The sequence below is a fragment of the Antechinus flavipes genome, chromosome 3 (genome assembly GCF_016432865.1).
Source record: "Antechinus flavipes isolate AdamAnt ecotype Samford, QLD, Australia chromosome 3, AdamAnt_v2, whole genome shotgun sequence".
In the NCBI taxonomy this organism is placed as follows: domain Eukaryota; kingdom Metazoa; phylum Chordata; class Mammalia; order Dasyuromorphia; family Dasyuridae; genus Antechinus; species Antechinus flavipes.
The window spans coordinates 43,887,658-43,998,642 of NC_067400.1; the positions used below are offsets into that span (position 1 = coordinate 43,887,658).

General features: G+C 36.2%; 2 protein-coding genes across 3 annotated transcripts; one reads left to right on the forward strand and one right to left on the reverse strand.

The window, feature by feature from the left end:
* Positions 1-3,130: 3,130 nt before the first annotated feature.
* Positions 3,131-69,718, forward strand: LOC127552960 (ceruloplasmin-like). 2 transcript variants are annotated; one of them, XM_051983300.1, is made up of 20 exons: positions 3,131-3,338; positions 15,774-16,024; positions 16,928-17,140; positions 19,718-19,885; positions 20,554-20,808; positions 21,772-21,922; positions 24,628-24,767; positions 28,160-28,300; positions 28,700-28,917; positions 32,978-33,128; positions 34,566-34,778; positions 35,878-36,088; positions 38,930-39,069; positions 40,780-40,908; positions 43,682-43,788; positions 45,945-46,161; positions 46,701-46,840; positions 54,641-54,803; positions 68,308-68,412; positions 68,965-69,718. In XM_051983300.1, the coding sequence occupies exons 1-19, from the start codon at positions 3,193-3,195 to the stop codon at positions 68,403-68,405; spliced, it is 3,252 nt and encodes a 1,083-aa protein (XP_051839260.1). In that variant the 5' UTR covers positions 3,131-3,192; the 3' UTR covers positions 68,406-68,412; positions 68,965-69,718. The 2 variants fall into 2 exon arrangements, with proteins under 2 accessions (XP_051839260.1, XP_051839261.1); XM_051983301.1 differs by lacking the exons at positions 68,308-68,412; positions 68,965-69,718 and adding an exon at positions 58,987-59,113 and having other exon boundaries at positions 3,156-3,338.
* Positions 60,148-100,780, reverse strand: HPS3 (HPS3 biogenesis of lysosomal organelles complex 2 subunit 1). The gene is given in 18 exon segments (XM_051983302.1): positions 60,148-60,932; positions 64,795-64,885; positions 66,591-66,800; positions 70,113-70,220; positions 71,319-71,507; positions 72,010-72,195; positions 74,901-75,134; positions 77,436-77,536; positions 77,539-77,615; positions 80,525-80,706; positions 82,475-82,583; positions 86,431-86,585; positions 88,487-88,568; positions 90,875-91,067; positions 93,119-93,204; positions 93,288-93,474; positions 94,744-95,244; positions 100,527-100,780. Coding segments are annotated over 18 exon segments (3,042 nt in total). The 5' UTR covers positions 100,750-100,780; the 3' UTR covers positions 60,148-60,804.
* Positions 100,781-110,985: the final 10,205 nt, after the last annotated feature.

Below are 110,985 nucleotides of genomic sequence, written 5' to 3' on the forward strand. Positions count from 1 at the left end.
CTGTCTCAATCCCCTAAGTAAATTCCCCGCTCTGGTCCATTAAGACTGAGGACTCTTTGCTCTAAGGTTATAAATTGTTAGCAAGATAAACAAAAGAGTAGACCTCCTGACTCTTTTCTGTCCTGAAGAATTTACAATATCCCTCTAAAATATTCCAAGATACCTCACTGATATCTTTACTTCTTTGTATTCATACATCCTGTCTCTGGGTTTTTAGGATTTATGGCCTCCCCCATCCTGATAGAAGTTTTCCTGCGCTTCTTACCCCTTCCTTTGTTTAGAGAAAAGGTATTTAAAAAGTTGGGATTCCTCCATTCATTGCTGGAGGCTGGAGGCTGGCGGCTGGATGCTGGATTCTGGACGCTGGATTCTTTGGGATGACAGTCTCCCCCAGCCCTGGGACCAGTCCTTGGTCCCAGTAAATCTTTAGCTCTGTCTGACTGGATAATTTGAGACGAGAGTCCTGTCCAGTCAATTTTACTCTCCCATTAATAAAATATTAAAAACTCTCTAATCTCTCTCCTGTCTCAGTTTCTCGGGCATTACAATATATATATATATTTCCCTCTTTAACCAATTTCTGATGAGAACAAGATTACAGCACTGTCCTGCCCTTCCCACTGTGAGCTTCTTCTGTATTAATTTTCTCTTTTATACCTCATTTGTATGAGATTATTACTCCTTTTTATCTTTCCCTAATTAGTTTTTTTTTTTTTAGAATTTCCCCATCACACTCAGCTTACCCATGCCTTTTTTCATACTACCCAAATACTTTCACATATGTGAATTAAATAATTTGATTGTACTGAGTCTTATAATTGACCTTTAATGGTTACCCTATATTTCTCCTAGATTATATGTGCCACATTTTCCTTAAGTTCTAAAGTTTTTGTCACAAAAACCTGAACGTCTCACAAGTTTGTTAAATGTCCATTTTTCCCTTTCATTTAGTATTTTACTTAACTTTGCTGAGTAAGCTACCCTTGGTCCTTTGCTCTATGGAATATAGTATTCCAAGACCTTTGGTTCTTTAATATTGTAGCTGCTAGGTCTTGTGCAATCTTTATGTTGCTCCATGATATTTAAGTTGATTTTTTTCTTGCTGCTTGCAATATTTTCTCCTTAACTAAGGAGCTTTGAAACTTGCTATGATATTCCTCTAAGTTTTTCTTCTGTAATCTGTTTTAGGTAACAATTGGCAAATTTTTTCTATTTCTTCTTTGCCTTCTTGTTCTAGAACTTCAAGGAAATTTTCTTTGATAATTTTTTGTAATATTGTATCAAGATTCTGTGGGGCTTTTCATAATTTTCAGGTAGTCTGACTATCTTATATAATTTTTCCTCAATCTGTTCTCCAGATCAGTTTTCTTTCTGATGAGATGTTTCGACAAAGGAAATATGGAGCAAAAATACAGCCCAAAACCCAGGAACAAACTTTTCTGTTTGAGACCATGCTTCATGCAAGAGTATCATCAGGATGGATGAGAGGTCATAGCTTCATCCCTGAGACCCCCACCATGGGGAATGTAGAAAGAGAATGTACTACTTGGACATGAGAGTGCCATGACCAAGAATCCAAGAGAAAACTGCCTGGTTTTATATCTGGCATAGCACCCCAATCTCCTGCCACTGTCACGAGTGGGGAGAGAATCAAGGCACTACTGCAGATTTGTCACCTCATAGCAAAACTCCTCAAAAAAGTCCTCTCAGTTTTGGGATACCATCACACATTAAGGAGTAGGTCTTAAAGCATTTACATGGTCAGTCAGAAACAGGAAGGGTAACTGAGCATGGTCCATGGAAAGGCCCTATAGTCTAATTCAACCTTCCCCTACAACTAAAAAATCATAAAACTATACATTTCTGTTATTACTAAATTGATTTCTTACTGAGTTATGGTTGTAACGGAGACCAAGACCAAAAAAAGTATAGATTTATAGATCTACAAAGCTTTTAAAAAAATTTACTGGTAATTCAATTCAAAAAGATTTTGAACTCAGACTAGATGACCACAAAGACTCAAATAAAAAAGATCCTGCCCTCAAGGAGCTTACATTCCACTTGAGTATGATTGGGAGGGAGTGGGAGAGAGGATCATTGCCTTTGGGTGGAAAGGGTCAATATATAAGAGTTTATTAGTGAATTTGAATACTTATTAAGTATTGCTAAAGTATCCAGCAAGGCAATTAGGTGAGTCATGGGTAGAATGTTGGATCTGGAGTCAGGTACAGCTGAGTTCAAATTTGGCTTTAGACACTAGTTGTGAAACCCTGGGCAAGTCACTTAACCCTGTCTGCCTCAGTTTCCCCATATGTCAAATGAGCTGCAGAAGGAAATGGCAAACTACTCCAGTATTTTTGCCAAGAAATCCACAAATGGGGCCTTGAAGAGTCAGACATGACTAATTGGCTAAGAAATAACTAAAAAAAAAATAAAAATAAAAATAACTAAAAAAAAATAAAAATAAAAATAACTAAAAAAAAAATAATAAAATAATAAAAGAAATACCAAAAGGGAACTCCAAAATAGAACAAAATAAGTCTAGATAGTTGCATAGGGCACTAACCCGGGAACTTTACTAACCCTGTGCTTTTTGATGGCTTTTTATTCTGGAGATCACAAAAGGGGGTCTGCTTTATATGTTTAAACTTTCATTTTCAGTTAATTCAATTAGTCTGGATATTCTAAATAGTATGTTTTATATTGTCAAGTAAACAAGATGTTTTTTCCATCAGTTTCCTGGTGATGACTAACAGTTACATGTTTGGGTTCATTTTCCATCATCTCTGTTTATTTAGTGTGTGCACAGCACTGTGGGAGTTACAGTTAAAACCTAAAAGATCCCTGCCAATATAAATGAAAGAAAGGATAGAGTTAAGCACCCTCTAATTCCTAAAACAATAATGGTTGATTTTGTTAGTAATAAGAATGGATTGACAAAGAATGACCTAGTTTTTTTTTTGGTTTGTTTGTTTTTGTTAAGGTTATTTTGGGTTTGGTTTTTTCCCCAATTTGTTTCTGAGAATTGGACCAAAAGGAAAAAGGGAAATTGGTATTTGTTTTTATTGAAGCTGCAGTTGATTGTTGTGCAATACTAAACTGTGTCAATCAGGCAAATAAAGGAGGAAACTCACATAAAAATGTCCTGATTCAGTTAGTATTTCATTATTTCTTAGGTTCCAAGCTTGAAAAATGCAGTTTTTGTTGCTTGTCAGCTTTCTGCTTTTCTACAGTACCCAAGTCTGGGCAAAAGAGAGGCACTACTATATTGGAATTATTGAAACAGCTTGGAATTATGCTCCCATCAGTGATGAGAAGAAACTGAAGTTTGAAGAATTGTAAGTTAATGTTTTCTACTGGCTTGTTAATGCATGCATACACACACACACACTCACACACACACATATATACATTTATGTGTGAATCATTAGCAATTTGTATTTTAAAATGTTCTTCTCTTATTAACTACTATCTAAGATTATATGGCTTTTTTCTTCTTGGAATTGTTGTTTTCCCTCTTTTTTTCTCTCTCTTAAGTCTTATCTCATTTAGTATGTTCCTTTTTTATAGCAGGGCTATAAACTCCTATTAGGAATGATATCAGATCCTTTAGGATTTGATTTTAATTTTTGTTCCATCTTAGAATTTATTGTACTTAATTTGAAACAATCTAAACTATCCTTTTTCACACTTCAACAATATCTCTTTTATAGTATAATTTAAGGTCTGATTCTATTTCATTTACATTTTTTCCCCTGATTTCTTTGAAGTTCCTTGCCTTTTGTTCTTCCAAATGAATTTTTTAAAAACTGAATAAAATACTTTTAGTGCTTTAATTGGAATGACATTAAATAAATGGATGAGTTAGATAAAATTGTTATTTTAAAAATTATATTGACTTTACCTACCCAAACACAATAATAATTCTTCAATTATTTACATATGAGTTTATTTGTATAAAAAGAATTTTATGTTTATATTCATATAGTTCTTGTGTCTGTTTTGGCAGGTATATGCTCAGATATTTTATATTATCTTGGTATTTTAAATGGTGTAAAACAATATTGAATAATAATGCTGACACAATTTAGTTTCTCTGTTTTTCATTTTTTATTAATACTCTTTTAACTTTAGCTTTTTCTGAGATCATGATTACTATCCCTGCTTTTTTACATAATAAACTCTTGCCTTTTATTTTATCTGTGTGTGTATCTCTCATTTTTATAATGTTTCCTGAAAGCAACATATTGTTGAATTCAGATTTTTAATTTCCTTATCCATTTCCATTTTATGGGTAAATTCATCCCATTCACATTCTAAGCTACAATTACTTATTATGTATTTTCTTCCTTCCTAGTTTTCCTCATTATCATTCTCAACTTATTTACCCTATGTACCCTCACTCCTCTGCTTTTACTTCTAGTCACTCCCTTGTCCTTCTATTCCTCAAACTACTCACCTATGTAAAAATCCTTTATCCTCTCCCCTCACCCTCTCTTCTTGTCCTTTTATTTCTTTATATTGTTATGCCACAGTTCTCTTTAACTGTCCTGACTCAGTTTCCCTGCACTAGTTTTCCTTGTCTCAGTTTCCTTAACTGTTCTGTCTCAATCTCCTAAGTAAACTTCCCACTCTGGTCCATTAAGACTGAGCTCTATTTGCTCTAAGATTATAAATTGTTAGCAAGATAAACAAGAGAGTAGACCTCCTGACTCTTTTCTATCCTCAAGAATTTACAATATCCCTCTAAAATATTCCAAGATACCTCACTGATATCTTTACTTCTTTGTATTCATACATCCTGTCTCTGGGTTTTTAGGATTTATGGCCTCCCCCATCCTGATAGAAGTTTTCCTGCGCTTCTTACTCCTTCCTTTGTTTAGAGAAAAGGTATTTAAGAAGTTGGGGTTCCTCCATTCATTGCTGGAGGCTGGAGGCTGGCGGCTGGATGCTGGATTCTGGACGCTGGATTCTTTGGGATGACAGTCTCCTCCAGCCCTGGGACCAAGATGGATTCCTTGGTCCCAGTAAATCTTTATCTCTGTCTGACTGGATAATTTGAGATGAGAGTCCTGTCCAGCCAATTTTACTCTCCCATTAATAAAATATTAAAAACTCTCTAATCTCTCTCCTGCCTCAGTTTCTTTTTTAAAATTATTTTTATTTTATAATAACTTTTAATTGACAGAATCCATGCCAGGGTAATTTTTTTTTACAACATTATCCCTTGCACTCGCTTCTGCACCAATTTTTCCTCTCCCTCCCTCCACCCCCTCCCCTAGATGACAAATATGTTTCCTGCTTCAGTTTCTCCAGCATTAATATATATATATATGTATATATATATATATATATATATATATATATATATATATATATATATAATATATATATATCTTTCCCTCTTTAACCAATTCCTGATGCGAGCAAGATTCCAGCACTGTCCTGCCCTTCCCACTGTGAGCTTCTTCTGTTTTAATTTTCTCTTTTATACCTCATTTGTATGAGGTTATTACTCCTTTTTATCTTTCCCTAATTAGTTTTATTATTTTTTTTTTAGAATTTCCCCATTACACTCTGCTTACTCAATGCCTTTTTTCATACTACCCAAATACTTTCACATGTGAATCAAATAATTTGACTGTACTGAGTCTTATAATTGACCTTTAATGGTTACCCTATATTTCTCCTAGATTATATGTGCCATTTTTTCCTTAAGTTCTAAAGTTTTTGTCACAAAAACCTGAAAGTCTCACAAGTTTGTTAAATGTCCATTTTTCCCTTTCATTTAGTATTTTACTTAACTTTGCTGAGTAAGCTACCCTTGGTCCTTTGCTCTATGGAATATACTATTCCAAGACCTATGGTTCTTTAATATTGTAGCTGTAGTAATATTGTAAAATATTGTAATCTTTATTGTTGCTCCATGATATTTAAGTTGATTTTTTTCTTGCTGCTTGCAATATTTTCTCCTTAACCAAGGAACTTTGAAACTTGTCTATGATATTCCTCTAAGTTTTTCTTCTGTAATCTCTTTTAGGTAATAATTGGCAAATTTTTTCTATTTCTTCTTTGCCTTCTTGTTCTAGAACTTCAAGGAAATTTTCTTTGGTAATTTTTTGTAATATTGTATCAAGATTCTGTGGGGCTTTTCATAATTTTCAGGTAGTCTCACTATCTTATATTATTTTTTCTCAATCTATTCTCCAGATCAATTTTCTTTCTGATGTGATGTTTCACTGTCTCTTTTTTTTTTTGTTTGATTTTGTTTTATGATTTCTCAGTGTCTTGGAACATCATTAGCTTCTCCTTGCTAATTCTAATTTTGAAGGAAATTTTTTCTTCCTTAAATTCTTGATTCTCTATCTCAGGTTGGTTGATTTTCTTTTCATAATAATTTCCCTTATTTTCTTGAATTACTCTTATTTTCTATTTTTTCCTCAACCTCTCATTTGATTTTAAAAGTCTTTTATGTTCTTCCAAGAACTCTTTTTGTGCTTGAGATTATTTGTTATTTTTCATTGAAAAAGAAATGGTTTTTAAAATTCCATTATCTTCCTCTGAATATGAACCTAAATCTTCTTCTAGCCCCTAGTAATTATCTGTTTTGAGTTCTTTTCCCTTTCCTTATTAATTTTATTTGTTTTTTGCTTTATTTTGGTTGCTCCACATCTCGAGTCTTTCTTACTGTATCTGAGCTTTTTTCTGAGGTTTTTGCAGGATTCAACCGTGGTTTCACCTCTCCACTCCTAAGTCACAGTTAGGGTTCCTAGTTACACTGTCCCACAAATGATCCTTCTCCCTATCGTCACTCCAGTGGCTGCAAATTACAGCTGCCCCCTCTGCCCTGGAACTGAAACCAAGAACTCTGCCCACAGCCAGTAGGGCCCCTGCCAGGATCCTTCTTGATGCCGCAGCTTGCAATGTTCTGGTCAGCACTGCTATGCTCAGTGTCCCTCCCCAGTGGAAAGTACTTTGATCTTTGATCCTGCCCAGCCAGCAGACCTCCACGATGTCTCTGAAATCAAAGTCTTGAAGGCTGAGGCTGCTTCTCAGCCCAGCTGCTCCCAGATCTAGTTTATTGATTCTGTGAGTTGGCTTTTTGGTATTTGTACTTCACTCAGGCCTCAGGAGATGGTCTTTTCTGAGCTCTTCTCAAATTGTCTTAGGAGGACAATTGCTTTTATTTTTGCTTTTCTGAGATGATGTTTTGTCCTTTTTTTGTGGAGGAAATTTGGAGAGCTGAAAGTTTGCTATGATAAGTGGCTTTGTTTTTAAATTTTTAAATTTACATTTTAAATTTTAATATTTTTTAAATTTAATTTTTAAAAAAAATTAATAATAGTTATAATATCATGATAGGCACTATGGGAGAGGTTGACAATGATCTATGATTTCATCATTATAGGTATCATCCCATAAGGAAATTACATCCACCTATGAATGATCTATTTTATACACTAGTTACTGAGGATACAAAAAAAAATTTCCCTAAACAACTTATATCTTACAAAGGAAAAAAGCATGGATACCTACAAACATAAACAAAATAAATTTAAGATCATTTGTCAGGTTCTGGGAACTAGTACTGTGGGAATCAGGGAAGATTTCATGTAAGAAGTAAAGAATTAGGCATACTGAGAATCACAGTCAGTATGTCAAAAAATAATGAGGATGGTCCTCAAGATATTATGCTACCCCCTCTCTCTTAGGATAGAAATATTTCTAAATGGCTCAAACAAAAGAACTTTTATAGACATTTTATGCATTTTTTCACTTAAATATAATGTAGATTATATAATGGTTTTGAACCTTGTGTATATAACAAATACACAAAAAGATTAATAAAATATAATACTAAATAGAATCTTAGAAATTAACAAGTGAGGAAACTGAAATTTAAAGACATTAAGTGATTTGCCCAGAGTTGCACAATTGGTAAGGAATAAAGCCCAGGCTAAAACCAATCTATACCTCCAAATTTAAAGCCTGGGATTCTTTCTCTTAACTAAGGGGGGGGGGGGAGAAATGCTATTTATATGATTTTAAATTAGAAATATAACAGCTACTATGTGAAAGACATTGTGCTAGATTTTCTAAATAAAAAAAAGATTCTAGGTGGATCACAACTTAGCATTTTCACTCTTTTTGTTGTTGTTTGCTTGCATTTTATTTTCTTTCTCATTTTTTTCATTTTTGATTTGATTTTTCTTGTGCAACAAGAATTATTTAGATGTGTATGCATAGATTGGATTTAACATATATATTTTACCAAGTTTAACATATATTGGATTACTTGCCATCTAGAGAAGGGGATGGGGGGAAGGGAGGGGGAAAATGGAACACAAAGTTTTGCAAAGGTTAATGTTGAAAAATTATCCATGCATATTTTTTTTGAAAATAAAAAGCTTTAAAAATATTCTAATTTCAGATATTAGAGACTAAAAATCAGAAGGAATTTTGTTTTGTTTGGATGTTCATGTGTATGTGTGTATGTGTTTTTTTTTTAAAGTGTAATTTATGTACTGACTGAAGATAGACTAACCAAATTTGACTATGGAAAAATTCTCTAATAGCAATTGATGTGACATCTTTGTACCTGTCCAAAATTCTGTGATAATATCTAAATTTGGTTTTTTTCTAGATCTCTTTTGAAAGATTCAATCAAGGTCCCTCCCTCCCTCTGCCCACAAGCAATAAGTTCCTAATAAACATTTCCCACCAAAAATACAATGAAAATGGCATATGAAACCCAACATCAATTAGCAAGGGAAAAGATCATTTCCTCCTTTTCAGAAAAGGATGGATTCCTATCCCCACTGAAGCAAAATTCTTAACATTAATAAAGAGTAACCTAATTCTATGAGTGAAGTTGGAAATCTTAGAAAAAGTACCAACTGCTTTTGCTATTCCTTGTATTTCCTCCCTCCAACTGAGTATGAATTATAGAGTCAAGTATTAAGGGAAAACAAGTACTTTCCTATTGTCACAAACTCATATATAAACTTTTTCTTAAAGTTTGTCTATTTGCATAGAGGGAATAAAGTACTATGGAAGTTCTTGGGTTTGGTTTTTTACTAGGACTGCATAACTTTTAATGTAATGTATAACCTCTATATTTATAGAGTAGGTTCTGGCTCAAGTATTTCCCTCATGACCCTAACAATTTCTTGTAACTCTGCATTCAGTGTTCTAATTATATAATTGATGGGGTAAAGATCATTCAGAATATTTGTGTTTTTTCTTCCATGTATGATGACTAGATATTAAATATAGGTCCAATAATATGGTATTTAGATGTATTCAGACATTTTCTTGCTAACTCCTAAGTTATCCATATCAACTTTTCTCATTTGCAACCAATATTTAACTTAGATTAGACTATTCAAAGTGTTTAGTTATGACTAATTGGATTGGAAATGATTGGAAATCCACATTGAGTGGGTTGTGGGAAGGAAGTGAACCTGAAGATAATCTAACAGTTGCATATAATTTAATTGGATAAATGATGACATTCAGCAATAATAATCACTAAATGATCTAACCTCATTAGCATGTATCTTGATATCAGAAAATTACACAACAGTAAAATCAATAGATTGTTTAGTCCAACTTTGTTAGGACTATTATTTCATGTGTGCTAGCTTAATTAAGTTTTTGAAAATTTATATAATCGATATTTATTAATCATGTGCCAGGCTCTGTACAAATATCAGGCAGATGTCAATCCACAATCAGATCCCAGATCATAGCAACACCCAATCATAGATTTAAAAAGAATCTTTCAGCACACTTGTGTCAGTCATCAGTCATACAAAATGTCATCAGGTATTAAAACCAAATGAAATGATATATTCAAAGCATTTTGTGAATCTTATAGCATTATATAAAGGTTAATGATTCTAAGAATTATTTTCATGATGATGATGATGATATTACCATTAGTGGTGGAAGGAGACCTGGCTTTGAGTTAAGGAGAATTTTATTCAAGTTCCACTTTTAGGCCACAATAAGTCTCCTAATTAGCACCCCAGGCAACTTTAGATAAATTGTAAGCTATTTGCTGATCGACTTTGGTAGGAGTTTTCTTGTGCTAAATCAAATCACAGGTCAACTTCCCCTTCCCGCCATCAAAAAATAAAATAAAATAAAGCAATATATCCTTGTTTGTATCCTTGTTTGTAGGAGGTAACAAAGAAGAAGAAAAAACTCTTTCCTGCTCTTGAGGAGCCTCTAATACAGTTGAGAATGCAGTGGTATTAATGCACACAAAACAGTAGATCTTTCATGACAATAATGATATGTAAACATATATTATACATAAAATAACATTATATACAATAGAATGATATCATTGTAAAAATGTACACGTTATATTTTTGGCTATTACAAAAAACTTTGAGTGTCATCACTGCCCCAGAGTTTCTGAACTCAGGTCAGAGTTAGGACTCATGCTTTTAATGTGCTTTTACTCATTCATTTGGACTCTTTTTCATGTCCCCATCACTTAACACAGTACCTGACACATAACAGGCACTTAATAAATGCCTGTTGACTGCCCGACTTGGTTGCCTCATTTCATGGCATTAAAAGCTGGAAAGGACCTCAGAGAGACATAATTCAACCTCTTCATTTTGTGGATAATAAAACAGAGGTCCAGAGAGCTGGGGTGATTTGCCCAAAGTACCATAGTTTATAGGAGGGAGAAATAGGATGCTGAGTGTGATTCTACCCAGTGCTCTTCCAACATTTATGAAAATGAAAACTTCCCTTTATCCATACAGTTGTAGTTACAACCATCCCAACGTTGAAAATATCTCTCTAATGCAAAACCCATTCTGCTTCCAGAACAATGAAGTCTTAGTAATTTTAGTCCATCACAGGTTAGAAGTATCAACTTAGATGGATAGATGAAAAACAAAAGAAGTAGGATTGAGGCAAATATAACAGAGAAACAAAGATAAAAATAGAAGTACAGCAATGGACGCAGATGTAACCATATGCATAGGAAATATATTTATAGTATATGAAATCACTGATCCAGGAAATAAATAATATGACATGATATGATGTGATATATGGACATAGCATGATATAACATAACATGATATAATATAAAATGATACATAACATACCTCTAAATACACATAAAATTACATATTTAAATATAGCCTTGTTATATATGTATATATGTGCAAAATCCCATTTTACTAGGAAATACTAAACCTAAGACACCAGAGGTATAATTAAAAGTGGATTCTTCCTGAAAGACCCACCACTGACTGACATTATTCCTTAGTCTAAGTAACTCCCTAACACACTGTAACAATAGTATAAGTTGTTACATACTGTTGTTGTTAGTTGTATAATAGTTATAGTTTGTAACAATAGTATGTATTTTTTATTTCTCTCCCCATAAGAATTCACTTCTAGGAACCCTAAGTGAAGCTTTGGATTTGTGGTGACATTAAACAATGTGTTCAGCTGCCAACTGGAAGAATTATAGTGGTGGAATGTTGTTTATTTGGTTGACTGAATAACTATAATTGATTCTTCTGGTTTGATAGCTGGCTGGGAAGACTTCATTCACTCTTCCTGTAACTGGTCCGTTGTCCCAGAGCTGTAACCCTTTGATCTTTCTATAGAGTGTGAGCAAATATACCTCCTGTAAAGCATTTCATGATACAAATTTTTGTACAGATCAAATTTGGTTTCACAATATTATGTGAAGAGAGAAGAGTCTGATTATAGGCCATAGTAAAACTGAGAAAAGTTCTGAATATTGGAAAGTCCAACAGATAACAGGTCTTAAAAATATACTGAGAATTTCAGTTTCACACATAATTCTCTTTTCTGTTGTTTGTATATTGAAATATTCACATCAGTTGAATTCCTTAAAGTTATAATTAAAATAACTTTATATTAAAATGAAAAAAAAACTATAATCTTACTACTGCATAATAATGTATGTCTCATTTTGGAATGGAGTTCTATGTCTCCAAAACCACAAAGTACAAGCTCTGGCAAGATCTTAATGACTCAGTGAAAAATCTTGATAAACCAAACAATTAATTTAGCCTTCATGTTAATCACTAGTTAGTTATTATTATTTTTTTTTGTCTATAGTGACTCATGAACAGAAAAGACTATAGGGCAAATTCCAGGACTTCAATTATAATAATTTCTCTAACAATCCAAATATAAATTTTTTTTTGTATTTTCTCTCATCCTCTTGCTGCTCTTGACCATGTTATCCTGAAAATCCTCCAAAAAGGCTCTATATAATATATCTCTACAGATAATTATCATTCTATTATGTGGATAACAATAAAGCACATGAGCTGCCCAGCATTTACCTTTGTTTTCATCACATGGCCAAGCCACTTTCCCCCCAACTTGTCATCTCTTTAATAATATCCTTTACATTACACTTCCTATATAGATTTGGTGATATATTATAGCCTACTCACACCCTCCATGCACTTGTCCAGTGCCCTTTAGAGACGCATGACTTTAATTCTTCAGGAACTCACTGTGGACTAAGTCTAAAATTTAAGTCTAAAATTGTCTTAATTTCAAATAAGCCGGATAGGAAATAAAATGATTGATCAATGGACTAGATTACGAACCTAATAAACAGAAGCAAATGAGCATTGTTTGATAAACCCAAAGATCCTAGAGCAAGAACTCATTATTTGACAAAAACTACTGAGAAAACCAGAGAGTTGTCTGGCATAAGCAAGGCATAGATCAACATTTCACAGCGCATACCAAGATAAGCTCAAAGAAGGTGTGTGAGCCTTGTTGATTCAAGGTTTTGTGAGGGTTTTAATGCAACCGACACTATAAAATCGAATTAAATGATTAATAAATAAACATTAAAAGCACACAATCCCAAAATAAAAAAGCTGTTAAGACACTCCCTTCACAACCCTCAGATCAAGATCTCAAAGAAGGTACTTTCTGGCTTCTGGAGCTGAGGAAGTGCCTTCAGATGACTTTCATCACTCCAGTGATCCTTTTTTATTTTAAGCTCCCTGATCTATAAATTATGATGGCAGCTAGCTAAAATAGTAATCGGGGAAGAGTATTGCCTTGCTCCTCAAATTGCAACAGCCCAGGCTTCTAGCACATACGAAAAAAATCCATGAGTTGTAGCAAAATCATCCAAAAAAGTATTGTCCCAAAATGACAGGTCTGTGTTTCAGGGAGAAATTTTTTTGTTGTTGGGGTGGGAGCATTATTGCTGAAGGCAATATAGTCTATTGGCCTTCTCTTACTCATTTCTGGATCCACTTCATCTTCCATGCAGCACATACCATTTTATAATTGGGGAGTAGCTCCTACTTGGTCCATTTTCCCATATACTTAAGAAATAAACTTTATCATAGGAACTTGCTGCAAGTATTTTTTCCCAGAACTTTAATGTTTTTCTTCTAATTTTTGGCTACATTGGTTTTGGTTGTGCAAAAAAAAAAAATTAAATTTCATGTAATTAAAATTATCCGTGTTATTTATCATGTATCTCTCTTTCTCTCTTGTTTGCTCATGAACTCTTCCCCTGTACATAGATCTGATAGATAATTTCTTCCACACGTCCCTAATTTGTTTACAATATCATCCATTGTATCTAAATCACACACCTTCTTTGAGCTTATCTTGGTATGCGCTGTGAAATGTTGATCTATGCCTTGCTTATGCCAGACAACTCTCTGGTTTTCTCAGTAGTTTTTGTCAAATAATGAGTTCTTGCTCTAGGATCTTTGGGTTTATCAAACAATGCTCATTTGCTTCTGTTTATTAGGTTCGTAATCTAGTCCATTGATCAATCATTTTATTTCCTATCCGGTACAAATTGTTTTAATGATTAAAATTTCATAATTATTGTTTGAGATCTGGTTACTGTTAGGCTCCCTTCCTTCACATTTTTTTTCCATTGATTCCCTTGATAGACTTGACCTTTTTGTTTCTCTCTTGTGTTTTAATTCACAAAAAAAATATTTTTTCTAGCATTGTAAAGTATTTTTTTGGTGGCTTGATTGGCATGTTACTGAAGGCTATAAACTCTTTAATGATAAAGGACCTTACCCTAGTAGGTTCATCAGTTTTTATGGTCATAATTGGTCATAATCAGTTTCAAGTAATTAATATATTTCCTAATTATAATAATTTTTAAATATTTAAATAATTATTTTATTAGTTTCAAATTGATTTCAAGGCACTCATTAAGTGCATAACATTTGCAAAACACTGGTAGATGTAGCCCAAAGTTTAGATGTCATGATTTTGATGCAATGGAACTTATAACCTAATAGAGGTAAAGCATAAATATGCAGAAAACTGTAATATGTGATATTATGCATTGTATGTATATTAGAGGATTTCAGACAATGTGCTTTGTGGTCGAAGTGGAGAAAGGTCATTACTGATTGAATGTGTTAGGAGAAGCTTTATGTAGTAGGTAGCATTTGATTTGGCCCTCAAGGAAGAAGTATTACATACATGTTTGAATAATAATTTCAGCAAAACCTAAAAGATGAGAAAGCAGAGGATGTATTTAAGGGACAGGGAGTAATATAGGTTAGCCAGAGTATAGACTACCTGGAGTAAGATGTCAAGGAAGGCGATGGAAAGATAGAGTTCCATAATATTATGGCAAGTCTGGAAAGCCAAACCTTATCTGGTACAGATGAGTAAGGTAAGGAGCTACTGAAGATTCTTGAGTAGAGAATTTGACTTAGAGAAGACAAATCTGACAACTATTTGAAGGTGGGATATTATATGTAGTATTATGTAATTTCAAATATTTATCACTCTTGTGGCCACTTTTCTGATAATCCTCTATGCTTGTCCTCAAGAAACATAAACAGCTTGTCAGGATCCCTTATGACAGGAGGACATTTTTTTGATAAGGGTAATAAAACCCTTATAAGAGGAAGCAAAATGGAGTTATGAATGGAGAGCAGATCTCAGAATCAGGAAGAACTGGGTTCTTTTGACACTAACTGGTTATGTGACTACAGGCAAATCATTTAATTTCTCAGTGTCCCCAGACAATTCTCTAAGACTCTAAAGTTACCCACCTTTATTAGCAAAAAAGATTTTCTTCTCTGGGAATTCCCTACACCAATGAAATCACAGGTCTAGACTAAAAATAAAAGATTTTCTGTGAATCCATTGAAACAGGGAGGCTTTGCAGGGAATTTCCTACTTATTCATCTTGTTCAAATTCCTTAATTTTTCTGGGTCTTAGCTTCTTCATATGTAAAATGAGGGAGTTGATTCAATGATCCCAAAAGTTTCTTTGAATGTTTGTCATTTTATGTTATCAGCAGACAAGCTTGTCCTACTCATATGATCATTGAGTCCTTTAAAATCCAAATGGTATTCTGAGAAATAGCAACTTCCCTTGATCTCTGAGAGTACCTTCCAATTATATGTTATGTATGTGTATAACTATTGACATTATCTCTCCCTCTAAAGTGAGAGCTCCTTGAAAGTAGAAACCATATTTTCCCTTTCTCCCTCCTTCCTTCCCTTTCCTCCCTCCTTTTCTTTCTCTTTCTCCCTTCCCTCCCTCTGCCCTTCCATTCCTCCCTCCCTTTCCTCCCTTCTTCCCTTCCTCTCTCTCTGTCTCTCTGTCTGCCTCTCTGTCTCTCTCTCTCTTCTCTCTCCCTCTTCCCTCCCTCTTTCCCTCCACTTTTTGTATCCCCAGGATTTAACACAATGTCAGACATATAGTAAACACTTGATGACTAATTTATCTTTTTCAGAGAACCTGAATCCAAACTCTATCTTCAAAGAGGGCCAGACAGAATAGGAAGTACTTACAAGAAAGCCATATATGTCCAATACACTGACAACCTCTTTACAACAATAATTGAAAAGCCATCCTGGTTGGGATTTGTAGGCCCTATTATTCGGGCAGAGACTGGAGACAAAGTTTTTGTGCATGTAAGAAATTTTGCTTCCAGAGCCTACACTTTTCATGCACATGGAATAACCTACTATAAGGACCATGAAGGTAAGATTGACCACTCTATCTTTCCTTAATATTTTCCTGGTTCTTAAGTAGGATTCTAAATGTGAAAATTTTTTAAGGTTTTCAGAATGTAACTCCACTCTGTAAAAATTTCATTTTTATCTTAGAGCTAAATCTTCGGGGGGGAGGGAGAGAGGGAGGGTAATGATATTTAAATATTGTATTAATGGTTTGATGGTCATTCTTGCAGTAAGGACAACCTAGAACCACATCAGTCTCTGACACAGTCTTTCCAGGCAATTCACTAAGGCTGTAAGATGACATATAGAGGCTGATCTGAACTGATACAGGGGCTTTCTTCAGAAGAACTCCTTCCTCTAATGAAATTATCCATCTTCCTTCTCTATGTCCTCTCCCTCCCTTTATGGTTAATATGTTATTATCCCAGTTGGTCTATCTCTCTTACAAGCATGAAAATGAAAACCAGCTTGATTCAGATTATTCAACTTGCAGTATCAGGTTGATAAGAGAACTATGGGTGAGGATGCAGCCAAGTAAGACAGGAAGAGATGAGAGGAAAAGAATACTTTCTAACTTAAAATACTCATTAAATAAAAGAGAATCTAGCTATCAAGTCCTGACTTTTCCAGATCCCTCCCTCACTTCCATTGCCAGTGGAATCCTAAAAGAAAAAAAGTTTGCCCACACAGATGAAATAGACACAGCTTGAGAGCTATGACCCAAGTATCTTTGTTTTTAATTATCATAATATGGAAAATCCTATCATAGAGGTACGGGATGGTATTATACTCTGGTGTTAGCTCATCCCACTTCAAGTTTGGAAGTCAAGAAAAAAATTAGAGCTATTATGATATTGATAACTGTTCTACTGTTTTGTTGCAAGCACTGCCTTTGTGGGACTTCAATGCCTGTTATGTTTCCTAGGTGCTCTCTATCCTGATAATACCACAGGCCCACTCATTAATGATGATAAAATACAACCAGGAGCACAATACACATATGAATTATTTGTCCATGAAAAGCAAGGCCCTGGTTTCGAGGATAGTAACTGTGTGTCCAGAATCTACCACTCACACATAGATGCCCCAAGAGACATCGCATCTGGACTCATTGGCCCTTTGATAATTTGCAAAAAAGGTACAGTAAATATTATTCTGCTGTTGCTATCCATGTCACTTCTCTGTCTTAACACAAAATAATCAAAGATTTTGTCTGTTAGTCATGGAAGTAATAGAACTTCAACTAGAAGTAATCAAGCCCATGGGTAACTTATGGGGGTTTATTTTGTTTGTTCTCTCTTTTTTTTTTTCAGTTATAAAGCCTTTATTCAGAGATTGAACAGGTAAGAGAAAGAGAGAGCAAGGTGGGGGGAAGAGGGAAGGGAAAAGAAAATTAGGGAGTCCTAGGATGAGTCCAAGCTCAATGTATTTTGTGTTCTTAATGCTTCTACTTGCAGCACATTAGTATAGTCTCTGATATATAGTCAGTACCTAATAAATGCTTATTGATCATTGATTGGTTGAATAACTTTGCTAGGGAAACTCAGAGAAGTTATGTCTTATCCTGATCAGTTTTCCTAATATCAGAGTCCTAACAATCAAGTAGTTCAATGCCCAAGAGTTTGGACTTATTACAGGATAGCTTCAAAAGCCATCTAAGGACATGTGGTTGAATAGCATGCTTCCAAGATAGAGCATACTCTCAGAGATGCTTTGGAGAACTTCCTCAGAAGCTTCCTTTGGAGGTCCCTACATTAACCACTATCTACACCCTTTTCCAACCCTCTCCTGGCACAACTGCACCTATAGCTAGACTATCCTCATTGAATACCCAAACTGATTTTGTCCCAGGTTAAAAAAAATCCAGAGACAGCTATATGGCTCAATGGATAGAGAACCAACCTTTGAGTCAGGAGGCCATGGGGTTCAAACCCAGCCTCGGGCACTTACTAACTGTGTGACTTGGGCAAGTCATTTAATCGTAGTTAAACTTTCCTCAATTTCCTCATCTGTAAAATGAATTGGAGAAGGAAATGGCAAACTACCAAGAAAGGTCTGCCAAGAAAACCCCAAAATGGAGTCATGAAGAGTCAGGCTTTATTGAAAAAATTGAATGATAACAACATTTCAAATTACAGTATGGGTGTGGAAAGTGATCAGTTTTTGCCTTAGAGAACTGAATCCCAGAAAGAGGATACAGAACTTGATAACACTTTTCATTATTAGTTTTTTGATAAAGAACTCAGATACTAGAGATGCTATTTGATGCATTAGTGCCTGTTTCAAAATGTAGCTGCAAATTAAATCTATTCTTAAGGGACAGAAAAAATTCAGTAAGCAAAATTCCCTGTTTTGTTCTTCCTTTCTGAACCCTCCCACCTCCCAATGCAGTAACTGTAACTTTTGGAAAGAAAAAGTGGGGTCCTGTTGTGGGGGAAAAAACAAAACTAGCAAAAGCTCTCTCAGGACTCTGCTCTTCTTGCTTTTGAAGGTAGGCTTGGCAGTGGCAGTGAGTGGCAGTGACCAATACCCCATTTATGAATATGAGTTTTAAAATGATGATAGAATGATTTGCACTGATTTAATACCAGAAAAACTGGGTTCAAATCAGAACTGACTATGTGACTTGGGGAAGTTCTTTCAATTCTTTGGACTTCCATTTCCTTTGCTCAAAAGTTAAAAAAAAATGGAGCAAAAGATCTTCATGATTTCTCTCAGCTATGATACTCTGTTAGCCTTTATTGTCAACCTTCTGGTGAAAGTAGTAGGGATTAAATGTATCTAGCTTGAGTAAACAGTACCTGGCCTGAGTAAACAAAGCCTGAAACAAAACCTGAAAAAAGTTGCCAAATTCTATGTAAGGAAGGCTCATAAGATTATATGAAGTTAGAAATAAGCAAAAGAACGGAAACTCAGTGATGTATCAATCAAACTATGTTGGATTTTTTCTCTATTTTTTTTTTTTGTCTCTAAAAATACCACTTATGATATAGGATAATTCTCTAGAGGCAGAAGAAGATGTGGGGAGAAGTTGTGTTAATAGCTGGGGATACAAACAGAAGCAAATAACCACCCTTGTGCTTTATGCATAGCAGATACAACAAATACTTATTATTTTAAGCTAAATTAAATCAAATTGCCTTATTTGAGGCAATTTGTATAAATGAGGAAAATAAAGCTCGAAGGAGGGGGAAATGATTTATCCAAACTATCTTAGCAAGTTAATGACACAGCAGGTTTAAAATACAGATGTTCTGTTTCTCAGCATAAAGCCGTTGGTAATATGATCCTTGGTAAAATTAGCAAGTCATAGGCTGTGATTATTTTTTGTACATGTAAAAAATGAACACAGCTCCAAGATTAACCTTCCAATTTGTAATCAACCTGTTACATGTTTAAATGAGGAGCTGAAGCCCAGAAATACTGGTCCACAAGTTGTAGCATGCTGGGATTTTCTGGGAGTTCTGGGAGATTCATTGACTAAATTTTGAATACATGAGATTTCATGAAATATTGCAAGGCACAATATCAGTTTTCATATCTGCAAAATGGGTAAAAAATTTAGACCAAATTTATGGGTTCATTATTAGGAAGAACTAATAAAAACAAATAAAACTATGAATTATTCCATAGGTATGAGATTAAATATATATACTAAATACCAATATGTTTCATTATCAGCTAGAATGTAATAAAATTACTTTCTTTGTTTCAGATACATTAGATAATGAGAAGGAAAAAGATATTGATAAAGAATTTGTTGTGATGTTTTCTGTGGTGGATGAAAACATGAGTTGGTATTTAGAGGAAAACATTAACACCTACTGTTCTGGAAAAGTTGAAGAGGATAAGGAAGACTTCCAAGAGAGCAATCGGATGTACTGTAAGATTATGACATGGTTTTCTGGATTTTTCCTTTGTCTAAAGATTTTGTTGAGTTGCTTTTCTCAGATTAATTCTGCATCATGACTAAACCTGAATCATGAATAGGATGTGTTGAAGTGGAAATTAATATCTAGCTAAACTAGAAAATCCTGATCTTTAAAATAAATAAAACCAGATATTCCTAGCTTTTCCCTGTGACTAGGAAGAACAAACCTTTTAAATAATGTTACTAGAAAGAAAACACTTTAATAATGATATTAGAAATTATTAGAAAGGAAAGAAAGGAATGAGGGAGAAAGAAAAGAAAAATGGAAGGAAGGAAAAAGAATAGAAAGAAGGAAAGGAGGGAGGAAGAAAGGTAGGAAGAAAGAAAGGAAAGAAGGAAGAAGGAAGGGAAGGGAAGGAGGAAAAGAAAGCAGGAGGGAAGAAAGGAGGGAGTAAAAAAGGAAGAAATGCTCTTTAACACTGGACTGGACTTCCCCTAAATTTCAAAAAAGATTATGGATGGCCTATAGCATTCCTACACTGAGAATCTATATGTGGAACAAAGCATCATATCTCAAAATGGGATCAATATATGTTTTTTTTTTTCTGTCACTAGTTCAGTATTTAGTCTACCACCAATCAATACCTGTGAACTTGAAGTTCTATTCTCTTACCCCACAGCTATAAATGGATATACTTTTGGAAGCCTCCCTGGTTTCACTATGTGTGCAGAAGACAAGGTGAAATGGTACCTTTTTGGCATGGGCAATGAAATTGATGTGCATGCTGCTTTTTTCCATGGGCAAACTTTGACTAATCAGCATCATCGAGTTGATACCATAAATCTATTCCCTGCCACACTGATTGATGCCTTAATGATAGCAAAGAACCCTGGAGAATGGCTGCTTAGCTGCCAGAATTTCAACCATATGAAAGGTAGGAATTCCTAATCTTTCTATGAAAATTTTCTTGTCAGTTACATAAAGTTATAATTTAGTTAAAGTGCTGTCCCAAAGAATGAAGAGTCAGCATACTCAAGATATCCATTGATACTTTATTGATGGTAACTTTAAAAACTAAGATTGTATTAGCTGATTGTTTACTTTTATTTTGAAATTAATAGTACTAATAACAACGTAGTAAAAACTACAGGAGCTTCTTCAATGGACTCTTGGCTTCCAATCTTTTCCCACCCTGCCTCTTTCCAATTCATTTTTATGCAGTTGACAAACTAATCTTCCTGAAGCACAGGTCTGATCATGTCGCTTCCCCCTTTCACGTGACTCCCAAATGGCTTTAAAATAAAATACAAACCTTTTAGCTTGGCACTTGCAGATCTTCAAAATTAATCACTCAACAAAGCATTCACTATGTATCTAGAAGGAAAACTAGGTGACACCATAGACTACCAGAGAAGGAAATGGCAGACCACTGCAGTACCTTTGCCAAGAAAAACCCAAATGGGGTCACAAAGAGTTGGACACAACTAAAAGACAACTGAATTGTAAAGTGCTAAAAGCTTAGAATACAAAAAAAAAAAAAAAAAAAAAAAAGAAGAAGAAGAAATATTTCTTACTCTCAAGGAGTTTATATCTGGTTCCAGCTTATTTTTCCAACTTATTTAATATTATATTCCTTCATATGCTCTATCCTCATCCTGAGATTTTCTGGCCACACCTTCCCTTCAGTACCATCTCTCCCCACCCCCTTCCAGTGATATCCTTCTCAACATTAATTGTCTTCGTCTATGGGGTATCTTTCTCCCCATTATCCTAAATTCAGAATTAAAAGTTTCTACAAATGTTCACTCCTCTCTGATACCAAGATGAGAATAAGGGGAATCATAAAACAAGATGATATTTTTTTGTCTCCTGAAAGGTATTCTTTTTTGATTTTCAGCTGGCTTGAAGGCCTTTTTCCAGGTTCAGGATTGCAAAAAACCTTCATATGATAATGTTGATGGGAAAACTATTAGATATTACTACATTGCAGCTGAAGAAATCATCTGGAATTATGCTCCTTCTGGCGTAGACTTAGACGCCCCTGGAAGGTAATATAGAATAAATGCCAAAAAACATGGAATTTATCCCAACCTGCTCCCAATGTCAATATCATTTTTATTGAAAGGTCATTCAGTATAAGTATACCAATTGCATGTTTTTAGTGGGGATGAAAAATTTAAAGAATCAATTCAGAGTGAAAAAGTTTAATGTGTCATACTTGCCTTTACTTATGCCTAATTGATTTTTCACAATGTTAAGTATTTGAATCCATAAATATCAATAGAAATAGAAAGAGTGCCTTCTGCTTTTCCTTTGTGTAGAATTCTTGAGGTAAACTTATGGGACAAAGGTATGCTAATAAATGTTTAACAATTAGCCTTCCCTTCCAAAAAAAAAAAAATACCATGACACACTTTTCAGTTAAATCTGCATTATTAACATTTTCCATCACTTTCTTTTTAAATAATCAACATACAAAACTCAAGTCTTGATGTATAGCTTTGCTGATTTCTGAGGTATAAATGCTCATATTAAAATTTTAAATTGGTTCTCATGAGTTAGTTTGAGCCGCCACACTTCTAGACAGGGATATACTAGTCAGGCAGATAGATCTGCATCACTGGAGGAAACATCTGTGTTGATGGCACCATGGGTTTTTTGAAATTTTGAAGTTTAAGAAACAGCATAAGAATTTGATCATATGTTAAGAAGTCCTTAAAAAACTATCTAGTAAACAAATAATATGACCAAGTAACATTTAAATCAAATAATTTATTTTCCTGAGAAAAACTTTAATGTTTATAAATTTCCCACAGCTAATCATCCCATAGCAATTTTACTGAAACTTTATATTGATTCATTTAATAAAAAAAAAATTTCTTAAGCATTTAGTCTTAACTCCTCCTTTCCTATTTCCCAAACAGTTTGGCTTTTGTCAAACTGGTCAGGTTAAAATAGTAGTTAGAACACCAACCAGAACTCCAGAAGACCTGGATCTGAATCCCATCTCACCCACCTGTGTGATATTACACAAATTATCTAACCTCTTGGCACCTCTGCCCACTCCCCTCAGTATTTGCAAGTTACACATTACATTACACATTACATTACTCAACAAGGAAACAAGGAAATAGTAGCTGATTGCCCAGCATGGAAGCAGTAAGACGTGGCATAAGACATGGGATGCTTGAGATGTAGAATGGGGAAAAAGGTCTTTACATTCCTTGCATTAGTCTTCAGATCTGACTGGATTTCTGATCAGCATAATCCAGGTATTAAATGAAACTGGTTTCTAAGAAACAGGTCTGATTTCTCAACCACCTCAGGGTTGGATTCAAACAAAGCTATACAGTTTTCCCACAGCTCCACTTCACCTAAAATGCCCTCTCCCTTTGTCAAAATCCTACCTTTTCAAGACATGGCTTTCATGTAATCCCTTCCTGATCCTTTCCCATCTTGCAACCATCTGGAAATAATCCTTGCTCTGAGAAGTACCGTATTGTACCTTGTGATCTCTACTGGTAGTTTCTTTGGGCTGTATCTTAGTGATGTTTATATTTCCCATCTTACCTGCCACAGAGATATAGAAAGGGAGTAATACAACGAGTGTTTATGGTACTACACCGCTGAATTTAAGAATTTGTATTGGACCCTTAAGGGTAGAGAGGGCTGCAAAATTTTATCTCATCTAGTCTTTTGCTTGCATTAGAACCATACCTGAAGCAGATAAAAGATAGTGTGCTTTTAGAATCACAGGTTTAGAACTGAAATGATCGTTAGAGATTCTGTAGCCCAACTTTCCTTGTTAGAGGAAATTATGTCACAAAAGTAGAAAAGCTGTGATGTTCAACCCAGGTCCTTGACATCAATTTTAGGGTTTATTCCATCACACCAAGAGCTTTTAATCCTTTTCCTGTGTTGGTCAGATGGAGTTTATGCACTTCTTCTCAGAGTAATATTTTTAAATACATAAAACAAAGTGCATAGAATTACAAAGAGAATCAATAAAATAAAATTATAAATATTTTTAAAAGCAAGATTACAGATGTCAAGTTAAACTCTTCCAGAAAAGTCTTTACTCCCCCAATCCTTTAGTGATATCACTACAATGAAGACAAATTTCTTTTTAATAGCCCTGCTCTTACAAGCAACCAAATGGTTCAGTAGATAAAATACTGGGCTCTCAGTTTCCTCGATTGTAAAGTCAGGATAATGCTATCATCTACCTCACAAAGTTGTCATGAGGACCAAATGAGATTATGTTTATAAAGCACAGCACAGTGTCTACTACACAGTAGGGAGTATACAAATTCTAGTTGTTGACTATGACAATCATGATGATCTTTGAATGCTTGGTTCTTTCCTTTTATTTGATGTTGACTTATAAATCATAGACACTGATTATCTCTTTTCACTAAGATTCAGAGAAATTAGATAAAAGACTTCTGATCAGAAGGTAAATGCCAGAAATGGAATTAAAACCCAGTCAAGAAACCAGGTCCAGCATCCAGCTTCTAGGCCCTGGGCCAGTCTACCTTTCAATATGTAAACATTAGTTAGAAATGCTTTTGATGTATGTCCACAGATTTTATATTTGAAATTGCAAAGAGTTAAAATTTTAGTAAAACGATAATTGACCCACAAGTCTTTACCTACAAAACAGTCATGTTTCCCATTTGAATTCTTGGTTCTTCTTTATACTTAACTTTGATATTTAAGTGGTTGTTCATTGTTGACTTTTTTTTTTGCACAGCTCCTCAGAAGTATTTTTCAAACAAGGAGCTGATAGAATTGGAGGAATTTATAAAAAACTGGTTTTCCGCGAGTATACAAGTGACACTTTCATCCACCGCAAAGACAGACTCCCTGAAGAGGAACATCTGGGCATCCTAGGTAGGACTGATGGAGAACATGGAAAGAGCACTGGATTTGGAATAAGAGATCTGAATTCTAGTTCTGCCACTTATTATCCATGTGGCTTTGGTCCAATAATTGTTAACCTTTTTGGGATGAGTTTTCTAATTTGTAAAATGAAAAGATTGGACCAAAAGTGTCAAACACATAGCTGTAACACTCCCAAGGGCTGCCTGAATCAGGTTTAAATGTAATTAGAACTTATTTAATAACATAAATAAAAATATAATAGAACATAGATGATGATTAATATGTGGTTTTCTAAATCAACATATGGCCCACAGGTATCCCTAAAAGTCTCTATTATTATGTGAATTTGACATCACTGGTAGGGTTTTTGTTTCATTGTGTTTTTTGGTGTGTGCTTTCTTTAACAACATAACTAATATAGAAATGAGTTTTGCATGATGTGCTTTAGCATGTGTATAATTATATCAGATTGCTTCCCATCCCAAGGAGGGATGAAAAGAATTTGGAACTCAAAATTTTAAAAACCAATGTTAAATATGGTACAGCTCTATGGTACAGTGGACAGAGCACCAGCCCTAAATTCAGGAGGACCTGAGTTTAAATCCAGCTACAGACATTTATCACTTCTTAGCTGTGTGACCCTGGACAGCTCACTTAACCCCAATTGCCTCAAAAAATTGTTTTTCATGTAATTGGGGAAAAAAATAAAATATTCATAAAAGAGTTTGACAACACTGGACTCCATGATCTAATCTCTATGGTACCTTCCAATTCTTTATCAATGATCCTGAGTTATTGCTATTTCTTTCTTTTAATAGCTTTTATTTTTTTATTCTAAACTTAACAATCACAAAAATAAGCATTTCAAGCTACAAAGAATAGATATAGATATATTTAGATGTAGGTATAGATCAGATATAGATAGATATAGGTAGGGGTATGCACTGGGCCTGGAGTCAGAAAGATGAGTTCAAATCTGGCTTCAGATACTTAGTAGTTGTATGACTCACTTCATCCTGCCTGCCTCAGTTTCCTCATCTATAAAATGAGTTGGAAAAGGAAATGAAAAACCATTTGAGTATCTTTGACAAGAAAATCCCAAATGGGATCACGAAGCATTGGATATGATTGAACAATAACAACATAGAAATAAGCATAGATATAGATATGGGTAAGTTATAGATATAGATAGATATTGATATAGATGTAACCATAGATATAAATATGTTGATATAGAAAGTAAATAAGCAAGCAAGTTTTTGTCAAGCACTTAATATGTACTAGGCTTTGGGAATACATACATAAGCAAAAAATACAGGTCATAGCCCTCAAGAACTTTACATTCTAATGAGAGAAGACAGCCCACTAAAAGGGGGAAATGTTTCTGAAGAATAGGTGGAAATGTCTAGAAAATAAGGAGCTGGAAAAAAAGAAACATGGCCTCAGCCCCTCAAGAAATGGTGGTTTGGGCCAGGAATTTAACAATAAAAAGAAAGGGTCACAGGGTGGAGGCATCTCCAGGATGCAAAGGAGGAGGAAAGTCTGGGAAGTGAGAAATAGAAAAACAAGATTACAGGCAAAATAGAATTTACATATAGTTTTTTTCCTTCTAAAATTTCTATTTAAGTTAACACTGTAGTAGCAAAACTACCCTGCTTATTCATGCCCACTTCTGAATTTCCTTCCGCTTTCTTGTATGTGTATTTTATGTTTTACTGTTTCTCTTTTTCTCTTTTTTCTTTTTTTTATCACTATCATCAAATAAAAGAAAAATATAGAATATTTCATAAAAGTGCATCTTTGCCCACAGGCCATGCCAGTCTTCTGTGGATTGGTCTAATTTTAGTATGCTACAGAAGTGAGCTCTCATTGCTCTTTTCAATCACTGGTCTTTCTTATGTGTACTCTTTGGAGATTAAAACATTATTCCTGGAATAATAATAATTTATTGGTTCCATGCTTATTAGGTCGCCTAGGTGCAAGGAAAGGAAAGAACTCCAAATCAACAAAAGTTGAGGTTCATTTCAAGAAAGCATATATAGTCACTGAATATTTGGTAATGATATAAACACAATGACATCACCAAAGAATCATACAGTATGGACAAAATGCCTTCATGAATGAATTGTTATCTTTATCATTAGAATTAATACTCAGTGCTTAGCACAGTGCCTGGAATATAGTTAGTTCTTAATTAATGCTTATTTATTGATTGAGTGATACAAAGGAATGAGGAATTCTCAAAAATATTGATTGTTCCCTCTCTCTCTCTTCCCACCCCCAGCAAAGTTTTGTCTAATTTAACAATTAATTGAATGTTTATTGGACAAGACATTGTCAAATTGAATTAATAATAATAATCATGGTGTTACCTCCATCACCATCACCAAGCTTATTAAGGTCTCAGTTTTTCTTTCTTTTTTAGGTTATAATTTTTATTTCCCAAGGAATGAACATTTTTATTAATGTGTCCATTCCCCTTTAATTTTTTAATACATATCTATATAGTTTAAGCCATGTTCAAACAAAAATGTATATTTCTTTCTGCCCTTTAAGATCATCATTTCTGTTAGGTGCTAAGTAGTATGTTTGCTTTTCATTCTTTTGGACTACTTTTCACTTTTTACTTTGATAATGAAAGATTAGAGGGCTCTCTCTAAAGAGTTGTATTTATAACAAGGTTATAAAGTTAGTTTGTTGAGCAATTTGTATTATTATTATTTTTGCTGAGGCAATTGGGGTTAAGTGACTTGCCCTGGATCACACAGCTAGGAAGTGTTAAGTGCCTAATGTCAAATTTGAACTTAGGTCCTCCTGACTTCAGGGCTGGTCCTCTATCCACTGCATCACCTAGCTGCAATTTCTGGATATGTATATTTGAATACTAACTGATTAAAGCAGATATTGAATTTATTGCTTTAGTTTAATAGCATCAAAATAAAGGTTGGGTCAAAGTCAACACCTACCCAAACCATGTGTCACTCTCATGTGAGATGGATGGACTTATATATAGGCAAATTTCTCTCAAAAAGAACTAAGAAAAAAATTAATGTATTTTTCAGTGCTTGTCAATAATGCTTATTAATGTTACCAACCATGTGCCAAGTACTATAAAAGACACTAAAGTCACAAAGACAAAATGAAACTATCCCTTTTCTTCCAGGAAGTTCCATTCTATCAATAGAAAAAAAAATATATATATATATATATATATATATATATATATATATATACACACACACATATATGTATGTATGTAAGTAAATGTATATATGCATAGACACACAAACTAAATGCTAGGTAAATGGAGAAAGAGAACAAGAGCTACTGAGGGAATGATCATTACTTCTTCATATCATTAAATAGCAAAGGAAGAAAAATCATTCTTTCTTTAATTCTAGGTCCTGTCATTAAGACAGAAGTTGGAGATACTATCAAAGTTACTTTCTTTAATAAGAGTCCCTTTCCCCTCAGCATTCAGCCAACTGGTGTAAGATTCAACAAGCATAATGAAGGATCCCAATACAATTCACTCCATGGAGGTGAGTATAGCCCTCATTAGTATTTATAAGATCGGCCATGTGCTAAGAAATAAATTTAGCCCATTTCCTAGTTTCAAATTACTAGGTCAGGGTTCTAGTAAGAAAATATTACTAATGAGAGAATAGAGTCTTTCCTCCAATATTCTATATTGGTTTTAATATTTTTTGATAGTAATCTCCTAACAGAGGAGGAATGGACTCAAGGTGAAGAATGAGAAATACATTTTCAGACATGGCAAAAATCACTTAACCACCTACAGATGATATTTTAAGATTCTCATCCATTCTTATCCAAAAGACAGAGCCCAGAAGGGAGTTACCATTGATATGGACATAGCCTATAATCCACCTGCAATACTGAATAACATTTCAATCTTCTTAATGTTCATTTTGTCTTAGGTATTTCTTTTACTTCTTCTTCTTCAAATGTGTCACCCCAAAAAAAGTTTACCTATGAATGGACTGTCCCAGATGGAGTGGGACCTACATACCGGGATCCTAATTGTTTAACCAAGATGTACTACTCTGGTGTAAATCCCATTAAAGACATGTTTACTGGACTTATTGGTCCTCTCATCATCTGTAGAAAAGGAAGTTTGAATTCTGATGGTAGACAGGTAAGTTATGATACTAATGGGGTCCAATGAAAAGAATGCCTCTATCAGAGTCAAGAGGTCCAGGTTCAAATCTGGACTCTGTCCTTATTTACCTCCTTTGTGATTCTGAGCAAGTCATTTAACCTCTATTTTTGTTGTCTATAAAATGAAGGAGTTGGACTAGATGTTTGCAAAGTTTCTTCCAGCACTAATTAATGTTTCTATGAGTTTATTAATGTCTCAGCTTTTTTCTTTTTTAGGTTAAATTTTTGTTTCTTAAGTAATAACAGCATTTAAAAAAAATGGCATTAAAAAATTCTCAATGCATATTTATATAGTTTAACATTAGCCATGTTCAAACAAAAATGTATTTTTCTTTCTGCATTTTAAGGTCATCATTTCAATCAAATGATAAGTAGTATATTTGCTCTTCATTCTTTTGAACTAGTCTTTTTATTATCACACTAAAAAGAATTCTAAAGTCTTTCTCCTTGTGAATGTGGTTTTTAAAATTCAAAAAAATTGATTAATAATAGAATTTGCTATTATGATTTTTTGTGGTTGACAATAATAGCTTCCACCAAACTTCCAAAATAAATTATTTTTGCTGGCTCTCTTCAAGTTTAGGAGCATTAATTGAGAAGCATCTTTTCATGTTAAATCTTTCAAAGTTATTTTTTCTCTACAATGTTGTTGTATAAATAATACACAAATAATTACATAAATTCCCCTGTTCATTTTCCTCTGCATCAATTTATAGAGATTTTCCTAGTGTCTTCTGAAATTGTACATTTTGTCATTTCTTACATTATAATAATTTTCATTACATTAATATACGATTTGGTTTTTTTTCAATAGAATTACCACCTGTTTTCTGTTTTTTTGGCTAGTAATGAAAAAATGGCCTTAAATACTTTTACATTATATATATATACACTATATATATATGTACATATACATATATATATCTTGTTTGATTTCTTTGTCGTTGTTTTTGTATCCTCAAGCCAAGTTCTATAGTCATCATCATCCAAAAGAGAAAATTCTAGGGTTTTAGACTTCCCTTTCAAATAACCCAATAATTTTGTTCTATAATTATTGACATAAGAATTATGTGATTCCTCCACAATTCTATCATTTAGTGTCATTGTGAATTTTCAAAAGCTATTCCAGCAGAGCACAAACTTTGGCATGTTATTAGAAGCTGGAGAGATTTTAAGTAGGATGTTGGTGACAGACTACACATTTCTCATCCTAGGATCAATGTAGCTGTGTACAAGGAGATTCACCACCAGATAGTTGGCAACAAGTGATAATTTTGGGGTTATAGAAACCCACAAAGACTGTCTATCAAAGTGGGGCAGTGACAGAAGTTGCCATCAACATTGATGAGGAATGTATAAGAACTGAAAAAAAATCAAGTTGAAGTTTTGAAAGTCTATTTAACTTTCCTCATCTTATCTCTCTGAATCTCAGTTTCCCCTTCTGTAAAATGAAGGCATCTAGACTACATAATCTCTGAAATCCCTTTTGGCTATAGACCTTTGATTCTATAATTTTCTTCATTTAAATACTCTTATTCCAAGATAGGTTGGCAATAAAGTTGTCCATGAAACCTGAATTATTTATGTCATAAAATTAAATTAGATTAAATTATGACTCAGTACAAGTCATATTTCCTATTATATTGCAGAAACAAAAATATTATCCAAATATGAAAATGATATTCATTTTGGGCTTGACAACCTAAGTTTCAGAATCAGTCATTTTATTTAGAAAAATTAACCATGGAAATATTGATTGACTTTCTTTTCTTCATTAGTGGCCAAATAGCTACATTTTGCTAGCAAGAAAAGAAAGACTATGAGTCTACCAGTGAGAAGTTAGAAATAAAGTGCAACCCTCCCCAATATTAGAAAAATAGCCTTTCTAAATTAGGGAAAGACAGTCCCTAAAGGTATGAGGGCTGTATTCCCTAATCCCTTTGAATCCTAACTCCATCATTATTTTTGCCTCTTAATTTGAGAAATACACAATTTCAAGATCTATATTTCCCTTCTGTACTCTCACATTTTATCATACATTTACTATAGTCTCTTCCCATGCTCCATACATATTATCACAGTGCCTTGTCTTCTCCCTCAACTCAACATTACCTTTATTTTGTTTTCTAAATATTTGCATTGCTATTCTAAATATGGTCATTTGCAGTTGTGTCTTTTATTAGAATATGAACTCCTTGAGGGCAGGGACACCTTTTTTTGTATTTGTCACATCAACGCCAGCTATAATACTGAATAAATAATAAGCATTTAATAATGCTTACTGAAGGACAGGTGCATTAATATGAGCATATTTATCTATAAGCTTCCTTTTGTCTAGAGAAATCAGAGATAGTCTTGTTGATATGTCAAACTTTATTCAGTAAATAGCAAGACCTCAGTTCAGTCAAAACAAAATTATTTTAAAATTTCTCATATCTATATAGCATTTTAAGGTTCTGCAAAGCCCTTTGACAAGTGCACAAAGAAATGTGTCATAGGCCTTAGGGACAAGGACTGACTCCCTCTCTCCATGACTTTGAGCAAGTCATATAATCTCTTTATCCTTACTTTGCTTGTCTATAGAATGATGGTGCTGACTTCTGAGGTCTCTTCCAGTTTCAGATTTAGATCCTCTGATTTTACACATTAGGGGTTAAGAAATGTTTGCTCTTGTATCCTTTACATAAGTTCATAGATTCATAAATTCATAGATTTAGAGCTAGAAGATTTTAGAGACCATTAAGTCCAATCCCCTTATTTTTACCAAATGTGAAATGGAAATCTAGGGAAATTAAGGGATTTCTCCAAAGTCCTAAGATTGTAGATGTTACCCAAGTGGTAAGCAACAAAGGAGTAATTTTGATTTTTAATTATATTTTAATAGCATTTTTTCATTTTAATAGTATTTAATAATATTTTCCAACTACATGTAAATACAATTTTTAGTATTCATTTTTTATAAAATTTCGAGTTCCAAACTTTCTCCTTCTCTCCCTTCCCTCCCCTCTCCCTAAGATGGTAAGCAATTTGATATTGAGTATAAATGTATAATCATGCAAAATCTATTTCAATATTAACCATGTTGATAAAGAAGAAATAGTTTGCAAAGAAAAAAATCTACAAAAAACAGGGGAAATAGTACGCCTCATTCTGTATTCAGATTCCATCAGTTCTTGTTCTGGAGGTGGATAGCATTTTGTATCATAAGTCCTTTGGAACTATCATTGTATTGCTGAGCAGAGCTGAACCAATCATGGTGGATCATTGTACAATGTCACTGTTACTGTGTACAATGATTCCAAAGGAGTAATTTGAAGGCAACTCTTTGGACTCTACTCTGCATTTTTTCCAGTCTCCCTTCTCACTTCTCAAAGACAGCCTGCAAAAGAGTAGAATAGGAAACATGTTGGTTTAAATAATTATTATGCAAATTATAAAACAACTATAAAATCATTATGAAAAATTCAAGAAAAGAGATAGCATGGACTAATATGGACTAGGTCTCCATACCTACAATTGGCTTTAAATGAGAAATTCCAGTACATGGAGTTCTTAATGTTTTGACAACCTGATAAAGCCTATAGATCCCATCTCAAAATGATGTCTGTTGGCTATATTCATAATTGAATGATATACAAATTGAAATCAAAAGTTAGTGAAATTACAGACATACTGATTAAATTTGGTCTAAAAGAGTGGCCAAAAGACCATCTTTTTTATTTAATAATCTTTTGGCCTTTTTAATAAAATGACTAAATTACTCCCCCAAAAGAAATTAAAGACATAATTTTTTTTTCTCATCTAAGTTCATAGAACACTGAAATCTATCCTCGAACCCCTCTGGAATCTGTGGATCCCAGGTTAAGAACCTTTGCTTTAGTAGCTAATAAGGCTTCTCCATTGTTCTTGAGCATCAGTTTGCAAAAAGCTCTAAGACACTCTGAAAAAAGACACACTCATACTCTACAAGAATGTAATTATCTGAGAGCATTTACTTGGACTTAATTTGTTGTTTTCTCTTGATCTTTTTTTCACAGATAGGTGTGGACAAAGAGTTCTATTTGTTCCCCCTAGTATTTGATGAAAATGAAAGTCTGTTCTTGGATGAAAATATCCAAATGTTTACAAAAGAACCTCACCAGGTGGATAAAGAAGATGCTGATTTTCAAGAATCCAATAAAATGCACTGTAAGTGACAAATTAATAAGAGGTCCATTGTACACCAACACAGAATACATATATATATTTATTGGACAGTTTTCTATTATTAGTTTTTCCTATTAGTTTAATTTAAAATAAAATTTTATTGATTTAAAATAACAGCCTGAGGGATATTCAATTTAGTATTTAATAATAATGATAATAATAATAGCTGACATTTAAAACAGCAAAGTGTCATGTATTAATATGCATTATTTCATTTGATCCTCATAATAACTATTTGAAATTAAGTATGAGTTATCATTTTCTGAGTCTAGAAAATTGAAATACAAAGTACTAAAACTTGGAACATGGAAAAAGGAGTAAATCATATTCTCAATGAGAAAACAGTTTGCCCCTTGTTGGGCATTATGAAGACAAGTGTTATATGGAGAAAGAGAAGGAAATGATTATATTTTAATAATGCTCCTAAGTGGGAGATTAAAAGGGTTATACTCTATTGGCTCTTTATACCTTAATTATTGTCAATTATTAAATACATGGTCACCAAAATGCTCAGCTTGACCTTATGGGTGGAAAGGTATGACCGTTTACTACAATGCTGCAATTTGGAATTGAAGGCTTTACATTCAAATCTTACTTCTGCTACCTAACTACCTTTAGGACTTATGAGGAGTAACTAGGAGACACAGTGGATAGAGCACTGGCCCTGCAGTCAGGAGGATCTGAGTTTAAATGTCCTCACACATTTTCTAGCTGTGTGTTCCTGGGCAAGTCACTTAAACCTGATTGTTTAAAAAAAAATGACTCCCTTGCTTTGGGTCCCCCATGCTTCCTAAAATAAAAAAAAAAAATCCTACCTCATATTTTAACCTGTCCCTGGACACGGATAGTGGATGCATCTGGGGGGATGGATCAATGATAACGATGTATGGTACCTACTACAGTGGTAGTATTTGTGCCATTTTTTTGAAATAACAAATTTATCTAACTTTTGTTTCCTCTTGTATCAATGACAGCAGTTGGACTAAATTATCTATTAGCTCTTTTCCAACCCTAAATTCTATGGAGATATTTCTGGGCAGTCTAAGAAAGTAATGAAATTTTCTGATAGCCTATATTCAACAGTGATAAACATTAGGAGAACTAGGAAAAAGTGAGAATTGAGTAGCTAGAGAACACTCTAGCAGAATGTCACTGAAGTGTTCCTCAGCTCTATGTATATACAAGTCCTTCAGGATGCTCTGCCCTTACATCCAGCTCCTGGGACTATCTGAGAAGCATACAAATGGGACCATCATCTGTGATCCTTTCCTTAAAAATATTCCTCCCATTGCAGAAATGAGGAAGAGAGAGTTTCCTTTAATTAGCACACATTCTGGAATGCTAAAGTAACATACATAACAAGTAAACTTCCATTGAACAGTTTGGGACAAACTTTTCATTCTTATAATATTTTTGCAGCCATAAATGGATTCATGTACTGGAAGCAGCCTGGACTTGAAATGTGCCTAGGAGATACCGTTTCATGGCACTTATTCAGTGCTGGAAATGAGGCTGATATACATGGGATATACTTTGCAGGAAACACATTCCTCTCTAAGGGAGAACAGAAGGACACAGCAAACCTTTTCCCTCAAACATCTCTTACACTCCTTATGACACCTGACTCTGCAGGTGAGTAGTCAGACTGATTGTTTCCCTTCATTTTACACATATACATATACATATATATGAATATATAATTTGAATTCCCCCAAGTTTGGTTTGCCTAGCTTTACCCACAAACGTTGAGTGGTGAATACCTTCTTCTCCCCAAAAGCCTCTCAGTGGTTATAGAAAAAGTGGAACTATCTCAGTATGACTCCCTTGCTTTGGGTCTCCCATGCTTCCTAAAATAAAATTTAAAAAATCCTACTCTATATTTTAACCTGTTCCTGGAAAGTGGATGCATGTGGGGGATGGATCAATGATAACTATGTGTGGTACCTACTACAATGGTAGTGTTTGTGACACTTTTTTTGAAATAACAACCTCATCCTTCCATCCCATTTCAGACTCTTCCAGGATATTAGAAGGTGGATATAAGACAAATATTACTTCTAGGACCAAGTATTAGTCTTTTCTGATAGTTAAGGCTCTGAACACCTTTTCTACTTTTCACTACCTGGTGTTTGTATGCACAGTGCTCCATCTCCGACCTTCTTGTCTTTGCATTGACTGCTTCACATCCCTGGAATGTTTTTCCTTCTTACCTCTGCTAGTTTCCTTTAGATTTGGATCAAGTAACATCTGCTATAAAAAATCTTTCCTGCTTCCCCCCAGCTATTCATGTCATTTCTCTCCAACTATCTTGTATATATTTGAAATATTTTTATCTTTATTAGAAAGTAAACTCCTTGAGGGCTCATTTTTGACTTTGTATTCCTAGAGTTTAGGACAAATCCTGACACATCAATAGGTTATTTGTTTCATAAATATTTGTCTATTAATTGATTGATTGAGACTCCCATTAGAACTCCAAAGTCAAAAGTTTCCAAAATATAGGTCATTCCTTAGAGCACAGGATCCAGAGTATTCATTTGATGAGTGCCTTTACCTTCCCTCAAAAGAAACCCCTCTACCATCCAAACTATTAATGGACAAAAGAAAGTTTAAGCAAAAATTAAAAGCATGACATTAAAAGCCATACATTTCTTATTACATGATGCTTGTTACAAGTGTGGGTTTCACCATGTGACATTATTATTGTTGTTGTTGTTGTTTTCCTCCCCAGGACTTTTTGATGTTGAATGCCTAACAACAGATCACTACACAGGAGGCATGAAACAGAAATATCTAGTGAGAGAGTGTGAGAAGTCTACATCTGACACAACACTATATCTACACCAGAAAGTCTACTACATTGCTGCTAAGGAAGTGGAATGGGATTATTCCCCAACCAGGGACTGGGAAGAAAAACTCCATAATTTACAAGAACAGCAAAAGTAATTTGGCATCTCCTAACTAATTTGATTTCTCATGAAGTAGAATCATTATTCTTTTAGCTGCTTGGGAGAGAATATTTTAAGGAAGTACAGCATTGTTTTTCTAATTGGTTTAAATTTCGATTAACTTGCTTGCTCTTGTACTTTAGGTCTTTGTCTTTTCTTAGTTTCTATCAGGAAGATTTCCATTTTATATACTCAGAAATCTTGTGCCTCAACTAAATTCCCATTTGTTTTGGCCCAGTAATCTTGCTTTCAGCCAAATCTGTTATCAAAAGCATGGGTTTCCCCACATTCATTTCCCCCACATTCCACCTTCCAGACTTCTCATTTAATTCTAATTTTAGTCAAAAACACTTTAGTATCTACCCTCTTGAGAACTAAAAATTATTCCTTTCTCCATACCAATACCACTCCATTCTCTTTCCTTCAGAAAACCAAATGACCTCACATTGTTTATTTTTTTAATGAACAAAATACTTTTCCTATTTTTTTCCTCAAGTTTTTTTTTTTCAATAGCTAAACATTTCACACTTGAACAAAGCATTGTACTAGACACAGAATGTGAGTTGTAAAAGTACTTCAGTGTTCCTTAGTTCAACCGTACTCCAAAGCAAACTCAACTTTAACATAATTAACAAGTGGCTGTTCCCTCTGATGGAAACCATCCAAGATGGGGATAAAATTTCCCACCATCTATTGACATAACCCATTCTACTTTTTTGTAAAATTCTAATACTTAAGATGTTTCTTGGGGCAGCTAGGTGGCGCAGTGAATTGAGTACCAGCCCTGAATTCAGGAAGATCTGAGTTCAAATCTAGTCTAAAGTTCAAATCTAAAGTTCAAATCTAGTCTATTTCTAAGTCAAATCTAGTCACTTCCTAGCTGCGTGACCCTGGGCACGTCACTTAATCCCAATTGCCTCGGGGGAAAAAAAAAGAAAGAAAAGAAAAAGAAGTTTTTTTTTTTTTTTTTCACTCTTATAGCAAGTTTATGTTTGCCTTTTTTTCATCTTCTACCTACTGTCACTAGTTCAGCCCTCTGGAGTCAAATACAAAACATTTGATCTTCCATGTGACAGCCCATCAAATACTTTACAAAAGCTATTATGTTTAGCCCTGAGTATTCTCTTTTCTAGACAAAATATCCCTACTTCTTTCAATCAATTGTCATGTGACATGGGCTTAAGTCTATGTTATCCTAGTTGCCCTTTTCTGGACACTGTCCAACTTATAAATGTTCTTCTTAAACCCAATCTTCCATATAAAATCTGACAGTGACATCTAGGGCAAAATTATCACTTCTTAACTCCTGGAATCTGTTAATATACCTCTGTTCATCTTACAAATCTTAAGATCTAAGAATCTCTCTTAATACAGCCCAGGATTACATTAGTTGTTGCTAATGTTGTTACTGCTATTTGCTTGCTAATATACATTGAACTCTAGGTCCATTAAACTCCCTAGGTCTTTATCAGACAAATTCCTGTCTAACCATAACACCTTGCCCTCATCTTATACTTGTGGATTTGATTTTTTTTTTTTGGGTATCTAATTACAAGACTTTACATTTATCCCTATTGAATTTCATCTTATTAGATCAGTCTTGTGCTCTAGCCTGTCAGGGTCTATTTTGGATCTTGAGTTGTCATTTGATATATTAATTAAGTGTTTGCTTCATTTGGCCCATCCCATCCGTATATGTATTCATCATTTCATTCATCATTTTAAAAGTTTTCGGAATAATAAGAAACATTCATAACTAAGATATAGGAAAAAGTCCCAAAGTATGAAGTAGAAATAACTAAGTCATTTAAAGTTTCAAGTTGACAAAAATTTTTTGTAGCAGTTGACTCACTTGAGCCTTATTGTATCTTAATTGTCTCTCCTTGTCTGGGCTATAGAGAAGTATCCAAGACAAAGCTATTCCTTAAGGAATTTTCAATGTAACAGAAGTAGCCATATAAATATAGACAACTAACTACATATAAATGAAATAAGTGCTAACAAATACTTAGGGTGTACAGTCATCAGCAATTGAAATGCTCTATTCTAATAGTGATAGATTATCTTTTGTGTAATATATTAATGATTCCTTATATCCCATAAAGCAAATTCTCAAAAATCATATCATTTGAGCCTTAAAATAAGCTTTTTTAAAAATTATAATTTGACAGAAAAAGGATGGAAAGCTATTTTAGGCAAGAGGAACAGCATGTACAAGTATTCCCTTCCAATGGAAGGAATTTCTCCCTCATGTGTTCTCATTCATACTCTCCTTATTTGCTTTTCACATTCTACTTCACACTTTATTTATTTGTATATAATATGCTTCTCTTCTCCTTGATCCTAAGTTCCTTGATGGTGGAAGTACTGTATTATTATTAACTTTAAAAGAATGAATGAATCAAGGAATGCTTGGGAAACATAAGCTAAACAATAGACAAAGGCTAAGGCAAAAATCTTTCATTGGGAAGAAAATTCAGAGTTGTCATAGACTTTCATAAAATCCTTGAATGGTATCCTCAGGGTTATGCAGAAAATGTAAAAAGTTGTAGATTCTTTCATGTGTGAAATATCTCAATGACTGGTAAGCCATCCTCTCAACTACCATATTACTTTTATAGGGGTTACTCTTGCCTTTCTAGGATAGGATTATGCTGCTAGTTAGTACTTGGTTGACAAACACTAATCAAGTACCTGATCTGTGCTTTTGGAGGAAATACAAAATTTAAATAAGATATAATCCCTTTATTCTTTGCCCAATCTTGTACAATTCAAAGTTTCCTTTATGTTGTGGTAGCAAATCCTAAATTTTTCTTTCTTTTTTTTTTTTTTAAGTGTTTCCAATGTGTTTTTAGATAAAGAAGAATTCTTCATAGGTTCCAAATACAAGAAGGCTGTATACCGTCAATACACTGATAATACATTTAGTACTCCAACAGAGAGAAAAGAAGATGAGGAACATTTGGGAATTCTAGGTACTGTACCATGATAACTGATTCTGAGAATCTAAATCATGAATTTTAATTTTAAAAATGGGCCCATAACTAATTCTAAGAATTAGAATGTCCTTCATTATTTATTGTCTCATAGAAATAGTTGATATGTGCATTTTGAGTTATTTCTGGACCTACATATCAAAAATTAATCATTAAAGTTTTCTTTAAAAATCTACAATTGAGTTCATATACTTTGCTTTAAAAAAATAAACTAATCCAAAAACAGCAAAAAAAAAAAAGTTCTTAGGTATAATAAAATGCTGCCTCAGATCAGCCTTCAGAAATACTGCATTTATCATTGGTGGTGTTGTTCACCCAGGTCTGACTCTTGGTGACCCTTTATAGCACACCAGTATTTTCCCTGGAGTTTTCTTGGCAAAGATACTGAAGTGGTTTGCCATTTTCTTCTCCACTGGATTAAGACAAATAGGGTTAAAAGACTTGCGCAGAGTTACACAGCTACTAAGTAGCTGAGGCTGGATTTGAATGAAGATTTTTCTAACTCCAAGTTCAGTGTTCTAACTCCTGAGCAATCCAGCTACCTCATTTATCATTTATCATTACACTATTACAATTCTCTCACACCCAGACTTAAAGAGCTGAGAACAAGTCACTTGAACTTAGTTTCCTCCTCTTTAAGGTAGAGATAATAACAGAACCTCTATCTTACAGTGTTGTTATGAGAATCAAACAAGAAAACAAAGATAAAGTATTTTTCAAATGTAAAAGTACTACCAAAATGCTTTTATTCTCACCCTCCAGACTCAATGACTCTACCCCCCCAAAAAAAAATCTCTTGAAACACTTGAAGAATCTAATTATTTACTAACTATTTTTCAAGGACCCAAAGTTGACTCTCAAAAGAAATATACAGGTGGTAAGAAGAAAATGTGTGTACGGATGATTAGGACATTAATTTAATATAGAAAGATGAGACAAAATGTATATCACTATAGCAAGCAGTGAAAAGTTATCTCTAGATTTTTGGTGATTGCTGGAGAGACTCTGCAAACACAGGAAGAATCCAATTCTATGGGGTATCTTGAAATGATCAGTGGAGGGGAGGGGTTAACCATGAAGGACAGCAATATCCATTACTGTAATATCCATTACCTCTTTCCTGTTTGTTGGATTTTCCTGTGGACTTAACTATCCTTGACTTTCTTTTTAAAAACAAACTAAAGCTTTAAGCAAAAAAGGGATAAAGGTACCATCTAGATTTCTCCCAGGAGAGAAGAGACCAAGACAGGAAAGAGATTTCTGGCATCTTGCACTTAATTCTGTTGTCTCCTCATTGAAGTTCTGGGAAAGTAGACTCAGAGTAAAGAGGAGAGAATGGGGATTGGAAAGTGATTCTTGGGAGGCTTCTAATCTGAGGTGGAGGTTTCTGATATGAATCAACAGGGAAATGATCCATGATCAGATTATATACCTGCAGATGCCCATAAGGTCTTGAAAATGTCTTCCAGAACTTTGCATTAGAAGAAGTCAATTAGAATCTCCATCTTTGGAGAAAGCCATTTTTTGGCAAGTTTTATTTGGGTTTATGTTCTAAATTTTCCAGTCTGAGAAGAATTCATATTCTGCACATCAAAAAATATATATGGTATTTTGCCATCATGCCTATTTCAATGTAGTCTGTGTCTTAATTTCCTCAATGATTTTTTTTTTCTGTTTTACTCCTATTAGGTCCACAACTTATGGGATATGTTGGTGGCAAAGTTATAATTGTCTTTAAAAACATGGCATCAAGACCTTATTCAATACATGCCCACGGGGTGAAAACTCCTAATTCTGTGGTAGTTCCAACACAACCAGGTATCATTTGGGGAAAATTCAATTTATAATATAAATATGAAATTATAATGTAATGAAATGAATAATGAAAGTATTATATACAAAATATAATATATAAGTAGTATATTTAAAATTCATGATATAATAATATAAGAAGTTTCTTTGAGCTTCCTTTATAAAAGAAACTTGAGGGAAATTGTTGTTTGCATAATGGTAGGTCTTTCAGGAAAGAGGAACCAGGATCATATCTTTAATGATACAGATTACAGTATTAGTGAAATGGTGATTATCATTACAATTAGCATCTATTGTGCCAGGTACTGTACAAGACAGTAGGGAAAAGATAAAAATACTCCCTATTTCTCTACTCCTAAGGAGTGTGTATGTGTATGTGTGTGTGTGTATATATATATATATATATAAACATGTATGTGTGTATATATATATATATTTTGCTGAGGCAATTGGGGTTAAGTGACTTGCTCAGGGTCACACAGCTAGGAAGTATTAACTGTCTGAGGCCAATTTGAACTCAGGTGTTCATGACTTCAGGGCTGGTGCTCTACTCACTTCACCACCTAGAAGCGTTTATATTTTATAATGAAATTCTAGTAGACAGTTATCCCTGAATTCCTTATTCAGGAAGGTTCCACAATAGTCTTGGATGATGACAGTGAGTCTTAATAAGAGAAAACAATGGCTTCAATGACTTGAAAGTTTGGTATAGGCTATAAATGATGAGAAAAAGAGGGGTTGTAGAATGGAAAATTAAGTTCTATCTCTCATCTTCTATCTCAATGATGAAAATATATTAGGAATGGAATTTTCATAAAAGAGGACAGTAGAATAGGTCATATAATTTAGATCTCTCTCACTGAGGAGCTGAAAGGATGAAATGAGAATCTGATTCCTAAAGGATTAAAGACTCTATGGAACATGGGTTGGACTGCAGGGTAGAATGAATAGGCACGAATAAATTAGTAAGGAGATCTAACATTTATATATAGTCATGTGTATAATATATAGTATATATAGAAAGCATGAAAGATGGGCATCCAAAGAGTTAACTATAGAGATCAGTCAGTCAACAACCATTTAGTGTCTATGAGAGGCACTGTGCTAAGCATTGAGGATACAAAGAAAGGCAAAAAATCAGCTTCTGCCTCTAGGAGTTAATATGTAAATAATGAGTACAGGTACTTGTTACTCATTACATGTATTCATACTGTGCATAGAGAAAGGGTAATCTCCAAAAGAAGGCCACTAGCAGCTCAGCCACAAGGAAAGTCTTTCTGTGACACGTGGATTTTGAGCTGAGATGTGATGAAAGCCAGGGAAACTAAGAAATGAGGCAGAGCTCACAAATGAAGAAAGCATGGTAGTGGAAAGCAGAATTGAAGTTTGTTGGGAAGGAAAAAGGATAGTTGATTATTTCTGGTGGATCAGGAAGCTTTTGGAGAGCTGATAAAAATTAGGAAGTGAGAGAAGAAGAAAAGAATACTAGTCAGGAAAAGGAAAAAGACACTTGAAGGAAGGAAGGGAAGGGGAAACGTCTGCTAAACTACTTTGGGTCTGAACAATCTTTTCAGCTCTAATGGAACTAGTAGGACCAAAGGATGGTAGATTTAGGTCTGCAATAGTACACTGAAAAGGTCATCTAAGTCCAACCCTTCTCATTTTATAGCTGAGGAAATGGAAGATCAGAAAAGGGAAGTTCACAAGTTCAGAGCTCTAGAACAAGGAGGGACTTCAACAGCTGTCTGGTCCAAAGCCTTCATTTTATAGCTGAGCAAACTAAAGCCCATCACAGAGTATTGACCTAACCAAAGTCACATGACGGAGATTAAATCAAAGAGGGAAGGGTAATTGCGTTCTTTAACTCGTAATGTTGCTGTGAGGAAAATAGCACATAAAATACTCCAATGTCAGTATGAGAGGCCACAGAAAAGTAGGTTAGTGTCCAAGTCAAGAAGTAGGACTGGGGATGGGAGGGAGGAGAATCCAAGATTCTGACACTTGTGTGATCTGAAGCAAATCATCTGCTGTCTTAATTTCCCCATCTCTCAAATGGGAATTATAATTGCCTTATTCATCTCACAAGACTTATTGTGAGAAAAGGGCTATGTCATCTGTAAAGAGCTATATAAGTACATAGTGTTATTATCCAAGTTAAGAGAAGATCTATTCTAATATTTCTTTGCAAATCAGAGAAAAATGGGGCTGCCATCTTCTTGACTTCATAGGACAATGTAGGCATAATAATTAGTTCATTCTGAATATTAAGGGTATAGTTATGTTGCTCATTCATTTCGGTCACATTTGACTTTGTGACCTCATTCGGGATTTTCTTGGCAGAGATACTGGAGTGGTTGGCCATTTCCTTCTCCAGATCATTTTACAGATGAGGAAACTGAGGTAAACAAAGTTAAACTACTTGTCCAGAGTCATACAACTAGTCAATGTCTGAAGTCATATTTAAATTCAGTTTTTCCTGACTCTTAAGTCAAGTATTCTATCTGCTTGTAAGTTAGCTGCCCCAAAGAGAATAGTGGGTAAAATTAAATACAATGTGATTTATATTCCATTTGGGATGTACTAGGAAATTTTTAAAGTTGTTATCTTGAGCAGGGAGAGTTAAACAATCATACATTAACAAATATTTTTTAATTTTTTTTTAACAGAAGTCACTGATTTATGAAAGCATTGTTAAAAAAAAAAAAAAAGACTTCTAGGCTCATAAAACTGACTAAACGAAACCAGTCTAACTTTATACTTATTCATTCAATTAACTCAGGTCAAACGCAGACTTATACTTGGGAAATCCCCCAAAGATCTGGTGCTGGAATAGAAGATTCTCCTTGTATTCCCTGGGCTTACTATTCAACCGTAGATCAAGTTAAGGTATGTTTCATCTGTATCTTATTTCTGCTTTCCTGACATCTTCTTAAAATAGATACACAATTGAAGGAAAGAGAGATCAGCTTTTTTCCATGCCCCAGGTCTAGGCTAACTTCCCAGAAACACAGCCTGCTTGTCAATTCTTTTTGCTTTGATATTTTCTTAAAAGAACAGTTAAGCACATAGTGATCCCTCATATTGGCAACACGAATAAGAAAAGCAAAACGAATCAAATATTTCCATTGTCTTTTTAAGCTGGTATAAAATACATAAAACTACATTTTAAGGTAAGTTTCAAAATAAGCATCAAGTCAAAAGAGGAGGCAACAAAAGGAAACTATGTATTAGCAACTTCTACTTTGGATAAACAATCTCAAGGATACACCACAGGACCAGTATTGTAGCAAATGCAAACAATCACTGCCTTTCAGTGAAATATTTCAAGGTCAAAGATTATTTTGTTGTATTATATTGTATTATATAAATAACATCGCAGTCCTTTGACCCAGTCATCCCACTACTGGGAACATTCCCCAAAGAAGCCAAGGACAGAAAAATCCCATTTATAACTAAATAACCCAAATAATACTTTCTTTTGGGGAAGGGGACACCAACAAACTGGAAAAAATAGTTGGGTTCCCATCAATCTGTGATGTATGAATATATGGAATAATATTTTGTTGTAAGAAAGGACAAAGAGGAAAAATTCAGAGAAACATGAGAGGACTTGGAAGAAATAAGAGTGTGAAGTAAGAAAAACAAACAAACAAAACAACAGAGAAGTTGAGTCAGCAGCCATTTATTAAGTACTTACTATGTAGTGTGCTAAGCACTAGAGATACAAAATGACTTTAGCAATGAAATAATTGCTAAAAATGGAGTGAAAAACTAAATAATTATAATAATTAAGAGGCAATAGAAGAGAAATGAAGATGCTCTCCTCCTGCCTTTTTGAGAGAGAAGTCAGAGACTTTGAGCATAGTGTTATATACATATGAGAAGGAGAAGATTGAGAAACAGTATGAATAATATACCCAGAAAATAATTCTAGTTTTTTTTTTAACAAAAAAAGGCATCCATAAAATTTTTAACAATACCAATTATAAGCTTGTTCAAGATACATTATATGGTTAAAAATAGCTTTAAAGGGAATATCCTGAGTGATGATTAATCACTTATCTCAGTTTTTCTTTCCATTAATAAAGCTTTGAACAATGATAAGGGACCACAGCTAGCTGACTTACTAATAAATAGTATTTGATGATATGACCATCACAAAAAATCAGATGAGTTGGTATCCAAAACTAGATACCTTAGGGGGATGGGAGGAGGGAAATGGTAGGGTCTTGAAACTTAATTATGGTTTTTATTAGACTTTCGGTAACAAGTTTCTATGTCATAAATTAGTGGTGGAAGCAAATATAATTCCTATAGTTATAAAAATACTTTAGAACAAAAAAAAAAGAGTACATCCTTAGTTTGTACACATAACCCTCCAAAAAGCATCTTAGTAACAAAAGCTCTCTTAATAATGAGTATCCTTGTGAGTAAATGTGAATTATCAGGCACAACAATGGTACAGGAATACAGGAAAGTTAGGATCTTTTTCAAACAGCTGCTTATGAGCTTAGAAACTTTGCAAATTCAGATTTTTTTGGTCACCTAAATAAAATTTATATTTAGTGATCTCCTGACCATTTATAACTATTTGAAGATCTAGCAATATATAAATGCTGGCTATTATTATTGTCCAAGGTCACATAGTATCTTCCCAAGTAAAGAACTGGTACCTTGTCTAATATACTATGCTGCCTTTCATTCATCTATCAATTTCCCCATTACAAATTAAGATTCAACTATTAGTTACCCATCACTATCAAAGGTTAATTACTAAGGTAATTGTTACTGATAAGGAAAAGTATTTTGAAATTTGTAGTTATGCTAAATAATAAAACCTCTGGATTTACTTTATATATATCTTGTATGCACACAATTATTTACATATTATTTCCCAGTAAGGATGTCAGTTTCTTGAGAGAAGAGACTCTTTTTACTATCATATTTACATCTTCAGTGCTTGTCATATAATAAATGTTTAACAAAATGTTTACTGGTGAATGATTAAAAATGACTAAAGTTATCCCTTGGTCTGTTTTCAGGATCTTTACAGTGGATTAATTGGTCCTCTGATTATTTGCCGCAGACATATTAGACCTGTATATGGAGCCATGAAGAAACTCCAGTTTTCTCTTCTATTTTTAGTTTTTGATGAAAATGAATCTTGGTATTTAGATGAAAATATCCAAACTTACTCTGCTGCACCAGAAAAAGTAAACAAGGAAGATGAAGATTTTATAGAAAGCAACAAAATGCATGGTAGTATCTAATATATCATTTTTAAAATGTATATATTTTTCTCTTTTGATTTTTTTCTTACATTATCAGCTTGAGGCCTCTGAATTGTAATTTGTATTTAATTCTCTACATGACCTCATCCACCTTTATCTTTTGCATTAATTGGAATTGCATTAGAGTACTGGCTTTGGAATCAGAAATACCTGCATCAAATTCTGCCTCAGACACTTACTAACTGTGTAATTCTTGGCATATCATTTAACTACTTTTTATATCAGTTTCCTCATCTGTAAAATGAGAAGAATTGACTCATTTGCTTATAAAACCTTTTCTGTTTTCATATCTCTTGTTAAGTAATATGCCATGTTTAGAATAATTTCCTTGAACCCATCCAAAACAAAGAAAAATGAAAAAAAAAAGATTCTAATGCACTTTTCACAAAATTTAGAATAGAATTGTGTTTACCTCCTAACTGCTGACTTTGCCTGTTTTATTACTTCTTAAAAATATCAATTGCCTTCTTGAGAGATTTTTTTTAACGAATTATTATTTTTTTATAGCAATTAATGGACTAATGTTTGGAAATTTACATGGTCTGACAATGCATGTTGGAGATAAAGTCAACTGGTATCTGATGGCCATGGGAAATGAAATTGACCTGCATAGTGTACATTTCCATGGACACAGCTTTGAATATAAGGTATTTTTCTGTTTTAAAATTTTCTATAACTGAAAAACCCAGTTCTTTTGAGAGATTCAGAAAAAGAAGTGTGACAATTCGAGTCCCCCAAACCATCAGGGTTATTTTATAAGAATATTGAGTACTAAAAAAGAAAGAAGAAAGGAGGGAAGGAAGGAGGGAAGGAAGGAGGGAAGGAGGGAAGGAAAGAGGGAAGGAAAGAGGGAAGGAAGGAAGGAAATATTGAGCACTTGTACCAGTCACTGTACTTTACAACTATTTGTCCCTATGAAAAACACTTATGAAACCTTTCCAAAAATTCAGTTTTTTATTATTCCTAAAGCATTTATTAAGTATCTACTGTGGGCAAAGTAGATTATTACATTCTGGGAATACAAAGAGAAGAATAAAATAGTCCCTATTCTAAAGTTTATTCAATGATAAAATAGAGTTTTTTGAAGGAAGAGTTTTTCCTGTATTTTTGTATTTGTATTTTCAATATCTGTTATCCAGGAATATAGTAGGTACTTAATAAGTATTGATTGATTGATGCTACTGGGGGCTAAAACATATATACATAAATTAAAATTATCACAATAAAAAATCTGTGAAAAAGAGAAAGTGAGACACAAAATCCCAAGATTACCAATTTATTATGCTTGTAATTGTTAATAAAGTGAAATCCCAAGTTCCCCAGTAACAGGGGATACTTCTGACAGTCAGAATAGCCTTTTGTACAGTGGAAAAAACAACAGAAAGTTTGATAATGTGAACTAAACTAAGATTATAATTGATTTATATCAGAGATAAGAGTGGGCTTACAGGAGTAAATGGAGAGTGACTCAGAAGAGAGGATCACCAGAATCTATGGTAATCGGGAAAACACATTAGTGCCTCTTAAAAGTCCATTACAAAGCAACCCTGTATACCATAAGCCAGGTGTTAGACTTATGATCAGGTGGAATATCTTATTAACATCCACCTTCCCCCTCTTCCCCCCGCTCCAGGATAAGACAAACTGAGTCCAGGCTATAGCCTAGAGAAATGGGGAAAACTCTTATAAAGAAGTCAAGCTATCTTATAGACTCTAATATTCAAGAGTCTATCTTATATTAAGGCCTATGCAGTTAAATCTTATCCTAATACATCATTACTTGATTCCAGTGAGTTACTACAATTCTTATTTAATAAATGATACAAAATAAAAACGGGGTAGTAATTTCCAATTTCACATTTCCTCCTCTGATTCTATGAAGCCATGTATCCATTGTATAACTATCTACAAACCAAAATGTTATAATCAGGCTTGCTCATCATCCATTAGAATTAAACTAGTAAGTCTGACCTCAGACACATAACACTTCCTAGCTGTGTGACCCTGGGCAAGTTACTTAACCCCAATTGCCTCAGCGGAAAAAAAAAAAAAAAGAATTAAATTAGTAATGGAGCAATGGAAATTGGGTCTTTCATATGTTTCAGTCTTTATTTCAGAATTAAAACTCATAAAAGGAAAAATTAGCCTTAAAACCAGAAAACAGACCAATAAGCCAATGAATATTGCATGAGAGTGTTTTGTACTTGAGAACCAATGGTGTAAACACACATAAAATTATGTGCTTCATTTATTTTTTAAATTTAAATTTAATTTAATTTGTTTTTCATTACATTTGAAGTTCTTAAGTATCTCCTTCCTTCTCTCTCCTCCTCCTACTAGAGAAGGGCAGTATCTTTCCTCATATGTCCTTCATAGTTGATTTGAGTATTTATAACATCCAGAATAGCTTGGTCATTCACAGTTTCTTTTTTTAAACAAGATTGCTGCAACTGGATGAAACATTCTCCTGGTTCTACTCATTTTATTCTTCATTACTTGATACAAGTCATCATATTTTTTCTAAAATCAACCTGCTTATCATTTCTTACAGCATAGTAATATTTCACCATAATTATACACCACAATTTGTTTAGCCATTTTCCAAATGGGAGGCATTTCCTTAATTTCCAGTTTTTCATCATCATTTATCATCGCAAAAAAAAAAAAAACCCTTCTATAAATGTTATATAACACATAGATTCATTTCCTTTTTCCTGATTACCTTGGGAAATAGACTTAATAGTGGTATTACTAATTCAACAGTTATACATACTCTTTGGGCCTAATTCTAGATTGATCTCCAAAATGGTTGAATCAGTTCTCAGTTTCACCAACCGTGTATTATTGTCACAATTTTTCTACATTTCTTTTATCATTTTCCTATTCTATCATTTTAGCCAGTTTGGTAGATTTGCTTTTCTCTAATCAATAATGATTTAGAGCATTTTTTCATATGACTATATTATATATGTAATTTTGATTCTTTTCACCCCCAAACTGCCTGTTCATGTCCCTCTGACCATTTATAAATTGAGGGATGACTCATATTCTTGTAAATTACATTAATCTTTATTCATTTTTATCTAAATCTGATTCCAATTCATCCCTCACCGCTCAGGTAGAGATTTTGGTTACATTAATATAATGAAAGGATGTTTTAGTATCAACCTACTATAAACTAAATATCCTGCCAATTGTCAGGCCTCCTTTTCTCTATCACTTGTAATTCAAATGGAAATTTAAAATTATTCCTCACTATCATCATACTATACTATATTCATATATTATATTATTAATTTGTTATATGTTGTTATATGCATCAATATTCACATATTAATCAGGTAAAAGACACTAATAGGATTTTTCTCATATTTATATTTCAATGAAAAAAAACAGGCATTATTAAATACTTGTCCTTATCAATGGAATTTGCTATGTGAGGGATCACAAAAAGGCAGAGATCACCATTAATATTGCTCCATAATCTTGTTTGATTTCAGGTATGAGTCACAGTCAATACCCAGTCACACAGAAAGGTTCTTCGTGATACATGTAGGTTAGAAAATGTACTTAGTCAAGAGAATCCTACTTTCACCTTCACAAAGTCACTCCCTCAATTTGCCCCAAAATTTGTAACAGTTCTCAGACTGTAGGAGCATCTCCCTTATATGCAGGTCAGATACTTATATCTTAAATGAAAACTTAGAATAGCAGCAAATCAAAATCCCAAGAAACTTTTTTGTCAAAAAGCAAAATTTCACTAATTGCAGCTTAGGGCTAGTTTATTATTACTTTTCTCATGTCATAAAAAATATCAGGACATTCTATTGATCTTTCATGTAAGAATAATTACATTTTGGATCTTTACTCATATACTCTTTGTAACTTCACTATTTACTAATTATTACTGATACAATTTCATGATTTTCTAAAATGATTTTAAATAAAACTGTCTTTATTTGAAGTTAGCTTGAATTTTTTTTCCATTGGGAAAGGTTCTAGCTCCTCAAATTTACAACATTTTGGAATTTTACCACATGCTATCAGAAGGGATAGTAAAATCTTATGACCCAGAGTAGGAAGTTCCAAAGAACCTCACAGACAAGGATTTCTTAAAATGATTTTGTTATTCTTTTCTTCCAATAGCAAGTCATTATTATTATCATTTTCAAATTTGAAACAAAATGTAACAACCCCTTAAATATTTAACAGCTGTCAAACATTTTTGCCACATTCTTTTAACAATCCAATTCCTAACAGAATCCAGATAAAAAGAGGAAGTTAAGTTTTAAATACATGACATTTTTATGCTGGCCACATCCTTATCCAGTATGGAATAATCATACTCAATAATAGTTTATATAGTACTTATCTCATGCCAGGCTTTTTTCTAGGTTTGTGAAGCTTAATCTAAGGAGTTTCAGAGCTATGCCATCTGCAATACTTTAATATGTTTAGTTTTGTATTTTTTCAGTTGTAATTTGAATTTCTGAAATGCATCAGCAAATTTATTAGTTTTCAATATCATTTTTAAAAATTACCCTTTAATTGTCTGAGCATTTTTTCAGTTAAATTCCTAAAAAGTCTGAATATTACAATGTTCATCCTCTGCATGAGGATTTCATAATTTTGTGCTTCTTGCAACAACCCTGAGAGGTAGATGCAAATATTTCATCTCATTGTAAATAGACCATATTGTATTTTAGTTTTAGAACAAAAAAATTCAACAAAATTAATTCTTGATTTATAATGGCAATGTTTTAAATCGTATTTTTCCTGTTTTATTTTAATCATTAAAAAAAAATTTGTAGTGGCACTCCCAGTTCCCCATAACTGTTTCTTTATTTATCACCCAAAGGGTCAAATCAATTCCTTTTATTTTCCTAACTTAACTGTATCTTAACAATACATATTACAACAGGGAGGAATAAAGGTCACATATCTTCTTACCAAAAGGTTTATTGATTGTAACTCAGGTAGAAAAAACTACTTAACTAAATTTCCTTTTCAAAGTTAAGAATAACTATTTAAACCAGAAGAACCAATTTTTTTTTTCTATTTACTAATAAGCATTTGTTAAGCTTTCACTTAACTCTTCAAAGTTTCCAGAAATTTCTTTTGTAATTTTTTATTGATTGAAGGAAGATTTAAATTCCTCAAATCTTTTTTTTTTAATGTCAGTAGAATAAACCTCCCCTTTTAAAATCTCCTTTTCTCAGAACTTCAAAATTCTTTCCTTTTAAATCCTCCATTTACATTTTATCAGTACAGATTTCAGCTTTCCTTAATTCTCCAACTTTTATTCTCTCATCCAAATTTGCACAAACTTTCTTACTTCTTTGTATCCAAAGTTGTCTACAGACTTAATCTTTATCCTAGTGAATTTCTCATCACAATTTAATACACGTTTGTTTTTTATTACACACAATCAATTAATCCTACTACTATCACATTTATTATACACATACATTGGTGTGTATGTTTTTGTGTATTGTTAAAGACTTACAAATGCATAGTGTATTCAAATTTCCTGGAGGCTCCTTGGTCAATTAGATTGGTTACAATCTCATAGTTTTCATGATCAAATAAACCCAAATACAACTCACTCAGAAAGTTTGAGGTCCCTTATTATAGAATGTCACAGATTTCAGTAAGAAGATGATTTTCATCAACCTCCTTCTCAGAGGTTGAGATAGAGAAACATTCATTCGCCTGCTTCACAAAGGGGTTTATCTGGCAGTGACCAGAGGGATTGGCCAGAGCTCAGTAATGTCACAAGAATATCCTAAATCCCTAAAGATTTACTCTCATGATATTACTATCTACAGTTTTCTTCATTTTTAAGCTGTTTCCTTATAGTTTAACAGCTTTATATAAAAGCAACTTTCGTTTTGGTGCTGGAACTTAAATGTGTAAAAAAAAAAACCTTGTAAGCATTTTTCCCTTGAATGTGAATAGCCTTAGTTCCTAACTGTCTTCCTTTTACAAAGTTTATGATATTTTCCAATACTGTAGGTTATTAAATTATTGCATCTAATCAAGCAGTTAAAAGTTTTAAATTTGTCTCTCATTGAAGAGGAGTTAATTTTCTAATGATTTTAAATGAATGAAAATCCTTATCACACTGATTTAATTTTGGATTCAGTGAAATCAAGTATAGCAGCATAATTACTAATGTTAACAATTTAAAATCCCAATCTTCACAAGGGCAATTAACTGCTAAAATCTCAAATTTCATGGCCCAGTATTATCAATTAGCTTTTGCTTTAATTTAGAAAATAAATTAGCAACTCATGTTGAAAAGTGATGATGAGACTGCAATTGGTGGGATGTAATTGTGAAAATCCTATTGCTTCAATTAAATGTCAATTAAACAACAGTACTTTTTACAAATTCTTTAACATTTGAAGAAAGTGATATAGACTTTCTTAATGACTATGCCATTTTTACTAACTCTTTTATAGTAAAGTAGATTATCCTTTTAGATCTATAATAAAATTTGCCTCATTGTCAAATTAACAATGATTTACCTCAGAAAGATCCTTTGATTTGTAGTATAATAGTTTCTTGCTTTAAGGTATCTGCTGTTGTTAAAACTATATTAATTAGAGTTAACAGGAATTGTACCACTGGAAAAAAACAGAGTATGATAGAGACTAATCTTGAGGACTTGAGTTGTAACTTTTTCTCTATTTCCTTTCAAATCACCTAAATAAATCTGTTGCTACTGCTTCTTCCCCCCCCTTCCTCCTCTTCTTCTTCCTTTTCCCTTTCCTCTTCTTCTTCCTTCTTCCTCCTTCTTCAACCTTCAGAAAACATCACATTTCATATACTTCCCATTTACTTCTTAATTTAATAAAGAGCTTTTCTCTCTCTTGGAGCATCTTGGGATTCACCTTTAATATGGGAATGCCAATGTAGGGGCTTCCTTGGTGTCTTTAGGCTTTTTGTTTAAAAGTAGTGAGCAACACAAGGGTAAATACAGTCCAATTCTACTTACTTTTATTCTTTTTGAAACAAAAGGTGGTCTAAAATTCTCCTGTTCTGCTTTTTAATAAGAAAAAAAATCACATTTCCACCCTGTAAAATTATTCATTTCCTTTAAATACAGTTTTTAAATGTACCTTTTTCCTAAAAACAAAAAAAGTTTTAGGCTCAAATACTGTCAAACTGAAACTTTTTTGGAATAATTCTTTTATATGAAACTATATATGTGTGTATACACAAAAATATGTATATTTTAAACCAGATATATGCTATACATTCATATAATTATATATATACTCTGTACACTATACATATGATATATATATATATATATATATATATATATATATATATACACACACACACATACTGTACATTAGTGTGTATATCTATATACATTAAATATCTATCTACTGAATTTTTTTGTATAGTTCTACCTATTGGTATCTCTTGTATATTCCACATTTTGAGTATAATTGCCACTATGGCATGAACAAAATGGGCAACAGATCATGCTGCAATAAATAAATAAATGAAGTATTTGCATTTATTTCAGCAATCATTTCCCAAATCTGCTCTGTAATGGGCTTAGGTGTCCATTCCAAGAGATGCTTCGAAAATGAAAACTCCCAGATTGTGTCTCAGTCATTATTATTCTTGACCCCGCTCTCACTTCCAAGGCCTGACCTAATTTAAAAAAAATATATTCATTTCACATTCTCTGAACACCTATAACTACTCTGCTTCCACTTCTGACTCCATCTATACCAGTGCCATTTGGGACTCTTCTTCTTCTTCTTCTTCTTCTTTTTAATCTCCTTGCCCCAATTCAGGCACTTTTTCTTCCAGTATAAGTTTTAGAAGAGCATGTATTGCTTGGGTCAGGGGAGGAGCATGGGCAAACAAAATCGTGGGCTGAGATGGGACTATTACCATCCCTATCCTTTAGGGTATGGATTAAAGAAACAGGAGGAGACAGTAGGTAACACTGAATTCCACCATCCATCATTACATTCTATTCCTCTATACATTAAGATGTTGAAAAGAAAGCTTATCTTTATACTTGGGTTAGAAGTTATTTCCATACATGCCCAAAGGCTTTGACAGTGAACTCCCTTGAAATGTCAATGTCTCAGGTTGTCAATATGCAAGTTATTTAACCACAAGAATATAAGTTCCATGAGGACAACTGATTCTATGTCATTGTTCACCCAATACAGTCCCTGGCACATAGTAAGTGCTTAATAAATGCTTCTTGATTGAGATTAATCAATGCAAACACTCCCTCCTACAAATGCGGATCACCACCAATTCAAATCTGTCCATTATTATTATTTTGTTTTACTGTATCTGCTTATTAACATCACACAGAAATCACTAACATGGTTTCAGGGACTTTGGACATGAAATCTCTCATAGGTAAAGTTATATTGGGCTTTGTTCTTCTCTTTCTAATTAAGTTTGGAGGAGTTTATCGTTCAGATGTCTTTGACCTCTTCCCTGGGACATCCCAAACGATCGAGATGTATCCAAATGTGCCCGGAACGTGGCTACTTCACTGTCATGTGACTGACCACATCCATGCTGGAATGGAAACTACCTATACTGTCCTTAAAAATGAAGGTAATAATGTAAAAATAATTAGTGAGCCTAATTGAAGGTAGTAATATAAAAATAACAGTCTAAATGAACATAATAATAACAGTTTATTGTTAATAAAGGTAACATAATAACTAATGGGTCTAAATGAAGGTAATAACAATAATTAATAGGTCTAGCTATTAGGTGCCATTTTGACAACAGAAATGTAGCTACATGTACATGTAAATGTAGCTACAAACTACAAATGTAACTACAAATGTAGCTACAAACAAACATGGTAGAGTGGTAAGAGTATTGTTGCAGCACCTGGTTTCAAATCTTACCATTTCTGATGCCTTAGCACTTATGAGACCCTGTCAGGGCTCACTTAGCCAATCTAAGTCATGATTTTGTCATTATATAAAATGAATAGGCTGCACTAGGTGACCACTGAGATTCTCTGCAACTTTGATCCAATGGGAAGAAGTAGTTCCATTTATTAAGCAAACTGACCTTTTCTCTAATGGTAGATAGTAACTGCTAAGTAGTGATACTGGGAAGGAAAGATGAGAATGGGAAAGGGATGTGTGTATACATTATGTGGCTTACTACTCTCACCAATGCAATGAATTAGCTGGAAGGCTAATCTCAGAGTTGGGTTCAATGATTACCCTTGGTACATGCTGGTATGTGTGTGAATCTGGGCAAGGTATTTAAACTCTCAACACTAAAAGACAAATTTATTTGCATAATTGGATGGTATTTCCATTCTGGGAGTGCCTCACTCCAAAGATCTGGACTAAATATAGATATACAATTTTCAAAGAAATGCTATCCTGTAATACAGATTTTGTATGAAAATATTACATAATAGGCACAATAAAATTACACAATACAAAAATACACAATAATATATAATGATAAATATATAACTGAATATATATTTTATATATATTATATATTTTATACATATATTATATATTATATATATAAATGATATAATTTATCATTATAAATATATAATTGATTTGATGAAAAATTTAAATTTATCATTATATATTATATAAATCATTGATATTTTCATATATTTATCCTTTTATCACATTCACATATAAATATCCATAAACATGTATTGTACATACACATCCATGTTTGCATAAAGACATACATGTGTATATGTGTTCACAAACCCACACATATACATCTTACAGGATTACATGATCAGATGCATTCAGGAGCACTTTTACTATAATCGTGTCATTTTAGTTTCTAGTTAATAACTTTCAAAGGTTCCTGTTCTGCCTTAAACTGCTATGAGGATTATTCATGCAGTTTTACCTCTAGCCACTGGCCAAGGCTCAGACTCCAATCAGAAATTTTTTTCATTCCTATCCATAAAGGGCAATTTGTATTTCTGCCAGATGGCAGCACAGGTTGAGAACATTGCACCGAGACTCCTACTTCTTTCAATCTTCTCTCTAAAAAAAAGCAAAAGAATAATAGCAACCACACACACAAATGCTCCTTCCAAGAGAGCCCTGCCAGGACTCAAACTGTAAGCAGTGAATCTGGCAGGTCCAGCAAGGGGCCTGAATTCTAGTAGTTTTTTTAAAGTGTGGTCCAGAGAATTCTGGGGATCTTTGAAATCGTGGTTCTTTAAAGTGCAGTCCAGAGAATTCTGGGGATTTTTGAAATCCTTCCAGAGCATCTACAAATTGAAAACTACTTTTTATTTGTAATGTAGTAAATATAATTCAAAATTAGTTTTATTTCTTATATGGTATTTTTAGATACTTATATTTTATTATTTACTAATATGTTTATTATTTTATTATAATATATAAGATACCATATTATTGTAATTTATTAATAGTATTTATTAAACATTATTATATTATGTAGATATTTATAAATTATTGAGGATCTGCCCAAAGAGTTTTTCTTTGTTTATATCTATAAATATAACCAACAAACAAAAACTCTTTGGACAGATCAATAATTTTTATTAGTGTAAAGATACTGAGAACAAAAGTTTATTAAGAACCATTGCTTTATTCTGCTTAGCAGCAGCAGCAGCACATAGCACTAGTGTTTGTGGAACCCTCTTGAGACAAAGAACAAACTTTCCCCTTTCTCTCACTCCCATCCTACCCTGGTCTCTTCCCATATACCTGCATTCAAAAGTCAATAAGTATTAACCTGCTAAAAAAAAGAAAAAATGCAAATGGATAAACATCCCAATATAAACTTCCTATCTTGAGATTGCCATTGCTAGTTTTCCTGGACTCATCAGTTAGGAATTATACAAAGGGAAAAAAATCTTTGCCTTTCCTACTTAAAATTAGGATATGGCAGGAAAGGAGGACGATATATAGAGGAGAAAATATAAACATAAACCCTTTGGTATGCTTTGAGTTAAATAAGGAACACTGAAAAATTAACCTCTAGGTGACAATAATCTGACTTTCTAAACCTATATAACTTCCACTGACAATTTTGACTAGCATCAAAACTTATATAATTTCCCCCTTGGGCATTTTATTTGGAAAGATTTGCTACTGGAAACATAGATGACAAGGACAAAACTTAAGTTTTATTGTCCGGGAGTATTTCAAACTGACTTCTGGGCCAGGAAGGCCACCGGACAGAGCTTCAGTTGAGAAAGGCACAGCATGGTCCCCTACCAAGAGGGCTATGAGGAAGTCTGGCTTGACTGAGGAAAAGTGGCCGGAAAGGATATATTCTGAGTTCCAGAAGAGTCACATCCTTGCAGGCTATGTTAAGAAAGCATTTCTTTGTATACAGATCTTGAAGGTCAGAAGAAGGGAAATGAGCTGTTGGTTGACAAGAGGAAGGTTACTGCAGGGCTAGAGAGAATTATGGAGGAATAGGGATAAAGGAGGAGATCAAGGGGGCTGGGGAAGGGGAGTGTGCCATAAGCAGAGAATAGAATTCTCCAAATCTTCAAAGTAAAAAGGAGCTTAAATACGAAAGTTTTTTGACTGATTCCAAAAAAAAAAAAAAAAAAAGGGGGGGGGAGGGGTAAATTGAATAGTCTGACTTTTATTATAATTATAGCAAAGTTCTATATAATTCTGTTAATTCCCATTATTACTAATGATTTAGAAGGTCTAGCAGGTCAGGAAAAAATACTACAAAATACCTAAAGTAATAAAAAATATGCAGAGGTGATAAAGTGTAATCAAAGAATGTTGACCTAAAAATCACTGAAAGCTTGAGAATCACATACTCTCTCTGGGCCTTGTTTCCCCACTTGTAAAAGACACTAGACTAGATAATCTCTGAGAAGGTCCTTTTCAAATTTAGAGCTCATTTTATGATTGAATCAGAAATTTTTTTTTTTCCATCAAGGAACACGAATCCTTAGAAAAGTGTCCTGCCTTACATTGAAACATTTTAATTTTCTAGTCATTAAAAGTATTTTTAAAGGCTATTGTTAAAAATATTGTTATACATTGCCAAAATATAAAAATGTTTATAAAAATTTTTTTGAGAACTTTACTTATTTTCAGAATATTGTGTAAACTTTCTAGAAATACACAAGAGGTTCATCAGGAAGAATGAAAACTAGCACCTTACATTAGGAAAAATTAAAACTAGCGGGGCAGGAGGAAGTAACATATAGAAGAGAAGGGGAAGCAACAGGATAAGGAAAAAGGACCTTTGGATTTTGAGAAATTTATGTATTTTCCGTCTCCCATCATATACAGAAGGCTACACCTTCTGTACTTCTGTGTAAATTCTTACTACTTAATATAGCACATTTTTATATATAACATAAATATATATATGATATATACAATAATTATAGAGGAGCTGTGCTGGGAGAACTTGGCAAAGATGTTAGATTTGCCCCATTACCTTGAATTTAGCCCCTCTACAATGCAGCATTTTGAAAAATGTAGCACTGAATTATTAAGAGATTGCTTAATAAAAACAATGAATAAACACACCTTTTCTTTATAACTCTAGAAAAGAAGTAGTTTGGGGATTATAAAAAGATATGATAAGCAAGGAAACAGACAGAATATGGGAATGTATTCAAACATTATAATAATTTTAAAGGACTGAACTAAAAAACCTTTAATCTTTTAAAATTATCGTGTTTGAATATATTCATTTGGAAACCTCATGATCAAACTTTACATTTCAAATGTAAATTCAGAATATTTTAATAATGTTCTTTGAACTTTCTTTCCTATAGAGACAAGTCTGGCTGAAGGAAATCAAATGATGATAGAACTGCAATAGCACAGCAGAAATTAAAATGCAGGAAAGAAATGTGGACTTGGAATATTTATGTATGATTAAAAAAATTTCAAAAATCTAAACACCAATATTTTGTGCATCTTTTGAGAAATAATATGATTTTGTGGACAGGTCAAAAGATGATTATAAATATTAAGTGTATGGCAAATGATGTTATATATTGCAAATTTGTAGATAAAGGCAACAAAATACATCATTTTAGAGGGTTCAGCAAATCAGTAGTCAAAATGTTTCTTGGATTTTCATCAAAAAAACATTATTTGGTTTACATTCTCAGCCCCAAGATCCACTCTGTTAGATCTCTAACATCTTTTTATTGATTTTACGAATTCCACTGGGCACCTTAGTGGGCAGTAAACAAAGACCAGGTGGTCTTCTGCATGTCTAAGAAGGGGTCACAGAAGCAGTCATGAATGGAGAAGAGCAAAAATGAGAAACAATTCATCAGGGTAGTCTAGCCATATTCTATAAGGAAGATCTAGTCTCTGGGGATACCCAAGTAGCAATATCCCTTCCTTCTCTGGGGTGCCAAGGAAGAAAGGAAGATGGGAAGGGATTTATTAAGCATTCAGTATTGTCAGACACTTTGCTAAGTGTTTTACAAATCTCTCATTTGATCCTCACAACCCTTGGGAAGGAAGGGCTGCTATCATCTATATTTTATATCTGAGGAAACTGAGAATTGCCTGGTCAGTAAGAGATGGAGCCAGGAAAACGATCCAGGTTTCCTAATTCTGTACCTGACTGATACCACCTTCGGATCTTACAAGAGCAGCCAGTATCTATAAACTTATTAGACTGGTAGGTGACCAGAGCAGGGCCAGGACTGCATTATAAAAAAGTGGGCCTTCCCTATAGCAATTATGAAGGAGGTGAAACATACACAAATGGGAAATTTTCAAACTGTTGTTATCTCAAAAGCAAGTCAGGATATATAAATCTCAGTGAACATCACCTTTTCACTTTGTAAAGAGATGCTGAGAAAGAAAACAGACTTGTTTATACAGTATTTATTTTACAATTGTCAGGCAAGACAATAGAACATTTCAGTGAAACTAAAAGTCTTAACTGAAAATATAAATTCAACAAACCACACTTATTCAGCAACCCATTCAACAAATGTTTTTATTATTGACACTCGGCTAGAAAGTGATGATATTATCTCCTCATTTCTCAAAGAAAAGAGGTTGGCAACCTTAGATGGCCCCAAAAGTTTTATATTCTTCACATCTTGTAAGAGAAATGGAAAAATAGGAGTCCGGAAATCTGAGACCTGGATGGAGTTTCCTTTCCTACAATCTGTCTCGGAAAATGATGGAAAACAATGAAGCTCTGGAAAACTTGCAATTTTCAATATTGTTGTAAAAAAAAAAAAAAGTTTCCTTTATGCATTCCTTAGGCTAAAAAGATTGTCTTGCGTCCAGCTTTGTGAGTTAGAAATGGTAACAGTTCTGTATATAAAAGTGCAGCCCCTGGCTTTACTTAAATACAGCTTCTTTACAGTATTCTCATTTCATAAAGTTTTATGCTATAAGCTTAGCTGGTCCAAGTCACTAAAAACTTAGAGACTAGTATCCCCACTCTAATACTGCAAGTCTCTAGTACACTTATATTTAGGAGGAATATTGTGTCCATACAGTCCTTGATTTGCAATTCTCTACTTGAGACCCACTTATTTGGTACTTGATTTCCTGTTTGGTTCTCCTTATTACGGAGGCATTTTCCCCACACACATAATAACTTCTTGTTGCATTCAAGTCACAGATTTTTTTCTACTGCTATAAAGGAGATATGGTAGGAAAAATGCTGCTGTTCCATCTTCCGGTAGGACATTCAAGAAATCCCTTAGTTCTAACTCCGTGGCAGCAACAGCTAAAGTTTCTATTAAAAAGAAAGAATCCATGTGTTAATAATTAAAGACTTGTGATGGAAATATCAACAAGAATAGAGAATATTTTGGGGAACTCTATATCTAAGTCCCAAAGGATGGCTTGCTGTCTAGCAATCTGTCTTCCTCTTTCATTTAAGTCCTAATTACTTTAATATCAATATTGTTCGAGTTTGATAACCTTAAGTCAGATCTATAATAGTAGCTAATTTTATCAGTTATTTGCCTGAATAAGAAACCTTTATTTAACAGATCTCCAAGTTTCTTCTTTATACACATAAATATACATACACACATATATATCTCAAGATTTCTTAAGTTAAACATATACATATACATTACTATTTTTTAAAAGATGAACACAACATTTTCTTTATAAAATAAATATATAAAAACAGCATAACATTTTTTTAGAAAAACTCTTGAAACAACATACATTTCTCAAAATTGCAAGAGTATATATGTGTCATTTGGAATTAACAATACCTATAATTATTATGATATATGTAGTAATATAAAAATATTAATAAGCATTTACTAACAAACAGCATACTTTTTCTCTCAAAGGTCATTCTAAAAAGCTTCAATTCTATGATTACAAAAGGCTTAGACTGCCCTCTTCTGGGGAGGGAAGAGATTATTAAACTTAAGGATAAGAAATAACTGGAATTTTAGGCAGTTGATTCTACTCAAGAACCCTAACTATGCTTTGCTAAAACCACGCCAAGTATTTTATGATTGGTCTTAATTCACAGAACACATTTGACAAATATGTTATCTAAGCTACAGCTGCACTGGAGACAGTTCCAAAGAAAATTCCACCAAACCAATGATCCAAATCTCTATTCCCCATCAAAGTGAATGCTCCTAGTACTGTGATCTAAAGGGAAAACTGTTTTTCTTTGTCAAAGGCTGGTTAACAATTGCACAGGAAGCCATCTCCTTTATTTCCACCTAAAAAGTAGTTTCTTCAAACAGGTTTATCGACTTTTTCTTTCCACCCTGAAAGTGACAGCTAGGATATGATACTGAGTAGTAAAAAAGCTCAATTGTTTCTTCTATCTCCATATCCTCTGCATATATTTAATATTTTTTATTAAAAAATTGACAATTGTGAATATTTCCATATACAAAAGGCAGAAATATAGTATAATTTATGAAACCATCAATCTTTATTACACAGCTTATTTTTTTAAGGATATATTTTAAATTTAACAAGATAGGAGCATCATTCTCCTACTTTTTTAGGTCCCTTTCTGAAATTCCTTCTGTTTTTTTTATTCTTGGCACATAAAAACAACTATAAATAAAAATGATTACAGTGAAGTTTTACTTTAAGAATCTCCCTAAGGAACTTATCTGGTCACTAATAATAGGACATTTTAATCCAGGAAGGAGCTTGGGCACTGGTCAGGTTTTTTTTTTTAATGAACTATGAATATAGAAGCAGCTTACTTAACAGAATCAACTAATTCATCCGATATAAGCGGGGACCCTCAAGATTAGTCCTCTAGGTCAGAAGTAGAGGCTCAAAGCAAGAGGGAAGAAGACCAACTAATCCCTCTCATTCCCCAAACCACCTCCTGGATCTTGTGATGGAGTAATCATTGGTTCCAAGCCAATCTGTTTGCTGACCTGACCAAAAACAGATATTCCTGCTGACATAGTGAATTATGCCTGCAGAGTCAAGCATTTGGGACATCGAGAAATGAATTGCTAGGGTGGACTATGAGGAGGAGGCAAGGATGGTTGTGGATCATTTTACAGCGAAGGAGAGAGTACAGATACCCAAAAACTCCCTTAATGGGAACACTCTGCATAATTAAATACTTCACTGAAATATATTCATTTACTCATTCAATACTGGTAAAACATTCATTAGCAAAAGTTTTATTAAATGCCTTCCATGTAGAATACTACACTCTGCTAAAGAGATGCAAAGACAAATAGGAAGTGAACTCTTAGTATGCATTCTATTTGTCAAAGAAATAATATTTGACTATAATTAAATGAAGCAGGTGATTTAAATGTCCATTTCCCCCCACTTTTGGAGAATACTATACTAAGGGATCCAACTAGACATGTCCCTTGACCTAGCAGAGCCCCAGGCAACTTCCCAGGACTTTGAGCTGAAGAAGCTGTAGGCCGCCTGTCTCTCATGTAGGAGACTCCGTGATATGCAAATGAAGTGGATTTAAGTGAGGGAGCGCTGTGCAAAATCAGGAGTCCCCTTTCTTTCCCTAGGGGTCCAGTGACCAAAAAAAAAGGCTTATAAAAATTCAGTTCACATAGTAGAGAAAATGGCCAATCCCCATTTATCTTTCTCAATATGATAGGTGGATTTATGATAACCATCACCATCTGAAAAATCCTAGCTGTCCTGAACACTTCAGTAAATCACCAGCTCTCCGTGATAAGGAAACACGTTTGTTTTTGTAACTCGGGACACGGTGGGCTCTCAAAACAATGCTGTTGGTTTTCTAAGTGATAGACCCAACGTCACACAAAAATAAGGAACAAAATGGACTGTGGATGCTTCAAGGGAATGTGGATAATAACATCAGCTCATGGCCCTGAGTCAAAAGGAGTCTTGGAAGGCCATTGAGGCCAGCCTTCTGATTACAGATGAGGAAACTTTTTTTAAGTGATTTGTCCAAGATCCCACAGCTATAAGTGCCTTCAGAGCTAAAGCCAGTGCTCCTGACTCCAAGTTCAGTGCCCTGTTTCCTGTACTGGGGTATTAAACCTAGAGTCCAGGAACTTTTAAAAAAATATTTTGCTAACTCTATTTCAATAGAGTTGGCTTCTTCTGTAATTGATACATTTTGTTTTATGCATGTAAAAATGGTATTCTAAGAAGGGGTCCAATGGTTTCGCCAGATTGCCGAGGCACAAAAGGGAAGACCTCCAGAATCTCCTCCACCAGTGCAGTTCTCAACCTCTATCGGATTAATAAGTAGTCTTCTGGAACTGATAAAAATCCATCAGTCGGTGGTATCAGGGTGTGAGGACCCCCTCCCTACTGGGCCCATGTTCAGGCTGTTGCCCCCCCATGCGGAAAGCCCTGCCAGTCGGGGAGAGCTGGCCAGGTGCCCTCAAAGTGGGTGAGGGGGCACCAAGAGGGAACATAAGCGCCCAAGGACCAGGAGTCAAGCACGTTTTGACCTGAGCGAATACAAGTTTGTGGCCCCCATTCCTGCAGTCCCAAAGATCCGTAAAGAGAATGACTTTGGCGTGAAGCAGTCTGTGCCCCCAACCAAGCAGCCGCCCCCCGGGTCTCTGCCCTTCCTGCTGCCGCTGGGCAGATCCTCGGGGTCTGAGGGGGAGGAGACCTCAGGAAGGTCCGTCGGAGAGGTCCGCACTGTGGCGCCCCCTGCCCCGAGGCCCTGGGACGGGGAAGGCTGCAGACATTCTGCTGACCAGCCCCCCTGCCCAAGCGCGGCCCACGGAGGAGCTTCTGGCGTCCGTCGTGGCCAACAGGAAGTCACTTGTGTCGGCTCTGGCTTAGCATGGGACCAGCCAGGCAGCAGGACTTCCAGTGGGGGCTCTGGGCGCGGAAGACACTTCCCATCCTCCCCACACACCCGTGTGTGTCGTGTGCACTTACACATATAGACCCACCAGATAAACCTGTGCACATAGACCCACGTGTATATATAGTTACCCCATTTATTTAAATGTGGGGGCATATACATACATAAACACACATGTACAGATATGGGTACTCCCCTCACATTTGTATAGAGACATAAATATATATGCATTTACATGTATGTTATAAGTACTCACATACATACACATCTATTTATAAACATCACACATAAACATGCATCTCAGTAAAAATCGATTCCTTACCTTTCAGCGAGGAAAGGTGCACTTCATATTTCTCCCCACCCTGTCTTATTCGCTGGCAGAGGTCAGGGAGCAGTTTTTTCCACCATAAAGCCTGAGCAAAGAAAAAATTCCCATTATGAAAAGAGCTTAATGAAAACCAGTAAATGTGATAACAAGAGACGTGCAGGAAAAAAGAACAATGAAGAACAAGGAGAGTCTGAATGAGAGAGGAAAAATATACTGGAAACCACCTTGTCTCAGAGGAAACACTGCTCTGTCTGAACCGCAGTTTATAAGTCATGTTTCTATACATATGAGCATAGGTAGCTGTGTATAATGTGTGTGTATGTGCATGTGCACACAAATGCACATACAATGCACGGGAATGTGTGTGCATGTCTGCATGTGTATGTGTGCACAAATACATTCCCCAACACACAGGAACATGTGTGGCGAGTGCATGCACAGATATGCTACACAGGTGTTCCGAGGGACCCAAAGAGCGATGTTTCGGTCCAGAAGGGACGACGCCACATTAGCACCCCCTAGTGTCTCTTACTTCAGAATCAGGCCCTGACCCAAGGGATTGACTTTCAGTGCAAAGCTTGCTTCAGGGCTGCAGACACGTGACTCTATGCAGACCGCCCACTGCAGGCTCTGGCAGGGTCCTGGTCCAGCTCTCCCTAACTTCCCAGAACCTGACTCACTCCAGCCCTTAGGAGGAAGTGTGGGGACGGCAAAAACCTCCAGCATTCTGACCTCTTGGACACGAACCAGCCGCCACAGAACTCAAGTGGAAGTCTGGCCACATGGCCACCTGCCCCCCCACCCCCAGGAGGTCCAAAGGTTCCTCCAGAACCAAGGGGAAAACATTCACTTAGGCATTTAAACCCTTCACCAGCAGGGCCCTTCCCACCTCTCCCCACACCCTGCCAAGACTTTCCATTTGCCTTTGTTAATGATGGTCCCGGCTTCCTTAAAAAACTCAGCTCAAATCCCTCCTTCCGCAGGTTACCTTTCCCAGGCTACCCCAGCCCCATTCCCAAGCCTTCTCTCCAGGATCACCTTCCGTTTGCCCCATATTTATCTTGCTTAGTCACTTTCTGGCATGTAATCTCCCCCATTACAACAGGAGATCCTTGAGGGGAGGGCCATGTTTTTCCCTTCACTATATCCCCAGAACTTGGATTCCTAATATATGTTTAATATATGCTTTCTCACATACTCAGACAACATTACAAAGTTGCTGTAAAGCTACAGTAAGCACACTCTAATCCATATTACTATTATTTATATACATATCTTTCCTCCTCCCACTAATTTGTAAGTCCTTGAATGAAAGGACTTTGTCTTGGATCACAGTTGAAAGAGATCTCCGAGAACATTTACTCCACAAGCCCCATGAGATATAAACCCAGGTCTTCCGATTCCAAAAACAAACTCTTTCCACTGTATGTCTCCCTCATGTCTGTCCCTCTATGAGTATCTAGTGCAGTATATTACATAAGAATAAGTAATCATATAAAAGCTTGCTGATATATCATCAAATTAAGTTAACACATTTCTCTTTTGCTGAAAATTTTTCTGTTGTTTTTAAATCTTTGTTATAGGGGGAAACTGGAAAGAACAGGATCTACTGACCAATAAAGGTTAATATGAAAAAAGACACAGATAAAACGTTTAAAAATGGAACTTTTGTGGAACTAAAATGACATCTCTAAAATAATTAATTCTATCAAGAGAACGTCCTCAGTTATGTAACATGAGAAATGAGTCAATGAATGTCAAATCAGGCAGAGGGGTGAAAAGAGCCATACCCGAGGGCCTTCTTCCTTCAGTTCGTGGTGGGCGTAGGGGATGACGGCCTCAGGGCACCTGTCCAGCAGCGAGTTTATGGCACGCTCATGCTCTTTCAGGCGGCTGAGACAGAGAATGTGGATGCTGAGGCCGGCACTTGTGTCCTCCGACAGTGGTTCCAAAAATGGCAAAATGGAAGCTACGTCAAATGAAGGGCCACATATCAGAGACTGGGGAGAGAAAAGTAAATGGGTTAATGAAGATGAGAATGCATAAATCCAAGCAACTGTAGACAATCCTCAGGGTTGATTAAATTTCCTTAGTCAAGAAAAGATGGCAGCTACACGAGTGTGTCAAAGACTTGTGATTTTTCTCCAAGCACTCTAAGGTCCACCTACTGCCAACAGTCACTTAGAATCCCATCGTGGAGAGTTTCTCAGGCTCAGCAAGGTTAAAAGTGACTTGTCCACAGTCACAAAGCCAGTATAAGTCAGAAGCAAGATTTCCAAGGCCCTCTCTTTATCCATTATTATGCATTTTATTAATTCAACTAATCTTGATATATCATTGTAGTTTTGTTTGAATTAAGCAAACAAATGCTAAATGATATTTTAAAATTATTTAATGAATGCTAAAAAAAAGTTTCTTATGTGAAGAATGTATTGTAGAACAAATTATTTCAAAAAGAAGGCTGCTGAAATCTTAAGAGATTCGAATTAGAGTGCTCTCTTTCTTAGGCATTTTATCTAGAATTTAATAAATTCAACAAACATTTATTCAGTGATTACCATATGCACATCATTTGATCTAAAGCATAACAAAGAAATTATGATTCCTCGAAGGGCTTACATTTTCCTGGAACAAACAATATATAAAAAGATAAGTAAGTATAATAAATAAAAAAGATTTTAAAAATAAAAATAAACAAATAAAGAAAGAAATTTGTTTATTTTTATTTTTAAAATCTTTTTTATTGTATCGAGGGAGCAAGCACTAAGTACTAGGTAGTAGATGAGGAAAGGCCCCCACTGGAGGTGGCATCTGAGCGAAAGTTGGAAAGAAAGGAAGGATTGTGTAAGGGAAGGAAGGCATTCCACGTATGAAATGCTGCCTGTACAAAAACAGACAGAATGGCCAGATATTGGACACCTACTACGGACAAAGCTCGGTGCTAAGCTCAGAAGGCAAAAATAGAAGCATTCAAGAACATTATACTGGCACCCAATCTCAGCAATTATCAATTTAATCATCAAGAATTTAACAGGGACTAGACGAGCACTGTGTTAAGAGTTTGGGATTTAAAGGTAAAACTGACACCCTCCCCACCCTCAAGAAGCTCACGCTCTATTGTGGGGAGAAAACATGCACATATTTTGTATACATTAAAAACTGAGTAGGTAGGACTATATATAGCTTCTTAGCTGTGTGATCCAGAGCAAATCACTTAACATCTGCCTCAGGTTCCTCATGGGAAAAAGGGATTATATTAGTCCCACTTTACAGAGTGGGGAGAATCAAATGAGAAAATCTTTTTGTTGAGCATTAAGCACAGTGGTTGATAGGAGCACTACATAAATGTTAATTTATGATAATGACCCATTTAGTTATTTTTTTAAAATTGCTTTTGCTACCAAATGTGTCTCCTTTCCCCTCTGACCACCAACAAAGAAATGTTTTTTCAAAGAACAGATACTAATATACATTTTTTTTTCTCTTTTAACATCTTTCCACTTACAGGATCTCCTCAGACTCATAGGAGGGTAACAGATATGAAATATCCATTTCTAGTACTTTTAATAATTTTTTCCCAGCTGTCAATCACGGGACAACTCTGAGAATAAGGTTAGTATCAAATACAGAATATTAAGATCCATGATCATATTGTTGTTGTTCAGTCTTGTCTGACTCCTGCTGACCCCACTTGGGGTTTTCTTGGCAAAGATATTAGAGTGGCCTGCCATTCCCTTTTCCAGGGTGTCCCCCATTTTACAGACGAGAAAACTGAGATTAAATAGAGTTAAGTGACTTGCCCAGAATCACATAACTAGTAAGTACATTTTGAATTCAGATCTTACTGAAACTAGGCTAGTTTTCTATCCATTGTGACATCTAGCTGCCTCACAAATACATAAATGTGTGTATGTGTACATAGACATAGGGGTGTGTGTGTGTGTGTGTATGTATGTGTGTACCCACATAAATATATGCATATGTACATATATAGACACATAGATCTGTGTGTATACACGTACACAGTATGTGCACATATATAAACAGGCTTTAAAGCATCCAAATTCGTTTAAGAGAAATAAAAGACATTTCTCTTGTAGCATTTAAAAGTCTATAATAATATTTCCTTGTAACCTAATACAGATATATTATATGTCATTCAAGCAATAGGTCATCCAACTGCACATGACGTTCTGGACCACAGGCATTATCCAGCTACTTAACTTTTCCTGTTTGGATTGTCAAGTCAATCTCTAATGAACACTGATGGATCGCATCATACCTCCATGAAGTCTGATTTAATCAAGGCAACGCCATCTGCACATAGTTATATCCAGAGGGCAATTAAAGACACTAGGAGTCCTCTGCCCACTCCAGACACCTCCATGTCACACCTCCATGAGCCCTTCTCTGGCTGCCTACTCCAATCTTGCAAACACTCCAGCTCCTGCCCTGGGATCCTGATCTCATGATCGGTAAGATTTCTCCCTAGCTAGCTTGACCCAGAGCCACCACTGTGAGCTACAGACACCTTCAGACCAAGTGGTGGGAGGTACATGTCCTTCCTGCTAACCCCAAACTTCTTTCCACATGATTTCCAACAAAGAGGGAAGCATTTAGATTATACTTTCCTTTAGGTCAGGGGCTGTCTTTGACCTCTTTTTGCATTCACAGGGAGGGCATTTAATAAATGTTTTACTAAACTGAAAAGTATTTGAACACTCCAAATGTGGTGGTTTAATAATCCATGAGGTTAAACCTGGATATTTCATGTAGAAGAATGTAAGCTTTTTGAGGGCACAGCCCATTTCTTATTTTGTATCTGTATCTCAAATCATAACACTAAATTATTCGTTCTACTGTGTGCCTATTTATTCTCCCCCTGCCAATTATACAATTAAAGGTAGATTTTGTTGTCTAGGAGTGTTCGTGTAAATGTACACACCCACAAAATTCCTAAGAAACCTTAAATGGATTTCTAAGAATGTTTATATAAATATGCATACCCACAAACTTCCTAAGAAGCTCTGAATGGACTGGATGTTTCACTCTTTGTTCCTTCAAAGAAGGAAGAGAATCTTGGCAACAACTGTTGAATTGATTAAACATATGAAGTACAGTAACATGTTACTGTGTGTGTAAACACATGAATGTTTACATGTATGTATGTAAACATATGAAGCAATAATAATTATAAAAGAAAATGATGAAATTAGGAAGTGCAAGCTTAAGACAGATGCTGGCCAGAGATTTTTGCCAAACAAAATTATTCACTATAAAATGTACTTTCAAAAAAGAAACACTGTCATTACCTGTAATTTAGAAAGGTCCTCTGCATAATTTTGATCATGTAAAGAATCTGATGATGTTAAGGAGTTAACCCAGGGGTAAATTAAACCATAATGACTACAGGAGTTTATCTGAAAAGAAAATAAATTTCCTGTTAAATCAGAAAACAAAAAGCAAAAAACACACCACAAAATGATTTTTATTCTGCTCTAACAAGCATTTTCTAAACATGTGTAAGCATTGTGCTACCTTTTTAAAGAATCTAACTGTATTCCTATTAAATTAACATTTTCTTAAGTAACAATTTAAAATGCTTATTAGTTTTGAAGTACTATTTTCTAGAATTTCCTGACTTATACTTCTTTTGTGATTGTAAAGAGGGATACATAAAATCTTAGAACAACTCAGTTTTTGCAACAGAACCTCTGCATTTTCTTTTCTGTGTTCATGCCTGCTATGGTGTGAGCTCCTAGAGAGCAGGAATGGGCTGGGTGTTTGTCTTTGTGGTATAATGCAGACATTTAATAAATGCTTGATTGATTTATTAATTAGCTGAGTGTATTCCAAAGTGCTAATAATAACATTTAAAATAGATGTAAACATTTGTGTGTGTGTTTTGAATGGATTGGTTGTATATGTATCTATCTATCTAGATGTGTACAGATTTGAATATACATTTGTATATACACATATAACTATATACACATGTAGATGTATATACACATCTATATATTTATAGATACACATACACAAATATATCTACATATTCTATCTATAATTTTTACATAGGACACATTTTCCCAAAATTCTACATCTATTTCTTGCTCATAAGTCCACTGGCAATAAAGTTGTCGAGTATCCAACTGACATTATAAAGTGTCTTATGGTTTTCAAAGCATTTTATAAATGATCCCTTCTGCTTATGTGTCCTGGGACCCTCATCCATAGGTTAAGCCCTTTCTCTGGTTGCCATGGCTCCCATGGATCCAACATCCCAGCAGACAATGTTCTGGAGGAAACCTAAATGCTGAAAGTCCAATGTTCACTACAACTAATCTCGGTGTCCTCACAACAGATCCAGAGAAGTCTATCCTTTTTCCTAGATCTTTTGTGGATTAAACAAGATCACTGATAAGGGGAGAAAATTCTGATCCTCCACCGTTCAGCCTCAGAAGTTAGCAGCTTAGTTCTAGCCTTTATGAGCATCCCTGGGTTCCCAGTCATTTTACCAGGTCTTTTGGATTTCTCAGCGGCTTCGTGTCCGGGGGCTGCTTTTGTGAGAGTCTCCAGATATACTGAGATAAAAGCTTGAAGAAAAGTTCCTGGAGTACTACCTCAGGGACGGATGATACTAACTGGGCTTCCCAGAAGTCCACCAAGAGCTGAGGAATGACATCGTCATCCTTGCCGCAAAGCACCTTGAAAACAACAAAATAAAGCCCCGCCCCAGACCCAAACACGTCAGTTTCATTCTACAGGATTGATATCACACATCAGTTTCATCATTCTACAGGATCGATACCACACATCAGTTTCATTCTACAGGATCGATACCACACATCAGTTTCATTCTACAGGGTTGATACCACACGTCAGTTTCATCATTCTACAGGATCGATACCACACATCAGTTTCATTCTACAGGATTGATACCACACGTCAGTTTCATCATTCTACAGGATCGATACCACATATCAGTTTCATTCTACAGGACTGATGCCACACGTCAGTTTCATCATTCTACAGGATCGATACCACACATCAGTTTCATTCTACAGAGTTGATACCACACATCAGTTTCATTCTACAGGAACCACACCTTATGTCAGTTTCATCATTCTACAAATTGACACCACACATCAGTTTCATTCTACAGGATCAACACGACACATCAGTTTCTTCATTTCCCAAAGGACAGACCTTGAAGAAGGCGTCTGCTTCTTCCACTTCCACTTTGCCGTTTTTCTGTAGGCCCAGTATGGCGGTCACAAGCAATTCTGGATGAGTCTCCTTGAGGTGAGCTGCAAACGCTGTTGGCACAACTTGCCCCTTTTTCTGTTGGATCAACAATCGGGGTTCCAAAATAAAGCCGTGCACCAACTCCATCTTGGGAGAAGAAATAAACCCAAGTTAGAAAAACAAAGTCTAGGAAATTCAGGTTCCCAAAACCTTTTTTTTCTCTTGAGAATGGAGCTATCTAGCCCAAGCTGGGCCCTGACCCACCCCCCACTCTCCTGATGGGCACAAAAGATCTGAACTACTCTGCTCCTGACCTGGGCAAGCCTGCCCATTCTTATACAATCTGTGGCTTCTTGCTCCTGGGGATTCACCCTTGTGGTGTCAGTTTAGTGAGGAAAATAAACAGCTGAGTTCACTGGACCTCATCATCTACCAGCTTCGGTCTATTAGAGACCAGGGATTACAGACAGGAATATAATAATAATAATGATGATGATGATAGCAATGCTGCTGCTGCTGCTACAATTACTACAACTATTACTGCTACAACTATTACTATTTCTACTACTGCTACTATTATTACTGCTACTGCTACTACCGTTGCTAATACTTTTACAACTGCTATTACTGCTGGTGCTGTAGTATTATTACTACTACTATTACTAATACTACTATTATTACTACTACTACCATTACTACTATCACTACTACTAATTAATTATAGCAACCAATATTTATATAGTATTATGAGGTTTGCAAAGTGTTTTACAAATATCTAATGTGATCCTCAACACTACCCTGGGAGGCAGATTCTATTATTATCCCCAGATTATAGAGAACTTGTCCAGAATAATGACTTGCCCAGGATCACAAAGCTAGTAAGTATCTGAGGAAAGAATCAAATTCAATTTTTCTGGACTCCAAATCTCTCTTCTCTACTGAATATCACCCAAGAGCCTCTAATGTGCTGCCACATTCAGTTCCAAACAAATTGAACATTTACTTATCTATTCACCCCTCCAACACACACATACACGTACAAATATATATTCTTGATGCTATTTCCCAGTATATTTACCTGCCCTCAAAGAATCATCTCTTGTCACAAAGAAACAGTCATAAGCAAAAATGACCAATATCACTGCTACATCTGATGGCCTCTGCAACACTCTTCATTCCCTTCTCACTCATACTCCCCTGAAAGCGAACGTGCCAAACACATTTAAGTGTCAGTCATCTATTCTGTATCTTTTCCTATCACTTGTTACTTATTTCTACTGAGGATTTAATATCATCTCTATGCATTACTAGACATCCCACAGAGATCTTGAATCTCACCCATGCAAATGGGAACTCATTATCTTTTCTTCCCAAACATTGTTTTTCTTCCAAAATGTCTTATTTCTTGTATGGTCCTCTCTCCATGATCCCCGTAGGTCTGCAGTCTCAAATCTTTGCCCCACATGTGCAATGAAAACATCTGGCCATTTTTACTTTCGTGTCTGCTGCATCTGTGTCCTGTTCACTATTCACGCTGGGATCACTTTAGTTCAGATCCTCAGCTTTCCCCTGGCAATTGCCTCAAGTCTCTTTCCCCTGCTCTCTTCCTCCACCACAGATCTGCCAACATGATGTTCCTTGAGCACAGATATAACCACATCCTCATCCTACATTCAGTAAACACCTCTGACTCCCTACTGCTCCAAGTATCAAACATCAACCCATTTGGACTTTAAAAAACTCTACAAGTGGACCTCAAGCCTACCTTCCCAGCCTCATTACAGACTTTTCCCTTTCATGAGCTCCAAGGTCCAGTCAAACTGATCTTCCTACTGTTCCTCACACATAGAAATGAGCAGCCCATCTTCTCTTTGTTTACTGGGCTAACTCCTATGCCTGAAATAACAGTTTTTCCTCAGAATATTTTAACTTCCTGGGAGAGCCTTCCCTGATCTGCCTTCACTCACCCCTCTCCCCTGCTCAGCTAAAAAGCTCTCCTTCCTCATATTTCATTTCTGCCACTGTCAGACCCCATCTGATAATATTAGGCTTATTAACAGCCATTATGTCTTAAACACCCCCCCCCACCCCAAGTAGATTTTCCTTAAGGACAGAAGTTCAAACCTAACAGTGCAACTAACTATTCTATGTGGTCTTGGATAAAAATAATGACAATAACAACTGACATTAATATAGATATTAATATTAATAATTTAATGTTTGCAAAGCCCTTTATAAGCATTATCTCATTTGGGCCTTATGAGAACCCTGAAAAGTAGGTGCTATAGATATTATTTGCAAGTTTTACAGATTTGCTAGTTTATAGATATTGTTTACTAGTTTCAGGCTCAGAGGCTTTAAATAGTTTGCTCCAAATCACAGAGCTAAGTGTCAGAGGCAGGTACTACAAACTGCTCAACTCAAACCACATAAATCACTTCAATTTTTAGGCCTCACCTGTTACTTCTCAAATGAGAGAATTAGACAAGTTGACCTGAAAGATTATTTATCTCTAAATGTTAACTATTCTGGGTTTGGTTGTTTTTTTAAATTTGCATTAGAAACCAAACAGGTGTTTAGTAGTAGTTTAGTTCTGATTAATGTGAGTAATGAATCCCATGAAGTGGTTGCTTGTATTCAAGTTCACTCTATTCAAAGTTGTGATTATGTAAAACACGATCATTGGCTTAATTCCAAAATTAAGTACTGTAAATTTTATTAATGGGACATTTTAGAGGATTCATTACTCGCCATAATCAGGGACCAACTTGCCTGTTGAACTGACTTAGAACTATCATGAGATCTCGTGCCCATGTTCACAAGAGAGAATTACACCTGGCCATGCATCTTACTTCCGTTTGGCACTTTATCTCGTTCTTATACATCTGCAGATCACCCATTTTCAGAGCCATCGCTGCCTTGGTCAACGTCACTAAGACAGAGGACAATCCAGATGTATTCAGCTTTTTCAAGTAGTTCACGGCAAGTAAAGGATCTATATTTTTCATGCATGGACTGCAGAGAACATGGGGCAGCTGTTTGGGCTCAGCAGCACTAAATATCTGGCTCACTTTGGCTGCTAATTCCTATAATAGATGGAAAGAAATAAAATGGTAGACATTGGTATGAGAAATACCTACTGTGGTTATACCAATCAATAAATAGTTATTTATTAAGCACCTATTTTGGTAACATAAATTAATAAGCAAATACTTAGTAAGTTCCTATTATGGAATATATCAATCTATAAACATTTATTATTCACCTACTATGCTTGTATCAATCAATAAACAAGAATTTAATAAGTGCCTACTATAAGTATATCAATAAATAAACATTTATTAAGCACCTACTGTGGTTATATCAAGCAATAAACTTAAGTACCCCCCACAGTTATACCAATAAACATATTATTTATCAAGTGACTGTGGACCAGGCATTATATGCTAGATGCTGGAGATATAAATACAAAGAATAAAATCACTTCTCCTTGCAACAGAGATGAGGCTGTAATGGAGAGGCAAATACACATTAAAAAGTAGAGCATGAATGTTTTGTTAACAAATCCAAATCCATACAAAGGGTTAAATCACCTTTAGTTTTGTTAGCTTCAACATGAGAAGCAGTGGGTATGGTCACCACAGAACTGACCGTCTCTGACACATATTAGTTAGCTGAGCTCCAGCAAATGCCTGAGATTCGCAGTGTTCAGGCAACTTTTTAAGAATGCAAAGTACAGAGGAGCTCTTATATCAGTGGAGGTAATTTTCACACTAGAAGTCCCCATAGGTATGAAAGCCCAGGACCACACTTAAAAATAAATAGGCCATCCACCTACAGTCCAAGGTACCAACTTTTCTCAGTTTTGGTTTCCTTATCTTTAAAATAAGATTCCACCTGATTACATTTTAACATCCTCCCCCAACCTGAAATTTATGATCCAATGAGATGCCTATGGAATTTTGGCTAAATGTATCAGCCATGAATTGTGGTGACAAATTACAATCACAAATAGAAAAGAACAGCTTTAGTTTTAATAGAATTTCATTGAGGAGGGAAATTTTAATTGCAAAATCCTATACACACAAACACATACACACATATGATTAGATTTAATATATTCATGGGTACATACATACACAATGTATTCATGGGTATGTATATATATATATATACACACACACACACACACATATAATATATGCATGGACATATACACACATAATATATGCACAGGCATAAATACACATATATACATGTGAATATTTCTATATACTTATACACAAACCGTATGATAACTTTTGATGTAAAATGTTCAGTTGGGCCATATTTTAAATCTTTGACTCTACTTGGCAATCATAATCATTTATTATAATAACTTTCTAAAAAAATCTTAAATGAATTAATCCTGAGATCACTGGGCCAGTTTTCAGAGAAATTGGGGCTGCTGTCTCTTGAAAGCCAGCCCCCAACCCAAGCTTTCTGGCAGTCTCGATATGGAGGATGCGTCACTTTAGGTTTCAGAAGTGCTCTGCCACCTCTATGTGATTCTGGGAAAAGTCATTTAACCAATTTGTGCCTCAGTTTCTTCATCTGGAAATGAGAATTAAATGAGATATATCTTTCTAACACTATTATTCTAGAATTCTAGGATGACTGGAGGAGAAAAGAGAATATCTGTTATTCTTCCCCATCAAAAAAGCTAATGTGATTCTCAAAGGAAGAGAATTATTTTGGAATTTTGCCAAACTTTTATATTAAAAAAAAAAAAAAAGTTTGTTTGGGTCTAGAACTATGATTTCCTTAATATAGAGAAGGAAATTTCAATGTGAAACATTTTTTTCAGTAAAAAGCGAAACAAGGGCAACTAGATGGCTCAGTGGATAGAACACCTACCTGCTCTGGCGTCAGGAAGACCCGAATTCAAATCTGGACTCAAAAACTTGACGATTTACTAGCTGTGGGACCGTGGCAGGTCACTTAACCCCAATAATATTCTTATCTTTACTGCACCCCTTCCAAAAAAAAGAAGCAGATCAGCAATTATCTGCTGACAACTAACTGAGGAACTAAGAATAAGTAATAAAATTAGATCATAATAACTAATACTTGATATTTTCTATATCTGAAAAGTGCTTTACTTATTATCTCATTTGACTTTCACAACAACCTTAGAAAGTAGTTGCTATTATTACCTCCCATTTTACTGATTAGGAAACTAAGGGAGACAGGGGTTAAGTAGCTTGCCATGATCACACTGCTAGTACATGTCTATAGCCACATTTGAACTCAGATATTCCTGCCTCCAGGATCTGCATCACCTCAATGCCTAGTTGGAAATGGAGAATAAACATAATATAAATTAACAAACAGAAAAGCATATTTACTTCACTTAATTCTTCATCCACATTCTCATAAAGGGAATGGTTTATGTAGAAGAGTAAACCTCTCTCAGCATTCTGTGATCCATCTTCTACCACTGAGTCTATCTAGTCAAGACATCAGTCATAGATAAACCAGACATCTTATAATAAGGCAGGGCCAGATGAGAATACTGGGTATCAAGCCTAAATGAAAAAAACACATGATAAATGAATGAGTGAATAAATGAGCAGACAAATGAATAAGCGAAGGGCGTCAAATTTCCAACAATTCAAAAGTCTTAAGTGCAGTAATAGGACAGGTGGCTTTTTCTATCAGACCCTCAAAATTGTTTTCACTCTATACTTATTAGTTGACATAAAGACATTTTCCAACATGTTTCTGTAACGCATATGTTAATCATCTTATTTTGCTTTGGTTTTGCTCATAACTGAAATGCTAAAATTATAACATGGTTCATGACTGCACAGATGCCAACAAACATAACATGAAATGTGTGAGCAATAATGTAACCAAGGTAGCCCATGTATGCCACTGATATTCTAGGGATGTCGAGCAAAAAGGAGAAAATCTCCTGATAAGTTGCTTGAACCTTCTATGGAGGATTGATTTATAGGCCAAACAACACTTATTAAGCACCTACTATATTGCCAGGAGTTATGGTAGGTGCTAGGAATACAAATACAATGAATGAAACAACCCTACTGGCAACAATTTTATATTATGAAGGGGAATACAATAAGTATGCTCACAAATATAGTATCATTTGGAAGGAACAGGGCTCATAAGGAGGAAAGACTTTGTAGAAAGTGGCTCTTGAGCTTTATGGAAGGATGGCATTTTACAGATGAGGAAACAGGCAAACAGGCTTAAATGACTTGCCGAGGGTCGCCCAGCCAGTAAGTGTCTGAGGTCATATTTGAACTCATCTCCCTGGCTCTAAAGCCCATGCTCTGTGCAACATGGCAGCACCTAGCCGCCACCATATGGAGAATGAGTCAGCAAAGAAACCAAAAAAGAAAAATGTTCTCCACGAACAAGGGAGGCTCGGGCGTGTCTGAAGGCAGTGGAAGAACCAGCAGATGCAGAGGCTGAGATTTAAAGAGAGAGAAAAGGGATGATGGAGGGTGCAATCCACAGGGGAAGATGAGAAAGGGTGTGGTCAAGGGCTCACAAGAAGAGCCAGTCCTGGCAATAGGCTGGTGGAAAGGAGGCGTCACTGGTTCCTCCACCTCTTCATTCCAGAACTCAATGACCTCCATCTGCTCAGGAAATTAAGAGGAAGGGTCCTTGCCTGAGGAAGGGGAGGCAGCAGGACACATGGGAGGCTTGAGCAGAGAAGAGAGGATTTGGAATAGCTCTTATGGGGACTAAGCTGGGAAATCAACTGGAAGGGAACGGAGCAACTGCCGTACTGCAGGTAGGGACCAGGTGAAATTGAATAACATGAACATGAATTTATAGGATGATTGTATGATATCCTCCAGCTTTTTTGTCAGGCACTAAGTGTGATAGCCAAGAAAGAGAGCAACAGGCGGCTGAGATATGGCAAAAGATGAGGGGTAAAAGGATAACTGAGGGATTCCAGAGGGCAGGAGAGTGAATGGACATCCATTATAAGACTGGAAAGGAAGGAAAGCAAAATCAAAGACAGGCCTGAGACTGCACTGTGAGGCTGAAGGATAGGAGGTCACGATGAGGCTAAAGAACAGGTTTAAGAGGAAATGGAAGAATAAAATATGGTCACAATGTCAATTTTTGATTGATGGAGTAGATGTGCAAAAAAGGATGAGATCCCAGGTGTGACAACCCCTGCAATTGGCTGAGGTGGAGGGAAGATGGAAATCATCAGAATTAAAACCTGTAAAATGATGAAATGAAAAAGCTTGAAGGACCACTCAAATGGATGGTGAAGTCCTTTAGTGCAAGAGCAGGAATTGAGAGGAACAGAAGGAAAAGAGCAGGTGCTGAACTCTTTGGAAATGAGGAAGCCAGTATACAATAGCCACTGTGATATGGATGGAGGAGAAATTTTAAACTGAGTGAATTTTAAAGAAGAAAACTAATGGGAGGACATAAGTACACAGATGGTAGGCATGGGTAGGTTGAGGACACCAGTGCTGGAGATAATACCATATCAATGAGAACACAGGTCCATGAACAAATAATGAAATCAATTTCTGAATGTGGCTTACAGTTCTTGGACCAAGAACATCCTCCACACTGTTGCTATAATGATTTTCCTTAAGTAGATATCTGATCATGTCTCTCCTCTACTCAAACTCAAGAGGGTCCCCTAGAACAAATATAAACTCCTCTGTTGGGCCTTTAAAGCCCTTCATAATAACCTCATTTTAACCTAGCTTTCTAACCTTACTATGTGTTCCTTCCCCTATCATACTGTGTGGTCCAAACTGGTCTCTGTTCTCCACACATGATGCTCCAGCTCCCTTCTGTGCTTTTTCCTATTTGTCCCCTGTGTCCTTCCTGATCACCTCCACTTCATACAACTGCTACAGCTACTTTCTTCCTTCTGAAGTCTCTCTGGGATCATCTTCTACATTGTAGCCTTCCCTCCTGCCCTCACTACTTTATCCATTCAACATAATCTCTCCAATGAAATAGAAAACTCCCCTTGAGTTTGTACCTGTAGCCTCTGTTACCCAGTACAGTACCTTCCAAGTAACAGATGCTTAATAAGTACTTGCTAACTGATTCAGTCATATCATGTCGCATGGGCCCTCAAATATAACAGAAAAGGCCTACTATAGATGGATGAAAGTATGAGTCCTGCCTCCCAACACCGTATGATGCTATAATTATATCCATTTGGTTCAATCTCCTTGCAGGTCACCAAACTGAGAACTTTCCCCTATTGTTACTGTTGTTTTACTTTGGCTTTTTTGGGGAGATGAGAGAGAGAGCCTGCCCCTTGCAGACGAACCTCAAAGCTCATGTGATCACGGACACCCTCCCTTGGCCCAGATGCTCTCCCACTCACTCCCCAACTAAAGGAAGTCTCCATGGCAGGAAGAGAGCCCCTTACCTACTCTCATGGTCCCAAGATAGGATCTTCCTGCCACAAGTCACCCACCTGCTGTAACAGTCTCCAAGGTGCCCACAGCTTTCTCTGAAAGCTTCTAAGAGTTCCTCTTTCTCTCCAGGTTCAGTGAGACAGGGATCCATCAGAGCAGCTCTCACTAAGAGGTGGGCTTCACTGAGGAGATGAATGCAGCTCTGAGTTCTCATGTTCTTGTAGGTCTTACTGTAGTCTACCTAAAACGGGGACAGGTGAGTCATGATGGCTAATGGGGAAATACCAACCCCATGATTCTAAAATGCCCTTCAAACTACCCGTTAAGAGAAAGAAGACCTTAATTTCCCAGACAATTGAAATTTAATTTTAAAAGGAAAATGTCATTCAATAAAGATTCTTCTCATTAGGAATTTGCAACAAGAGGCTATTGTATCAGTGTTTAAAATATGCTTAACAAAGCTAATTTTAGTCACATGAAGAAAACAATGTTCTTTCTAAATGAGTAACAATTATTGTTACTACTGTATATTCTTATGTTATGAGATTTTCAATTATTCTTCAGAGAAGCATGGGAAGACTTACATGGACTGATTCAATGGGAAGTAAACAGAACCAGAAAAAATTATATGAAACCATGTTTATGTAAAGAACAAAAAGAAAAAAAAAGAAAAAAAAGAAAATGAATGCTGTGTAAATATAATACTAAACTGAGCCTTGAAGAAGAAACATGACACTGTTATCTCTCTTCTTTTTTGGGGGAGGGGAGGGGGGAAGGGGAGAACAAAGGGAAGGGAGAAAACTAAATATAAAACATTATATATACAGATAGACTTAGATATAAGTTTTGCTGAACTGCTTTTAAAATCTTTCATTCTTTGTTAAAATGGGTTATAACAAAGCCTAAAATGCAGAAAATTTTAAAAAGAGGGATTAAAAGGGATTTAAAATGTAATCCATGTTATAAGGGATTATAACAAAGAATAAAAAAGAGGGGGAGAGAGTTTTGAATTAAAGAAATGTAAAAACAAATCACTCAATGATTTCTTTTTAAAGGAAAAAAAATACAACCATTTTGACAGTTGGAAACTACAGGTTACTCCTTCATTAGCCATGAAAATTGTTGAAGTTTTCAACTGTCAAATGTCAATTTCATTTCCTATTCCTATTCACAGAATCAGACACTATGCACTTGGGATACACAGAAATCCCACTTAATAAATATTTTTTGATTCACTCACCTGGAAGAGATGTTAGAACTGCAAGGAATGTTAGAGCTTGTTGAGTGATGGTGTTCCTAAACCCAGGGGTTCCATTAAGTTTGTTTGTTTTTTTAAAATATTTTGTTAACTGTATTTCATGATAATTGGTTTCTTTTTAATCCTCTGTATTTGATTTTATGCATTTAAAAATATTATTCTGAAAGGAGTTTGTTGATTTTGCCAGACTGCCAAAAGGGACCACTTCAGGAAAAAAAAAAAAAAAAAAGGTTCTGCTCTAGTCCAAGCCTCCAAATCTCTCCTTTTGCCTTTGAAGACCCTCCAGGGAATTTAAATCAGCACACTACCTGCGTTCACAACAACAGTAAGTCAAAGAGTCAGGATTTGACCTCAAAGTCTTGTTCTCTCAATCACACCCCAAGGCCTCCTGAGAATTGTCCTTGGGACAATCCAATTCTTCAAAGAAAATAAGGCATTAAACTAAAAGATGTCTAAGCTCATACTCCATTGTATAGGTAGAGAGTAGAATGGACATTTTTTCCTCTTAGCATAAAGGTGAAAAGGAGGATTAGCCAGTGAATGCAACAGCATTTATAAAGGTTCCAGAAGAAATAAAAGGTAAAAAGAAGTCAGCTATCCTATATTTAAGAAACTACTAGGAAGGCAAAGTCCATGCAGCAGAGAAAGGTCTCTCATAAAAATATAGAAGCTGGTTGTCTGTGGCATTTTAATATGCAAATGAACAGTGATTACTAATACTATTAGCGAGAAACAATAGCCCCCAACATACCATTTCTTTGTAGAGTTGCACAGTTGAAATCGTATTCACAATATATAAGTTCCACCCAGCTTCCACTGCAGAAGGTGACTTGTGTTTAATACTGCCATCTTTTCTGGAGCTAAAAGCAAATAATCAGATTTACATGGTTACTAAGTATTTTTATTCTTACAAAAAGCTAATTCTAAGTGAATTAAAAAATAAATTCCTTTCAATAAGTCTAGTAGTAATTTATAGATAACATTTTTTAAAATTAGTGAATTCTCTATTTTAAAATGGTCTATACTATAGTATATTTGGATTTGCCTGGAATCAAGCAAATCTGGTACAACTATTACCATCTGTGAGACCATGAGCCTCATACATAATATGAGAATAATAATTACTGGGTTTTGAGGTGATGCAAAACAGAAGAAATCAATAAAATCTGATTTTTTTACTTAAGGAAAAAAGTTAACTGCACTTTTTCAGAGTTGTAGTAAGGAATACAAGTGATAACATATGCAAAGTGCTAACATTGCAGAGTTGTAGTAAGGAATACAAGTGATAACATATGCAAAGTGCTAACATTAGTCCCCTATCTGCATTTGATAATCCAATCAAACAGTTATCTCCGTTTTAACAGTACTCTGAACTCTCACCCCCAGCCATCACCCAAGTCTGGAACACACTCCCTTCTTTCCTCTGTCTCAAAGCCTCCCCCTCTCCCTTTAAGACAGCTCAAGCATGAACTTTAGCATGAAGGTTTTCCTAACCCCAACCACTGCTAGCTTGTATTTTTAACTCCTATATACTTATTTTGCATTTTTCTCTTTATATTTGACATATACTCATATACCTACATTTTGTCTTATCAGTAATAAACATTTATTAAGTGCCTAGTATGTGCATTATGCTTAAGCCCAGATAGAAAGCCAACTACTTGAAAGCAGGGATTTATTTCAGTGCCTAGCGCATAGTAGGTATTTAATAAATGTTTAGTGATTGAGTCTAGATTTTTGTAACTCCAATGTGTACTGTTAAACCAATTATTTCTGACTTCTCCAAACTGTTATTTAGAAGGGCAAATGATTAAAAAAATAATCTCTGGCTTTTCATATTTCATTTTGAAGTTGAAGACACACATAGGACTTAGTTCCTTTCTTACTTCTAAGTATCTGAGACAGGAAGTTTTCCAAACCAAAGCTTCAGTTGCATGAAGTCAAACAAAAGTATAGTTGGTCAGCTGCAAAGGCAGCAAATGTTTGGGTGTATTTTTTCAGCTGCCTAAGTATCTGAAATTTTTTTGAAAACAGAATGCTAGGGAGTGTCTTCCCTTTAGCCTAAAAGTGACATTCCTAAATTTAAGAATCTGCCTCCAAATTCTTTCACATAAATCCTAATTTTGGTCCTCTAGAGACGCTTTTAAAAATTCTCCCATGCTGTTCCAATGTCAGATGCTAACCTTACTGTCCACAACCTATATAGCTACATTCGGACTACAGTATAAACTTCAAGATCATTCAAGGCTAATTGATCTAGATGGCTTTTTGCCCATTGATAAGAAGCAACTTCTGATTTTCTGTGTTGGTACGGAAGAAAGAGGTCCACTATGAAGGACACAAAAATGAAAAATCCTCCACAATCCTGCACTTTGTTTCCCATGAATAATGTGGTTCCCCCACCCTTTAACCCCGCTCTATCTTTCTAAATATCTTCTGGGAGAAATATTCCAGTTGGTTTGCACTCCCTAGGCAAGAGAAGCAAGTGTTTGGGGGTGGTGAGTTTAGTTGGTGTAATGGGCTGAGGCTTGAGTTGATGCACTGAGGTTCCAAGCACATGAGGCTAAATAGTAGTTGGACCATACTCTATTAATATGTAAGCTTGGAGAAAGAATGGCCCCCACCCACTCTTTGTGCAAGTCCTGATGTGTTGTATAGGAAATGACGATTTTGGTGGGTGGAGGCAGGGGAGTGGAAAAGGAAGGGGAGGAGAGACTTTTGGGAAGGCCATTGCCACGGTTGACTCCACTGTTGGCTCGGCTCGCGTCGCTCTCTCTTAGCTGGCTTCCTGTCGCAACTGCCTATATTTGCTATCGCAATCTTTCTTGCCTATATTTGCTATAGCAATCTTTATTCACCTCTTTACTTCAATAAATATTGAAGATTTTTCCCTTAACCTGAATTCCTGACTCCGGCTGACTTTAAATACGTGGTCATTACAAGTTGGACTTTTGGAAATGAGATAATCCATGACTTGAATGTCCAGAGCAGATCACCAAAGCTTAACTGGGGACCAAGATGGCATGCAAGCATCTATTGGATATCCCAAAGTGGACATCCTGTAGATATCTTAAACTTAACATTTCCAGAATTAATCTCATCATCTTTCACCCAAATCCTCCCCTCAACCCAACTTCCTTATTACAATCAAAAACACCATCTTCCAGTTGTCTCCCCAACTGGAAACTCCTGCCTTCCAGTGAGCCTCCTTGCCTCCAGTTTCTCCCCACTGTGGTCCATCCTCCAGTCAGCTTTTAAGCAGATCATCCTACGTCACTCCCCCATTTAAGTAACTAGTACCCTCTTGTCTCTAGGATCCAATCTAAAATCTCCCATTTGGCTCTCAAAGCCCTGGATCACTTGATCCTTTCCTACATGTCTGACCTTCTTACTCCCTTCCATGTGCTCTGTGAAGCCCAGCATCTTTGCTGATCATCACATAAGACAGTCTGTCTCCAGGTTCTGTGCTTTCTCAGTAAATCTCTCAGAAATCCCCAATTTGGGGCTTTCTAATGAAGTGGTTTACCATTTCCTTCTCCAGCCCAGATGAGGAAACTGTTAAATGATCTGCCCAGGATTATACAGCTAGTAAATGTCTGAGACTGAATTTGAACTCAAATTTTCCTGACTCCAGGCCCAGCACTGTAGGTACTTAATAAATGCTTATTGATTTGATCTGACTTGAAAACAGTTTACCTAGGTCATTAAGCTTTGAAGGAGACCTGCATATTTTGATCCACTGTCTCTAAATGGGTTCAGAAATGGGAATACATTGTCACAATTACTTTTTAAATACAAATAAAACACCCTCAATTATTCAATAAGCACTGATTATGCATCTACTGATATACCAGCCACTGTGCACTAGAGCACTGAGTATGTAAGAAGAGCATAAAACAGTCTTTACTTGCAATGAACTTTTAAAAGATCAAATAAGAAAATGATAATCATTAAACTTTCAGTTTTTATGTGATAAAATTTTTGTCTTCTTCCTTAATTTGTTTTGCAAAAGACCAATGTCCCCTAAGTTTTAAACATTCAAAACACAGATTTGTACCAGTGCCATTGTGTGTAAGATTCACTTCCTTCTTAAGAGTTCTAAGAGAAATCTTCAGTGGAGTTTGAGCCCTTTACTTCTGCTTTTTCTTCTTTCTTAAAAAAAGAACTTTCCAAAAGCTATTCAGTTAATTCTAAATTCTATAAAAATATCTCATCAGTTAAATCAGTTAAAAAGAAATACGACTCAAGAATAAAAAACATTTTTTCAAAGAAACCAAAGAGGGAATTTTCACTTAAGAGACTGCCTATTTTCATTCAGTAAAAATGTCAATCACAGTTTTTTTGAAAGGACTATAGGATGATTCCAGAGGACCCAGGAAGTGTGCCAGCTATCTCCTGACACAGACGTCAGGCATGCAATATAAAAGCTAAGACATACAATTTGGGGACATGGCTAATGTGGAATTTGTTTTGCTTGATTATGCATATTTGTTACAAAGTTTTTGTTTTGTTTTTTCATGGTGGGTGGAGAGGTTAAAAGAAAAAAAGAGATTTTTGTTCACTGAAAAAAATTAAATTAAAAATCAAAAACACTACAGGAACTGTTCCTACTTACTTGAATTTACTAGGAATTGTGAAGTAAAAATGAAATAGCAAAAAAATGTGGGAGTGAGAAAGAAGACAGGTCAGTTAATAGAATTTACTTACAGCAGCCTTTTGGATAACTTTCTTCTTTCTGGGATATCTTCTGTACCTGCTTTAGTCAAAAGGATAATGTGATTCCTAAAGTGACATATTGCTTTCAGTCCTATGAAAAGCTGCATTCTTAAGGCGCAGATATCCAAACTAATAGGCGGACAAGCCTATAAAAGAAAGAAGAGCTATTAGAAATTGCACACAGTGACCATGTCCCTAAGTCTTCAAAGATTGGTCTGGGCTGTGTTTTAGATAAATATTTGCCCTCCTATTCTATAATATAATCCCAATATATTAAACATTTTATAAATGACTTCTCATCTTCCCAGTTTGCTATATTAAGGTGGAGAAAACTAGCACATGAGAAAGGTGAAAAAAGCCAGCCCATAAGAAGGTGGAGAAAAACAACCTATAAGAAAGGTGGAGAAAAGCAGTCTGTAAGAAAGGTGGAGAAAACCAGCCTAAAAGAAAGGTAGAGAAAAGCAGCTTACAAAAAAAGTGGAGAAAAGCAGCCCTTAAGAAGGCCACCATGGCCAGGGGCAGTCCTCACAGTCTAGCAGCCAGAAGCGATTTTGGTAGATTTTTCAGGGGCATTGCCAGCAATATTCCAGAAAAAAAATGAGCCTCCAAGGGAACAGTTCTAAGGTCATACTTTGGCCCATTTTCCATCTGGAATATCAATACTGTAAGAATTCACTTTAAGATGGTCTCAATAGTACTTGTGACCCCATAAATGGATTCTTCTGTGAGTGGGGAGGAGGGGGAGGCAGGGGAAGAGAAAGAATTCATCAGCAACTCAAACAAAACAACCCAAAACCACAGCTACTTAACTCAAAAAGTTCATGACCAACACTCACATGAACATCTTGCAACATTTTTAAGACCCCACATTTTTATCATGGGATTTGAATGATTTTCTGCAGTGTGGAGGCCTCAGATGCAAGGGCATAAAACATAGTGCTTTTTGTCATAGAACACCAGAGATAACGTCTGTGGTCAAAAACCTTTTACAGTTTGAGTTTGTCTTGTCTCAGTAGAGATGATGTATCCATTTAGTAGAGCCATTACGTCTCCGGATAGAACTGTGGAAATGCTAAGAGATCTCTGAGGCTTCTCAGATGGCAAGAGAATTAATCTTTCAGGTATTTTCATATCATGGTGGATGAACTAAATCACTACTAATGTGCTTTACTTATTTTTCTGCTCTTGGAAATATTGATTTAGTTTTTGCATTAGGCTAATTAACCAATTCCCGTAACAGACCTTAAAAAAAAAAACAACAACAACAATAACAACAAAATCCCCACCAAAAAACTTCAGAGTCTACAGAATAAGAAAAAAGGCTGACTTGGGTTCACCAAATAAATGTGCAAAATAAAAATATTTTGCTTGGAAGCTTTGAATACTTTATACCAATAAAATCACAGAACTAGAATGGGTGCTATCCCTGCCTCTATTCTAAGTCTTTGGCTAGCTCTAAAAGGAATGCACTGTACAAAGAATGGATAATGTCTGTAACAAATAATGTTCTATAGAGCCAAGCCTGGCTGTGACACTAACATTAACATGGCAACTGCATTCACAGACATTTGATTCTAAATTGAAAAATCTCAAATCCTTCCTTTCTCTTTGGTTTTGGAACAATGTTTCAGATGTTACAAGGGTGCTGGCTCATTTTGTTTAACTGTTTTTCTTTGTCAAACAGAAGAGTCTGGGGGAGAGAGGAATTAATGATAAATGGGGAAATGACCATGATAGCATCCATAAAAACATTAAAAAAAAATTTTTTTTTTTAAATCATAGAGGTAGAAAAGTAGACAGAGGGCTGGGCAAGGAAGTACGGAATTCAAATCTTACCTCAGACAACTACTACCCATGGGACCTTAGATCATATTAGATGTTTTGGCCTTAGTTTCCTCATCTGCAAAATGGGAATTTTAACAATACCACCCCGACAATGTTGTTCAAATCAGTTAACGTAAAATATTCTGCCATCTTTAGAGTACTGGATAAGTGCCAGTTATTATTAAAACAAACATTTTTTTCTTGATTGTGAAATTATTCCAACCTTGAAAGTGGTATCCATGTAGGGATCTGCATCCCTTGCAGCTGCTGCACTGCATCGGACTGTGAAACACTGTAAGTTGTTACTGAGGAGAAAGGAGACAAGAAAAGAAGGGGTCTTTTTAAAAATAATTACTATTATTTTATTTTTACATTCTGTTTAAAAAATTTTGAGTAGCACATTCTCTCCCCCAGCCCATCCCCCATCTACTGAAAAGGTAAAAATAAATTATCAATTATACATGTAAAGTCATGCAAAATATATTTCCATATTTGTCATGTTAAAAAAAAAAAACAAGGGTGTGTTTCATTTTTTCATTTCTGTATTCTCAGTGCTAACAATATGCCTTGAACATAGTAGGCGTTTAATAAATGCTTATTGTAGTGCCTCTTGTGTTAACCTTAGGCACTTAATAACACCACAATCAACTTCTAGGACTTCCCTTATGTTTCACTACCCTCCCCCAAATATTCTTGTAATCTATCTTTGCGCTTGTTTCTCCCCCTTTATTGAGATAGCCCTTTTCATCCAAAGTCCATCTCTGCCATGGAACCTCCCTTGAATCCCCATCTAATAATTCTCCCCATCAGAACTCCAGTAAATTCCCTTTCTCTCCTATATAACTTAACACATACAAATACTGTATTATTTGTACATATATGTATGGATGTGTGGGTATGTATAATATATATGCATATATATTATCTATGTAACATATAACATAAGCAAGAACTTATTACAAGGCTTACTCTTAAGAACAAAGGTCTTAGCTCAGCACCTAAAACATAACAAGTTAACATCATCACTTTGTTCAATAAACACTTGGAGTAGTTCTTTGGGTTATGGAACCCAAAAGGCCATTATTAATAGTTATGATTCAGCAATTCTTTTGAAAGTATCCTAATGACTCACAAATGGTTTGATCAAAAAATGAGGGATCAAAACTACTAAAAAATAAAACAAAACAAAAACACATAAAAAAATTTCAAATTTCTGAGATTAAAAGAACCAAATCAAATTCCTGAATGTTATTTAAATGTAAAGATCCTAGGGGAAATTTTTATCTGTAAAGAAGAATCAGTATGATATACATGGAAAGAAGTCCCTTAAACTGGGATTTTTAGAAGGTTCAAGTTCCAGTTAAACTAAAATCTTGCTCTGATACTAAGAGCAAAATTCTGGGGATGTTCCTTTCTGCCTTGGTGTTTTTATCTCTAATTAAACTTCCTATCTGATAAAAATATCTGAACTATTCTCAGTTTGCACTGAATAATGAAAGCAAAAGCATAATAGAGTAACAGAATCGTTGGTGATTAAAATGATAATGGAAAAAAAAAAAACCAAACCTGGGGAAAAAAAGTTTAAACCAATACTATATGGTAGTGAATCAGATTTTCAACAAGTAAGTCAGCTACTTAACACTGTAACATGCTGAGTCCATTAATGAAGGGGCAAAGGGGAAAAAATAAATAAAAATACATATCTACATAATATCTGAATTTTACATTTAATTTAAAGGATCTAACCTCCAAAAGAGGAGGGAAAAAAGGTATAACTAGAAAAGACTAAACTAATGGCTCCCAAAAGTTTGGAATGTGAAGTCCCCTTTATGATACCAAAAATTTGTCAGTTGACAAAATACCTAACAATAAAAAGCTTGTTTTTTAATGAAACTACACTGTGTTAGCCACAGTAGTATCTACAGACATTAAAAACACACACACACACACACACACACACACACACACACACACACACACACACATTACCACAGACATTAAAAGCAAACACACACTAATACCCATATCTGCAAGACATTTTATTCACTCAACATAAGCTATTGTGCTGCATATTTTGTTGGTGGTAAATAAAGCTCAAGATGAAAATGGTTGGTAAGCATATAGATTCAAAAGTGTCTTGCAAAAATTTCATGGTTCCCAGGGGACTCAAGCCTCTAAACTGGGAAAGCATTGGTCTGTAAAAAGACAGCAACAAGCCATTAAATGCAGCCCTGAAAAGATAAATATGAAATACTAATTTAAGACAATACATAATCTATTATGCATTAAGGGAGGCAGCAGGGTATAGGGAATAGAGTTGAGCTCATAGCAAGAAGACTCAGTGCAGGCCCAATATCAGCTCTGTAACTATGGCTAAGTCATTTAGGTTCTTGGCTCTGGAGACAACTTTCTAAGAGTATAAAAAAATGCCAGTCTGCACTGATAAGGAGTTTCCTCACTGGAGAGCTCCCTAAACCCAAGAAATCAGAGCCCTGGAATATATCCCTTCCTGATGTAAATACTCAGTGCAAGACTACAAGGTCATAAAAGGCATCAATCATAAAACACAAATGAAGAGAAAAGAGGAGAGAGCCCAATGTACGATCCATACCTTGTAATGACATGTAGGAACTGGGGGGTAAGAACTGCCTGCTGGGATTTTTCTGGATATTGGTAGACTGACATTAATTCCACTGATTTAACAGCCCTATAGAGATATCCAATATGAGGTAAAGAGAAAAAACAGAAGAGACTTAGCAATTCCTTTTCCTGAGGGGAACTCTTGCCATCAGCAGAAACAGCACCTGCATTAAAAAGAGAAGAAAATAGTATTTTACTGAATATAGTGTCCTTGATACATTCGGAGCATTCTGTTAATAAAGAAGTTGGGAAATACTTCTCACCCATTTCAGCTTCTTCCCTTTCCCCCATCCCTAATTTTCTAACTCCAAACCATTAAAAGAAAGACTTTTAATAAAACATGGCACCCATTTAACTCAACAAACAAGGTACATAAGTGAGGTACTGGTGATATAAAAACAGTATTCATATCAATAATGCAAACAAAAATACACACAATCTGATCAAGAGAGGCAGAAAATGTCAGAAGGATGCTCTTTGGAAAGGGCTGCTCGATGACCTCCTTTAGAGTTGCCAAGAAACTAAACAGGACATAAAATTTATCTGGAGAAACACAAAGCAAAAAATCTCAGGAGAAAGAATGAAAAAAGAAAAATGTCAAAGAGCTCACCAGAACCAAATCTCAAACTCTATTACAAAGTAGTAATCAATGGAATTTGAGGGGATGTCCCTCCATTGGGGAATGGATCAATAAACTATAAAGGAACATTACTGTCCTATAAGAAATGATGAGCAGGATGTCATCAGAAAAAACGTGGAAAGGCCTCCATAAACTCAAGCAAAGTGAAATGTACTGTGTACATAGTAATAGCAAAGTTGTGGGATGATCAGGTGTGAATGACTGCTATTCTCAGTAATACAATAATCCAAGAATACTCTGGGGGACTTATGAAAAATGCTATCCATAACCAGAGAATTAACGGATTGTATCTGAACACAAATTGAAGCACACTTTTTAAAAAAAAAAATTTTTTTTTGAGGGAACTGGGGATTCATGGGGGTTTTTTGGCAACATAAATTTTATGGAAATGTTTTGCACAGCTTCACATGGGCTTTCTCAATGCAGGATTTGAGGAGGAAAGGGGAGAATCTATAACTCAAAATTTAAAACAAAAGGAAATTATTTCACATGTAATTGGGGAAAAATAAAATCATTTTAAAATTTAAAAAAAACAAAGTTGTAATCAATGATTTAGTACTTGTTAAAAAACAAACAAACAAACAAACAAACTAGGGGCAGTTAGATGGCACAGTAGATAAGAGCACCAACCCTGAAGTTGGGAAGACATGAGTTCAACTCTGAACTCAGACATTTAACACATTCTAGCTGTGTGACCCTGGGCAAGTCACTTAACCCCAATTGCCTCAGGGACAAGGGGGGAAAACCCCCAGAAAGCAGTCAATGGATCAGCTTCGGTATACAACACACAGAAAAGAACAAATGTAATAGCCTGGTGTTTTAGAAACTCAAAGTTGCCCACCTAATGGAGTCAAGGTTTGACAAAACTGCTGAGAAAAATTAGAAAGCAGTCTCTTGGAAATAAGGTATAGAACAGCATCTTGTACCAAATACCAAGCAAGATAAGTGTGAAATAAAAGTATGACTTCAGACACCTTTAACTAATTAGAAAAGCAAAGAAGAAATTACCTGTCAGCTCTATGGACAGGGAACAGCTTAGAAATAAGGAATAAAAAGCATCACAGAAGATAAGACACTTTGCTTGTGTCCAATGCAATGTTCTGAGCATCTGGCAGGGCTGACTCTAGGGCTTTGCTGGTGTACCACAGCAAAATGCACCAGAGGAACAGGGCCCCATTTTCCCTCATTACAACATTCACATGGTTCAGCTGTGATTTTTGTCAGACATCTGAGTATACAGAGCACCCCTGAAGATTAAAGTTTGACTATACATTTGGTAAGGTACAAATTCTTTGTTGTTTTTTTAAGACTCATACACAATCATCTCAAAAAAAAAAAAAAGAAAGAAAGAAAGAAAAATGACATTTTAGGCTCTTGGAATGCATCTTCTCTACTCCCTACTCCTAAATCCCAGCCAATTTAGCTAAGAAAATAGAAAAAGGAGATAAGAAATTTGGAACGAAAGAGCTTTATGTCCCCGGCGGTCCCTGGCACACAGCCAATGGAAAATCCCAAGGCCCGGCGTCTGCCCAGTCCAGCGCTCCGCCCCACGACCACCCGTACTTTCAGACTGACCTGTCTGGTAAATAGGCAGCAGCTGGAGTGAATGCAACCTGGTGTCATCAGGGAGGACATAGGAGGACACGTCCGGTGTGAAACGCCTAAGGAGAAAACAGACCCAGCTCGTTGCCCCTCGGTTCCGCTCACACCAGACCTCGCGGGCAGTGAGAGAAGGGCCTTGTACCTGTACAGGATGGAGTGCACCTGGGAAGGGCTGGCTTTCTCCTCCTTTAACCCCACTGACTCCAAGGTAATGGACAGGCCGGACTGTCTGCTCACCTCGCCCAGGAGCTCGGTGGGCTTCTGGCAAATGACAAAATCCTCGCACTCGAGCGGAGGGGCTGGCTGCGTGCGAGCGTCCCCCTTTGTGCCTGCAAAGACAAGCTGTGAAGAGTAAAGTCGGGCGGCGAGCGCCTTCCGAGGAAGGATGGCGGCGGAGCTGATTCCCCAGCAGGAGACCCAGCTGACATTTACCCTCTGAGATCCAAACCGAGCACAAGCATGAAATGCGGGAAGGAAAGTGAGGGTCTCCTGACTCATCACAGGATCCCCCTGGAGGCAGCTAAATGGTGCACCAGCCCTAGAATCAGGAGCATCTGAATTCTAATCCAGCCTCAGAGACTTAACATTTATTAGCTGTGTGCTTAATAAAAATAAAACGTGATACAGTGCTGAACCTGGAGCCAGGAAGAAATGAGTTCAAAACCCACCTCAGAAACTTCCTAGCTGTGTGACCCTAAGCAAGTCACTGAACTGTCTGCCTCAGTTTCCTTAACTGTAAAATGGGAATAACAAATAAATAGCATCAACCTTCTGGGGTTATTGTCAGGATAAAATCAAACTAATTTTTCTAATATGCTTTACAAATCTTCAAGCACTACATAAATATGTGCTGCTCTTATTGATGGCTCTAAAGGGATCATCATTGTATTAGTAAAAAAAATGCTATTCTTGATAATGAATAAAATGCCATTTCAAAGTTATAGCATTTTACATTATTCAAAATACTTCCATATAAATTTATCTTCTTTGTTCCCCACCCCCACTCCACTACAAGAAATTTATGTTACAGGTTAAGCCTTGACAAGGAAATTTTACAAGCAAAAAACCGCAGGCCAAGTTATAGCCATATAGCAGAAAGGTTAGTAGTAGAAAGTCTTAAAATCCCCATCCCATTAAATCCTAAGCACACATTCATTGTCCTTCATGAATAAGAACTCAGGACTTCTTAAGTGTGTAGCCTCTATCCACTTTGTCAATCATAACCTGGCTATGAATTAGTAGGTAAGTCCCACAGAGTTGCATAAGACACTCAAGAAGGTCCATGACCTTTTCTGTTTCTCCAAGGACTCCTTGACTCCAAGAGCAGCGCCTGATCAACTAGGCCACATTAAGAGTATGCAAGTTTTTATTTTATTTTAATTTTTTTTTTTTTGGTTGAGGCAATTGCCCAGGGTCACCCAGCTAGGAAGTGGTTAAGTATCTGAATTCAGATTTGAATTCAGGTCCTCCTGACTCCAGGGCTGGTGCTCTCCTCACTGCACTACCTATGTCCAGATAAACATTTTTAAAATAAAATGCATCAGTCTGATACTACTGACTTTCCCAGCAGGTCAAAGCAAGCCAAATCCCACATTTACCAGCCTCCATGATGGCCAGTCTGGCCGGAGAGTCCTTTGTCGGTGGGGAAGGGTCAACATTGGCTTCATCTTTAGGAGTAAATTCCAGCCACAGGATTAAGACTTCCAGGTCCGAGATTACCGCGATATATTCAGCACAAAATGAAATTTCTATGGGGAGAATACTGTCTATGTGTATGACTAAGGAGCGTTCGAAGTCCAATATGGAGAATCCCTCGTGCACAACCTGCCATTTTAAACTAAACAGCACCAGTTTGTTATTGCAGCCAACGAGAAGATCTCCTGTGATGGGACAAGAGGAGACGCACAGCGGGGGTTCGGACAGAGGGATCTCGATGATGGACATCTGGTCTTTGGAGGCTTCCCTGAAGCAGCCCTCCACACCGTGCCCCACCATGCGGATACACACGCGAGAGTTTTCGGTGGTCTTGCTTCTCCAGTTGACATAGGCCCGAAGGAACGTAGCTTTGTTTTTCTCCTCGATTGTCACTAAGTAGTCTCCTGGAAGAGAAAGGAGGGAAGAGGAGCATCATTAGCACCCAGAATTTGGAAGCACACTGCTGCACAAGATAGAAAGGATCTGGGACCAAACTATCACCAAAGGGTATTGGTTCTACCACCTACCTGTGTGACCTATGGGTCTCAGTAACTTCATTTGCAAAGAATGAATGAGGGACTCTGGGTCCCTTCTAGAATTCAAAATGTTATCCTGGTAGTTTTTTTAGGCAATTGCCTGAGACACAGGTGTTCAGTGATTGCCCAGGCTCACAAAAGCCTATAAAAACCAGAGGTAAGGGATTTGAGCCCAATTTCAAGTTCAGCACACTATTTACTAAACTGAGGCAGTCTTCATTAAACAAGGATGGGACAGCTACTAAATGTAAGATACTAATGTAAAATATGCTTTTTTTCTTCCCAGGAGGCATTTTTACTTCATAAAAATTCATTCAATTATGAAATGTTAAGATTGTAAATAACCTGTCATAAAGGGTGATCATTTTCAATCCTATTTCTTCTGTGTTGCTCTGGCCTTGGATCTATAGATGAAATAAACTATCCACTCCTCTTCTTTCTTCTCCTTCCCTTCCCCTTTGGTTTTCTAGTACTTGTGTGACATATCAAAGGCAAGTGTAAAGTGGAAAACCTGGCAGGAATCAGGGGAAATCTCTATTTCAAAACATCACATCTTCATGAGATATACAGAGAAGAAATGAGAGAAAACTATGTAACTTTAAAAAAAAATCAGAAAAACAAAATCTACTTTAAAACTAAAGAACTACTTTAAATAATAACAAATATTTAAGATAGCTTTTTTTATCCCCCCAAATTTATAGGCCATGGCTGAGGCTTTCAAGCAGCTAATATCCATGAATTACTAGGAAACTGGTAGACTATTCATACGACATATTTCTTCTTAATCCACATTAACTAATGGATATTATTTTCTTTGTATTAACACTAGATGGACCAAGATTTAGGAACATCTCAAAAAACTAAGCTGCATAATTGATGCTGCATTTTTTTATACATAAGATAAAAAAACAGAGATAGAATGAAAAATTTTTAAATTATATTTCTGCATAAGTTGGTACATTTGGCCTTTTATCGTTAATGTAAGAATCATCATCCCCATCATCAAGATAATAACCAGAATTTCTATGGTGCTTTTAATTTATAAAGTTATATATATATAGAACATATGTGTGAATATATATATATGTATAGATACAAATATATGTGTGCACATACACACGCATACTCCTTTTAAAGCAACAGACAAGACGTTCCTGCAAAAGGTAGTGAAAAGAACATGATTTTCATGAATAAGGTATTTCACTTCTTTCAGGGTTGAGGACACAGGTCATCAGCTGGTGAATACCTTGTCTCTTATTGTCACCAGAAAAATGCAGATCAGCAATCATTATCATCCTACATGCTATTGAAAAAATTTCTTCCTGGTCCTCAGGACTTCCTTATTAGCTCACTGCTGGTGACATATTTAGTGAGTCTTAGGGACTTGTTTTTCCTCATATGAAAAATTAAGGGGATGCATTACATGATGCCTAAGGTCCTGCTCAGCTCAAAATCTATAATTCTATCATGATAAGATTTCATCTTTCCTTTTCAGTCTATCATCAAAAAAGTCAAAGCTTTTTAAACTGAGGTTCGTGACCACATGTGAGGTTGTGTAACTGAATATAAAGTTTGCAAAAATTCGGCAACAGTAAAAGGATTCTGAACACAATGACCGAAAATTAATTCAAAATCAAACATGCTAGGAATTTAAGTTGTTTCTGGCAGTGCTTGTCCATGTTGCATTGGGTGACTTGATTTTGCATGCATGAATGCTTCCAGAAAAACACCTGGGCTTAAATTCAAGCTAGAGTCATGCAAAGATTTCTCTTATGAAAAGGAATCAAGAATGAAAAAAGTTTAAGAAGTCTTAAATTAATTAAAGTACTAGGTGAAGTAATGTGGTGAGTTCAAATCTAACCTCAAATTATCAGCTGTGTGGCCCTGGGGAAGTCCCCTAATTGCTCTCTTCCTCAATTTCCTTATCTGCAAAATGAGAATAATAGCACCCACGTGACAGGATTGTTGTCAGGATCAAACCAGATAAGACCGAGTTATCCTTTACAATCCTTAAAGAACTGTATAAATCTTATTATACATCACAGCCTCTTCAGCATTCTGTGGTCCAATTAAACTGGCCTCTTTGCTGGCCCTTGCACACAGCAGAACTGTATATTAAAGGAGAAGAGAAAAAGAAGGTACCTGAGGCTATCTCAATGAATGTGAATCACCTGGATGAGTGACTTCCTAAAGGCCTAACTGTTGAGTCACTCCTGGTGATCTTAAAATACCTTGGAGGACCACAATGATTCCCAGAACTGTTAAGAGCAAACACTGTTTTGATTTTTTTAAAAAGGAAGAGGATGGATTCCTTCACCTATGAAGTAATGAAGTTGACTTCTCTATTCCTGGCAAAATTCTAAATACAATATCGAAGGCATGTTTTGTACATAGAAGGGGAAAGACTAATCATAAAAGTCAGCATTACTTCCTTGTGATCAAGTTAGGCAAAACGCAATTCCTTTCTTAAGCCACAATAACTAATGGATAACTAATGGAGAGTAATTTTTAGGTGGACAGATTAGAGGAATACTCTAGAATATACTCAGGTTTCAGCAAATTATTTGGTAAAATTCCTAATGCTCTACTTGTAGACAAGAGAGACAGATTATATGGTGGTACAATTTGGTTCGATACTAAACTGATGGACATTTTTTCAAGGCTTAATATCAACTTAAAGACAGATCTCTAATGGAAAGATCCAGTGGATTTTGTGCCATTTAATAGATGTCATGCTTATCAAATGTAGATGACACTGATACACCAGACTTTAGAAAGAAACTGGGGTGGACAACCTTTAAAAATGGAAATTAATAGGAATAAATGTAAAGTCCCATATAGGTGTGACTATGTCATAGTTTATGTAAAACTTTTTATTTTAAAAAACTGGGAGTTTCAATGGACAAGTTAAAGGTTACCTCCAAGACTGGAATGATTTCAATAATCATCCTCATCCCTAAATTTCCTGCCAACTGATATACAAAATGACTTTGCTAGTAAGTCTTTTATTCTAGTTATTAGTAAAGTAAGATATTCAAAATTAAAATGATTACAATGCCTTTGGTTGACAAAATTACTCTTTGTGAAGTATAATCAATCAATCCACAAAAATAAATAAAGAGATAACACCTTTCCCATTTTGATTGAAGGTGGTTGTACAGGAGAGAGAAAAAAAGGAAAACTGAAAAAATGGGGAGATCCTGTATTTCAAGGGAGGGATATGTAAAGAAAGGTTTTCATTCAAGATCTACTATGAACAAAGGAAGAGCAAAATATATGTAAATGCCAATGGCATCATATCTTTTCCCTGTACTGATTGAAGGAAAGTGAAAGTAGAAGAGGTAAGAGGTTAAAAAGAAGGCACACCCTGCATGTTATCAGAAAAATATCTTCAAAACAAATGAAGTCAACCAACCGTACACCATGTAACCTATTTTTTGTTTTTATTTTTTAAAACACAAATGACTTGAGGAAGGAATTTAGTTCTCATTCATCAAATTACTTCTACTCATTTTTCCCTACTCTGAAAAAGAAAATAAATGATTTCTTAGTTTCCCCATATATGTATGTATGTATGTATAAGTGTGTCTATGAAATATATGTTCTATAAGTCTATGTAAAGAGAGGCAGCCTGATATAGTGCAGAGGGAGCTGGCCTCCAAACCACAGAGACTTCAGTTGAAAAGGCCTACCTCTTAACATATACCCACTGTGTCACCCAGGGTAAGCCACAACCTCTGACTGATTGGGCAACTTTCTGAAGACAGCAGTTGCCGAGAAAGTGCTGACCTGATTTGGTCATTTCCTCATCTGGTAGATTTCCTATGCCAATGACATAATGAATTCAACACCCTTGGCAGTCTGATGATGCAAAAAATAAAAGACAAAGAAACCAATCATATTAAAATTACCATCTAAATTTGTGAAGTTCCTGAACTTTATATCTCCCTGGGGAGGGAGGGTCCACCAAGCCCATGCTAAAAATCTCAGTAAATCTAGGGTGTCCTCCAGGGCTAAGTCCAAGAGGGCCATAAAGGATGACCTATGATGACTGGAGAAAAGGTCTGACTCCTGCTTAACTCCTCCCTATTATTTTGGCTCTACAGTTACTTTCAAAGAAGGGATAAATAGTATAAATTTAAAATCACCAACATATCACCTCTGCGTTCAGATGCCTAATTGGGGAGAGGCGGCATGAAGTATAAGAAATTGGTATTTATGGTTTTGGCTCCAGACAATAAAAAGGGAGAGGAGAAAAAAGGAAAAAGTGCCACACAAAGGAGGTGATTAAATACAAAGTCATCTCACCTATTCAGTAAGCACCAATTTTATAATAAATAGTTAGGGCCTTAGAGATGAGTTGGTCTGTCATGGTCATTTGCAGCAGAGGTCACTGGGGTCCAGAGATGCAGTAACTTAAGAGTCCAGGTGGTTAAAGACCCATCGATCTGAGCTCTTTCCCTCACTCTTTCACGTTATGCCACATATTCCTACTCTCTGCAGCATTTCTGTCAATTAAACAATATTTTAAGGAAGCCTTCTAGGTTAAAGGCAGACAGCCCACAGTAGATTTTGGTTATAAAAAGAATAATCTTTTTGGCCATGTGCATAAATGACTTCCCAATTTAACTGGTTACTGATTTCCGTCTCTTTTCTTAAACACCTAAGTGTAGGTCAGGCACGGACAAAAGCAAAGGATGACATTCAGGGAGCTTACAACGGGGATGGGGTCACTGGTGAGCACACACACACAAAACCCTGGCAGGTGACGTTCAGGAGTCGGGCGAGGGGCCAGGAGCCCATAACAGAATGGGGGTGAGGCCGAACGTGGGAAAAGAAAATGCAGAATCCCCAGGTCTGCCCGGCAGCAGCCCCGCTTTAATTGCTTTTTGCAGGGCGGATCCAGCCCCGACCGGTCAGTATCGGGGGTCTGGAAAGCCCCAGGAAGGGCTCGCCGGTTTCCTGCTTTGCCGACGAAGGGGGTGGGGCCGCACGGGTCTCGAGCTCTCCCGCCAGCTTCCCCCGCTCCTCCCCCCGTCCCCAGCTTAGGGGGCGTCGGATGCGCAGGCACGCAGTCCCCCTCGGACCCCCCGGGGAGCATGCAGGTGCGGCTGCAGGGCCGAGGCGGGCCACAGGGCTCCCCCACTTACCTGTCTCGCTGTAGCTCAGGTGCAGCACCTGGCCCAGCGTGGAGAAGCTACAGCGCGGCCGCGCCGGCTCGGGCTCCCGCGGCTCCACGCAGAACGCTTCCACCTTGCAGCCCGCCGCCACGAAGAGCGCGTCCTGCCCCCCGCAGCACACGCGCTCGGGCTCCTGCTGGCAGCGCACCACCTGCTGCGAGCCGAACGGATGCAGGTTGTATAGGCGCACCATGGCTGCGGGGCCGCAGCCCCCCGCCGAGCCGCCGCGGGGAGGGCCAGCCGGGGAGGAGCGCCTACTTCCGCGAGCGCCGCCGGCCGCGTCACGTGGGCCGGGGGCAGAGCACACCCCCTTCTTTAAAGAGACCGCGGCAGTCGCGCGGGACTGCCTGCTGTGGGCGGGTCTGCCCCGGGGATTGTACTGAAGTCCTCAGTGCTGCCCAGCCTTGTGTGCACATTTGTGCATCCCTTAGCTTGTGCTCTGTCCATTGTCCCACCCAGCCCCTGCATGCATTCTCTGCACATGGATATGCGTATCTTGTGCTCTATCCATTGTCCCACCCAGCCCCAGCATGCATTCTCTGCACATGGATATGCATATCTTGTGCTCTATCCATTGTCCCACCCAGCCCCAGCATGCATTCTCTGCACATGGATATGCATATCTTGTGCTCTATCCATTGTCCCACCCAGCCCCAGCATGCATTCTCTGCACATGGATATGCATATCTTGTGCTCTATCCCTTGTCCCACCCAGCCCCAGCATGCATTCTCTGCACATGGATATGCATATCTTGTGCTCTATCCCTTGTCCCACCCAGCCCCAGCATGCATTCTCTGCACATGGATATGCATATCTTGTGCTCTATCCATTGTCCCACCCAGCGCCTACATGCATTCTCTGCACATGGATATGCATATCTTGTGCTCTATCCATTGTCCCACCCAGCCCCAGCATGCATTCTCTGCACATGGATATGCATATCTTGTGCTCTATCCATTGTCCCACCCAGCCCCAGCATGCATTCTCTGCACATGGATATGCATATCTTGTGCTCTATCCCTTGTCCCACCCAGCCCCAGCATGCATTCTCTGCACATGGATATGCGTATCTTGTGCTCTATCCATTGTCCCACCCAGCCCCAACATGCATTCTCTGCACATGGATATGCGTATCTTGTGCTCTATCCCTTGTCCCACCCAGCCCCAGCATGCATTCTCTGCACATGGATATGCATATCTTGTGCTCTATCCATTGTCCCACCCAGCCCCTGCATGCATTCTCTGCACATGGATATGCATATCTTGTGCTCTATCCATTGTCCCACCCACCCCAGCATGCATTCTCTGCACATGGATATGCATATCTTGTGCTCTATCCATTGTCCCACCCAGCCCCAGCATGCATTCTCTGCACATGGATATGCATATCTTGTGCTCTATCCATTGTCCCACCCAGCCCCAGCATGCATTCTCTGCACATGATATGCATATCTTGTGCTCTATCCATTGTCCCACCCAGCCCCAGCATGCATTCTCTGCACATGGATATGCATATCTTGTGCTCTATCCATTGTCCCACCCAGCCCCTGCATGCATTCTCTGCACATGGATATGCATATCTTGTGCTCTATCCATTGTCCCACCCAGCCCCTGCATGCAATCTCTGCACATGGATATGCATATCTTGTGCTCTATCCCTTGTCCCACCCAGCCCCAGCATGCATTCTCTGCACATGGATATGCATATCTTGTGCTCTATCCATTGTCCCACCCAGCCCCTGCATGCATTCTCTGCACATGGATATGCATATCTTGTGCTCTATCCATTGTCCCACCCAGCCCCAGCATGCATTCTCTGCACATGGATATGCATATCTTGTACTCTATCCCTTGTCCCACATCCATCTCCAACTCAGCCCCTGCATGCAATCTCTGCACATGGATATGCATATCTTGTGCTCTATCCCTTGTCCCACCCAGCCCCTGCATGCAATCTCTGCACATGGATATGCATATCTTGTGCTCTATCCATTGTCCCACCCAGCCCCAGCATGCATTCTCTGCACATGGATATGCATATCTTGTGCTCTATCCATGTCCCACCCAGCCCCAGCATGCATTCTCTGCACATGGATATGCATATCTTGTGCTTTATCCATTGTCCTACATCCATCTCCCACCCAGTCCCTTCGTGCATTCTCTTGAGAGAGCCTTCCATCAGCAGCCCCATCTAGTATCCTGCATATATGTAAAAATCCTTATCTTGAACTGATACTTATCATTCTATCTGTTGCCCCACCAGTCCCCTGAAAGCCTGTCTGCACATGGACATGCATCTCTTAGTTTGATCAAGATAGAGGCCTCCATCCCCTGTCCTAGCTATTCCGCTGCATATATGTACACATACATCTATCCGGACTTGATAAATATACCAGTGTCATCCCCTGTGTGTACACATATATGTATACATACATATATATTCTACTGATAGTTGTATCACTGTTTATTGTTGCATCCGTGTACCTGCACACACATCACACAAACACCTATACATGCATCTATGTATATCTTAACTTGATTATAACTACATGGTGTTTAAAGTTTGTTCAAAATGCTCTATTATTTCATATATTGTTATTTCATTTGATCCCCACAACAATCCTGTGAGCAAACTTACTAACTTAAGATTTATGCTATGTGTGTACATAAATGTGTAGGTGTATGTGCATATATGTATGTATGTACCGGCTGTCTCCCGCATTAAATTCACTGCAACAATAGATTGTTTTGCTCTCTGTACTGGTATCCCCACTACTGGCACACAGGTCCTCTATCAGTATTCCTTGATTTGATGCTTTCTTTTTACATAGAGCACAGCATTGAACATAGGGTGAGGCACGTGGCAAGAGCTCTGGGCCCAGTCTCCCAAACCCTTCCAGGAAACCGGCTTGATGTGGCCTTTCCTTTTCCATCCAGGGCCCTTCCCTGCCTAGATTTGAGCTGCTTAAAAACCAGAATCCTCCCACTGGCATTATTCATAAGCTTTAGAGCCGAGTAGAATCAAGTCAAACGCTAATTTTATAGCACTGACCTCCCAAGGATGTTGTGAGGATCAAGCGAGATAATGTTTGTAAAGCTCTAGCGCAGTGACTGGTACATAGGTGCTTTAAAAGCATTTCTTTCCTCACTCTGGACATAGAACTCTCTGCATCATTCCAAATTGCCTTTTAAATGGGTTCCTCCTGCCACATCTCACCACATACCCATTCTTGTAGTGCCAAAGCAATGTCCCTTCTGCCCCTCTCTCCCTCTACCTTCAATGAAGGAAGTTCCCTGCATTCTGATAAGAAGTTGGCTTTTAACCTGCCCTCCTTCCAAGATAGTGGGATCTTCCATCTGCGCCAAATTCCTAGTTAGGTAAACTTCCCTAATACAGCCTTTTCTTTCTTTTTAAGACAATTTAAAATTTTTCATTGATTTCATCTTTTGTTACTATAGCTCCATTAATTTCTAAGATATCCTTGCCCTCCACTGGACCTGGAATCAGAAGAATTAAGTTTAAATCTGGTTTTAGATGCTTCTTGGCTGTGTGACTTTGTCCATGTCACTTATTTAACCACTATCTGCCTCAGTTTCCAGATCTGTAAAATGGAAATAATAATCGCCCCTACTTTCCAGAGTTGTAGTGAAGATAAAACGAGACAATATTTGTAAAGCACTTTGCAAACCTTAAAGCACTATGTAAATGTTAGCTGTTATTACCTAGTGTGGCAGGTGAAAGATGAAATGACAGAAAAAAAAATTCAAACTTCTGGGCATATTGATTTATTAAGCAAAATATGCCAATTGCCTAAAAGAGTAGAATCAAGCTCTTTCCTCAATATAAGACTGAACTGAGAAAATAGGGGAAGACAGATTTTTATACTACTAATTAATTAAAAGGAAACAATTAACCAAGATACAAGTTTAGGTAATCACGTTTCTAATTGGAGAAAAGATTAGGGATTTTCCCATGTGGGAGAGAGTAAACAGATGCAATTCCTTGAATTCAGAAAAAAAGGTGTCCCCTTCTCCAACGGTAAACAATCAAAAGAACATGGAAACAATAATTGATTGATCAGGACAGGGTCTGATTGCAGGTAATATATATGGGTTGCTTAAGACAGACAAGAATGAAAATTTTTTTCATCAGTCTTTGGACATAAATGGTCTTCTGATCAGCATAAGCTCTCCCTACTGCTGATTCAGCTTCACAGGGCTGTACTCAAACAATACAATAAAGTTTTTTCATAGTTCCCATAAATGAATAAAGGTATTTTTAGAATATAGAAATTGAACTAGACCCATACATAAGTGACTAGAACGGGCCAGACCTAGCTCCAGAACTGAGTCACAAGGAGTCAATGTCGTTCACTCAATTTCCACAATTAACCAGTTATAGTTCTAATTCTCTCACTAGTGAGACATCTATAGCCAAATATATATATATATATACCTAGTCCTCTGCTTCTTCAATGACCTGTTCACAGCTCCAACAATGTGTTTGTCCTTCCACAAATCCTTCATTGACTTCCCATCTTTTGATATCCCTTCCCCTCCAATTTTCTGAATATGAGGTAAAACCTCAAAGTTGTTTTGATTTGTCTTTTATTGTTAGTAACTTGGAGCAATCTTTTGTATGGTGAGTTAACAATTCTTTTTTTCAGAATCCTTTGTTCCTATCTTTTGACCACAGACTCACTGGACAAGCTGCATCCTTTTTCAAAAACATCAATGAGAGTTCAAGAACCTTTTTTAATTAGCTAGGCCAGCAAAAAATTATCAAATTGTGCATACCCTTTGATCTAGCAGTGTTACTATGGGGCTTATATCCCAAAGAAATACTAAAGAAGGGAAAGGGACCTGTATGTGCCAAAATGTTTGTAGCAGCCCTGTTTGTAGTGGCTAGAAACTGGAAAATGAATGGATGCCCATCAATTGGAGAATGGCTGGGTAAATTGTGGTATATGAATGTTATGGAATATTATTGTTCTCTAAGAAATGACCAGCAGGATGAATACAGAGAGGACTGGCGAGACTTACATGAACTGATACTAAGTGAAATGAGCAGAACCAGGAGATCGTTATACACTTTGACAACGATATTGTATGAGAACATATTTTGATGGAAGTGGATTTCTTTGACAAAGAGACCTAACTGAGTTTCAATTGATAAATGACGGACAAAAGCAGCTACACCCAAAGAAAGAACATTGGGAAACGAATGTGAACTATCTGCATTTTTGTTTTTCTTCCCGGGTTATTTATACCTTCTGAATCCAATTCTCCCTATGCAACAAGAGAACTGTTCGGTTCTGCAAACATATATTGTATCTAGGATATACTGCAACATATCCAACATATAAAGGACTGCTTGCCATCTAGGGGAGGGGGTGGAGGGAGGAAGGGGAAAAAAAGTCGTAACAGAAACGAGTACAAGGGATAATGTTGTAAAAAAAAAAAAAATTACCCTGGCATGAATTCTGTCAATATAAAGTAATTATTAAATAAAAATTAAAAAAAAAATTAGCTAGGCCAGGACTACTACTTCTTCTTCTTCTTCTCCTTCTTCTTCTTCTTCTTCTTCTTCTTCTTCTTCTTCTTCTTCTTCTTCTTCTTCTTCCTTCTTCTTCTTCTTCTTCTCTTCTTCTTCTTCTCCTTCTCCTTCTCCTTCTCCTTCTCCTTCTCCTTCTCCTTCTCCTCCTCCTCCTCCTCCTCCTCTTCTCCTTCTCCTTCTCCTTCTCCTTCTCCTTCTCCTTCTTCTTCTTCTTCTTCACTTTTTATTGACAGAACCCATGCCAGGGTAATGTTTTACAATATTATCCCTTGCACTCACTTCTGTTCTGATTTTTCCCTTCCCTCCCTCCACCACCTCCCCCAGATGGCAAGCAGTGCTATACATGTTAAATAGGTGACGGGATATCCTAAATACAATATATGTGTGCAGAACCGAACAGGTCTCTTGTTGCACAGGAAGAATTGGATTCAGAAGGTAAAAATAACCCGGGAAGAAAAACAAAAATGAAAACAGTTTACATTCATTTCCCAGTGTTTTTTTCTTTGGGCGTAGCTGCTTCTGTCCATCATTGATCAGTTGGAACTGAGTTAGATCTTCTCTTTGTCGAAGAAATCCACTTCCATCAGAATACATCCTCATACAGTATCTTTGTTGAGGTATATAATGATCTCCTGGTTCTGCTCATTTCACTTAGCATCAGTTCATGTAAGTCTCCAAGCCTCTCTGTATTCATCCTGCTGGTCATTTCTTATAGAATAATGATATTTCGTAGCATTCATATACCACAATTTACCCAACCATTCTCCAATTGATGAGCATCCATTTATTTTTCAGTTTCTAGCCACTACAAACAAGGCTGCCACAAACATTTTGGCACATACAGGTCCCTTTCCTTTCTTTAATATCTAGAGATGAGACTTGAACACAGGAAGAGGTATAGAAGGCATACTTTTCTAGACATGAAAGACAGCCTTTGAAAAAGCCCAGGGAAATTAAATAGCAGGTCAGTTTCACTAGAGAGTGTGAATAGAAGTAACACTCTTCTATTCTTCTATTAGACAGAACCCATGCCAGGGTAATTTTTTACCCTGTTTTACCCTGTAATCTGTTTAACAGATTAATATCTGTTTGGGATATAAGCCCAGTAGAGATACTAATGGGTCAAAGGGTATGCACAGTTTGATAACTTTTTGAGCATAATTCCAGATTGCTCTCCAGAATGGTTGGATTCGTTCACAACTCCACCAACAATGCATCAGTGTCCCAGTTTTCCCGCATCCCCTCCAATATTCATCATTATTTTTTCCTGTCATCTTAGCCAATCTGACAGGTGTGTAGTGGTATCTCAGAGTTGTCTTAATTTGCATTTCCCTGATCAATAGTGATTCGGTACACTCTTTCATATGAGTGGAAATAATTTCAATTTCATCATCTGAAAATTGTTCATGTCCTTTGACCATTTATCAACTGGAGAATGTAGGGCAGGACTTTTTAAACTTTTCCTATTCTTGACCCCTTTTCATCTGAGAAATTTTTACATGATCCCATATAAATAAAATAGGTATACAAAGCAAACATTTGTTCACGATCCTCACGTTCAGTTACATGACCCCATATGTGGTTGCAGCCCGCAATTTAAGAAGCTTTGGGTTAGATGAAATCCATGAAGACCTACTATTCTAGAGCACTGGACTGGAAATTAAAAAACCTGAATTCAACTCCTACCTCGGGCACCTAACTCCTCTGCCTCAATTTCCTTATCTGTAAAATAAGAAAAACAATAACTGACCAAATAAGATTGTTTTGAGCATCAATATCTGGAAAGCATTTTGCACATAAATGTTAGTTATTTTTATTATTTTGTCAGCAATTGTACAAAATTTCATAGTTGGAAGGGATCTCAGAGACCATCCAATCTAACCAAGAATTCCTGGAAGAAGAATGTTATACAAGTCCTAAGTATTTCTGGAAGACCTAATTAGGAACAATAGTTAGAAGTTCTACAGAGGCAGATTTTAACAGAATACAAGGAAGAATATTTTTACAACTTAATCTGATCTAAAATGGAGCAAGTTAGATAGAAAGACAGAATTCAAGGAAGGCTGGATGTCCAGCATCTCACATGGGATCGTGGGGAAATAGAGATTTCTATAACTTATAAGCTTCTAATAACTTTTTGACTCACTATTCATTTCTAAGCATCTAGCAACATCCATGCCATGAGACTGATGAACAGGAGCTTATCAATAGACCTTATTTGTGAAGCAATAGATCTTGCCCAAATTATGACACCAGAGCAAGGTATCATTATGTCCCCAGGTTATAGCTCATTGATCAGGGGTGCTCAGACTTTCTGTGGGGATGGGAGAGTTAAATGGTGACCAACAATGGGCTTTTCCTCCATGTAGCTCTGGAGAATATATCCTTGTAAGGATGAAACAAAGGAATTAGAACATTAGCTGCATTGTCAGGTACTGGGAAGCAATTGGAAGCATTGTTTTGGTGCTAGCTGAGAACTGGATATAGGCAAATGATTATTCTAGATAACAACTTCATAGTAACGATAAAGACTAAGAAAAACTGGAAATCTAAGATTGGTTCTAACATGCTGTGGCCACATGTTATCAGTAAGAGAAGCTGGATTCTCTTTCCTAACTCTCCAAATCCTGTTCCTCCTCTCAGGGTCTCTTCTAATTCCCACTTTTCCCAAGAAGCTCCTCTGACAATGGCAGCCCTAAATGATCTCTCTGATAAGCAGTGACACTTGTCTGTGCCACATTCAGACACCTAATTATAAACTCAAATTGAAATTTCGTTTCTTTAAGTCTCTGGCACCAATATTTTCCCTGTCGCCTAGGCTAACCAGCAAATTCAGTCTCTTTCCAGCTGCTTTCAAGGCTTTCTTTGAAGAGTCTCCAAGGTTCCTCACTTCCTTTCCCTGCCCATTACCACTGTTCTTCTGGTCCTGGATTTCATCACTCCCACCAGCCAAGCCCAGGATCTCATCATTTTGTCTCTGGATGTCAACAACCTACTAATTTGATTTCCAGTGTCTTCCCTGTCCTCACACACTGCCTCACCAGGCTAAGACACTTAATATACTGCTTTGATCACTTCATTCCTCTGCTCAAAAATTTCTCCATTTAATCCAACCAGTTCCAAAAAGGGGAAAAAACATCGAGGACAATGATTCTCAAATTCTCACACTTGTGAGACAGTTCAGGATGCCTCTGTTTACCTTAAGGAGTATGGGGAATTCTGTATATTTCTACTTCCAAATAAAACTTTATTCACTTTTCATATTTTTAATTTACACATAATTAAATTTTATAATACCTCCTAAAGGAGTCAAACAAAATAAGAATAAAAAAAAGGTTGGAAATAATTGTTTTGGAGAAACTCTAAGATTTTCTGCTTTCTACTTCCTTCTCCCACCCTCAACTCACAAAAGCAGAGCCAGGATTGGAACCCCAGGTCCTTGATTTTACCGGGGCCAGGCTGCCTGAAACAGCATCAGAATAAGCAAAAATGAGCTGCTCCTTCTCCTAAAAGTAATGGATGTGATTTTAAAAAATTCCTGTTTTTAAAAAAATTACCTTTCTATATATTTGTATGAATCAAATACCAAACACATGAAAAATGGTGTGTATGTGTGTGTGTGTATTAGTATATGGTAAATGGTATAAATTAGATTTGTTCACAATGTATTTTAATAAACTCTTGTTAGGCAAAAGATTTTGCTTTAAGAATAAAAGTATTTTTTAAATTTATTTATTAGTTTCCAAGCCAGACATTGAGGCAGAAGAGATCTCTGATGAGAATGTTGTTGCCCTAAATCCTTCAAAGGCATCTTTGTCATGTAGTTATCATATGACAACTTCCAATGTTCCACCCCAGCCTAGTAGGCAGGGCCAATTTGAAGCCCTCTTAGTGCCAGAAATTCATCTAAAAAACCAAAGCTGATGGAAAGGGGGTAGAGAGGAGTCCGTTGTCATGGGTGCATACTGCCTTGTAAGTCCGTGGAAGATGGGAATTACATTTTGGGACTGATTGTGTTTATTTGTAACTATCCAGAGTCCCAATATATTCAATGAGTACTAAATAAATATCTAATTAATGTGAATTAGTAAGGATTGGGAATCAGTGCAGTTTGGAAGATATCTCCATTTGACACTGGAGATTTGGAACACTGAAAATCTTCTTTCTCTCCTTGCGCCAACCTTGGATGTCTTTATCAGTGATGGGCTTTAAGGGATCACTGATTTAGAGGAGGACAGAATTTTACATACCAGCAACCTCCTGGTTGGAGGAGGAAGTGGAAGTCCCAAAAAGGGAAGTGAGTTCTCAAAAATAGCAGAGGGAGTAAGACTGCAAATTTAAGCCTTTTTACAGTGTTACTCTGCGTCCCTTCTCTTGGCTATCTGCCGAGAGTTCCCAGATTTTACATACCCAGAGCCCATTTCTCCGCATCCATCTCACAGCTCCAGCTGCAGATGCCCATAGATCTCAGATCTGACCCAGGATGTGATTCTGGCCTCAGGTCACAATACTTCTCCACTTCCCTGGGGCCTTTAGGATAACACTACAATGGCTCCAGCCTCCTTCTTCAAGCTCAAGACTGCATTGGGTGGAGGAAAGGAGTTTTAGGAAGCAGAGCCGACTTTGAATCCCATTTATTTTTACAGATGTGGAAGCTGAGATCTCCAAAGGGTCAGACCCCAAACACCCTACTAATAACAAAGACCCTGTAGTTTTCTGCCTCCTGTCACAATGAAGCGTATTCCATCTTGGTTGGGTGGGTCACCAGGCACCCCAATTCAATCCCATCAGAAAGTGGACACTCCTAGGTAGAAAGATGAGGCTATTTTATTAGGCAAGTAGATGGGGTAGTCAGGGCTTTGTGAACTTTT

Coding starts and splice junctions, on each gene's coding strand:
- LOC127552960 (XM_051983300.1), top strand. CDS start 3,193: ATGCAGTTTTTGTTGCTTGTCAGCTTTCTGCTTTTCTACAGTACCCAA. Junction 16,025..16,927: donor CTACTATAAGGACCATGAAG/GTAAGATTGACC, acceptor TATGTTTCCTAG/GTGCTCTCTATCCTGATAAT. Junction 28,301..28,699: donor ATACAATTCACTCCATGGAG/GTGAGTATAGCC, acceptor ATTTTGTCTTAG/GTATTTCTTTTACTTCTTCT.